Source organism: Scyliorhinus canicula, chromosome 4 (genome assembly GCF_902713615.1).
Source record: "Scyliorhinus canicula chromosome 4, sScyCan1.1, whole genome shotgun sequence".
Classification (NCBI taxonomy): domain Eukaryota; kingdom Metazoa; phylum Chordata; class Chondrichthyes; order Carcharhiniformes; family Scyliorhinidae; genus Scyliorhinus; species Scyliorhinus canicula.
Genome location: NC_052149.1, coordinates 93,897,353 through 94,041,531, shown reverse-complemented (window position 1 = coordinate 94,041,531; position 144,179 = coordinate 93,897,353). Strand labels below are relative to the sequence as shown.

Genomic DNA, 144,179 nt, shown 5'->3' with positions numbered 1-144,179 from the left:
GGAAGTGATGATTGTAGAAAAAGTTAGATTAATTTCCTCACATATATATATATATATACACACCTCCTACTCAGCAAAAGGTCTCCCGTGCTGGTCTACACTTGGGCTGGGGTTTTTATGTCCCAGCAGTCGCTGGTTTAAGGGGGTAGATCCGCACCCTCCCCATCGTACTCGGGTGAGGACACAGGGACTCTGAGGTTGCAGATCCGTGGGCCTCCCACGTGATTATAACATTCCTTGCACCCCACCCCACAAGTCCGATGCGTCTTCCATTTCGACAGCAGGAGGGGGGGGGAATCTTTTGCTCTCTTTGACTGGGATTGTCTTTTCAGCATCCGTTGTTCTGGGTCCGAAGGGGTATAACAGGCTGGGGAGCATCGTTTTTGGGCTGAATGTCTGGGTGGTCCTGCTGTGCTTTGCCACCGGACCTGTTTCTGTGGGTAAAGTCTCCATGTCTGACTGCGGGTCGGACGAGTCGACCTCCCGCATCTCTGAATCGAGGGGCTCAGCCACCTCGCTGGATATCAACAGCAGCTGTTCTGGAGGAAGGGGCACAACCGGCCTTAGGGACCTCGGCCGGTACTCTGGCACCTGTACAGTTCAGCTTTGGAAATGGTCTATGTGTCGGTTAGAGTCTTTTCCTTGTACCTGTACAGATTATGGGACTGGACCGGACCACTCCTTCTGTAAAATTCCGGATGTAAACGGCATCACCTGCTAGAAATTCCCTAAAGGGCCTGCTTTGTTTCGTTCTGACCTATTCCTGTTGGGCGCGACCTTTTCTCCGATGTCCGACGAAACGAGGCTCAACCACGCGTTCAGCCGATGTCCCATCCTTGTCGCCACTGTAAAGTCCCAGGCAAGCAATGACTCGGATGTGACAACTGCAGAAAAAGTTAGATTTACTTCCTTATATATTTACACCTCCTACTCCCCGAAGGTTCTCCTTGGGCTCGGGTTTTTAATCTCCCAGCAGTCTCTGGATTAAAGGGGTAGCTCCACCCCCCTCATCTGGGTAGATCATGCTCAGGTGAGGCCACAGGTACTCTGAGGGTGCCTGTCCCTGGCCCTCCTGTAGTGTCATAACACTTGAGAAGCAACTTTTCACATTGCTAGAATACATCAGATCACAGGAAAGAAAATCAGAGGGAGATCAGGTTATTGCCTGTTTATATTGCTCAGTGATCTAACAAATCATGCTATCCTAATGCAAGGCATAAATGAATGTGCAACCAGCCTTGAGGAACTAGTAACAGCCTTTGACAAGTATTTTACTCTTCAAGCTAAGGAGAAGCATGGAAAACCCCCTGCAAAACAACCAAAAACAGTACCCAAACAAACCATACGAGTGTGCCAGAGAGGCAAGGAACTTTCCAAAAGTCCCATAAGGGCTACCTTTTTGAAGATCCCAACATGTTGTCAAACTGTATCAGCAGCTGGTGGTGAATGGTGGTGAATCGCCCTCTGCTGATATACACACTGCTGATATGTACACTGCAGAATTGCGCTCTGCGGAAACTTGCCCTCGCCCTGTCGAATCACGCCCTGTCGAATTGCACCCTGCCGAATCGCAATCCGCCTGTCGAATCGCACTCTGCCAAATCACATTCTGCCTTCTGAATCGAAATCCGCCGAATCCAACTCTGCCTGTTGAATTGCAATCCGCCGAATCACAATCCGCCTGCCAAATCACATTCTGCTTGCTGAATCGCAATTCACCGCATGCAACCCTGCCTGCTGAATCGCAATTTGCCGAATCCAACTCTAGCTGCTGAATCGTAATCTGCCGAATCCAACTCTGCCTGCTGAATCGCAATCCCTAAATCGCACTCTGCCTGCCGAATCACAATCCGCCGAATCCAACTCTGCCTGCTGAATCGCAATCACTAAATCACATTCTGCCTGCCGAATCACAATCTGCCGAATCCAACTCTGCCTGCTGAATCGCAATCTGCCAAATCCAACTCTGCCTGCTGAATCGCAATCCCTAAATCACACTCTGCCTGCCGAATCACAATCTGCAAAATCCAACTCTGCCTGCTGAATCGCAATCTGCCAAATCCAACTCTGCCTGCTGAATCGCAATCCCTAAATCACACTCTGCCTGCCGAATCACAATCCGTCGAATCCAACTCTGCCTGCTGAATCGCAATCCCTAAATCACACTCTGCCTGCTGAATCACAATCTGCCGAATCCAACTCTGCCTGCTGAATCACAATCTGCCAAATCCAACTCTGCCTGCTGAATCGTAATCTGCCGAATCCCACTCTGCCTGCTGAATCGCAATCCCTAAATCGCACTCTGCCTGCCGAATTACAATCCGCCGAATCCAACTCTGCCTGCTGAATCGCAATCCCCAAATCGCACACTGCCTTCCGAATCACAATCCGCCGAATCATACATTACCTGCCGAATTGCAATCCACCGAATCACAATCAGCCTGCCGAATCGCAATCTGCCGAATCACACTCTGCCTGCCGAATCCCAATCCACCCAATCACACTCTGCCTGCTGAATCGTAATTTGCCGAATCCAACTCTGCCTGCTGAATCGCAATCCCTAAATCACACTCTGCCTGCTGAATCACAATCTGCCGAATCCAACTCTGCCTGCTGAATCACAATCTGCCAAATCCAACTCTGCCTGCTGAATCACAATCCCTAAATCACACTCTGCCTGTTGAATCATAATTTGCTGAATCCAACTCTGCCTGCTGAATCGCAATCCCTAAATCACACTCTGCCTGCCAAATCACAATCCACCCAATCACACTCTGCCTGCTGAATCGTAATTTGCCTAATCCAACTCTGTCTGCTGAATTGCAATCCGCTGAATCCAACTCTGCCTGCTGAATCACAATCCGCCGAATCCAACTCTGCCTGCTGAATCGCAATCCCCAAATCGCACTCTGCTTGCCGAATCACAATCCGCCGAATCACACTCTGCCTGCCGAATCGCAATCCGCCGAATCACAATCAGCCTGCCGAATCGCAATCTGACAAATCACACTCTGCCTGCCAAATCTCAATCCACCGAGTCCAACTCTGCCTGCTGAATTCTGATCTGCTGAATCGCAACCCAGCTGCCGAATCACAATCCGCCAACCGCATCACACTCTGCCTGCCAAATCACAATCCACCCAATCACACTCTGCCTGCTGAATCGTAATTTGCTTAATCCAACTCTGCCTGCTGAATCACAATCCGTTGAATCCAACTCTGCCTGCTGAATCACAATCCGCCGAATCGAACTCTGCCTGCTGAATCGCAATCCCCAAATCGCACTCTGCTTGCCGAATCACAATCCGCCGAATCACACTCTGCCTGCCGAATCGCAATCCGCCGAATCACAATCAGCCTGCCGAATCGCAATCTGCCAAATCACACTCTGCCTGCCGAATCTCAATCTGCCGAGTCCAACTCTGCCTGCTGAATTTTGATCTGCTGAATCGCAACCCAGCTGCCGAATCACAATCCGCCAGCCAAATCACACTCTGCCTGCCAAATCACAATCTGCCCAATCACACTCTGCCTGCTGAATCGTGCCTTCTACTGATTTTATTATGTAGGATTGTGGTGCTGCTTGCCTAATAACTGTAGCTGGAACAGACCATACCCTTTCTGGATTCTTGATCCTGACAAGGTCGTTTTTTGTCAGTGGTACTAATTGAGCTGTATGTTGGTCATAGTACAATCGTTGTTTTGAACGTTGTTCTTCAATCTTCTTCAGAACAGGCAAATGGTCTGGATTCTGCAGTCTGATTGCTGGTAAGGTAGTCCTGAGATCCCTGTTAAATAATATCTCAGTTGGCGAGAGTCCTGAAGATAGAGGAGTCGCTCTGTATGACAATAAAGCAAGATGGATGGCTGAAATCGAGCTTTACTAATCAACTGTTTGATTATGTGAACACCCTTCTCTACCTTGCCGCTGGACTGAGGGTAGTGAGGACTGGATGTCACATGCCTGAAGTTTTATTTCTTCGAGAATTCTGACCATTCGAAACTTGCAAAACATGGGCCATTGTCCAACATTACTGTATCCGCTATTCCATGTCTTGAGAATATTTCTTTACACGCTTTAATTACTGAATTTGATGTCATGTCAGTAAGTGTCATAACTTCTGGGTATTTAGAATAATAATAGTTAGAATAATAATCCATTATTAGAACAGCTGAATTGCAATCTGCTGATTTGCAATCAATCTGCCGAATCGCACTGTCTGCCGAATCGCAATCCGCCTGCCGAATTGCACTCTGCTGAATCAAAAAATGCCGAATCATACTATGCCAAAACGCAATCCGCCTCTGCCAAATTGCAATCCGCCTGCCGAATCGCAGTCTGCCGAATTGCAATCGCACTCTGCCGAATCGCAATCCGCCTGCCGAATCGCACTGTCTGCCAAATTGCAATCCGCCTGCCGAATCGCACTCTGCCGAATCAAAAAATGCAGATTCATACTATGCCAAATCGCAATCCGCCTGTCGCATTACACTCTGCCGATAACACTCTGCTGGACAAATCACATATTGCTGAATCACACTCTGCTTGTTGAATCGCACTCTGCCTGCTGATTCGCAATCTGCTGAATTGCACTTCGCCAAATCACACTCTGCCTACTGAATCACGATCTGCCGAATCGCAGCCTGCTGAATTGCATCTGCCGAATTGCAATCTGCAGAATTGCACTCTGCCGAATCATAATCTTCCGAATCACAGTCTTCCTGATAAATCGCAATCTGCTAAATCACACTCTGCCTGCTGAATCGAAAACCGCCTGTCGAATTGCACTCTACCGAATTGCACTCCGCCTGCCAAATCGAATTCAGTCTGCCGAATTGCACTCCGCTGAATCACACACTACCTACTGAATCGTGATCTCCCAAATCGTAGCCTGCTGAATTGCACTCTGCCGAATCACAATCTGCCGAATCACAGTCTTCCTGATAAATCGCAATCCGCCAAATCACACTCTGCCTGCTGAATCGCAAACCGCTGCATAATCGCACTCTACCGAATCACACTCCACCTGCCAAAACGCACTGAGCCGAATCGCAATCCCCTGCCGAATTACATTCTGCCAAATTGCACTCTGACGAATTGCAGTCTGCCTGCTGAATCACACTCTGCCGAATTGCACTCCGCCTGCCGAAATGCACTGTGCTGAATTGCACTCTGCCGAATCGCAATCAGTCTGCTGAATCGCACTCATCCTGCTGAATCGTACTCATCCTGCCGAATCGAACTCAGCCTGCCGAATCCAACTCAGTCTGCCGAATAGCACTCTGCCACTGAATCGTAATCCCCCTGTCGAATCGCACTCTGTCTGCCGAATTGCAATCCGCCTGCCAAATCGAACTCTGCCGAATCGCAATCCGCCTGCCGAATTGCACTCTGCCCATTGGACTCTGCTAAATCACAGTATACCTGCCGAATCACACTCTGCCGAATCATAATCCGACTGCCCAATCACACTCTACCAAATCGCACTCTGCCTGCTGAATCGCAATCCTTCAAATAACACATTGTCTGCCGAATCACAATCCGCTAAATCACACTCTGCCTAATCACAATCCATGTATCGAATCGCACTCTGCCTGCTGAATCGCAATCTGCTGAGTCACAATTTGCCTGCTGAATCGCAATCTGCTGAATCGCAATCTGCCGAATCGTACTCTGCCGAATCACACCCTGCCTGCCAAATTGCACTCCGTCAAATCACACTCTGCTGAATCGCAATCTGCCAGCCGAATCGCAATCCGCCTAATGAACCGCACTCTGCCTGTCGAATCGCATTCTGCCTGTTGAATCATACTCTGCCCGCTGAAGTGCACTCTGCCTGTCGAATCAAAACCTGCCTGCAGAATTGCATTCTGCCGAATTGCACTCTGCCAAACTGCAATCCGCCTGCTGAATTGCACTCTGCCAAATCGCAATCTGCCTGCCGAATTCCATTCTGCCAAATTGCACTCTGCCAAATCGCAATCTGCCTGTCAAATCACACTCTGCCTGCCGAATCGTACCCTGCCAAATTGCACTCTGCCTGCCGACTTGCACCCTGCCGAATCGCACTCTGCCTGCCGAATCGCAATCTGCTGAATCACATCCTGCCAAATCGCACTCTGCCTGCCGAATCGTACTCTGCCAAATCGCAATCTGCTGAATCACATCCTGCCAAATCGCACTCTGCCTGCCAAATCGCACCCTGCCAAATCACACATTGTCTGTCGAATCGCAAACTGCTGAATCGCACCCTGCCGAATCGCACCCTGCCGAATCGCACCCTGCCGAATCACACATTGTCTGTCGAATCACAAACTGCTGAATCGCACCCTGCTGAATCGCACCCTGCCGAATCGCACCCTGCCGAATCGCACCCTGCCGAATTGCACTCTGCCTGCTGAATCGCAATCTGCTGAATCACATCCTGCCAAATCGCACTCTGCCTGCCGAATCGTACTCTGCCAAATCGCAATCTGCTGAATCACATCCTGCCAAATCGCACTCTGCCTGCCAAATCGCACCCTGCCGAATCACACATTGTCTGTCGAATCACAAACTGCTGAATCGCACCCTGCCGAATCGCACCCTGCCGAATCGCACCCTGCCGAATCGCACCCTGCTGAATTGCACTCTGCCTGCTGAATCGCACCCTGCCAAATCGCACCCTGCCGAATCGCACCCTGCTGAATCGCACCCTGCCGAATTGCACTCTGCCTGCTGAATCGCACCCTGCCGAATCGCACCCTGCCGAATCGCACTCTGCCTGCTGAATCGCACCCTGCCGAATTGCACTCTGCCTGCCGAATCGCACCCTGCCGAATTGCACTCTGCCTGCTGAATCGCACCCTGCCGAATCGCACCCTGCCGAATCGCACTCTGCCTGCTGAATCGCACCCTGCTGAATCGCACCCTGCCGAATTGCACTCTGCCTGCTGAATCGCACCCTGCCGAATCGCACCCTGCCGAATCGCACTCTGCCAAATTGCACTCTGCCTGCCGAATCGCACCCTGCCAAATTGCACTCTGCCTGCTGAATCGCACCCTGCCGAATCGCACCCTGCCGAATCGCACCCTGCCGAATTGCACTCTGCCTGCTGAATCGCACCCTGCCGAATTGCACTCTGCCTGCCGAATCGCACCCTGCCGAATCGCACCCTGCCGAATCGCACTCTGCCAAATTGCACTCTGCCTGCCGAATCGCACCCTGCCGAATCGCACCCTGCCGAATCGCACTCTGCCTGCTTAATCGCACCCTGCCGAATCGCACCCTGCTGAATCGCACTCTGCCAAATTGCACTCTACCTGCTGAATCGTACCCTGCCGAATCGCACCCTGCCGAATCGCACCCTGCCGAATTGCACTCTGCCTGCTGAATCGCACCCTGCCGAATCGCACCCTGCCGAATCGCACCCTGCCGAATTGCACTCTGCCTGCCGAATCGCACCCTGCCGAATCGCACCCTGCCGAATTGCACTCTGCCTGCTTAATCGCACCCTGCCGAATCGCACCCTGCTGAATCGCACTCTGCCAAATTGCACTCTGCCTGCTGAATCGCACCCTGCCGAATCGCACCCTGCCGAATCGCACCCTGCCGAATTGCACTCTGCCTGCTGAATCGCACCCTGCCGAATCGCACCCTGCCGAATCGCACTCTGCCTGCTGAATCGCACCCTGCCGAATCGCACCCTGCCGAATCGCACTCTGCCTGCTGAATCGCACCCTGCCGAATCGCACCCTGCCGAATCGCACTCTGCCTGCTGAATTGCACCCTGCCGAATGCACCCTGCCGAATTGCACTCTGCCTGCTGAATCACACCCTGCCGAATCACACCCTGCCGAATCGCACCCTGCCGAATTGCACTCTGCCTGCTGAATCGCACCCTGCCGAATCGCACCCTGCCGAATCGCACTCTGCCTGCTGAATCGCACCCTGCCGAATCGCACCCTGCCGAATCGCACTCTGCCTGCTGAATCGCACCCTGCCGAATCGCACCCTGCCGAATCGCACTCTGCCTGCTGAATTGCACCCTGCCGAATCGCACCCTGCCGAATTGCACTCTGCCTGCTGAATCACACCCTGCCGAATCACACCCTGCCGAATCGCACCCTGCCGAATTGCACTCTGCCTGCTGAATCGCACCCTGCCGAATCGCACCCTGCCGAATCGCACCCTGCCGAATCGCACCCTGCCAAATAAGACTTTGTCTGTCGAATCACAATCTGCTGAATCGCACCCTGCCAAATTGCACTCTGCCTGCCGAATCGTGTCCTGACTTGAAACATATAAGTGATGGACGTTTTCAAATAAATTCAACAAAGTTAAATATTCAATCAAAACCTGATGAACTTCGACTTCCATGTAGGTGGAGGTCGCATGTTTGGTGGCTCCTGACAGATCTGTCGTTTATGGCTTTTACGTCCAGTTTTTGGTGCTGATTTGTTCGTGAGAAGCTGTGGGATGGTGTCGGGCATTTGTAGAATATCAAAAACCGGCAAGTAGAATCTAGGGAAGAAGGCAGGAATCGAAAGTCCGCCGCCAACCGTAGTGAGGGGTGCAGCAGAAGGAAAGATGGTGGGGGAAGAGACCGGCGTGCGGTGCTGCGCCCATCATGGTGGAGAAGGTGACAGAGGTGATGGCTGAGGAGTTCCAACGATGTTCTCGAAGCATCAGATGGTGATGATGGCCTCACTTAAAGTGAGGGCGGAAGAGACCCTTGCGCCGGTGAGAGAGGAGTTGGTGAGAACTTTGACAACGGTGCGGGAGGATGGGGAGAAAATGAAAGGGATGGAGGAGGCCTTGTCACGGCTCAGTGACCACACCTCGATGGGTGAGGAGCTGCGGAGGGTGGCTGAGAGCCAAGTTGGAAGACCTGGAGAACAGGTCGCAAAGGCATAACCTGAAGATCATGGGTGTGTCCAAAGGTGTGGGGGCCAGAGGCCTGCAGAAAGCTTTGCCGATATGATGGCAAAACTGATGGGGGAGGGAGACGAGCCCTCCCAGTATATGTTGGCCAGGGTCCACTGCTCACTCTGACCAAATCTGAGGATGAATGAGCCACAGAGGGCGCCAATCGTCTGTTTCCATTAGTTCCAGGTGAAGGAGAGAGCGCGGAGGTGGGGAAAGCAGAGGCGCGAGGTGGACTAGGAAGGCAAGGTTATATGCATATACCAGACGATGGAGCTGGAAAGGAGGCGAGTGGCCTTCAGACAGGCTAAGGTGGCGTTGTATAAGCGCAATGTGCAGTGTGGTATGGTCTACCCGGCGAAGCTGAGGGTCACGTACAATGGCAGAGACTATTATTTCGAGACAGCGATGGAGCGGAGACATTTGTGTAGGCAGAAGGCCTGGGATTGGATTGAATTCTGATGGTTTTTGGCCGGGTTTTTTCTTTGTTTTTTCTGAGTTAGGTTCTTTTTCTTGTTTGGGTGTTACGGATAACTTGATTTTTGGTTTTATTTGGATGTAACAGGGTGAGGGGAGCATTGGGATTGGTGTGATTTATTTTTTGATGTGGGGGAGTGGGTCTGTCAGGGGCCATCGCGCTAGCAAATGCAATGTTGGTGAGTGAATGGGAGTGAGGTAGGGGGAGGGGCCGTGGCTGTACGAACCTAGATGGACACATTTTGATGGGCCTGGGAGATGTGAATGGTGGAGGAATGGGGCTGATACTGGGTGAGGTGCTATGAAGAGAAAGTAGCAGCGGGGGTTGCTGGGAGGGGGAGAGGTGGAGTTAGGGGGGCAGTAGTGACTAGGATTAGGACTGGGTCCTGCCTACAAGGCAGGGCCGGGAAGGATGGTCATGGTGGGTAGGAAGGGTAGGGGCGGGGTGAGAGACCCCAAGTCAGAGTGGCGGCATAGAACGTGTGAGGGTTGGGGGGACCGGTGAAAAGACGCATATTTCTCACATCTGAAGGGTCTGAAAGCGGACGTGATGCTGGTCCAGGAGACCATCTGAGGGTGAAGAACCAGATGAGTTGAGGAAGGGCTGGGTGAGCCTGGTGTTCCATTCTGGCTTTGCCAGTAGAGCGCGAGGGGATGGCTATACTGGTGGATAAGGGGTGAGGTTCCAAATAAAGAAGGTGGTGGCAGATCAAGGGGGTAGGTCCGTGATAGTGACGGGTGCGCTGGAGCGGAGATTGGTGGTGTTGGTCTGCGTGTATGCCCCGAACTGGGATGACTCTGGGTTTGTGAGGAGGATGTCAGCAGCCATGCCGGACATAGACACTCACCAGCTGATAATGGGGGGGATTGGAAAGTGGTGTTGGACAAGGATGGATAGGTCTCAGCCACGCTCGCTGGCGCCCTTGCGGGGCGGTGGGGGTGTATCGGACCACACCACATTCCAATCCAACACCAGGTTAAAGTCCAACAGGTTTGTTTCGAATCACTAGCTTTCAGAGCACAGCTCCTTCCTCAGGTGAATGAAGAGGTGGGTTCCAGAAACGTATATACAAACAAAGTCAAAGATGCAAGACGATACTTTGAATGCGAGTCTTTGCAGATAATTAAGTCTACAGGTCCAGACGGAGCAACTGGAGAGAGGGATAATCACAGATTAAAGAGGTGTGAATTGTCTCAAGCCAGGGCAGTTGGTAGGATTTTGCAAGTCCAGGCCAGATGGTGGGGGATGAATGTAATGCAACATGAATCCAAGATCCCGGTTGAGGCCATACACATGCGGAACTTGGCTATGAGTTTCTGCTCGGCTATTCTGCATTGTCGCGCATCCTGAAGGCCATCTTGGAGAACGCTTACCCGAAGATCAGAGGCTGAATGTCCTTGACTGCTGAAGTGCACCCGACTGGAAGGGAACATTCCTGCCTGGCGATTGTCGCGCGATGTCCATTCATCTGTTGTTGCATGGTCTCGCCAATGTACCACGCTTCGGGACATCCTTTCCTGCAGCGTATGAGGTAGACAACATTGGCCAAGTCGCACAAGTATGTACCACGTACCTGGTGGGTGGTGTTCTCACGTGTGATGGTGGTACCCATGTCGATGATCTGGCACATCTTGCAGAGATTGCCATGGCAGGGTTGTGTGGTGTCGTGGTCGCTGTTTTGAAGGTTGGGTAGTTTGCGGCAAACAATGGTTTGTTTGAGGTTGCGTGGTTGTTTGAAGACAAGTAGTGGGGGTGTGGGGATGGCCTTGGCAAGATGTTCGTCTTCATCGATGATGTGTTGAAGGCTGCGAAGAAGGTGTCATAGTTTCTCCGCTCTGGGGAAGTACTGGATGACAAAAGGTACTCTGTCGGTTGTGTCCCGTGTTTGTCTTCTGAGGAGGTCGGTGCGGTTTTTTGCTGTGGCACGTTGGAACTGTCAATCGATGAGTCGACCGCCATATCCCGTTTGTACGAAGGCATCTTTCAGTGTCTGTAGATGTCAGTTACGGTCCTCCTTGTCTGAGCAGATCTTGTGTATATGGAGGGCTTGTCCATAGGGGATGGCTTCTTTAATGTGTTTAAGATGGAAGCTGGAGAAGTGGAGCATCGTGAGGTTATCCGTGGGTTTGCGGTAAAGCGAAGTGCTGAGGTGTCCGTCCTTGATGGAGATGAGTGTGTCCATGAATGCAACCGATTCTGGTGAGTCTGATGGTGGGATGGAACTTATTGATTTCATTGTGTAGTTGTTTCAGTGATTCTTCACCATGTGAAAAAGTCATTGATGTATCTGGTGTATGATGGAACCATCAATTCACCAGACACGTGTTTCCGATGTGAATCTAGGCTTTAATCAACTTACTTCAGAGCCAGCCTGTTACCTGTCGATGAACTCGTAGTGAACTCAGGCTGACTCTGGACACAGGTATTTATACAGCTGCACTAGGGGGAGGAGTCATGGGCGGAGCCAAGGGTGGAGCCCAGTACAGGTTCCTGAGTGCTCCCAGTGCTAGTCTCCCTAGTGGTAGGGTAGCGCGACTGCGCTTACAAAGACAGTGTGAATTAACATATATACATATATATTACATTCACCACATTCACCCCCTTCAAAAAAAATCAAGTCCAGCGGCGGTGGTGGTCTAGTCTATAAAGTCAGTCTGTCCGGCGGTCGAATTGTCCGCTGAGATCTGCAGAGCACCGGGGATGCAGCCTCTTGCGGTGGCTGGATGGGTGTAGTGTGCTGGGGTACGATGGGGGACTCCAGGGAGGGTTGTATCCGAGCTTCATACTCTCCTGGTTCGACCGGGGACTGGGGGCGCTGGGGACTTGCCGGCGTGGGGGCGCGGAACTGGTGGAGCGAGCTCGTGGGTTCGGGAGCGCAAGGTGGCGGCAGCATGGGGTGTAGGGTGAGAGATCCTTCTGTGGGGATAGAGGGGCGCTGGATCCGGCGGGTGCCAGCTCCCGGAGAGATACAGTGTCCTGACGGCCGTCAGGGAACTCGACGAATGTGTACTGGGGGTTGGAGTGGAGCAGGCGCACCTTCTCAACAAGGGGGTCGGTTTTGTGCGCCCTGACGTGTTTCCTCAGAAGTACGGGGCCCGGCGTCCTCAGCCATGCTGGAAGTGAGACCCCCGTGGTAGTGCCCCTGGAAAAAATGAAGAGCCTCTCATGAGGGGTCTGGTTGGTCGCCGTACACAAAAGGGACCTAATAGCGTGGAGCGCATCTGGGAGGACTTCCTGCCACAGGGAGACTTGGAACTTTCTAGACCGGAGGGTCAGTAGGACGGTCTTCCAGACCGTCGCGTTCTCCCTTTCCACCTGCCCGTTCCCCCTGGGGTTGTAGCTGGTAGTCCTGCTTGAGGCAATGCCCTTGTCGAGCAGGTACTGACGCAGCACGTCGCTCATGAAGGACGAACCCCGGTCGCTGTGTATGTAGCTGGGGAAACCAAACAGGGTGAAGATGCTATGCAGGGCTCTAATGACTGTGTGGGAGGTCATATCGGGGCACGGGATAGCGAATGGAAAACGGGAGAACTCGTCTATGATGTTTAAGAAGTAAACGTTCTTGTTAGTTGAGGGGAGTGGCCCTTTGAAATCAATCGCGAGGCGTTCAAAGGGCCTAGAAGCCTTGACCAGGTGGGCCCTGTCTGGTCTATAGAAGTGCGGTTTGCACTCCACACAAATCGGGCAGTCCCTGGTGACCGCTTTTACCTCCTCATTGGAGAAAGGCAGGTTTTGGGCCCTGATGTAGTGGGCGAGCCGGGTGACCCCCGGGTGGCAGAGGTCATTGTGGATGACCTTTAATTGGTCGATCTGCGCGCTGGCGCATGTCCCGCGGGATAGGGCATCCGGAGGCTTGTTGAGCTTCCCGGGTCGATATTTGATAACGTAATTGTAGGTGGAGAGTTCGATCCTCCACCTCAGAATTTTATCGTTTTTTATTTTGCCCCTTTGCGAGTTGTCGAACATGAAGGCAACCGATCTTTTGTCGGTGATGAGGGTGCACCCCCTACCTGCGAGGTAGTGCCTCCAGTGACGGATAGCCTCCACAATGGCTTGTGCTTCTTTCTCGACTGAAGAGTGTCGGAGTTCTGAAGCGGAGAGGGTACGGGAGAAAAATGCAACTGGTCTCCCTGCCTGATTTAACGTGGCTGCAAGAGCTACCTCTGAGGCGTCGCTCTCAACCTGGAATGGAGTGGATTCATCCACCGCCCGCATGGCTGCTTTGGCGATGTCCTCCCTGATGCCGTCGAAGGCCTGGCGTGCCTCGGCTTACAGGGGAAATCGTGTGGTCCGAAAGAGTGGGCGGGCTTTGTCCGCATATTGAGGGACTCACTGGGCGTAGTAGGAAAAAAATCCCAAGCACCGTTTGAGGGCCTTGGGACAATGAGGGGGAGGGAGTTCTAAGAGGGACTGCATACGGTCCGGGTCGGGACCTTGTACTCCGTTTTCCACGACATAGCCGAGGATGGCTAGTCTGGATGTGCGTTGTACGTGAGGTTCAGTTTCTGTGCCGTCTGGAGAAAACGGTGGAGGTTAGCGTCGTGGTCCTGCTGGTCATAGCCGCAGATGGTGACATTGTCCAAGTAGGGAAACGTGGCTCACAGCCCGTACTGGTCCACCATTCGGTCCATTGCTCGTTGGAACACCGAGACCCCATTAGTGACACCGAAAGGGACCCGGAGGAAATGGAAGAGGCGGCCATCGGCCTCGAATGCCGTGTAATGTCGGTCCTCCGGGCAGATTGGGAGCTGGTGGTATGCAGACTTCAGATACACCGTGGAAAAGAGTCGGTACTGGGCGATCTGGTTTACCATGTCTGCAATCCTGGGGAGGGGATACGCGTCGAGGAGCGTAAATCTATTTATAGTCTGACTGTAGTCGACCACCATACGGAATTTTTCCCCGGTCTTAACGACCACCACCTGAGAACTCCAGGGACTATTGCTGGCCTCTGTAACCCCCTCACTGAGAAGCCTTCGGACCTCTGCTCTGACAAATACCCTATCCTGCAGGCTATACCGCCTGCTACGAGTGGCTACGGGTTTACAGTCCTTAGTGAGATTGGCAAAGAGAGGAGGGGGGGGAATTCGCAGCGTAGCGAGGCTGCAGATCGTGAGTGGGGGCAGGGGCCCTCCGAAGCTGAGGATGAGGCTCTTGAGGTTGCATTGGAAGTCTAGTCCTAATAAGAATGGCGCGCAGAGTTCGGGAAAAACGTAGAGTTTGAATTTCGAGTAACTAGCGCCTCGTATTGTGAGTGTCGCGGCGGTGCGCCCCTGGATCTGGACCGAGTGGGAGCCTGAAGCGAGCGAGATAGTTTGCTGCACGGGGAAAACGGGGAGCGAACAGCGTCTTACCAGGTCTGGATGTATGAAGCTCTCTGTGCTCCCAGAGTCGAAGAGGCATGGCGTTTTGTACCCGTTGATATGGACCTCTGCCATCGAGATTCGTAGATTCTTTGGTCGTGATTGGTCCAGGGTGACCGCGCTGAGTTGCGGGTCGGCGGCGGCTCGATCAGCTGTGCTGGAATGGCCCCGTGATGACTGCCCTCTGAGTTCATAGTTTAATTCGAATTCCTCAGCTGAGTTGTCCGAGCGCGGAGATGCCAATCGGGCCCGTAGATCGCACGTGGCGGGCGGCGAGGAAGACGGCGTCCAAGATGGCGGCCCCCATGAGTCGCGACGCGGCGGGCGGCGAGGAAGATGGCGTCCAAGATGGCGGCCCCCATGAGTCGCACGTGGCCGGCCGCGTGGTGGAGGTTTTCCAAGATGGCGGCCCCCATGGATCGCACGTGGCTGAAGGGGGCGGAGTCAGGGCATAGGCCGTAGCGTTTCGGGCCCCGCGGGGCTGTGAGTGAGGGGAGCGATTACTGCGAGTCGCTGGGGAGTTGGAGGCTGGGGCCCTGTTTTCGAGGCACACTCTTGCGTAATGCCCTTTTCGCCCGCAGCTGCTGCAGGTCGTGTTGCGGGCCGGGCAGTGCTGCCGTGGGTGCTGATTCTGGCCGCAGAAATGGCAGGCTGGAGCAGCATAGTGGCTGGATGGAGCAGCATAGTGGCTGGCTGGGGCAGCATGGTGGCTGGGCGGCCGCGGAGCACAGGCCTGGGGGAGTCACTGGTCGGGGGCCCATGATTGGGTCGCGGGGTCCGCGGGGAACGAGTTAAGGCTGCGGAAGGAGACCTCCATCATGGTAGCAGCTTCCACAGTCGTTTCTAAGTCCTGGGCCCCCTTTTCCAGCAGTGGTTGGCGCAAATAGTTAGACCTGAGGCCCGCTACAAAAACATCGCGTACCGCCAATTCCCTGTGTTCAGCCGCGGTAACCGCTTGGTAATTACAGTCATTGGACAAATTATTAAGTTCTCTTAGGAATTCGGCGAGTGATTCCGTAGGCCGCTGACGGCGAGTCGTGAACACATGGCGAGCGTAAACTTAATTAATGGGCCTTACATACATTTTTTCGAGAACTGCTAGCGCCGCAGTATATGAACTGGCCGAGTTTAGTTGCGTAGAGATTCTGTGCATGCAGTAGACTTAGCTTCTGATCCTCTGTCGTTTCGGCTGTGCTCGCTTCGGCCAGGTAGGCCTTGAAGCACCGGATCCAGTGGGAGAAGATTTCTTTAGCCTCTGCATCCTGCGGGTTGAGTTCCAGGCGTCCAGGCTTGAGGGCCGATTCCATAATCGATCTTTACTGTTCTTAAGTCGATTAAATTGATGGAACCATCAATTCACCAGACACGTGTTTCCGATGTGAATCTAGGCTTTAATCGACTTACTTCAGAGCCAGCCTGTTACCTGTCGATGAACTCGTAGTGAACTCAGGCTGACTCTGGACACGGGTATTTATACAGCTGCACTAGGGGGAGGAGTCATGGGCGGAGCCAAGGGTGGAGCCCAGTACAAGTTCCTGAGTGCTCCCAGTGCTAGTCCCCCTAGTGGTAGGGTAGCGCTACTGCGCTTACAAAGACAGTGTGAATTAACATATATACATCTATATTACATTCACCACAGTGTATAACGTAGGTTGAAGGTCCTGTGCAGTGAGGAGGTCTTGTTCAAACTTGTGCATGAAGATGTTGACATATTGAGGTGCAAATTTGGTCCCTATGGCTGTTCCTTGTGTCTAGATGAAGTACTTCCCACTATTCTGGGGAATGAGGCAGGGGTGGCCCATATCTCCCCTCTTGTTCGTGTTGTCGATTGAGCCCTTGGCAATTGCGCTGAGGGGTTTGGTCTTACGGAGGAAGATAGTGAGGGGGGGGGATTGGAGCACAGGGTGTCTCTGTACGCAGATGACTTACTGCTGTCTATCAGGGACCCGAGCTCTTCGATGAGGGACATAATGGGGTTGCGAGGGAAATTTGACGCATTTTCGAGATATAAATTGAATTTAGTGAGAGTGAGTGTTTTGTTGTGTTTCCTGCGGGTGGAGGGGAGGGATTAGAAGAGTTGCCATTTAGGGTGGCGGCAACTCACTTTAGATATTTGGGGGTGCAGGGAGCGTGGGATTGGGCACGACTCCGTAAGTAAAATTTCACGAGCCTGCTAGGGAGCGTGAAGGAGGATCTGGGGAGGTGGGATAACCTCCCTTTGTTGTTAACTGGCAGCGTGCAGGAATTCAAAATGAATAGTTTGCTATGGTTTCTGTTCCTGTTCCAGTGTCTACCAATCTTTTTGGCAACGGCATTTTTTTGAGAGGTGGACAGGCTGGTTTGTCGTTTGTGTGGGAGATGGCGAGGATAAGGAAGGTGGTGCTCCAAAGGGGGTGGCAGTCGTGGGCTTAGGTCTTCCGAATCTGTTGCACTATTACTGGCCGGCAAATGCGGAGAAAGTGCGGGGCTGGCTGGGGGAGGGAGTCGGAAGCTTTGTGGGTGCAGACGGAGGCGGAGTCCTGTGAGGGATCTGGGTTGCGGGCGCTGGCAACGGCACCACTACCGCTCACCCCAGGAAAGTATTTTGGGAATCCACGCTGAGGGTCTGGGGGCAATTTCGACAACTCTTCAAGTTGAGGTCGAGAGTGATGCCGATAAAAGGGAATCATGGGTTTGAGCTGAGGATGGATGAAAATTTCCAGGGATGGGAGGAGAAAGGGATGAAAGAGATGAAGGATCTGTTTCTGGAGGGGAGATTTGCAAGTATAGAGCAGTTGGGGGGTGAAGTATGGGCTGTAGCGTGATGGGGGGGGGGGGGGGGGGGGGGGGGCTTTAGATATATGCAGGTGCAGAATTTGGCGAGAAAGATCTTTTCGAGTTTCCCAGTGGCTCTGCCCTCCTCGTTGTTGGAGGAGGTGCTGCTGTCGGTGGGGTGGGCTGGAGAGTGGGGTTGTCTCAACGATTTATGGTAGGATTATGGAGGAGGAGAAGGAGTCTATGTGAGGGATTAAGACTAAGTGGGAGGAAGAGTTTGGGGTGGGGCTGGAGGAGGGATTACTGTACAAAGGCTGTGAAGGGTCAAATCCTCGACCTTGTTTGTGAGGCTGCAGTTGATTCAGCTAAAAGTGGTGTACAGGGCGCACTTAATGAAGGCGAGGATGAGCTGGCTGTTTGAAGGGGTGGGAGATAATTGTGAGCGGCGTGGGAGGGGCCCAGCCAACCATGCCCATATTTTCTGGGCCTGCCCGAAGTTGGAGAGGTATTGGGGTTATTTTTTGCACAAGGTTCTGCATACGGATTTGGAGTCAGGCCCCACAAAGGCCATATTCAGGGTGTCGGACCTGCTGGAGTTGCAGACGGCAGCTGGGGCAGACGTCTTTGCCTTCCCCTTGTTGATTGCTCGTAGGCGAGATAGTTGGAGTGGAGGTCAGCTTCTCCCCTAGTGCCTCGGCGTGGCGTGGAGAGCAGTTGGAAGTTTCTGGCCTTGGAAACGGTAACATTTTCCCTGAGATGGGCAGATGAGGGGTTCCAGCAGAGGTGGGGGTTGTTTGTCTTGCATTTTGTGGCCGTTGCTGGAAGCCCGCCCCGCCATTCTCCGTCCCGACCGGCTGAAGTCCCGGCGACGTACGGCAGCACGGTAGCATGGTGGTTAGCATAAATGCTTCACAGCTCCAGGGTCCCAGGTTCAATTCCCGGCTGGGTAACTGTCTGTGCGGAGTCTGCACGTCCTCCCCGTATGTGCGTGGGTTTCCTCTGGGTGCTCCGGTTTCCTCCCACAGTCCAAAGATGTGCAGGTTAGGTGGATTGGCCATGCTAAATTGCCCATAGTGTCCTAAAAAGTAAGGTTAAGGGGGGAGGTTGTTGGGTTACGAGTATAGGGTGGATACGTGGGTTTGAGTAGGGTGATCATTGCTCGGCACAACATCGAGGGCCGAAGGGCCTGTTCTGTGCTGTACTGTTCTATGACGTGGACATAATGTGTCCTGCCCGTCGGGATACGAGCGTGGCAGCTGCAGACTCAGTCACCGGCTACCATGGTCGGGGGCGGGCCAATCGGAGGGCAGAGGGGGCCTTCTACGACACTGGACTAATTTTAGGCGGGTGGTCCGTATCAGGCGCATGGCCAATCGGGTGCACTATTTGCAGGGTCCAACTCTGCGGTCTGAATCCATGATGGAGCACGGTGCGACCGCTGGAGGCTGCCGCGCGTGCGCGACCTCCAACGCGGAAGTATGGGGGCCTGTATCTGCAGCAAAAACTTCTAGATTTATGCCAGGTCCCTGCTAGCCCCCTGCAGGGCTAGGAATATGTGGCTCTTTCACACCAGTTTTTCTGCCGTGAAAGGGCACAGGTTTTACATACATATATAGTTACATGGAACATACAGTGCAGAAGGAGGCCATTCGGCCCATCGAGTCTGCACAGACCCACATAAGCCCTCACTTACACCGTATCCCTGTAACCCAATAATCCCTCCTAACCGTTTTGGTCACTAAGGGCAATTTATCATGGCCAATCCACCTAACCTGCACATCTTTGGACTGTGGGAGGAAACTGGAGCACCCGGAGGAAACCCACGCAGACAGGGGGAGAACGTGCAGACTCCGCACAGACAGTGACCCAGCCAGGAATCGAACCTGGGACTCTGGTGCTGTGAAGCAGCAGTGCTAACCACTGTGCTACCGTGCTACGATGGCGTGTGGACATAGTCGCAAAAACGGAGAATCCAACCCCAGTTCTCCCAGAGGAAACTCACACAGACACGGGGAGAAAGTGCAAACTCCACACAGACAGTCACCCGAGGCTGGCGTTGTGAGGCAGCAGTATTAACGACTGTGCCACTATGCCACCCAGTAGTTCAGCAGCCCTTGGATTTGATCCCATATCTTGTACTGCATTAGCTGTGGGTCAGTTAGCCTTGATACTGCTGGGCTTTAGAATGGGAAAGTGAACACACTGAGAAGTATCCTTCTGTGAATACTGGCATGTGCAAAATGGATTCAGGTATTGCTGTGAAACCCCTTCTGCTGAAATGGGTGCCATCATTCAATTGTGGTTTGCTATGTGGGACTGTTGACACCTGGAGAGCCATAACGGCAGGAGCCCGTCATGACCAGGAGGGCAGGACGGGAGAGGAGAGTTTGTTCGCAAACGAATGTGGGCACGTGTTGTATGCAGCTGTTGGGAAATTCCGAACTATGCCGTCTTGGCGACATAGCCATCACAATGACTGCTCTTGTTTAACAACTACAAAAAGGCAGCTTAATAGAGAAGTACTTCTTCAGTGTCGCACAGTATTGCATATATGGTCATGATTTTAGCTCTGTGCCAGCTACAGTGGAATCAATGGGAACGGATGAGTTCATATCGAGCTAAAAACTTCTGAAGCTAAAGCACTGCTGCTGATTTAATCTTACACAAAGGGGTTGTACACTTTAAAGGGTTTCCTATTAAAAGTCCAGAGCATATTTGGTGTTTGGATTGGCCCAGACATGTTCAGTTAGTTCAGCTTTGGACTGAGATCCAATAAAAAGCCTGTTACCATCAACGGGGCAAACTACTTCCTCAGCAGGACCTCATCATAATAATCATTTCTTTAAAACAAACCTTCATGTCGTTTATACCTAAGCTTAGCTTTGTGCTCACTTTTTTTCTTTAGCTTTCATATTCAATGTAGTTCTGTGGTACAGTGAATTTATGACTAAAACAAATAATGTTTTAACGTCTTTTAGCATTGTAAAAACAGAGGGAGTAAAGGCTGATGGCAGAAAGTGGATCAAAATGGGATTTATTGCATCAAATTTTCTCCCACTTTGTACCTTACGCTCACCCTTCCCTACGTCAATGGATGGATAGGGCCGCTTTTTTTTTTAAAATTCCTGGCTTGGAATTTAATTTTTAAAACCCTTTAGTCCTTTCCACTGGCAGGACTCTTGATACTAGGGATGTGTGTTTTGAGAAAAACCAGTTAACTAAACTTGGGTACAGTTAGAGATATTTCACACGATTTCTGTGAAAATGGCCGACTGCTTGACAAAGTGTGTTAAAGTGCTGCACTGAATGGGAGCCAGACTGATGTGCTGAAAGTTTCTAACTGGTTGTGAGAGTGCAATGTGAAATGTCCTGTAGTCTCAAGTCAGTTCTCATAGTCAGGAGTCCTCAAGATATTTATTTAATATAGGAACAAAACAGGAACAGGCCACCTTAGCCCCATGAGCCATGGTGCCACTGTTCATTGATGGCTGAACTACTCAAACTCACCTTTGTCCCCTATCCTTCAACATCTTTGGATAACAATAATCTCAGATTTAAGATTTCCAACTGTGTTCTTGTACAATTTTACCCAAGCTTTGCATGAAAAAGCGTTTTCTCATTTCAGTTGAAAGGTCGGGTTCTAATTTTGGACTATGGCCCTTGCTGTAGAGACCCCAACCAGCAATAATAATAGCAATAGCAGCAACCTTAAATGTTGAATACTTCAAATCACACCTGAACCTTCTCAATTCCATGAATTTGTATGATGTTTCTTTCGTAATTTATCTCCTGGAGTACAGGCATCATTCTAATAAAATTGAAGCTGCACTCCCTCCAAGGCTAGTATATTCTTCCTCAGGTGTAGAACTGCTCACATTACTATAGGCCGAGAACTGCTCACATTACTATAGGTGTGTCTAACCAGGGCTTTGTATAACTCGAACTAGACCTATTCCCCTCATTCTCGTCATCCAGATATAAAGCCTAACATTTCACTATCCTCTTGATTATTTTCTGTACCTGCTAATGATATTTCGATGATCTCTGTACCTGGACTCCCAAGTATCTTTGGATTCAACAGTTGCTCTCATTTTATAATTTAGAAAGTATCTTGTTCTATTTTTTTGAAGTCAAAAGTGAATGTCCTCACCTTTGTCTACACTGGAATCTATTTGCCACAGTTTTGCCTACAGCTGATGCTGCTTCCAATGCTGTTGACCAATTTTGTGTTAGGATAGGTGGCTTTTCGTTCCATTATGTGTGCCATTAATAAATTTGATAAATAGTTGAGACCCCAACACATCCTTGCAGGACACAATGAGTCATTCCTGCCAATTTGAGTACCTGCCCATTATCTTTACCCTCTTCATCCTGTCACTCAGTCAACTTCCTACCAAGCCAATAATTTGCCTTTAATTATGATGTGGGTTTCAGTTTTAGCTACCAGTCTTTGATGAGGAACATTTTCTTCCATTTAGCTAGTTTGTGTTGGACACAAACACTCACAGGCAAGGAGTATGCAATGTAAGCTGCTTCTCTCTCTTGTCCCAGCAATGCACCCCAGCTACAACCATGATGGATCATCCCACTATCAAACCAGAGTTGTCGTTTTACCAAATTCCAAACCACTGTTCTTTTTAACCTGCATTTTACTGGGCGTACAGACATAATCTAAGTGTTTGTCTCCACTCCACAAGAGGGCGGTCTGTCACTTGTGATCTCTGAGATAACTATTTCCTTCCTTTGCATCAGTTGTCCACATCAGCCCAACTTGCATGGAAGCAGTATTCCTGATTTTAATGTTATTGAGTGGAGATCATGTGTACCCTATAGAACATAGAACATAGAACAGTACAGCACAGAACAGGCCCTTCGGCCCTCGATGTTGTGCCGAACAATGATCACCCCACTTAAACCCACATACCCGTAACCCAACAATCCCCCCATTAACCTTACACTACGGGCAATTTAGCATGGCCAATCCACCTAACCTGCACATCTTTGGACTGTGGGAGGAAACCGGAGCACCCGGAGGAAACCCACGCACACACGGGGAGGACGTGCAGACTCCACACAGACAGTGACCCAGCCGGGAATCGAACCTGGGACCCTGGAGCTGTGAAGCATTGATGCTAACCACCATGCTACCGTGAGGCCCTATAATGCTGAATTTCACAACTTGCTGATAATCAGGCTGGCAAAAGACTCTGGCTAAAAGGCACCAACTGGACCATAAAGGTCCATGGTCTTTGAGCAATGACTAGTGGTACCAACCCTCCAGGATTGGCCTGGAGTCCCCAGGAATTGAAGATCAATCTCCAGGACACTGTTGTGTGCAACCCTGGAGTAAAATCATAGTTAAACTTTAAAAATGGAATTTAAAAAGCATTTTTGGGGGGAACATTTCTCTTTATAAGATATAACATTTTTGAAAATTGGGACGGGGAAGGCTGATTGGCTAACAACCAAGCATCATTTAATTGGGGAATAAGTCTTTTTGCATTGCAGTTGGTGTTGGAAGGCAGTATGTCAGAAGGATGGATGTACTTGTCTGCTGAATAGCCGAAGCATCAGGGGCAAGTCATAGGATGAGACCTCCAAGAATACATTTAACCACATTTGGCAACCCAAGTGATGATGCTAGCAGTCATGTTCTTTCAAACATTGGCAGATATAACACTTCAATTGAAATACACGTAGAAATATTGGCAAATCTGAAGGTCTGAAAGTGTTACAGCTATATTTGGAATAACTCTTTGTTACTTCAGTTGTTATATTTGTGCACAGAAGCAACAGAAAAAAACACCCTATCCAAAACTCCCCATCAAGTTAGCTTGAAGCTGGTTTCCTGGCTTGAATGGGTTTGTGCAGCTGGCTGGCTGGCAGGGTTTTGAAGTCAAGGTTGCAGAACCCGACAGTAAGTTGTGATGCTCCTCGTGAGCTGTGCAACTTTGGCCACTAGGCCGCACTGTGCTGTTTCGGAATGTCCCAGCTGCTTGAATGGGGAACAACCGTTTCCGAATGTCCACAAACAGAATCGAGAACATCAGTAATGGAAAGAGAAGCAAGGAGAGAGCATTGAAAACCATGTTTGTATAATATTTTAATTGTGGCATGGGGATACCTCAGAATCTTTTCAATGACACCCAGTTAGAAATATACTTTTATAATGATTTGCTTCTTCAGAGACTGATAATCATTTTACACGTCGATTAGCCTCCGATTCAATAGAAACATGCCCCCAGAATGATGGAACAGGAGACAAAGTGAAATAGCAGCAGCATTTTATTGCAAAACACAAGTTCAGAAATTGGTTCATAAACTTCAGCAATACGCTACTAAATCAGGATGAAGGGGTTGATTTTCTTCTAACTCCTCTCAGATAACTGTATTTCATTCTCAATTAGTCATGAATCAAGATCTGGGCAGAAGAACTGAGCCAGTCACAACTTGGCTTGGTGATGCAAGACTGGAATAAATGTTTGTTTAAAAAGATCAGTTCTTGGCACTCAGTAGAATTGATGATTCTTTAAATAGTGCTTCATGTATATGGAACAGTGGTGACCTAATTGCCTATGGATAAAAGTCACTGAGTTCGTTCTCATGAGTGGACATCTATCATATTGGATTGCATGTAGTTATGCAGATACACTATCATGCTACATTTTACTTGGAAAACTTTGCCACTATTGGATACAACAAAGTATCTTTTCTGTGCAATATTCTATTCAAGAGCAGCAGTGTAAATCCTGTAACCCATCAATCAATGTGACACAGCAACTGGGCCAAAGATTGAACGCTACTGCAGTGTCAGCAATGGCATTCTTGCCAGTGAGAGACTTCAATGCTGAAACAACTCTGGCTGTATTGATAGCTGAACCTCACAAGGGTTTCCAATTGGAAGAAAATGGGACTCAAAAGTGCAAAAATATGCTGAATGTTCAGATTAGAGGTTTCAAGTGTCCACTGGGGGGAGGGGGGGGGGGAGGGGGGAGAATATCACAGGAAGCTGGGGAAATCAGTAGATTAGCTATGGGGAGGCCTGGACTGTCCCTACCCAGCAATCTTCTATTGCCTTACTGTAGGAAAGTAAAAGCATTGAAAGTTTAATCGTGCTGGGAAGTTTGAAGTTGTAACCATAGGGACAGTCTAGAGAGGCTGGAACACAGGAAGCCTAGAGCATCAATTATAGGGAAATCTGAGAGTTTGTCTAGGCTTTTGCAACTGTCATTATTGAGGGATGGTTACAATTACTCTGAAAAGTTCGGCGCAGCTATCACGGCAGGGAGATACATTTGTGCCTTGAAGAAATCTAGAGCTTCAGTTTCAAGTAAAACCTGACATCCCTTTGTGGGAATTCGATCAAATGCATTAGAAAGGCTCTGAGCTGCGAATGATTAGAGCAGCATGGAGCCAGAATCTCTCATCCGGGGATGTGTGAACTGTGTTTTAAGGTCAGCGTCGAAGATGTACACTTTGGTACTTAATGGTGCAGCTTTTTATTTGTACGTCTTGGGGCAGAGATTCCATTTTCAGGCACAAGTCTGGAGCAGTGTGAGCAATGTAGGGCTAAGCAAAGGTGTCCATAGCCTGAGGGCAGATGGGAGTTGGGCCGAGAGCCTCATCTAAATATTTCGGGCCAGCTTCCCACATCTATCTCACATCCCCCAGGCAGGTAAGCCTTCTTCAGTATTGATTTTTGGACCATTGCCTGATGGCAGGGGGGCCTCAAGTAAGTTCCGGGAGAGGTTCTAGTGCCAAGATTTGTGTGGGGGCTGGTGGAATTCTTGCTCCTCCTGGCCCCACAATAAGATGGTGTTCTTGGAATAATATTTTTGAAAATGAGAAATCAACCTACTTGTAGTTGGTGGCTGGAGGGGGAAGAATCCAGAACGAAGGCATGAAACTCATGCTGTAAAAGGACCTTTAGATGGCTGCTTAAATCACCTCCTGGCTTCACAGAACTAATTTAGAACTTACTGTTGCTGAACAGTGGAATGGCAGTAAGGGTCCTGTGTGTGCCATATTAAAACAGGGCTGGTAGTGTTATGGTGTTTGGGACTGTAAGGATTAATGTGGGGCTAATGAAACAGTGCCGCCCACATTATGGTATAGAGAGTCCTATGGGCATAGGAGGGTAGAGTAGCGTGTTTGGTATAAGTTGACATGAAGATAGCACCTAGTCAGGACTGTATCCTATGCATTAACCTATGCATGTTATTAATAAAACACTTATTGTTCAACCATACAAACCTTTAGTTCTCTTCATTAGAGAACATACAAAATGCTGCCTGAAATAGGTCAATCTTTTGGCTGCCCAGTGGTAGGTATATGAAAGCCCAATCATCAGGGTAATTGGAGCTGTGAGGTTGCTGAACTCAAATCTGAGGCCTTTACTGCTCCATTGTCATTTATTTTAACAGGTGTAAGATCAACCTCAATGTAACTTAAGCTGTTGGTTGCAGAAGATTTATATTGTTGATACATTACACAAATTCACACAGTGGCATAAACAGTTCAACAGTTGTGGCCAACTGCTTTTAAGATCCAACAGCAAAGTTTTTTGTCTGTGTGTGTATGTATGTAATGTAATGTATATATATTTTTAAATATATGCATGCATATATTGCATTTCTTTAGCACAGTACACATGCATCTTATTCAAATCTATTTTATTTCATTACACTAGTTTTGTAAGCAGATTGTTCTTCATCACAATCAACATGAAAAATATGTTAAAAGGTAGGAACAGTGAAAAATTTCATATGCTGAAAGTGGAATGTTTGTTTTACCCAATTGCGGCAAAGGTAAAATTATCAAAAACCAAACAACTCAAAAATAGTGAAAGCAGTGGTGTGTTTTAAGGTCGGATTTTTACTTGATAGGCCACTATAAACATCCTCAGTGACATTGCCCACCCAGTCAAACACTGGACATTTTAAAGAGGCCTTATTCTGTTGTGAAACAATTGCAAGTGAAACGCATCATAATATTTAAAAGTGAATTAATTTGAAGTTATTGCATTATTCATTAAAATAATTTGTTGGATCTGTGACCAGGTTATGAGTTATGTTGTCGGGAGGTTAGTACTGTTGTTTCACAGCACCAGGGATTCGATTTCCGGCTTGAGCCGCCGACTGTGCGGAATCTGCACATTCTCCCTGTGTCTGCGTGGGTTTCCTCGTGGTGCTCCGGTTTCCTCCCACAGTCCAGACATGCAGGTTAAGTGGATTGGCCATGCTAAATTGCCCTTAGTGTCCAAAAGGATTAAGTGGGGTTACTGGGTTATGGGGGTGTGGGTTATGTAGGGTGCTCTTTCCAATGGCCGATGAAGATTAGATGGGCCGATGGGCCTTCTGCCCATAGAATCATAGAATTTACAGTGCAGAAGGAGGTCATTCAGTCCATCGAGTCTGCACCGGCTCTTGGAAAGAGCACCCTACCCAAGGTCAACAACTCTACCCTATCCCCATAACCCAGTAACCCCACCCAACACTAAGGGCAATTTTGGACACTAAGGGCAATTTATCATGGCCAATCCACCTAACCTGCACATCTTTGGACTGTGGGAGGAAACCGGAGCACCCGGAGGAAACCCACACACAGGGAGGATGTGCAGACTCCGCACAGTGACCCAAGCCGGAATCGAACCTGGGACCCTGGAGCTGTGAAGCGATTGTGCTATCCACAATGCTACCGTGCTGCCCCTATGATTCTATGAATGGACAACCCAGTTCCTACAATTTACAGCTAATGAGTTAACAATTTGGTTTCAACACCAAACCATTGCCTCTTTCCTCCCTTGGAAGTATTGTTTTGAGCTCATCCCTTTGTGCCAAAATTGCCAGAGAGATCATATGTGAAGATATTTTTTGTTGCAGTGTAATCACGTCCCCAGAACGTACATTAGCTCCATACTTGTGATTTACCAGTAAAAGCCCTTCAGAGCCATGAATATTTAACAGCAATGCTATGACAGAATTATTTTCCACAGGCATTCTGTGAAGGATGCCGTTGCCTTGGCACGGTCACTGCGTGGTTCCTCGAGCTTATCTCACTGAATTTGCCTTTTTTTTAAATGAAGAATGGTGAAAGAAACGAGACTGCCATGTAAGGCTTTGAGTGCTGACCCTGCTTAACAATGTGTAACTTATGTGGGCACACAAAGGGGCTCTGTATCTTTAAATCTGTTTTGCTCAATATGCTCTTTGTCTAACGAATCGTTTGCCATTCTGCAGGTGTCGAGCACTTCCTCTGACCGTTAATTCTTCGCCCTCTCGGAAGCACACCCCAGCAGCATTTATCCGGCTGCTGCATCTCGCCACGGACTGGTTACACAAGTGACCAGATTATAGTTGGTAAACATTTTGCCTTGGCTATTGCGGAACGGGTGGAGGAGGGGCGTTTCTGCAGGGCCGTGCAATCTTGTGCAAAAGGCAAAGGGGGGGGGGGAGGGGGACGCTGACAGATAAAGCAAAATGAAAAGAAGCAGGCACCTCCCCAGATGTGCTTCTGCTGGAGCTGTTTTTATGACTGGAGCGGACACATGCCTTCGGGCAGAACCAGGCACAGATCGGTTCCATCCATTGCACGGCTGGCATTTTTCGTTCATTAAAGTCCAACTGTCTGCATTAAGCAAAAAAAAAATCACCCAAGCGGTGACATTCTTAAAGGGCAGAGCAACGAATTTGTGTTGTGAATGAGCTCATTTTCCAGCAGCACTATCAACCGAGAGCTGCACTTGCCGTAGATTACTGTCAGCCTGCGACTGTATTGTTTTTTTACTACTATCCTGACATCTCTGTCGCCTATCTGCGGGAAAATTCCTCAATGGCAGAAGCGTGCCAAGTTCAAAGAAGAAGCAGCACAGCCATGAAACGTGACTCTGCCTTCTTGTCTGCTGTTTTTCAGTGGGAGTCCGGGTCACATTCCAGCAATGAGTTGTAAAGTAATTCCAGGACATTAAGAATCAGCGCGGTTAAATGCCTTCTGCGGGCAAAAATAAAAGCCCTTTGCAGGAGATTACAGGGGATAGCCTGTTTTCACTGAAACGCTGCTTTTTGGACCATTGTTAAAATCTACACAAAATAAAGTCTGAAGCCGAATAGCTCAAAGGAATAGAAGTTATCTAAACCAGCCTCAGCCATTTTGAACCTTGACTCTGAATCATTCTGCTGCCTGAACATGTTTAACAATGAGCTGCTGAGGTGAATTATTTCAAGCTGGAAGCTCAACTATTTGACTCCCAGATGTGAGGCTGCCAGTTCAAATCTTTAGGCGGCCTTGCACTTGAACTTGAGCCTGTTTTGTCTGGACTCAGACCAGGGCCTCCAGATCAAATAACACACAGAAGTCAGAGCTCCATTTAATGGGGGGAGGGGAGAGAGGCTGATTGCAGTCTGTCTGACTTGAATTATAGTTCCTGCCAGCCAGCCCTTAATGACCAGGAGAAGCCTGCAGTAACAGTTACTTGCAGTAACAGAACAGCTCTCCTTCCTGTCTGAATTTAGGAGGACTGATTGCAACTCGGCAGGAAGATGAGAAACTCAGGCAACCAAAATGTAAAAACAGATGAAAGATGTTCATCTTGATCACATTTTGATTTTAATCCCAATTGGAATTGCTGTATTATTTAATTCTTGCTTTCCTTTGAGCCTTAGCACTTCTCACCGTTTGTTAAAGAGGTTTCAGATTGTATTGTTTGTTAAAGAGGTTCAGATTGTTTCTTAAGAGGTTCAAATTCACCTTCCAAATGGAATCCAGTTTGCTAATATACTGTTTACCTGGAGTCCTTGTGAAGGGACACCGACTTGTGGCTTCAAGGAGGAGGTCAGCACTTAATGCCTCTTGGTGGAGTAGAGGGAGATTTGCCCGAGCAAGCATTTGTCAGAAATTAGGGCAAACTCGTCTCCCTGCCTGATTTCCTGACCAGTTGAAAACCGGGTGCCGCATTTGACTGTGGTTTCCAATCCCCCATCACCTGGGCAGGCAGGAGAAACAATCCCTTATTCAAGGACAACAGTACGTTGCCCTTGTAAATCATCTCTAACCACAGGGCACCTTGCAGAGATATCAGGAGAATTCAAATCCCTGAATTTGAAAATAATCTTGAATGATCTGGAGGGGGATCACTCCTATTTACATAACATCTTTCATGTACATAGGACATATTCAAAAGTGCTTAAAGCCAATGAATTGCACTTGTCATGTGAGAGTACCTTTAAGAAATGGGTGTTTATGGGCAGCACGGTGGCTCAGTGGGTTAGCACTGCAGTCTCACGGCACTGAGGTCCCAGGTTCGATCGCGGCTCTGGGTCACTGTCAGTGTGGAGTTTGCACATTCTCCCCGTGTTTGCGTGGGTTACACCCCCACAACCCAAAGATGTGCAAGGTAGGTGGATTGAACACGCTAAATTGCCCCTTAATGGGAAAAAAATTATTGGGTACTCTAAATTTTAAAAAAAACTTTAAAAAAAGAAATGGGTGTTTAGAAATGGGGGTGTATATAAATATCTGTTGTGAGAGTACCTTTAAGAAATGGGTGTTTACTACTGCAGTGATGTCAGACAGTGGGTGGAGCTGGGCTGCTGTCAGCTTTTTACTTTTGGTTATAAGCAGGCTGCAGGGTGTGTTTTAGTTTTGTTTTCAGAGCTGGATAGCTGCAGTCACAGTCAGAAGGTGTATGAATCTCTCTCTGTAATCTAAAGACTAATCGATCCTGGTGATTTAAAACTAATAACAGCAGTGACTTTAACCTGATGTGCTTCTGTTGAAAGGTGTTTTAAGTCTTATGAATGTTAAAAGGAAAGCTTAAAGGATTACTTAGTGTTGTATTCTTTGGGAGTTGCATTTGAATTAATGGTTGCTAATATGTTCACTGTATGTTTTAAAAAGGTTAACTTGAGTTCATAGAATAAACATTGATTTATGCTTTAAAAAATACTTTTCCATTTCTGTTGTATCACACCTGTAGAGTGGGCCGTTTGCTCCCCATACCACAATCTATTAAAAGTTGTGGGTCAGGTGAACTCCATGAAACACTTTGGGGTTCTCTAAACCCTGGCCCATAACAAACTGGGGGCTCGTCTGAGATAAAAGTCTATCTATTGGATTGGCTTAGTGAACTTAAAGACAGTGAGAGGTGAGCATATTGTGGTTGCTTTTCAGGTGTGGTATTCCAGTTTAAGTAGGGGGTGTGTTGTAGACAATGGCTCTTTCAGAGGCTCAGAAGTTTTTGGGGGTGGAGACAGTCACACGCAGTACCTTACGGATAGAGACTAAAAGCAGACTGTTATATTTGGCAAAAACATTGCAGTTAACATTATCTGACAAAATGCAAAAAGGTGAGGTAATTATGGCAGTGGCTAAGCATTTAAAGTTGCCTGAGATACAGTTTGACTCGTTGGAAATGGCAAAAATTCAGTTGCAAATTAAATAAATGGAACATGTGAAAGAATTAAAGCAGCTTGAATACGAAAAAGATAGAAAGGAAAAAGAGAGAGAGAGAAAGAGATAGAGAGGAAAAAGAAAATGAGAGAGAAGAAAGGAGAAAAGAAAGAATAGCCCTATTAGAACAAAAAGAAAGAGAAAGAGAGATACAGATCAGGAACAAAGATAAAGAGAGAGTATGAACTTCAGAAAATGGCCATGAAACATGACAGTCAGTTAAAATTGGCAGACGTAAAGGGAAACATACAGTTGGATGATAGTGATGAAGATAGTGAAAAAGAGCGTCAAAGTCGAAAGCTTGGTGGGAATCTATTTAAATATTTCCAAGCATTGTCAAGGTTTGATGAGAAGGAGGTAGAAGCCTTTTTCACTTCATTTGAGAAGGTGGCTAAACAAATGAAATGGTCACAGGACATGTGGTTATTACTGATTCAAACAAAGCTGATAGGTAGGGCTAGTGAAGTATTTGCATCACTACGGGAGGAGGTATCTGGGACGTATGAGGAGGTAAAGAAATCAATCTTAGCTGCATATGAACTAGTGCCTGAAGCCTACAGACAAAGGTTTAGAAATTTAAGGAAATAATTTGGTCAAACACACATGGAGTTTGAAAGGCTCAAACAGAGTAATTTTGATAGGTAGATAAGGGCTTTGAAAATAGACCAAACCTATGAAGCTTTGAGAGGAATGATACTTTTGGAGGAGTTTGAAAATTCAATTCCTGGTGTAGTGAGAACTCATGTGGAAGAGCAGAGGGATAAAACTGTGAGGTTAGCAGCAGAAATGGCAGATGATTATGAATTAGTTCATAAACCAAAGCTTGGTTTCTGACATCACTTTCAGCCAGTGAGGTATAGAAACTGGGGACATGAGAAATACTCAAGTGGTAATGGTAAAGGTGATCTGATGGGAGATAAGGAGAGTGGACCTCAGGAAAAAAACAAATCCAGGAGGGTGGAAAAGAAATGAAAAATTTCAAATGTTTTCACTGTAATAAACTAGGCCATGTAAAGTCACAGTGTTGGTGGTTGAAGAAAAGCACTGGAGAGGCTGATGTGGTAAAACAGGATAAGACAGTGTGGTTTGTTAAAGTGGTGAAGGAAAGCCCAAGTGAAGCGAAGGAGGTGCAAAAAATTGTTCAGCCTGATCAAGAGGTGATTGATAAGAAGGTGCCAGATCTCTTTAAAGAATTTACTTGTGTGGGTAAAGTTTATTCATGTGTATCCAGGAGGAGCAGGTAAAGAAGTCACAATTTTAAGAGATACAGGAGCTAGTCAATCTTTTTTTTTAACAAACAATTTTATTGAGGTATTATTTGGCATTGTAACCAGTTACAGATTACAGAACTATGCAAACAACAACGGAAAACCAACACTTCAACCAAACCATAGTCCACATAAGCGCTCCTCTCCCATAGACACTACCTGCCTATTTATCCCTCCTACTCTACTCTAACCCCCCCCCCCCCCCCCCCCCCCCCCCCCCCCCTCCCCCCGTTGACGTTCAATCACCCGCAAAGAAGTCAGTGAATGGTTGCCACCTTCGGGCGAACCCCAATACAGATCCCCTCAAGGCGAACTTGATTTTTTCCATACCCAGAAAACTCGACATGTCCGAAAGCCATAGTTCGGTCTTCGGGGGTTTTGAGTCACTCCATGCCACCAGTATTCATCGCCGGGCTATCAGGGAAGCAAAGGCCAGAACATCAGCCTCTTTCTCCTCTTGGACTCCCAGGTCTTCCGAAACCCCAAAAATTGCCACCTCTGGACTCATCACCACCCTTGTTTTCAGTACCAGGGACATGACACCTGCAAATCCCTCCCAGTACACCCTAAGATTAGGGCATGCCCAAAACATGTGTACGTGGTTTGCTGGTCCTCCCGCGCATCTCGCGCACTTGTCCACTACCCCAAAGAATTTGCTCATCCGAGCCACCGTCATGTGGGCTAAGGGTAGACGACATTAAACTGATTCAGGCCGAGCTTGCACATGTTGCGGTTGATTTTACCCTACTCAGGGCTTCCGCCCATACCCCATCCTCCATCTCCCCGCCGAGTTCCTCCTCCCATTTGAGTTTCAGTTCCTCCGTCTGGGACTCTTCCCCCTTCATAAGCACCTTGTAGATATCCGAGACTCGACCCTCTCCTCCTTCTCCTCTAGAGACTATTCTGTCCTGGATCCCTATTGGCAGGAGGCGTGGGAAGGATGGGACCTGTCTGCGTATAAAGTCCCACACCTGAAAGTAGCTGAAATCATTTCCCCTTACTAGCCCAAATTTCTCCTCCAATGCCCTAAAGCTCGCAAAGCTCCCCTCTAGGAACATATCGCCCACCCTCCTCACCCCCGCCCGCCGACATGTTCGAAACCCACCATCCATGTTCCCGGGGGCGAATCAATGGTTATCACATATTGGAGCCCAGACCGACGCACCCACCTCCCCTATATGTTCCCTCCACTGGCCCCATATCCGCAGGGCTGCCCCCACCACCAGGCTGGTGAAGTACCTGGCCGGCGAAAGCGGTAGGGGAGCCGTGAACAGGGCTGCCAAGCTGGTGCCCCTGCACGAAACCACCTCCACCCGCTCCCAAATAGACCCCGTACCCACCATCCATTTCTTTATCATGGCTATGTTAGCCGCCCAGTAATATTTGATCAGATTCAGCAACGGCAGTCCCCCCTCGCTGCGGTTCCTTTCCAGCATCGCCTTCCTCACCCGCGGGGATTTTCCCACCCAGACAAAGCTCATAATGATTTTGCCGGTCCTGCGGGATAAAGATCGGGAGGCACTGAAATATGAACAGGAATCTTGGGAGGATTGTCATCTTTACCGTCTGCACCCTCCCCGCAAGTGATAGCGGGAGTCCCATCTCCGAAACCCCCTCTTCATTTGTCCCACCACTCTAGTCAAATTTAACTTATGTAACCTGCCCCAGTCTCGTGCCACCTGTATCCCCAAGTACCAGAAACTTTCCCCAACCAGCCTAAATGGCAGCTCCTTCAGCCTATTCTCCTGGCCCCTTGCCTGCACTACAAACATCTCACTCTTGGTCATATTTAATTTGTACCCTGAAAACCGGTGAGCACAGAGTGACTGCTGGGTAAGTAGTAAAGATTTAAGTTGTTCACGCAGGCCCATAACAGCTGATTGCTGTTCTCGTGTGGGGCACAGTGGTTGCTGAGTGAGTGCTTGCTGAGAAGGGGAGGCTCCCTCTGTGGGGTTGGGTGGATTAATGGTCGCTAAGATGTTCACTGTATGTTTTAAAAAGGTTAACTTGAGTTCATAGAATAAACATTGTTTTGTGCTTTAAAAATACTTTTCCATTTCTGCTGTACCACACCTGTAGAGTGGGCCATGTGTTCCCCATACCACAATCTATTAAAAGTTGTGCGTCAGGTGAACTCCATGAAACACTTTGGGGTTCTCTAAACCCTGGCCGATAACACCTTTCAAGTGTAATTGTTCTCGTCTAGGGAAACAGAATGAACAATTTGCACACTGCAAACTCGCACAAATGGCAGTGTGATGATGATCGGATCATCGTTTTTAGAAATGCTGCTAATGGACAAATATTAGTCAGGGAACTGGAAAGAACTCTTTTGAAATAGTACCATGAGATATTTTATGTTCACAGAAGAAGGCAGACAGGGCCACTGTTTAACTGTTTGTAAAACAAAATGGCATAACCAACAACGCAGCATTGTTTCAGCACCTCATTGAAGCATCAGCTTAGATTTTGTGCTCCATCTCAGGAGGTGGTGCTGGTCCCAATGATCTCTCCTCTCTGGTCCTTCTTGACTGTGCAGGCCCCAAGACTAGAAATGCTGTCAAAGTAAACTTGGTGAGGTTATGCAGCTACAGTGCACTAGTGATAGAAGAGTAAATATTAAGTCCAGCAGTAAGGATGTTAATCCTAGCCTGTAAACATCTGTTCCAAAAGTAAGTTATCATGGAACCCCACTGCTTATGCCACCTGACTCTTGTATTGCACAAAACGCCTTGTGTAACACCAAAGAGGATCAAAATATAATTTGCACTAAATTTAAATCATGCTGTTTGCCGTTCCACATTGTTGTGTCCATTGAAATATCAAGTCATTTGGCAGTACAGAACTTGAGCATTACTGAAAAAAGACATGGGGCAGGATTTTCTGACCCCCCGCCGGGTTGGAGAATCACCGGGGGCCGGCGTCAATCCTGTCCCCGCCATGTCCCAAAGTTTCCGGCAACTGAGATTCGGCAGGGGCGGGAATCGCGCCGCGCCGGTCGGCGGGCCCCCCCCCGGCAATTCTCCGGCCCGCGATGGGCCGAAGTCCCGCAGCTGTCATGTCTCTCCTGCTGGCGTGGATCAAACCACTTACCTTACCGGTGGGACCAGGCGGCGCGGGGGGGCTCCGGGGGAGGGCGCGGGGCGATCTGGCCCCGGGGGGGTGCCCCCATGGTGGCCTCGCCCGCGATCGAGGCCCACCGATCAGCGGGCGGGCCTGTGCCGTGGGGGCATTCTTTTCTGCCCGCCTTCTCCATAGTCTTCACCATGGCGGAGGTGGAAGTGACCCCCTCCCCTGCGCATGCGCGGGGATGATGTCAGCAGCCGCTGACGCTCCGGCGCATTCGCGGACTTCCGCCGGCCAGCGAAGTCCCTTCGGCCCCGGCTGGCGTGGCACCAAAGGCCGTTCCCACCAGCCGGCGGGGCACCAACCACTCCGGCGCGGGCCTAGCCCCTCAATGTTAGGGCTTGGCCCCTAAAGGTGCAGAGACGTCCGCGCCTTTGGGGCAGCCCGACGCCGGAGTGGTTCATGCCACTCCAACACGCCGGGACCCCCAGCCCCGCTGGGTAGGGGAGCATCCCGGCCATGTTGGCATCTTGCATTAATCATGACAATTTACAAATGTGAACACCATTTGCACTTCATGAGACGAGAGTGCTGATTTGTTGGCAAGTGGATTTTGATCAGGAGAGGGACTGCATTGTTGGAAAGTGGACTCTGATTGGTAGAGGCATTGCCATGGAGAATGCACCAGTTAACTGTCAATCTTTGATTAAATTCAAATCAGTTTAAATTCAAATTTGTTTAAATTCAAATCTGGTCAAGTGGTTGCCCTGGGAAATGAACCAGATAATGGCTGTAATCTATTTTGTTTAGGCAGTTTATGCACTTGTTCTTTCTGTTTACAAAGAACAGGATTCTGAGTACTAATATATGTAGCTTCTAGTGCACACAAATGCACCACACTGCGAGCCCAAATGATAATCTTGAATTGGTTGTCAGGGTAACTGCTAGCACAATCAGTATTGCTTAGCAAATGCTGTCCAATATCTTCAATATTACCAAGCTTAGTACAAAGCAATGTTTGTTTTAATATTATAATGTTCTTGTGTTTGTAAATTACAGCAGTGTCATATGCATTTGTTACATTCTGGTTCATTGAGACCATTTGCTTTATGTGGCCAATAACCTATTTTCTAACTAAGACCCTTTGTGTATGTGTGTGTGTAATCACCTCTCCACTGAGTATGCTCCAGGCTCTTAATCTTTGTAGTGATGTGAGTAAAAAAATAATTTATGCATTTTGACTAGCAATATGTAAAATAAATAGTTAAATAAATTATCACCATAAAGGATTTGTTTTAAACACGGCTAATTTAGATCTTATTTTGTTCTGGTAATAGCTAATTTCTGAACAAGTCACGATTGCACTAAGCTAGTTGTGTTGCCCTGTATGATTTACGCCATTTCTCAAGTGTGAAGTTTGCAGAATGGAACTGCTTGTTATCCAGGATGTGAGCTTGATCGATTCTCTAATCAGATTTCTTTACCCGGCAGAAACCAAACAGATTTTCCGGCCATCCCCACTGGCGGGATCTTCCAGTCTGCAGACAGCGATATCTCCATTGCGGGCTCCCTGGCCGTGACGGGTGCGAACAATGGGAAACCCCATCGACAATGGCAGGACCAGAATATTCCACTGCAGGCCAATGGTGAGCTGTCTCCGCTGCCACAAAACACGCCACGGTCGCCAGCAGAAGCACTTAAACAACTCGAGGAAAGGTTGTAGGGTTTTGATGCACATTCCCTACCTTTGTTTTGCCTAAATAGTGGTTTTAAGTCTAATGGTTTAAAAGAAAGGACCGATAACCAAGATGAGTCTGTTTTTTGCCACCTATCACTGCTGTGGAGGAGAACGTGGTTAGATGATGGGTGAGAAGCAAAGGTTCTGACAGCAATTAGCCCTGCCATTTACAACTGGAGCAAATGGCACACATTCTTATCAATATATATATAAATGTTATAGCTTTTTAATCTAACATGTCCCATGTCAATGCTCATTGAAGAATGTCACATCATGCGGCCGGTAATGTACCATTCTGTGGCTAACCTTGGAGCTCCACTGAAGCTAAGTAGTCTCAGGGCCACCGAGTTTGTTTCTTCGTTAATTCTGAAGCCAATTCACAGTTAAATTGTTGGTGAGGAAATTTGAGGGTTTGGGCAAGGATTGTAGGTATCCTGCTGTGCATCAGAAAACAATCCAGCATAAAATGATGAACTGAAAATTTCTTAGGATATTTTTCTGTCGCAACAAAAGACATTTTATTGATCTACTACCAGTGTTCCGAATTGTAACTTGTTGAATATTTATGTTGGTTTCAATGGAAACATGACAATTCAAGTTATATTTTTCAATCCACATATTCAAAAAAATAGAAAATAAAAGAGATTGATAATTACTGGTGAAAATGAAAGTTTTATAACTCCAAAATCAATTCAGTGAATAAATCATTTTCATTTTTAAGAAATAAACGCTAAAAATCTTTTTGATCAATCAAAAGTTTGCACAGGATAAACTAAAGCCAGCAAATGTGGTTTATGCTGTGCCTTTGATTTACAGTCGCATCCATCTTGTATCCTTGATCAAAGTAAAGTCTTTGTGGAATAGCCTGAGGCCCCAAGTATTGGATCACAGCCAGGGCAACGGTAGGAACACTGGGAGGATTTTTCCAAAATCCGTCAGGGTAAGCTTGAAAACCGGCCTGTATCTCTCCAGGTGCACAGCCATGTTTTCACTCCAGATTTTTTGGCGCACAGTGCAGGATTATGGGGGTGTGGTTTGTGGCACCACTCTGGAAGGGTGGGGCCTGATAGAGCTGGCAAGGAAAGCTCCACAGAGATCAAGGCGCCCCAAATCGTGGTAGAAATAAATCCCCCCCCCCCCACCTGACCCTGAAGGACACCTCCCTCACTCCCTGCCACGCATCAACAGTGCACTTTTCTCCTCCACTCCACCCCCAGGTATCGGACACCCCCACCCCACAGAGGGAGCCCCCCCCCCCCCTTCCAAAGGGCGTCTACAGAGAGCTCATCCCTGGCAGTGCCAAGATGAGGGGGAACTGCCCAAGCATATCCCTCACCACCCAGGGGCTATACTTATCTGTTTGTCCCTAGTGTTATTAAGTGCTGTCACTTCCTCTCTTTTCTGCAGAAAAAGCAACTGCTTTTGATGTTGTCCAAGAGCTGTCAATCATAGCTAGTTGTTTATAAACAGTGTGGTTCAACAGACAGCAGTGTACTTGAGATGTATTCAAGTGAAGGGAAATTAAATTAAACAATCCAGACAACTGGCTGTGTGCAAGTGTCAATCACAGCCTAGTGCATGTAATTTCCTATTGATGTGAATGAAAGCCTTGCAGATCAAAGGTCTGAGGGGGGTTAACCCCAGCTCATATGTTTTAGCTTTCTTGGAATTTACAGGTGGTGCTTTCTCTGCATGAGCCTGCAGGTGCAGTGACACAGTTGAGTTTTAAAGCAGTGATTTTGTTTTGACCGCCTCTGCCTGGACTGCTGTCTAGCTTCCAGGCAGGCGTATCTGTAATGGGAAGTCTTTGTAATGTGAGGTTTTCTGGTGAGGGTCTTTGTTATGGGGCGTCTCTATAGTGGGGGGTTTCTGGTGGGGGTCTCTAAAGTGGGGTCTCTGCTTGGTATCTCTTATGGAGAGTTTCTGGTGGGGATCTCTTTTTTTGGGGGGGGGGGGTCTCTGGTGTGGATATCTAATGAGGGGGTTTCTGATAGAGTTCTGTAATGATGATCTCTGGTGAAGGTGTCTCTTTTGGGGGGTCTCTGGTGGGGGTCTCTCTTATTGGAGGGTCTCTGTAATGGGGAGTTTCTGGTGAGGGTCTCTCATGGAGGGCAGGGTCACCAGTGACACAAAAAATCCTGTGGTGGGGTGGGGTGGGGGGCAAATTATGTTATGAGGGGGCAGTCGGCAGACCTCACTGTCATCCGCTCTAAATTGGGGATTTGTGAGGGAATCGCTGCCATGCATAAGTTTGCATGGCAAGGGATAATGAATCATAGAATTTACAGTGCAGGGGGAGGCCTTTCAGCCCATTGAATCTTCACCAGCTCTTGGAAAGAGCACCCTATTTAAGCCCACGCCTCCACCCTATCCCCGTAACCCAGTAACCCCACCTAAGCTTTTTGGACACTTAAGGACAATTTAGCATGGCTAATCCACCTAACCACATCTTTGGACTGTAGGAGGAAACCGGAGCACCCGGAGGAAAGCCACGCACACACGGGGAGAACGTGCAGACTCCACACAGACAGTGACCCAAGCCGAGAATTGAACCTTGGACCCTGGAGCTGTGAAGCAACTGTGCTAACCACTGTGCTACCGTGCTGCCCATACGAGCACTGGCGATTAATCTCCGGTGGGAGAACATAATCTGCCAAAAGCAGAATCCTGCTTCGAGGTGGTAGAAGTTGGCCTTGGCAGGTTCTAACAATGGAGATTTGGTAAGTTGCTACAGTGCATCTTGTTGATGGTACATACTGTAGCTGCTGTGTGCCGGTGGTTATAATGTAAATGTCTGGATGTGAATTAGAACAGGCCTGTGACAGACCCGCCACAACTGGATAGGCTGTTAGGTTTTCCAATTACATCACTCGCAGAACTCAGTCATTTTAAATGTGTTACTCTTGCTGTCAAACATTAAAGATCTAAGCCTTAAAGTGAATATATTATTAATGGTCACTTGTGTGACATACTAAAAGGGTGAGCACAGTCTGTGTACCCCAGCTGGCTGAGGCAACACCTTCAGAGCACAAAGAATGGGAGAAAGAGGAAGAAGAAAACAAACATTACATTTGGAATAATATTGTACCTAGTTGTTGGGTGTGACTCCTGGTGTGAAACATCCAATTAAAGTTGAATCTCTTCAAGTGTTACTAAATTTCCATGAGTTCCATAAATTGTTCCAATTTTGTAGGTATTCTAACTGAAGATTCATTTTGTTTACAACATACGAACATGCATTAAAATGAAAGTCTCTCAAAATTATTTTTTTTTAAATTTTTTTCCAATTAAGGGTCAATTTAGTGAGGCCAATCCACCTACTCTGCACATCTTTTTGGGTTGTGGGAGTGAGACCCATGCAGACACGGGAAGAATGTGCAAACTCCACACACCCGGGTCTTCTGCACATGAGGCAGCAATGCTAACCACTGCGCCGCCCAGATCTCCTTGTAATTAATGCACGATTTATCATTCTATCTCACTGCCTGCTTTACGGGAAGAATGATTATAAAAGAAGTTCACAGAAAATATATGATTTGGCAACCTCCAGTGTGAATGAGATAAGGGAAAGGGATTATATCTTTACGACGTCTGTATCTCGATTTTGCACAGAACTAAAATTTCTTGCAATAAATGTGATATTTTTCGTCCACGGTTTTATAAATGGCACAGAGTGTTACTCAATTAATTATGGTCAGTTTTTTTCTGCCTGATATGAAATTATGATCACTTGAAAAAAATGAATGAAAATCACTTATTGCCACAAGTAGGCTTCAAATGAGGTTACTGTGAAAAGCCCCTAGTCACCACATTCCGGCGCCTGTTTGGGGAGGCTGGTACGGGAATTGAACTGTGCTGCTGGCCTGCCTTAGTCTGCTTTCAAAGCGATTTAGCCCTGTGCTAAACCAGCCCCAGTGATTGATGTCTATGAGAGACTCCAGGTCTCAGAAGACTGTGGGAAGCTGAGGTGCCATACAAAACCAAAGAAATGAGAGACGTCCAATTTATAAAGTTCCTGTCATGACTTGAGGGCATCCTAAAGTGCAATCGAAGAGGAGAGAAAAATACGGGAGGCAATGTTTTATGGAACTTAATTCAATTAGTCATCAAGCATTAAAGAAAAGCAAAAGAATATGACTCCTGATTTAGAAAGATTGCCTCAGTTCCAACAGTCTGGAGCAAGCTCAGCCGAATGTGCTATCATACAGTGTGACACTTTTAAATATTTGTTTTGGCAACAAGCTCCGAAAACTATTTGAAATACCAGCAAAGCACATTTTCTTTATCAGTATGCCTATTTAAAAAGGTTACAGTATGCCTATTTAAAAAGGTTACAGTAAACGTTTCTTGATCATCATCTGACATGTATGACAGTGCCATCTGGCACATGTATAGAATATGAGAGGAGAATTGTTTTTGGAGACAAACCCAAAGTTTATTTTCCGTAACATTTTCATTACATAAAAATATATAACTCAGTGAGTGAAAGAAAACATTCAATAAATGATGTGCGTCCTGTGAAGTCAGCTGGAGACATGGGTGATGGTCATTTGATAATACATGCAGTATTACTAGAGAGCTGTGGCAAATAGAAGAGGTTGCTCTCTTTGTGAATTGGGAGCGCCAACCCTGAGAGCCAGAGGCTAAGTCCAGCATGAACCTGGCAAAAAGCTAATGTTAAGATCGAAAAGGATTATGATCTAGTCCAATTGGGATCAACTGTTTTAAGATAATTCATTTGTTCAAATCTTTGAATAAATCCTGGTTTGCTTTATGTTGGTTCACTTATTTTTACATGATCACTTCGCAAACAGCCATCCCAATTTGTGTCAGCTGCTTCAGAATGCATGGACATTTTCTCAATGGTGAAGTATTTGGAAAGGCTGTTGAGTCGGCCATTTTCACAATTATATATATATACACATGCCTGGTTGGGTCTTTACCGCTCTTTTGTAATCACCACTTCCTAACTGAAGTGAGTATCTCAGTTGCACAGACCAAGTCTTTCAAGAAGTTTGAAAACATTGAAACCTGATGTTTTTTTCAAAATGTAATAGCTACAACACACATTCTATTGATTTCAGAAAGAGATTTGAATCCTCACAGTCATTTATGAATAAATCACAGGTTGAATTTGATGTCTTATCCACACCACAGAATGCGAAGTCCAGATAAGGCTAATTTCTTTGTACAAACATATCCTTGGATCACTGGCAGTTCTGCTAGTCCAATGTCAATTCCGTTGGTGCCATTGCTAAAATCTGGGCCACAGTTGCATTCATTGATCAGCGAGCTTTACCATATAGTTAAACCCACCGACAGCAATGAATGTTGATTGTGACCTTTGCTGGGACTTGTTTCTCACATTCCCTGAAGTTATTTATAACGATCGTGTTAGCGCCTGTCATAACAAATGGGTGTCAAACCAAGATGCTTGGGCTGAACCAGCCCAAAGGCAGGTGGAGGAGGTTAGCTACAAGGTACAATCAACGGTCGATGGTTTCTCCAATAGCATCAAACTCACCGACAGCGTTGAATGTTCCCTGAAACCACCAGCAAATGCATTAGAATTTTAAATGGGGAAAATTCCCAGATCTGTGCAACTCTTAAGTCCGAACTCCACCTCAGTCTGCAGAGTGCAGTTCTTTTGCCGTTTAATTCTTGCTGTAAAGATGCCTCATCAAGTTCATGTCTGCAAAAAGAGTGAAAATTCAGAACAAGGAGAATATGTGGAACCTCTCCGATTCTTTCTTTTTATTTTCTGCAGTTGAACGACTTGAAAACGGTTTTGTTGAAAAATAAATCTCTGGCTATTATTATCTTTTGTGCTCACAATGTACCCGTAACGATGAGGAGGCAATGATTGATTGTGCTCGCTGAAAGACATTTTTCGCCCCCCCAAAAGTTTCAACCATTGAGAATGGAAAGTTTGGGAGAAAAGGCAATTAAATATATAATGGTGACAGCAAGAAAAGCACCTTACAAAGAAATTCCTTTTCAAATGGCATGCTTTTTGAATAATACACTACATTGCCTGTGGATAAGTCTGGAATCTGCACAAAGGAAAGAGATGATTAATCATACAAATGTTGAAAGGATGTATTTAAAATGTACACACAAAGGCAGAATCCATATAGAATATTTAACACACAGCAGTTTTCATCAGCTTGAATCTCTGTGGTTAAATGGTATATAGGGTGACCACAGCACTGTTTTGCATGATTACAGTCTGTTTATGTTAAAAGTAGGTTAGCGTGACCGATTCTGTTTCTGGGTTTTACATTACGAAAAGGCATCTGTTTAAATAATTGCAAATTCCCAGTGCACGTAGCATGTAAACAAAAAGGACATTGTCTTTTCAATGAAATACAGAAAGAAAAACCTCTGACTGGTTTTAAGTGCACAAATAAGTGGGAGAAAATCGCTTTTCCTATCTTGAATGTTGTTTGTAGAGAATAGAATGGCTTGTTAGGTGGATGTGACATCTATGTCAGCTAGTTAGCCGGTATGATGGCTTTGTGTAAAGTATTGGGAGTGTTTAGTGGAATACCCTATGACTACGCCTCTCTTTGATTGTACAGTGTATGTGTGTGAGTGAATGTGTGAGCATTTGTGCATGTGTGGTACATGTGTAGACCATTATATAAGACTCGTAAGAGGCAGAATATGAAAATCACAAATCATTGACTCAGCGGGTTGTTTTCATCCATCTTGGCTATGAGGTATGATCTGAATTTTCCACTCATCCTGTTTGTGCTTAGTATATAATTATAAAGGAATTGCTGGGTTGTTGCTTGCATGGCATGGTCTTAAAGGTTATTGTGACCCAGACACAAGTTATATTATAACGATTAATTCCAGGCTCAAATAGTCATTGTAATGAAACAAAACGCATTAAAAGCATCTTCTGTGTTCTGCATTGCCGCAAAGTCGTAAATATCTGTTTGCTTTATTTCACCCTATTTTATTTAGAATGGCTGGAGCTAGAAAGATGTTTTGACTCAATTAAAAAGGGGGAAAAGAAACAAAAAATAAGCTTTTTTTTCTTGTGATATAATCTACAGCATTCCATGGACAATATCAAGTGGAACTCTTTGAAAACCACTTCATGCACATGAAACGTGCTTTATGTTCACTCAGGCGATTATGCTGTGGAATAGAGAAGGCAGTGTAAAGGAAAGCGTTTGGTGCCATTCCCAGAATCCTGTATGCATTGCAACACATCTGTACATAGGCCGGGATTTTCTGGTCACTCTTGCATTGGACAATTTTGCCGACGGGAGCGGAAAATGTGAGAAATTGCAACGTCACGTTTTATTTAGGGGTAAACGTGCATGACACAATTTTCCCATCCCCCTGTTAGTGATGTTCAACGTCGGGAACATCATTATAATAAATCACTATGTAATTATCAGGCCCCAATGCCAGAAACACCCCCCAAACCAGCCCGCTCAGAAAATCCATCCACGGCAGTGAGATGGTAGAACGACGTGAATCACGGCTGGTTTCTGTAGACGTGCACTTGGCGAGCAGATCTTGTGGGGAAGCTCAGGTGAGTGCAATCTTCATGGGAAGAGGGTCATGCAGATTACGACCCAGGCAATGCCTCCGGGCAGTGCCAGGAGGAATTCCAACAGGATTCCTGAACAGTGGCATAGGGTGCCCGAGCTGTGCTAGAGCAGTAGTCAGGTGGGGGGTTTCCAGGGTGAAGTGGCTTGCACACTATCCATTGGGGCAGCCTCTAAAAATGGTGCCTGATTCTCTGTGCTTGAGTTGCTTAATCAGAGGCCACTCTGCCAGCGATACATTGCGAAACCCGTGACTTCAAGTTTTCCTCCAAGTGCTACACTAATAGGGCGGAGAAAACCGCCGTTGCTGTCAGCAACTTCAACGCTGCTTTTGCCGCCTGACATTGGCCTTTTGTCATGTATCCAGGAAAACCCTGGCCTTAGTGGTTACAATTAACCAGAAATAAACAGTGTGTCACCTGCCAACACAAGGTGGCTACATAGCGGGCCACCGATACACCGCTGCTGCGCATGTGCAGGAAACCAGTGATGGATACTGTGCTCCAGTGTGGTCCTGGATTGAAACTGTTTTTTGCTCGGAGTAATTCATCATTAAAATTTTGATATGGGAAAGAAATAGTGTCGGGATTCATCTTATCCTCAAGATACTGAACTAACGTTAGGATATGACATCCAAATGAGTGATTATGTTCACTGTGGCATCAGGACGGAATGGTGGCTCAGTGGTTAGCACTGCTGCCTCACAGCACTGGGAACCTGGCTTTGAACCCAGCTCCGGTTCATTGTCAGTGTGGAGTTTCCACATTCTGCCGTATCTGCGTGGGTCTCACCCCCACAACCCAAAGATGTGCCTGGAAGGTGGATTTGACATGTTAAATTGCCCCTTAATTGGAAAAAAAATAATAGGCTACTCTAAATTTATTTTTAAAAAGTGAACTGTGGCATCAGAGTGACATCACGGAGTAAAACAGTCCAACTGCTTATGCACAGGAGGCACAGCTGTAAATGAAATGTTGACATACAGGAGGATCCATGGGCTATGAACTGTCATTTTATTAGAAATGTTGATCACAAATTTTGTTTTTGGTGCGTTTACTTATGGTATATCGATTTTCGCATCAGTTGCTCAAATATATGCCAACCTAGAATTGAAGATCTATGCTCTATCTGAATACTCGGCACCAATGCTTTTAAAAATGAACTGTGCATTAAGACAAATATAGATAGAAAGACTTCCAATTAAGGATACCCTATCTTTATGAATTATTTCTGATACTAAAATATTGACGCTCTGTGGGCAATAGGCAGAACAAAGAACATTATAACACAGCAACAGACCCTTCGGCCCACCAAGTCTACACTGATCCAGATTCCTTATTTAGACCTGCTACTTATTGCCCAAATGATCTGTATCCCTCCAGTCCCTGCCGCTTCATGTGTCTACCAAGATACATCTTAAACATTGCTATCTTACCTGCCTCCACCACCTCCACTGGCAATGTGTTCCAGGCACCCACCACTCTCTGTGTGAGAAACTTTCCCCGCACATCTCCCCTAAACTTTCCCCCTCTCACCTTGAACCTGCGCCCCTTTGTAATTGAGTCTTCCACTCTGGGGAAAAGCTCCTGACTATTCACCCTGTCTATCCCTCTCGTAAATCTGAAGACCTCAAATCAGGTCTCCCCTCAGCTTCAGTCTTTCCAACAGAAACAATCCGAGTTTATTCAACCTCTCCTCATAGCTAACACCCTCCAGACCAGGCAACATCCTGGTAAACCTTCCAAATGGCAAATCTTTCCAAAGCATCCACCTTCTTCTGGTAGTGTGGTGACCAGAACTGCACACAATATTCCAAATGTGGCCCAACTAAAGTTTTATACAACTGTAACATGACCTATCGACTCTTGTACTCAATGCCCGGCCGATGAAGACAAGCATGCTGAATGCCTTCTTGACCACCTTATCCAACTGCACTGCCACTTTCATGGAACTATGGACCTGAACGCCCAGATCAGGCAACTATGAGGCAGCATTTCCCTCATACAGTTGATAAAAATGACCAGTTATTTTGTTTGAAGTAGTGATAGGGAGGAATATTGGCTTAGCTACACTGCCATTCAATAATCTATCTCGCACCCACAACCCAGCATCCCCCACCACAACACCCGCATTTGGCCAGGTGACTGCACTGCAATCGAACATCTATCTCTATTTTCTACACAAGTAGGGCATCTTTTGTGATCAGTTGATAATATCAGCATGTTGACATAATTAATATATTCCTAATTGCTTGCTAAAAGTAAGCAAAACTGATTCAAATATCATAGTTGTGTGTGGAATACTTTCTTTACAGGTTGAAAATTAATTTTAAAAAAACAAGGCTGACCACCTTTTAATGGTGCTTGGTTGACCCATCAATACCAAGCACCTTTTTTTTGGATTACAGGAACTGCCCATTGTATTCTTTCCAATAGTAACTTGTTGTTGATACCATTACAAAGGTAATGTTCATTGTCAGAGAATAATAGAAGATGCCAGTGGTTATGTCACCACAGACAGTTTTGATTTGGCTGCTGCCTCAGCTGACCCAAGGGCTTCAAATCCATCAAGCACAGGGAATAATTTTTTCATAACTATCAAGTTCAAACAGAACTTTTAAGCAGCTTAAACATGAGAGAGAGAGTTGCTCATACCCAAGGTTTGACGTCTGGTGAGAGTTCAGCTGCCACGATCGTGATTTAAAGATAAAATTTCCCTACTTTGTTTTTCTTGGAGGACCCGGTTACAATGCATCATCAGGTGCTGTCATTCAAATCAATGAAAGCATGTTCAAGATCCCTTGGTATAGTGATTTGTGGTGATTGTCCCTTTCAGGGCAACACAGAAGATTAAGGGTCACCTGGCTTGAGGGCTGGGGGGAGAAATTGGGACTGTGTGGGTAATTATCCCAGGGGTTGGAGTCTTCACTTAGGCAGAAGACATGTTGGGACCTAGCAGCAGCCATACAGCTGCTGTAGTCTGCTTTACAATTCTCCTTATTAATAAATCCTTTTGTGCTTTGAACGTGATCTGTGAAAGTGCAGTAAGAGGTAAGGAAGAGGTAATAGAGGTAATAGAAAGGGAAGAACTTAGAACAATCATTATCAATAGGGAAAAAGTACGAAATAAACTTGTGCAGCATGGTAGCATAGTTTTTAGCAGAGTTGCTTCACAGCTCCAGGGTCCCAGGTTCGATTCCCGGCTGGGTCACTGTCTGTGCGGAGTCTGCACGTTCTCCCCGTGTATGCGTGGGTTTCCTCCAGGTGCTTTGGTTTCCTCCCACAGTCCAAAGGTGGATGGCCATGCTAAATTGCCCTTAGTGTCCAAAAAATGTTAAGTGGGGGTTACTGGGTTACGGGGATAGGGTAGATATGTGGGCTTCAGTCGGGTGCTCTTTGTAAGGGCCGGTGCAGACTTGATGGGCCGAATGGCCTCCTTCTGCACTGTAAATTCTATGATTCTATGAACTATTGGGATTAAAGATAGACAATTCCCCAGGGCTCGATGGCTTACATCCTAAGGTCTTAAAGGAAGTGGCAGTGGAGATGGTGACTGCAGTGGTTATAAAATTCCAAACTTTCCTGGATGCGGGAAAGGTTCCAGCGGATTAGAAAAATGCTAATGAAATGCCCATATTCAAAAAGGGAGGGGGGCAGAAAGTAGAAAATTCTTGGCCAGTTAGTTTAACATCTGCCTTGGGAAATTGCTAGAATCCATTATTAAGGAAGCAATAACAGAACATTTGGAAAGTCAAAACGTAATCCATCAGAGTCAGAATGGTAATTATGAAGGGTAATTAGTGTTTGCCTAATTTGCTGGAGCTCTTTGAAGATGTAAAATGCCAAGTGGATATTGGGGATCCCGTAGATGTAGTATATCTGGACTTCCAGAAGGTCTTTGATGCACAAAAGGTAAGAGCACTTGGGGTTAGGGGTAATGTATGCCTCCAAGGGTCACCCTCCCCTGCCACAATGCACTACATGTCCACCCCCTTCACCAGATTCCCCCAGAGGCCCCCTAAAATAGGAGACACCCCCCAAGAAACCCACTCAATAGAGAGACGTCTGCAGGGACCCCATGAATAGGGAGACACCCCTCTGGGACTCCCTAACTGAAGGAATCCCCGCTCACAGACCCCCTATCTAATGGAACCACTCCACAGAAAACCCCTAATGAAAGGGCCCCTTTCGTAACCCGACAGGGCCCCTGACTAAAGGGGCCTGATACCCCTGTCTGGATGCTAGAGAGCAGTCCAGACAAGGGCAATGAAAACTATTACGGCTGTAACACTTACCTGGAAGCTCCACATGTCCATTCCTGGAAGGAGGAAGCTGTGATCTGTATTTCAACCCCTCAGATCCATTAGCTGCAAGTCATTCATCCCTTTCTAGCAATGGGCCATGATTGATAGCTTCCACAAAATAGCTGCAGCCTTGATTCATTCACCTCCCTTCATGGATGAGCGACTCTTGAGTGCTAAAACCCTAATGTTCACAAACATCAACCACATCAAAGAGCGGTAAGTACATTGCAATCACATGCTTGGGTGATTGAAATGCAGTGACTGGGCTCTGTAGGGGCTCTCTTTAGTTACGAGGTCTCTACAGGAGGGTTCCTTTAGTTAGGGGGTCCCTGCGGGAGATTTCTTTAGTTAGGGGGGGTCTCCGTATTCATGGGATCCTGGGGGGTGGTCTCCCTATTCAGGGGGTTCCTGGGGAGCATCTGCCTATTAAGGAGGTCCCTTGGAGGGGGGAAATCTCCCTACTTAGGAAATCCTGAGGGAGGGGAATATCGGGTCACCCCTTGTCCTTGGAGGGGAGGAAAGGTGGGCAACCAGGCAATCCGGTGGTGGAGGGCTGCTTTGCGGTGCGGGGGAGCTGGGCGTCTGATTTGCATGCTGGGGGGGGTTGGATTGCCGGCCACGGACTTCGCTATCGGGTCACCCTTATTGAGAGAGCGGCCCAATTGCGGCCCTCGTATTCCACACCATGCATAAATCTGCACAGCAAGGGATACGGAATTGATTCCCGGATTTGCGCTCCCAGGAGAACGGTAATCAGTTACAATTCTCCTGTGACAGAAGAGCATAGGGCTGGATTCTCCATGCCCGACACCGATATCATAATTGGCGATGGGGTGGAGAATCCCTGTTTCGACCGAATTGGGAGCGACGCCTGTTTTCGGATGCTTCTCCCTCTCCAAAACGACATCATCAAAGGAGTACGGCGCACGCTGTTGGGATGGCCTCAGGACGTTACCGGAAGGCCCTCCCCTGATGCTCCGCCCCCGATGAGCCGCGCTCCCGAAGGCACGGGACACGTGTGCTCTCAGTTTTCGTGAACCCGGAGTGGCGGCTGCGGGCTGTGTCCAGCGCCGCTACAATCGGTGGGGTGGAGCCATACAGCTGGCCGGGGGGTCCTCGCTCGGTCGGCGCCACGTTGTATGGCGGAACCGCGGCAGGTCGTTGCCATGAGCATGCGTGGCCACAAACCCAGAAATTCTCCAGGCGTTTATATCGGGAAGGCCGTGTGTTTTGCATGGAGTGGCTGCTAGCCCCTCACCGGTCAAAGCACCAGTGCTGGGGCCTCGGGGAATCTTTTGTTACAAAAGCCAGCCACTTCCTCCAGACGTAGCCTCAAAATCGGAGAATCCAGCCCATAATCTCCCAAATGAAAATCTCGCTCAAGGGGTAGGTCTAGTGAAGAGGAGAACATAAGAACTAGGAGCAGGGGTAGGCCATCTGGCCCCTCGAGCCTGCTCCGCCGTTCAATGAGATCATGGCTGATCTTTTGTGGACTCAGCTCCACTTTCCGGCCCGAACACCATAACCCTTAATCCCTTTATTCTTCGAAAAACTATCTATCTTTATCTTAAAAACATTTAACGAAGGAGCCTCAACTGCTTCATTGGGCAAGGAATTCCACAGATTTACAACCCTTTGGGTGAAGAAGTTCCTCCTAAACTCAGTCCTAAATCTACTTCCCCTTATTTTGAGGCTATGTCCCCTAGTTCTGCTTTCACCCGCCAGTGGAAACAACCTGCCCGCATCTATCCTATCTATTCCCTTCATAATTTAATATGTTTCTATAAGATCCCCCCTCATCCTTCTAAATTCAAACGAGAACAGTCCCAGTCTACTCAACCTCTCCTCATAATCCAACCCCTTCAGCTCTGGGATTAACCTAGTGAATCTCCTCTGCACACCCTCCAGTGCGAGTACGTCCTTTCTCAGGTAAGGAGACCAAAACTGAACACAATACTCCAGGTGTGGCCTCACTAACACCTTATACAATTGCAGCATAACCTCCCTAGTCTTAAACTCCATCCCTCAAGCAATGAAGGACAAAATTCCATTCGCCTGCTTAATCACCTGTAGCACCTGTAAACCAACTTTCTGTGACTCATGCACTAGCACATCCAGGTCTCTCTGCACAGCAGCATGTTTTAATATTTTATCATTTAAATAATAATTGCTTTTGCTGTTATTCCTACAAAAATGAATAACCTCACATTTGTCAATATTGTATTCCATCTGCCAGACTCTAGTCGATTCACGTAACCTATCCAAATCCCTCTGCAGACTAAAAGTAACCTCTGCACCTTTTGCTTTACCACTCATCTTAGTGTCGTCTGCAAACTTGGACACATTGCCCTTGGTCCTCAACTCCAAATCATCTATGTAAGTTGTGAACAATTGTGGGCTCACCACTGATCGCTGAGGGACACCACTAGCTACTGATTGCCAACCAGAGAAACATCCATTAATCCCCACTCTTTGCTTTCTATTAATTAACCAATCCTCTGTCCATGCTACTACTTTACCCTTCATGCCATGCATCTTTATCTTATACAGCAACCTTTTGTGTGACACCTTGTCAAAGGCTTTCTGGAAATCCAGATATACCACATCCATTGGCTCCCCGTTATCTACCGCACTGGTAATGTCATCAAAAAGTTCCACTAAATTAGTTAGGCATGACCTGCCCTTTATGAACCCATGCTCTGTCTGCCCAATGGGACAATTTCCATCCAGATGCCTCACTATTTCTTCCTTGATGATAGATTCCAGCATCTTCTCTACTACTGAAGTTAAGCTCACTGGCCTATAATTACCCGCTTTCTGCCTACCTCCTTTTTTAAACAGTGGTGTCACGTTTTCTAATTTCCAATCCGCCGGGACCACCCCAGAGTCTAGGGAATTTTGGTATATTATCATTAGTGCATTTGCAATTTCCCTAGCCATCTCTTTTAGCACTCTGAGATGCATTCCATCAGGCCAGGAGACTTGTCTACCTTTAGCCTCATTAGCTTGCCCACCACTACCTCCTTAGTAATAACAATCATCTCAAGGTCCTCACCTGTCATAGCCTCATTTCTATCAGTCGCTGGCATGTTATTTGTGTCTTCCACTGTGAACACCGACCCAAAAAACCTGTTCAGTACCTCAGCCATTTCCTCATCTCCCATTATTAAATCTCCCTTCTCATCCTCTAAAGGACCAATATTTACATTAACCACTCTTTTTTGTTTTATATATTTGTCGAAACTTTTACTATCTGTTTTTATATTCTGAGCAAGTTTACTCTCATAATCTATTTTACTCTTTTTTATAGCCTTTTTCGTAGCTTTCTGTTGCCCCCTAAAGATTTCCCAGTCCTCTAGTCTCCCATTAATCTTTGCCACTTTGTATGCTTTTTCCTCCAATTTGATATCCTCCCTTATTTCCTTAGATATCCAATGTCCATTTTCCCTCTTTCGACCGTCCTTCCTTTTTGTTGGTATAAATCTTTGCTGAGCACTGTGAAAAATCACTTGGAAGGTTCTCCACTGTTCCTCAATTGTTTCACCATAAAGTCTTTGCTCCCAGTCTACCTTAGCTAGCCCTTCTCTCATTGTAATCTCCTTTGTTTAAGCACAAAACACTAGTATTTGATTTTACTTTCTCACCCTCCATCTGTATTTTAAGTTCCACCATATTGTGATCGCTCCTTCCGAGAGGATCCCTAACTATGTGATCATTAATCAATCCTGTCTCATTACACAGGACCAGATCTAGGACCACTTGTTTCCATTACATACTGTTCTCGGAAATTATCGCGGATACATTCTATAAACTCCTCCTCAAGGCTGCCTTGACCGACCTGGTTAAACCAATCGACAGGTAGATTAAAATCCTCCATGATAACTGCTGTACCATTTCTACATGCATCAGTTATTTCTTTGTTTATTGCCTGCGCCCCACCATAATGTTACTATTTGGTGGCCTATAGACTACTCCCATCGTGACTTTTTCGCCTTACGATTCCCGATTTCCACCTAAATGGATTCAACCTTATCCTCCATAGCACCGATGTCATCCCTTACTATTGCCCGGATGTCATACTTAAATAACAGAGCAACACCACCTCCCTTACCATCCACTCTGTCCTTCCGAATAGTTTGATACCCTCGGATATTTAACTCCCAGTCTTGGCCATCCTTTAACCATGTTTCAGTAATGGCCACTAAATCATAGTCATTCACGATGATTTGTGCCACCAACTCATTTACTTTATTCCGAATACTACGAGCATTCAGGTAAAGTACACTTATGTTGGCTTTTATACCTCTGTTTTGAATCTTAACACCTCGACCAGTAACCTCTCCTATGTTACATTTCCTCTTAACTTTTCTCCTAATTTTCCTTGTCATTGAACACATATCTGCATGTAACAACCTGCCTCGTCACTTACCATTTTTGTTTTTACTTCTCGTTTTATTCCTTTTAGTATTACTGGGCCTATTCACTGAGCTCCCCTCAGTCTTTGTAACTTCTACTGTCGCCCTTTTTGATTTTTGACTATGGCTTCTCTGCCTTACACTTTCCCCCTGACTGCCTTTTGGTTCTGTCCCTGTTTTACTACCTTCAGACTTCCTGCATTGGTTCCCACCCCCCTGCAACATTAGTTTAAACCCTCCCCAACAGCTCCAGCAAACACCCCCCCAGGACATTGGTTCCAGTCCTGCCCAGATGAAGACCGTCCGGTTTGTACTGGTCCCACCCCCCCCACCCCCCCAGAACCGGTCCCAATGCCCCAGGAATTTGAATCCCTCCCTCTTGCACCATCTTTCGAGCCATGCATTCATTCTATCTATCCTGGCATTCCTACTCTGACTAGCTCGTGGCACTGGTAGCAATCCCGAGATTACTACCTTTGAGGTCCTACTTTTTAGTTTAACTCCTAATTCCCTGAATTCAGCTTGTAGGACCTTGTCCTGTTTTTTAACCATATCGTTGGTGCCTATGTGCATCACGACAGATGGCTGTTCACCCCCCCCCCCCCCCCCCCCCCGCCGAATGTCCTGCTGCCGTTCCGAGATATCCTTGACCCTTGCACCAGGGAGGCAACGTACCATCCCGGAGTCTCGATTGCGTCTGCAGAACCGCCTGTCTCTTCCCCAAGGTGGAAGGGAACAATGTTGAAGCTGTGGAATTTTCTTTATGAAGTATTGGGAACTCCTAATTTGGATTGCAGTCGATTGGCAGTCTTGCATGTCAAAATTGTAAACTCTTCTTAAAATTTTCCGCATGTTATAGGGGGAAGCCAGAATTTCAAAACGATTCACAGAACTGAAAGGGGGGGGTGGAATCCAGAAAATTCGGAAATACTCAGCAGGCCGGACAGCATATATGGAGAGTGAAATATCATTGCTATTTCAGGTCAATTACTTTTTATCAGAACTGTTGAAAGATTGTGAAGAAATATGATGGACTGAAACGTTAGTTCTGTTTCTCCCTTCACAGATGCTGAGTGACCTACTGAGTATTTCTCGCATTTTCTGTTTTTGTTTCAGATTTCCAATATTTTCTTTTGACGTTATAGGGGAGTGAATCTGGAGAGGAATCTGAATGTTATGTGCTACTGACATGATGTCTTATAGCTTCAAACTCTAGAACAGACAAAGTCCTCCAAAGATGTACCAAATGCATAGAACTACTTACTTTTAAGTGGGGAATGCCTATTTCCAAGCCATAGTGGCAGAAATGCACCTCCTGCTGGCCTGCCATGGGTCAACATCAATCATAGCCACAAAGAAGTCCATGCTCAACAGCTGTCAATGCTAGAGCTGCAGGAATCTGATAAGATAAAAAAAATTAAATCTGAGTGGGTAAACCTTAGAAGTAAAAGGCAGATTTTGAAAACAAAAAAAAGTAAAAGCTAAGAGAATGCTTGAAACCCACACCAGCCCAGTCAGCATCTATCGAGACCATCATCTATTTTGATGAAAGATTTGCACCAGCAACATAGTTATCTCTTCCTCTCCATGGGCCTCAGCTTGCTGGTGTTTTCTGTTGGTGTTTCAGAATTGTGATGAAACCTCCTGTATTCTATCAAAAACTTGGAAAATCGAATGCTCGATTCGATAATGGTCATCTGGTTTGTTGCAATATTTGGCTAATTGGGGATGGTGGCCACAATAAAGGCCATTTTATTGGATGAACACAATTTGCATTCCAGGCAAATGAAAGATTGAATCATGTTAAACAAGATACTTTTCCAAACTACTTTCTCCATCACAAAGTAACCTCTGACAGGACATTGCAATAAACGCTTGTTGACTGAGGTACAGAAAGCTAACTTGTTTTAGTTTTCGTTATCATTTGTGGTCTCGTGGAGTGGATTTCTGATCAAGCCGAGAGGAAGTCAAATGTACGTCTGAACAGTCAATGATTTGGTTTTTTTTAATCAGTGGAAGTAATTGCAGCAAAGCTGATGATTCATTCGCACAGCTCAGTGCCATGTCTCCCACTGAACTCTTATCACTTGCGAGTGCTGACAACTGTGGCTTCTGTGGCAGGTCAAGTTTCAGTCACCATTTGAATCAGCTCAACTGACCTTCAGACAATTTCATGGAGGCCAGGTAATTGGAAAACCCGCAAAGCATCAAATCTCCCATCAGATGTGCTGTGTCATTCTAATTACTAATATTTCTGCATTTTGTGAGGCGGTATGAAATGAATCTTGACAACAATGGATGGAAGGTATTGTTTTGAGTGACTGTACACGGAGGTTACATTTTGATCTCTTATGCAGATTTGTAGTGAGGATTGAATACACAAAGAGCGAGTTGAAAGTTCAAAACACAAAATAAATGATACCCAGTCTCCCTATAATCAGCAATGTGAATAACTACAGTCATCAAGTGATTAACTGGAATACCATGTTAAGATTGGAAATGCAAACTGGTCTTTAAGTGTTTGGTGTGATTCAGGCTTTTAAAAAAAAAAGAAAACAGTAAGTGGCTTCATTTTTTGGGATCAAAGATGATGCAAAAATGCACACCAGATTTATACTCCAACCACACTAAATTAGTATTTAATGTGTGAGGAATTGGGACCTCCTTCTAGAAAGGGAATGACCTAAATATTAAATGTTCCATTTTGTATTCTAGTTTTAAAATTAGTTAGCTACAAAATGATTATAGTGGAGACCCAAAGCAACGTTGAAAACGATTTTCGTGAAGGAAAAAGAATAATAGTAATCTCTCAAAATGCAAATGATTCTTGGTGCATTTGGAATCCAACCTAACAATGACTTGAAAGAATAATCAGGACTTTTTTTCTTCCAACTAATTGTGTATTTTCCCGATCAAATTTGGTAAGTGTACAACTTGCAAATTTAAATTGCAGCTACCCAGAAAAGGTTGGGCACTGCACCCCTCCCACCCCACTGCACTTGCTTAAAATCTGACATTAAAGTAGAAGTGACAGATGTGAATTTGGGATCAAGTTGTGTTTGATCACTGATCTCCACAGGGGCTTTGAATTGCTAACGGCATCTGTTGTGGAAATCGTCAGTGACCTGTGCCAAATTGAAGCAACTGTCTTAACCAGCCCGTCTGGAGGACGCGGTGTGTGAATTAGGGCATCTTCTCATAGTTCATGCAGCCTGGCACAGCTCAGATTATCTGACCCATGTGTTCTGCTTTGACTGAAGAGATGAGATTTATTGTAAGAAGGGGTGGAGGGAGGGGGTGGGGGGTAGGAATCATCTTTATTTCTATATCCAATTGCATCCGTATACCTGCTTGGATCAACATGATCTTGTTCAGTCTTTAATTATTAAGAGCTTGGGCCATCCCTTTAGTCAATCCTTAGGGCAGCTGTGGTTGTGACCCAGGGTACAACAGGATCAATGTCATTTTGCCCCCTTCCAGATCAACTGGTTAAATGCTGAAAAAAATAACATCTCCCTCTTTTTTCCCTCCCGCTGTGAGGGCAAGATAAATTTCATGACTGGCCACTTCAGAACTGCCAGCAGGAATGTTCTGGAAACAAGTTGAGGAGCAATGTGTTGCTGTGAGAAACAGGTGGTCCTGACAGTTGTGCTTCTTGCCGTTGCTCAGTGTGGTTCGACTCAAACCGAGTAGGAAAACCCACCCAGTGAAGTGAAAAGAATTCAAATATCATTGAGTCAGTGACTCCAACAGTCGGAACTTTCTGGTACTGAGTCAAGTCTCTCCTACAGAGATGTTGGCCTAGCCTAACATTAAATGCTTTTAATTTTGGAAGTGCCAACATTTAATTCTTTTTATAAAAAAAAGTTCATTCATTACCACATTCCTTTGGGGACATCGTGACTGATGTATTTCCATGAGAACACCCCACATAAAAGAAGCTTGAAGCTGCATTAACAAGACACATTCCACCCACAATCAAGAAAGCCAGGTTTGTGCTTCTTAATGTGGTTGTGCTATTTTAAGATTATGCAGTCCAGCAGCCAGGAGGGTCGTTCGAGTTAATATGTTCCATATTGCAATGTGATTATTTTTAAACACTCTGCTCAGATTCAAGCAACTTTGCTTCACTCTAGCATTGCAAATGCTCTGATTGAGGTGGGAACATTTTGCTACTACAAGGGAAAATATCCAATGTTCCCAGGCTGTTGCATTACTAACAGTAACAGTTTGCAGCCAAACGGACATGTGCGAAACATTTGCCAACAAAACAGATGTGAACTCAGTTAGCCCCATAGATGGTTGTCTTTGGTTACTTTTTAATCCTTTCATTTCTGATAATTGAATTAAAATCTGTTTTCTGGTCAATATAGACTTGAATCAATACACAAGGAGTTCTGATTGGATCCTCTCCCCAAGACAAATAAAATCTTTACTAAGCTAACATTGATTTGTCACAAAGTCTCGTTTAGTCTGGCTCCATTTCGGGAATAGGATTTTTTTTCCTCGTCCCTTTCAGAATGAAAATTGACTGTCCTCATTTCTGTGATTGTTACGAAAGCTGACAATCCTGTCATCTCAATCCCTTAAGTGAAACATGTTAATTTGTCATTTGCTGTGCGCCTTCATGAACAAGTCATGCATTTAATTCCCCTCGGTTTACTCCCCAACCTCCCCAGAGGGCAGGCTTTGGCCCCAGCCGCTGTATTGGTACCATGAATTCCTTTCTTTCTGGGTCAGTTTATTTAGTGAGTACCGAGCTGAGATCGCAGTCGGCATTGCAGCTCAGCCTGATTCTATCTCCACCAGAACGCCACCATTCATAGGAGTCCTACTGTGATCCTAGTCACTGTCCCAGTTCAGCTCAAAATCATGGGTTCAATTCCTAGATTAATTTTCTTTCCCTCTGCGTTTTGTAACGCATTGTGATCTGCCGATGAATAATTGGGAAAAGGATGGTTTAGACCCCTTATTGGTTAAATATAAAATGAACATGTTATGTCGGTAATACAACTACTTCAAAGAGAAATGAGATTGTTACGGCATTGTTCCAATCTATCAAGGTTTTAATCCCTGTTTTGCAATGCTGTGACTCTACACTGATCCCAATGAAGCAACTTTCCATGAATTTTAAAGTGAAAATATACATTTTTTTTTGTTTTCCTTCTCATCCTTCACATTCCTGAATTAGTTGTTTTCTGCTTCAACCAGTTAGGTGAATGTTCCCCTACTTTGGCGCCTCATTCGACCGCAGTCACCATGTAAACAGCTACACACCCATTTCCAGAACATATCGCATTACTTCAGTCACTTCAACAATCTTATCAAGTTTAGGCTAGTTCATAACTGAAAACTCTTTGAACGTTGGAAAAACTTTCTTAGAAACTTAATTGCAAGCTAGTTTAACCTATTTAAATGGCCAATGAGTTAACAGTTCCACAGAAGTCACTCCTATCTCACAGAGTTCACTTTTTGTTAGCTGCTAAACTAAATTTAATTACTCATTTTTTTAATCAACCAAATGATGCACAGGATCCATTAATAGGCACATCTTAAGGAAATATGAACAAACCTCTGTTACATGCTTGTCCGTGTCGATAATCCTGCTGTGATGGCATTGATCCCTTTAGGATAATAACAGGAGTCTTTCCTGAGACACTGTGCTGCAAAGTAATCACACAAGGGACTTTAAATGGGCTTCAGATCTGCCTGAATAATGGTCTGGGGAAGTAGAAAGCTTTTAAATACTGGCTGTGTAGGTGAATCATAAAGGGCTGGATTAAGATGAGCTAGTTTCCATGCAGGAAGTTAGTGGGCTCCGTCCCAATGCAGCCAACAAAAATAAAACTTTTGATATTTGTAACAGGAACAATATTGCTCCACCCTCAATTTAAAATTATATTTTTTATGTTCTTAATATTTTAGGAACTTGCCTTAAAAGTTAAAACACAACCTGACATTATGGTAGAAACAAATGCAATAGTAACTTTCAAAAGGGGATTGAAATATTTGAAAAGGAAAATATGTGCAGGGCTATGGGGAAAGAGCGGGGGAGTGGGACTAATTGGATAGTTCCTTCAAAGAGTCATGACCTGAATGGCCTCCTTTCTGTACTGTAATTCTGTCATTTTGTAATTGTCCTAGTTTCTGAGAAGGTACTGGTGTATTGAGTACTACATTTGAAAGATAGCGGTGACGAGGTTATGCTGTTGAATGCTGGCATCTTTTGATATTTTTGTAGCTGCTTTGCATATCGAAGAAGCAAAGTAATTCTGAAAACTCAAACCAGTGGAGAACAGAAACTACTCAAAATCTGGAGGGTTTATTTTGGTTCTGAATTATGAACTAACATTAGCTGGCATTAAGACTTGTGGGTCAGCAAAGTTTCATGCTTTTAGCATGGAAATGATAACCACATGTTAATGTATTTATTATGTACAACTTTGTTCTAGTCTACAATGATGCACACATTCAATGAGGCTCCCTACGCTTGAACATAATCTCATTGGTGAAGATGTGTGGAGAAGTGAAGGGGGTCTCTACTGTCAGAGGGGTTGAATTAAGCACAAGACTAGCACAGCTTTGTGGCTGTACGATGGATAAATATGGTTTAATACTCGATTCTTAATATTTCCTTCACAACAATGTGTGGTTTCTCTGCTCCACTAAATTAATCAAATGAATGGATCAAAAGGATATAGGACAGTTCTGCCATCTTCCATTCATCATCCCTGGTACCCCGCTTTCCTTTCCTCTAAGAACATTTTGATAATGATACCTCTGATACTGGAGTCAAAGCAATCACACATAAAGACCTTAAAAATTGCTGGACTAAAATTGACCTTTCTACTGAAATAATAACATAGATCTAAAGGCTATAACTTAACCAACATTAAAACGACTTTAAGCAGATGTAGAAAAAATGGCCATCAATATTCTTTAAGTGGTAAAAATTGCCCACTTGACTCAGATACTCAGGGAATGGCACGGAAACACTTTAATGGAATAAAATGAGGTCTGCTGACCAATTTTGCAAAGAAACATGACTTCAAAGCAGAAAGAATTAGTTTCTGACTGAAAAGTAATTTCTGAAGTGGATTTACTGCCCATTATTAATTGCACCCTGGGCTTTCTCGCTCTCCAGCAGTCTGCGTCCTTTGATCTGAGAGATTAGACTAATTGCTACTGTAAGATGTTGCAAAGCACGCTCAACGGCTGAGCATGGAAATCTGTATTGAAAATTAAACCTGTCAAGTTGCATGATGAAACTGGAATAAACTCAAACTGAAGAGTGAGGCAGCCATCGGGTCTTTTAATTCAGCATCATTGAAATGTCAAATGATCCAAGTATCTGACTTTGTGTGAATCAGTGTTTTCTTTGGAATATAATGCTTACAATCCCAGGGATCAAAGAGCACTATTAAGGAGAGCAAATCTAAATCATGATACTGGTACTTCATCCTGTTGATGATTCCTTACTGTTTATTTGTTCAAGTGCTTGCCGTGTTATTCATCCAGTTTATTTCAACTGACAAAGCAGTCACACCTCATGGATAATTTCTCACAATATTCCAAGAATACAAGGGAAGTTACATTCTTTGAAACAAAATTAGAAACCCCTTGGTTGTTTTTGGCTGCTTAGTAAAAAATTAAACCTTCCCTGTTGTTTTAATGAGATTCTTTTCTTTTCTCCTAACCTTTATTTACAGTGAATAATACTAAATTCACGGCATCTTATTTGGCTACATGATTTGATTTTGTCCCTACTGGCAGCATGAGGCTCAGAGGTTCAGTCTCTGCATTTGGAGTTAGCCGTAAGTTAACAATGGACTCTGGGGTCTCAAAACCCAACAGGATTTTTCATCCACCTCTTCTCCTTCAAAATATATGAAACTTCCCCTCTGGAAAGTAGTGACAAAAACTGTTGATCAGCGCAGCCAGATGCGACTGAATAAGGCTTACCAGTCTGTTGAAAAACAAAAGGTTTGTCCTAGAACTTGCCATGCATAGACTTCAAATACCTTCGATCATTTGAGGCTTTGAAACTCTCACTTGCTAGTATTTCTCTGCATATAACACACATGGGCTATGCATCCTGATTTGCACTGGCAAAATTAACAAAGCCATACCTCAAGAAATCATCTTTATACTGCTTTGTTCCTGATTTCAGCTAACACTAGCACTGCTTTGTCCTGACGTGGACATTCCTGAGCAGCTTTCTCCAGCAGATTCCGTTGTGAGATTCTGACCTGTTTGTGTCTCTGGCCATCTCTCCCTTATACCATGACAATCCTACTTCAGTTCTTCTCGGTCCTGTTATCTTAGTTGCTCGCAGCGAGAAAATGGGAGGAATTTTTCCCACGTGATTTTGTCCTAAAAGTACGGACATACAGGCAGCACGGTGGCTCAGTGGGTTATCACTGCAGCCTCACGGCGCCGAGGTCCCAAGTTCGATCCTGGCTCTGGGTCACTGTCCGTGTGGAGTTTGCACATTCTCCCCGTGTTTGCGTGGGTTTCGCCCCCACAACCCAAAAAATGTGCAAGCTAGGTGGATTGAACATGCTAAATTGCCCCATAATTGGAAAAATTAATTGGGTATTCTAATTTTTTTTTAAAAGTACGGACATACAAGACATCAGTGTACATGCCAGGCACGAGACCTGCTCTCTGCCACCCTTCTGGCCGGAAGACTGCATTGCTCCATTTAAAAGCCGGTCGTGGCCGGCTTTCTCAAGTTTAAAAAGGTCGCAGCAGTTGACCACTTCTCGCGCAATCGCGACTACTGCGATCAATCGCTCCACGACCCTCCCGACATCCACCTGTGACCAATCCGCGGGTCGTGACCCTCAGTTTGAAAAACCCTGCCTGATGGTGTCATCTAGATCAGGCTTGATGACTGTCTACTTCATTCCAAAACAAGAGCATTGCCACCACCACCTCCTGCACTGGGTGTGATCTCGTCATCCTTTGTGTGACACCAGGAGAAAAAAACAAGGTTGCTCTGATAACGACATTTAGTTCCCCTGCAGCCCAAAATAGTAATGGAAAAATTGGTAATTGAATTTGTGGCTACTGATTTTTGTATGAACGTTGGAACGTCATTCTGATTCAAGAGCACAGGGCTTGAAATAAAAGCTACAAATATTTGTGTAGGTATGAGTATTTCAGGGGGCGGCACAGTGGTTAGCACTGCTGCTTCACAGCACTAAGGACCCAGGTTCGATCCCGGCACCGGATCACCGCCCGTGTGGCTTGCACATTCTCCCCGTGTTTGGGTGGGTCTCACCCCCACAACCCAAAAGACGTGCAAGGTAGATTAATTGGCCACACCAAGTTGCCCCTTAATTAGAAAAAAAAAGAATTGGGTACTTTAAATAAAAAATATATATTAAAAAAAATTACATGTGTATGTATTTAAAATGTTAGCCTGCAGTAAAGTGGCGAAATGAGATACAAGGACTTGGGCCCATGTGGAGGTCTGGTTTAACGCTGCCCAAATCCTGTTTCAAACCAAGAGCCTTTAAATAGCCATTGGAAAGAGAACACCATCAATTTTGCTGTCAGTCTGGATTATCTGCCAGCAAATTAACAGCAATGGTCAACCCCACATCACCCTGTTTGAAATATTATTGTATAAAGTATGCCCAGAGCAATAACAATACATTACCTCCATATTAGCATAAGACCAACTCTATGAAGTAAAAGTAGCAATGGATTAGATTTCACTTAACTAGAAAATTGAAACTGAAGTACGTATCTGCTGTATTAAGGGCAATGCTGTTATCATGGATTGTTCACTATTCTGACAATATTTTCTATAATGGTTTGTACACCCATCAGACGGCTTTTTAAAGCTCATATGCACCAAAAGGTTGAGTCCAGAGTTTAGGGGCACAATTTTTTCATCTCCCAGCACATGTTTCTCGGCGGCGTGCCATTCGCTGGCGGCGGGATTCTCTCTTCCCGCTGCTTGTCAATGGAATTTCCCATTGAAGCCACCCCATGCCATCAGGAAAGACAAGGGTGTTCTGCCTATGGAAAAGGGGATCCAAATAGACAGAAATTCCAGCCTCGATCTTCAGTCACTCAGAGAAAAGTGAACCAAAAAGTGGAACTGATTTGGATCAAAACAACCTAATTTGGCTAGCATGTTCTTCGATGCATTAGCTGTAATCTTCCTTTCTATAGCTCACACATTAAAATATACGATGCTCTGACCTTTTATAATGATACACATAATTCTGGAGAATGAATGGAAACAGAACCTCAATTAAACCAAATATATAATGGAGGGCAGAGCAGGCCACTTTTAATGTAGAAAGAAAGCATTCCAAAGCACCTTGGAGAGGCTGAGGTAAGGATTCTCCGTTGTGAGTCAGCCCCGCTCAGCTGTGAGGGAGGATGGAACTTTTGCCACTCTCCCATTCACTGCAGAGGAACTGGAGAATCCCCGCTGCTGTGAATGGATTGGTAATCCCGCCCAATCCAAGAAAGGAAGAGGAGGATATGCTAGTAGGGTGAGATGAAGTAGGAGGAAGCTTGAAGTTCTGTGTAACATTCAACATACTGTTGGGAGTTTCAAATGGGAAATTTAATTTGTTAAAGATGCTGTGTTCCCTCTGATGAAATGAAACTTTTAAAACATTTTTTAAAACCCTTTTTTGAAATAGTCCGTTTCCTTGCTACAATATAAAAAGGCTACTTTGAAGAAATAAGGAGTAGAACTCCAGTCATCATACATTATCAAAGACTGCATTCTTTTTCCCCCTTCCTTCCTCAGCCTACAGAAAAAAGAAAACTGGTGTAAGCAATACTCGCTGATTGCTATCTGCGGTCCTATAATCTAAGTGGAGCCATCTGGACTGATTCAAACTTCCATCGGGCCCCAGATTGTCAGTCTCAGATACTCCCGATGTTCCTCTGGTCAGGAGAGTGGGACGGACAACAGTCAGGTGGATGCAATTGGAGCTGCTCCTTGGTCTATGTGTTTTTTTTTTAAATCACCTGCCTGCACAAATCTATTTTTTGCCAATGGGGTCTATTCATCCCACTTTGCTGCTGCTTGAAGTTTTCTTGACTCTGCAGCCCGCTTACAGAATACCTGGTATGGCATCAGTGTAACATTTATTTATATCTATCCCCGTCTGAGTTTCCAAATAGTTTGTACATCCGCTATTTCCTTGCTCCTCCACCTTCAGGTGGAAAAGCCTCTTTAGGCTCCGTGCACCAAATAAGGCTGTGTTTAGCCCAATGATCTGTTAAAAGCTCTGGTATGAATGTACAGCAAAACAGATTAAAGTGACCTATTTAATACATATTGGGTGGCAGGAAGGGTGTTGACTTGGTACCTCATTTTGTGATGTTAACTAGATGTGTGCAAGCTCCAATTCAAATGAAACAAAAACAGAAAATATTGGACAATCTCAGCAGGTCTGACAGCATCAGTGGAGAGAGAAGGGAGCTAATAATAATCGCTTATTGTCACAAGTAGTCTTCAATGAAGCTACTGTGAAAAGCCCCTAGTCGCCACATTCCGGCGCCTGTTCTGGGAGACCGGTACGAGAATTAAACCCATGCTGCTGGCATTGTTCTGCGTTACAAGTCAGCTGTCTTAGCCCACTGTACTAAACCAGCCCCATATGTTTCAAGTCTGGATGACTCTGTCAATTCTAACTGTTGTGCACTGTATCTGTAAATACAACTTCAAATCACATCCCCAGACCTAAAGTGTTGGGATAAGTATCTTCAAAGCTTATGGTTGTGTGTCCTTGTTCTTTGGATCACCTCTGCTGCAGCTTTGCGAGTTTATGCACAGCACAGCAGTCTAGAATGACACTTTATCATCCTCCGAATACAAAAGTAATGAATGATTTGTGATGGAGTTGATGCTTTCACTTTGCATCCATCCACCTTTGTTCTAATGGTCAGCTCTGCTGTCAGGCCGATGCATCATAGCTTTTCAAATTGCACGGTTGCTTAGAATTACAGTCCGGAAGCAGACAGTCGACCCAAATGGTCTGCGATTATTATACTCAATATGAGCCTCCTCTTACCCTACTTTATCTTCCCCTATCAGCACGTTTTTTTCCTTTCTCTCTCACGTACCTACCTAGCTTCCCCTTAAATAGACCTATGCTATGTGACAGCATATTCCACAATGTTATCACTCCAGAGAGGTTTATCCAGAATTCCTTCTTGGAAGTCTTTAGTTACGGCACCTAATTTTGGGCTCCCCTGTTTACCTTCTATTCTTGGTACTGGGCAATATTTACGGCATGTATCTCACCATGACTTCCCTGCTCTTCAGTGCCATTTGATCTTTAAGATCCACCTGACCGGGAAGACAAGACCATCGTTTAAAATTTCATCTCAAAGGTAGTGGTTGAGTCTTAGGAGTGAGCTGTGATTTGAAGCATATTGAACTTTGTAAGTTGCCATGAAGATGTACTTTATGCCAAAGAATGATTTTTATTCCACAGCCTGGAAACCTGAGGTGAACTTTTAAAAACAGACTTTTTGAAAACGTAGAGAATAAAGTGACTTGAACTCACCACCCAGGATGGCTGACCCCAATTTGCATTACTATACATTGAGACAGTCTGTCTGCAAACCCATCACAAACTATGATTTCTGGGAATGTGAAGGACTTGCATCTCCTGTCTCAATATCAAGGCATATTTGGCAATCACCTGAGGCATTCAACTGTTGAAGCTGGGTCATTAAGACTGGCTTGGACAATGGGACAGTTTCTGAGTTGGCTTCCAGGCATGCCTGATCAAGCCTTCTTTGGAATACATGGACAACGTATTTTTATGAATTTCCTAGCAGTTGGAGAGGAAGGTCACATGACAAGCCAACCTTTTGTATGTTTTAAGCACATGTTTTCTCAGCAGAACTGTGGACAAGTAGCTTAGGGGGAAGACCCAAATGGAGCCCTTCCTGCTTCCTTTGTTTTTTTCCAACCCATCTAGTAAACTTCGAGCTATATGTGCTAACAGCAATCATCCAGGGATGCCCTGCTGTAAGCGGAGATATCTAAAAACGATCCAACTTAACATGACCATCTCCCGAGAAACAACTAACTCAGTCGTCTAGTTTTTAATTTGAAGCATTGAGACCATTGAATTCAACTAAAAGCCAGCCAAGCCACCAAACTACAGGCTGTAGCTAAGGTTTTTCGGCTGGTGGGAGGGGGGGGGGGGGGGGGGGGAAAGAGGAGAAGGGAGTTCCCCTTCTTGCCATCTGGAGAAGTTTGCAGCAAACACATTACCATTGCTACGCAGCTATTTTACACCCAAGGGCACATTCATTGACTGGCAGCAGGGCTTTTACTCTTTCTCTGGAGGAAGTCCAGCCTCAGAGTTACTAGCCAATCTGATTGGCTGATAGCTCTCATCCCAGCAGCACCAGAAGCTGCAGTGGGCATGACTGGGACTACAAGTAGTCCCCAGAGTCCAAGTCCTGGGAATCCAGGATCAGGTAGGTTTTGGGGGTCTCAGGGGTGTTGGCAGAGAGGCCAGTGGTACAAGAAGCACCCGCAGGTGCCACACCTTTTGGGAGCCACCGATGTCGAAAGGAGGCTGTTGATTGAGGTGTGCCTCCCCCCCACCTTCCTGCCAGAGGCCTGAGCAGTGTTACATTTGGCATCCTCCCCGAATTATTCCTGCCCGCTGGAAAATTGAGGCCGAGTGGAAAATGGCCCGTGGGTGGTCATTAATTGCCCACTTGAGGGCCTCAATTTGGGGAAGGCAAGGGACCAGTCTAAGCCTTACCCATTGAGTGTGTGTGTGTCTGTGTATATTTTGTTATTTTACTTAGTTTGATTGTACTTAAACTGATCTAACTTATTTCTTTGTTCAACTCAAGAAACCCACCCTATTGTTTTTTTTATGATTACAATGTGTAAATAATTAAGTACTCATGAAATTGGCAAAAATATATCTTTCTCAAGAAAAAAAGCCACTGTGGTCAAATGAGGAGGACAAGACAAGGAGGGGAGCCATTTGACTCCTCCTCACCTGGTTGTAACATAATAGTTTAATGTTGGATGTAACGCCGATTGTGCATGGGTGTTTCACCTTTATTTTTCAAGCTAACTTTAGCTAACTATGTGATTAAGATTGATTTTTGGAATGGGCAAATGAGGTTTTGTCTATGAGCAACTCACCACTGACTCACATTTTCTCTTGTAGGACGCTTACTTTCGGCCCAAGTACAATGGATGAACATTTCCACTGTCTGTAGGAGGATCATTATGAATTCTGTTGTGTAACTCTGCCTGCCTCGGCCTTTCTTTAAAAATACATTCAATTTTGCTCTATTTGAGACAAAGTGCTGTGCCTATACACTTAAACAATACACACAGTGCAGCTGAGAAATGCTTTGGCTGAAGTATTTTGTACAGTTATTTCCATTCAAAAAAAGCATTCATAAAATGACTTTCATCCATTCCAACTGCAATGCTAATCTTTCTTGGCATTTTACTGTGAGTGGGTTTTAGAGACTTTAAAATCCATGGGGTAAAGATTCTGATGAGCTTCTCGATGCATGCTAGGAGCCCATATTACATATCTAGTTTGTGCATTCCTGCCAATCATTTTAGCTGAGGTTTGCCAGTCTGTACCAAGGAACGCATCATCATTTTCATCCCTCAACTTCAAACTTCAGCATGAGGTTTTTAAAACACACAAGTGTGTAAGGAGCACAGATTTTTGTTTTTTTCTCTGTCACAGCTGCGTTTAAAGGGGTGGTGTTGCAGTATTTGGGATTTGGAGTAAATCAAGTACTTCAAGAAAATGATATTGGTGATCTGCGTTTTGTTGTTTCCTCAAAGTTAACAGACAAAAAGGGTAAATCTGCATTGATAGAGATCCTCAATGTACCCCAAATGCTTCACAAACAATTAATATTTTCAAAGTGCGTTGGTGGTTGTAGGCAAATGTGGAAAGATATTTTGTGCCTGATTATCTTTTAAAAACTACATTGGGAATAATGATTGCTTGATATGAATATTTATGTAGTGTTAGTTGAGTGAACCGTGGTCTTCAAATCATGTCTTGTGATCTTTAATATCCACCTCAACAAAAGGAACTGTAGTCAGGGCTGAATCATAGGTAAGTGCTATATAGAGGCCAATTTTGCGAGATTTGATTTAATCATTTTAAAAATGCTAGTTCAAGTTGTAACAATGTCATCTCAGGTCCAAGCGAAGCACTTAAACTGTCTTTACTGGGGCAGCACGGTGGTGCAGTGGGTTAGCTGAGCAGCCTCACGGCGCCGAGGTCCCAGGTTCAATCCCGGCTCTAGGCCACTGTCGGTGTGGAGTTTACACATTCTCCCCGTGTTTGCGTGGGTTTTGCCCCCACAACCCAAAGATGTGCAGGCTAGGTGGATTGGCCACGCTAAATTGCCCTTTAATTGGAAAAAATGAATTGGGTACTCTAAATTTATTTTTAAAAACTATCTTTACTGGATGGTGCTCTTTGCAGGTAATCATTTTTGACTGTGACTAAATAGTCTTTAAGTGAGCTTAGATACATTGGAGATGTGATGGATCCATCATTGATAGTGTAACAACATTAGAAAGGTGACATTGTGGTTTTGTTTGTTTTATTGTATGAAGCATTTTTATATCAGATAGGAATTTATGTAAAACTTTTCATGGAACAAGATCTTTACCAGATTCAGCATGGGTCTTGTTACTTAGTCTATCCTATTTCCATACTTAGTTAGGTGATGATTTAATCCCTTTTCTTAAGCTGGCCACTTGCATTGATCAATTCATGTCATCGTGGTGCAAGTAATTATCCTATAGATTTATTTTTTTTTGCAATGAACACGTACAAGACTAGTTCCTGAAAGGATCGACAATTGAAAAATAATGGAAAATATTAAATGTATTGCAAACAAAGCAAGTTCTTTATGAAACTAATTGTACAGAATGATGTCTAGAATATACTTGGCTCTCAACACACCGTAGTTAACAATATCCCCTGAAGAACTGTCTAACACAACAGACCCAACTCTATACTTTCAATTTACTGCAGTAAGAAACAATGTCCTATTGTTTCCAGTGATGAATGCCTGTTTTGTCTAATTTTCAAGTGTTTGCTCTTTAAATTCAGAAGCTTAACTTTTTTGATTTCTTAAGACAATAGATTTCATCTTCAAATCACACATTAATTTAAATGGTAGTTATGTTAGACATTGCATTAAAACATTCATTCAATGCTGTGAGTATGCTGCTGAAGAATATTTCAGTGTAACTGAAATTCACTTCTGTTATTACATGCTGTTCCTATTAACATACATCACTGCTTAAAAATCCCATTTTCCATGTCATGTCTGGGGAAGAGAACACAAAGGAGAAATTGGAGGGGGAAATCACATATAAGCCAATACCAATTTAAGCATTTTGACAATTTCTCATTCGCCTTTGAGGATGTACGGTGTGGAATTTTCTGAGGATGTAAGGTGTGGAATTTTACTGCTGACTGGTTTGGTGATACCTGATGGAAGCACCCATTCTGCTTGTGGCAACTGACACACTTAAGTGGCAAATTCAACTGAAGGAAATGACCTCTGAAACCAATCCTGTCCTTGCCCAATATCCACAATCATGGACTAGCCAATAGGGTTCATTGGAAAGCGATCCAGAGTGGACAGCTCTACCTAACTGCCCCTCCCCAGCCCCAAAAGACTATAAGCTAACGATTACTAACTCGTGCTATTCTGGGCTCAAACTCCATTGATGGGGATTATTCCTCTATTTCCACCTCCCCATTGTGCTCCAAAACTATTAATGGGAGGGGATTCAAATGGCCATACAACATTGGTTCCTTATGCCACGCCACTAAACCTATTCCCACTTCCAATTACTAAGTGTGAGTCTTATCACTTAGCCTTGCAAAGCTTAATGTTTCCTTTAACCTGAATGAATAGTCAGAATTTATGCCCCAAGTTCAAAATCGAGCTTTGTCTGTAAGTAGTAATCTTGTATTTTAGATGCAAGAAAAATGTTTTGTCAGGCCTATTTCTGTTTTATATGTAATAATTAAACTTGAAAACAGGTGCTTAAAAACTGACGATAAATCTCACCAATGGATCTTTTTTGCAGAAACAGATTTAATAAGAGGATGAAACATTCTATTTTCATGTGTGGTTATGTTTTTTTTATGCCCAATTCAGGAAAAAAATGGAAAGATATAATATAAAAAAATGTACCCTGTAATGATGCTTCAAAGGTTTTTTTCAAAAAGCATTCCTCTTTAGTAACATACTGTACTGGAAACCAAAATACCAGATGTTGCATTTGCACCAGATGTTCCTGCTTTGAAAATTCAAGAAGTCTTGGCAGAATGGTAATTGATGGCATGACTCCAGCACAAAGGCGTAGTCTTTAAATTAGTACACGGTGTGTTGATTCAGACAATTTGTAAACTGATGGCATACTAATTTCTGCAAGTGATCGTTTCTCTCTTACTTTCCTCATCTATTGTTCTTCCAAGACTGCAAGAAACTACAGAGAGTCGTGAACACAGCCCAGTCCATCACGCAAAACCCCTCCCATCCATTGACTCTGTCTACACCTCCCGCTGCCTTGGGAAAGCGGGCAGCATAATCAAAGTTTCCTCTCACACGGGTTAGAACATAGAACATACAGTGCAGAAGGAGGCCATCTGGCCCATCGAGTCTGCACCAACCCACTTAAGCCCTCAATTCCACCCTATCTCCATAACCCAATAACCCCTCCTCACCTTTTTGGTCACTAAGGGAAATTTATCATGGCCAATCCACCTTTCCTGCACGTCTTTGGACTGTGGGAGGAAACCGGAGCACCCGGAGGAAACCCACGCAGTCACGGGGAGAACGTGCAGACTCCGCACGGACAGTGACCCAGCGAGGAATCGAACCTGGGACCTTGGCGCTGTGAAGCCACAGTGCTAGCCATTTGTGCTACCGTGCTGCCCGTGTGGGTTATTTTCTCTTCCAACCTGTTACCCAACTCCTGAATGACACTCTTATGGACTGAACTGATCGCTCCACACATCTTCCCCATTGAGTAGTACTACACTCCGTATGCTTCACCGAATTTCCATGTCTACATATTTACATTGGTGTTCACAAAATGTCCTATGTTTTTTTCATGTATGGAACAATCTGTCTGGACTGTAAGCAGTATAATATTTTCACTGTACCTCGGTACACAGGACAATAAATCAAATCAAATCAAGCATGATGCCAGTGTGGGTAATTCTGTGCTTTGCCATTATCAGGTGCAGCAGGGTCATTTGAGACTTCTGGATATGGTTGTCACTGCCCTTTTGCGGGTCACCTCATTCTCAACGTTATGAGCACCATCCAACAGTCGAACCAGCAATAATATAAACAGAAGTGCTAGAAAAACGCAACCGGCCGGGCAGCATGTGTGGAGAGAGATACAGAGTTTACATTTGCATCCACTATGATTATTCGGAGGAGTCATATTGGACTCGAGTTAACATTTCGTTTTTTCTCTCCACAGATGCTGTCAGACCTGCTGTGTTTGTCCAGCACTTGTTTTTTTATTTCCAATCTCCACAGTATCTGGATTAAAAAAATATATATTGTGGAACAAGTAAATTTTCAGTGATAATGGCAGAAGAACAGGGATCTCTCTTTTTTTAATAAATATAGTGTACCAATCTTTTTTTCCAATTAAGGCACAATTTAGTGTAGCCAATCCACCCAGACTGCACATCTTTGGGTTGTGGGGTTGAGATCCATGCAAACATGGGGAGAATGTGCAAACTCCACTCGGACAGTGATCCCGGGGCCGGATAAAACCCGGGTCCTCAGTGCCGTGAGGCAGCAGGGCTAACCACTGAGCCACCGTGCCACCCCAGAAGATCTGGAATCTCAAGGGACAACAGCTGTTTACAGGCAGAGGATCATTCTGGAAAAGGTCTTGGGATGGATTCTCCATCGGCAGGATCCTCCGCTTCACCGGCACCGCACACACGCCCGCAGATTTCCCGACGGCGTGGGGGTGCCCACAGTAGGCAACCCCACTGCCGGCCGGTGGCGCGCCGCACCAGAAAACCGGTGCAGTGGGACGGAGAATTCCACCTCCTGGGTTTCCTTCAAGTCTACATGAGGAAGGCAACAGGAAACCACTTCATGATTCTTTTCCCTACTGCTCATTGAGATTTAAAATAGGAGGTTCTTCCGAGCAACTGAAGAGGAAGTGCAACTCTTGGAGTAATAAGCAGAGGATCTGCACTCGGCAGATCACTACTATATAATTAGCAGGGTATTTCATTTCATTTTAAATGCATCTCTTTTCCTCCACCAAACTCTTTCTTTCTTCTCTCATTCTTCCTTGCCTCTCCCCTCCCTTTCACTTTCATTCTCTGCCTATCCCACCTTCCAATGTCTTCTCCAAATACTTTGTATCATTTTGTTACATGTGGGGCATTATAGAAGAGCAATCTGTCCCACAAAAGATCCCGTTGAGAATGATGAAGACAACTCAGAGCGGAATGAAGAATGCGATGATCCAGCTGTACATCACAAAGATATGAGTTTTGTACATGTTTCTGGACATAATTAATTTTCCTGCCAGCACTGTAGCACATTGGTGAGGATTGAAATAAAAAACACTGACTTACAAAGATTTACAATGAAAATCAAAACAGTCCTATCAGATCTTTATTCAATTTACCCTGAAGGCAACTAATACGGAAGTGTAAAAACTTACATTGAAAAAAAATACCCTTTTCCATTATTTTCACAGTTGTTTATAGGTTCATTTCACTCGGTTCTATTATCTGGTTTCAATCCACATGCAGCCTATCTTTTCCTTTGATCTCTGAAAGGAGAAATATAAAGAAATTTAGAGGAGGAATTGATGTTCCAGTGATTAGCACCTTTCAGCATGTTGCACGAAAAGCATATCTGCAAATAATTTGTTATAAAATGGTTGCACAACAGTATACCATTTTGATTTGATTTATTGTCACATATTAGTATACAGTGAAAAGTATTGTTTCTTGCATGCTGTACAAACAATGCATACCGTACATAGGGAAGGAAGGACTGCAGAATATAATGCTACAGTTACAGCAAGGTGTAGAGAAAAGATCAACTTAATACGACGTAGGTCCATGCTGTTCTTGAGTCGGTTGGTACGTGAACTCAAACTTCCAAGCAGTCTCTGAATGCTGTCAAATACTGGGGGGGGAAAAACACCCTGGGCGGCGTTTTCTGGTACAGAGGTGGTTCATTATCAGCAGGATTGGAAGATCCCGCTTACAGCCAATGGTTACGACATTTTGCGTGGCTCACCGGTCCCGCTGCCAGGAAACTCTCTGTGTGCACCTTCAGCAGGACAGGATCCCCTCAGCAGGAAGGGCCAGAAATCCTGTCCTCTGCATTACTTCAAAAAACAGGAGTGTCACATTTTTTTCGCACATTGGTCTCTTGTGTTTAGGCTTTCCTGTCACTTGCTGCCCTGGAATTCGATGATATAGCAAATAGAAATGAAGACTATTGTCCTAAAGTACACTCAATCCAACATAAACAAATTGGATTACGTATCTTCATAAGGTACAGTAAGAAGTCTTACAACACCACGTTAAAGTCCAGCAGGTTTATTTGGAAGCACTAGCTTTCGGAGTGCAGCTCCTTCATCAGGTGAGTGAAGAGGTAGGTTACTCAAACACAGCATATAAAGACAAGGCCAATGATGCAAGAGGAGTGAGGAGTAGCATCTATGTGGTTAGTTATTATGATAGTCAAGGAGGTTCCAACTATTTTGGTCAACACTAATAACCAAATAAACTTGATTAGTATGGACGGCAAGGTAGCATAGTGGTTAGCACCGTTGCTTCACAGTGCCAGGGTCCCAGGTTTGATTCCCGGCTTGGGTCACTGTCTGTGCGGAGTCTGCACGTTCTCCACGTGCCGGCGTGGGTTTCCTCCGGGTGCTCCAGTTTCCTCCTACAAGCCCAGAAAGACCTGCTGTTAGGTGAATTGGACATTCTGAATTCTCCCTCCGTGTACCCGAACAGGTGCCAGAATGAGGCGACTAGGGGATTTTTACAGTAACTTCATTGTAGTGTTAAAGTAAGCCTACTTGTGACAATAAAGATTATTATTAACTAAATCAAATAAACGGATGGACAATTAAAGGGACAGTCCTCAAAGGGAAACTGCCTGAACAAAAGGTGAATCACAAATGAAACTTAAAATATCAAATTAAAAGGTGATTAAAGGGGTCAATAAGGCACTCCAATCAGGCACAGTAGGCCATGAGGGTGCTAGTGAACACTGTATTCTTGCTCTCCAGCGACACCCGGTCGCAAATGTAGCCATGGTAGACGGGGCACACAGTCGAGTCGGATGACCCCGTCGGTTGCCCACTGTCTGGTCCTGTAGATGGCAAGTTTGGCCAGGCCCAGGTACAGGCTCACAAGGAGGTTCTCCTCCTTCCCAACCTCTCTCTGTACCTGCTGTGCAGCAGCAGCCCATACAGGAAACCCCTTTATGCTGTGCAACAGGGCACAGAGGGATTTTCCGTGAGGCGGCTCAGGCTGTGGGGTTCTGGCTCCAAAGGGGAGCTTCGGGGAGGGAGGTGTTCGTAACCAATGTGAAATTCTGTTTCAGCAGGGGTGCACTCAGACGGAGGTTCACCGCAAACGTGCGCCACCTCGATAGCCATCTGGTCCAAGGATGACCGTTTTGAAGTGAGGGATGGTGTTAGTCGCAAAGTGGACAATCACCACTGCCTATTGCCCCAATTCATGGGGTGTTTTAAGGCAGGGAAGTAAATTAAGTCCACAACTTTCCTATTGTTGTCCAGTGGAAAATAACTTCACATAACAGGGCATCTTCCATGTTCAGATTACCTTCCCCTGAGCGGAAAGACCACAGTTGCTTTCCAGCTCGGGCTCCAGTTAGAATTGCACAGGGAGTCCAATTGATGCAAAACACCCCCAATTTGGATCAGTCCCTGAAGCTCCAGCCTGCTTTCGGCAGGCGCCTCTACCTGCAAAATGATACAGCAGGCCATCAGTCAGGATTTGAGCAGTAAGTAAATGCTTATTCGTAATTGCCCACCAGCCAAGTGGGTAGGAGTACATTTCAACCACCCTCCTTTGCGTTTCCATACTGTGGATATGGATCAAAGGTCCCCAAAACTCAACCTATTTTGATTGAAGTTGCAGAGCTGCACAAGGTGCAAACAAGATCTGTCTGTAATGATAAATTACAGAACCTAAGCCAGTGGTGACTCATTTTAGGAAAGGTTCAAATAGCAGAAGGCACAGCAGATGTATTCTCTGCAGACTCTTGTGCATGTGCCTGTTCCCAGAGACCTCCTTGCTCCTTTGGAACTGCGACAGCGCTCAGGTGCTGGGACTGACAGCCAAGTCAAACTGCATGGCCTCAGGGATGTACTGGCTCCACACGGGCAGCACTCCAGAGGCACTTCAAGCAAACCCGAGACATTGTGTCTGCGGCAAAATAAAAAACAGCAACAAGGGGCTCAGCTGCAGCCGATACCATCAAACACTGACTGTCTACAGCCCGGAGTCATTTACTAGGTGTGGGATTGCAGCAGACTGAAAATGGAGACTCACGGAAGTTTCAAGTGTCTGTGGGTTGCTGCTTTGGATAATTTTAGACCCCCTTAGTTGATCCATTCTTAGCTAATGACATTAAACTTTTGATGGTTTCAGTTTCCAACTGTGTCTTGTCCCACTTCCTGTACTACATTAAGACAGTTACTGGTTTCAGATAACCTAAACTCAGCTAAAATGATGAGAACAGATTAAAGTCATAGATTTATGAGTGGAATTAAGACAAATAGATGCACAAAATTTTCAGCTTTACAATGGAATTTCTACTTGGTACTAAAGTGAAAACAGGGCAGAAAGGCTGGATGTATAATATCTTTCTAATGGTACAGACATCACTGCACTCTTTCCAGTATTCCTTAGTTTTGATTTACGAGCCTCACAATGCAGCGTGACTTACTTTTGAAAACAATAAGAGACACCAAAACAAAAAATTGTTGAGAAGAAATGATCAGTTTGTGACACCAATAGGATCGTCCCCTGTTTGTCTGACTACCCAATTTGTCAACTAAATTAAGCAACCAATCTCCTTTAGAAGGAGCACATGTCTGGGTTAAAGCAGCTCTTGGCACATTAGAAGTAACAATTTGAAAGTTAACAAAAAGCAAAAAAGTGAATTAAAATCATAAATGTCTGAATATTCTGGAGAGGAGATAGGCAATAGAGATGTTCGAGCTGCAGTTCAGGCAACCCTACTGAGAACAGTCTCCATGTGGGATCAATTTTATTACTGATTGCTGATTTAGTGTCCAGTCTTACTGCACGTTCGTTTCTTCTTCCTTCAACCAATGATGCAAAATGAAAATCCAAATTAATTTATCCACTTTTCCGTGTGTTAAGTATGCAATTCAGTTAAGAGAGGTTTTTGTATGACCACTCAGTTAAGTCTCTTTCAAGATCCTGTACTTGTAAATACTGATGTGCATGGTTTCACAGTGAATGTAGTTGGCAACAGCATAATTCATTGACTATTATCAACATATGAAGCAAGAGGAAATGCCAGCAAAGTGAAAAATTGGGCAGTCATTGAACCAAAATCTGCTTTTTGGAGTGTTCTGCTGCATTAGCTAACAGCCAGAGATCATGCAGACTGTTTTAGGAACTAAACTATAACCCAGAAACCCGACTTTCTCATTGTCACATATGAGAGGAATGGACTTGTCTCTCTCATTAAATGATAGAGATGATGAAATGCAAAGGGAACATAAGAGATCAATTCTGCTGCTACAGTTGGTGTCGCATGCACTGCAACTGAGAAGATTAAGGGCTGAGGTAATCAAAATGCTCAAGACAGTACCAGTGGAAAGTTTCTTCTGGGAGTTGGTGATTCAGCATGGAGCAGTTTTAAAATTAGGATTAGTATTGAAAGCAAAAACAGGAAGGTTAAATCCACCCCCCATGCAATGATTATTAGCATATTAAATACATTACATGGAGTTATTGATACTGAGACAATCACAACATTTAGGAAGAAATTAGATAAGTACTTGAAGAGAAATCTTTTGAATTTCTGGGGGAAAAGACTGAAAAAGTTTTGGGTACTTAGCCCCATTATAGAACACAATGGGCGAAGTGATATCCTCTGTACTCTAATTTCTGATCCATTTCTGGAAATATTGGCGTTGAAATCGCATAAGCGGATATACACATTTATGAATTTCTATCAGATTCCTTTGTTCAACTGTTCAACTATAGTGTCTGTTAAACTAGGAGATGCAGGAATCTCTGGGTTCATTTTTTTTGAGGGGGGGGGGGGAAGACAGTTAAATTTTGGTTCTGCAAGGGTAGCTTTCCTGGTAGAATGAATCTTGCGTTACTGTGAAGTTTACCATTCAGAAGGAACTTGGCGGGGGGGGGGGGGGGGGGAGGGGGGGGAGGCGGAAGAAGAGACTGGTTTCAGGGAACTGGGGTGGGCCAGTCACTGGTCTTTTGCAGGACCTGTATTAAAATTAATATGGATCTAAAAGCCTCCTCTCTAAACCTGCTCCAAGTGTCCTGTGAGACGCAAGTTTGGTTAGTTCATCTCGAGCACTCTCAGTGTGCATGAGCCCACAACACAAAGGTGCCACTAATTCAGAAGTAACAAAGTGCATTGTATTTGAATTAGACTTGAGGATGGTTGGAAACTGGGCATAAAATTAGATATTTGTGCAGCAGAGCTGTCGGTAGTTGGTGCTGAGGGACCCCTCACTGGTGCAGAGTAGAGCTTTATTAGATGGATTATAACTAATCTGGGAGTGGAATTGGCTTGACATTGGTAATGGGTGCCTGGACCAGAATCCCCAGCCACAGCAGTGAGTTGTTTTTATTCGTACAATCGTTTATTGTCAGAAAGGCTGCACAGTCTTGTATCTTATTCAGTAGCTTGGATCAGGTCCCGTTGGTACATGATGAAAATGTTCAAAGCAACGAGTTGATAATTTATCAGACAAATAAATTGTTGAACAGGCAAAGATTGGAATTTAAAAGCTCTAAGTCAGTTACCATAGTTCAGGACCATAATTGTCCTTGGTAGTGGTAATTTATGCTGATGGTTGGTAGTTACATGATGATAATGCGGGCTGTTAAAGGAACATTATGTAAAATAGTTTTTTTAAGTATCGCATACATCATGGCAAGCTGTGGAACACAACATGTATTCCATTGTGAGGCTAACCACAACTCACCTGCAAATATAAATTTTATTTCATGGTGAACAAGTAGACTTCTGACGACTGAAATTAAGGCATGTATTTGACAACTTTCTGGAACTTGTATTCTCTTACATCCCCCTTTTTGATCCTCTGTACTGTTTTGGACAAAGAGACACGAGAGTGAGTTGATCCCTTCTGAGCCCTGACTAATGGGAATATAATATCAATAACTAATGGGAACCATGCAGTGGGCCAAAGTTTCAAATTGAAGCTTTTGTTGTTGTCTGTTCAAAGGTTGGGCTGTGGCCCCAGCATAGCAGCCTAGCCTGAAAACTGGCAAAACTCCCCACACATGCGTATGCTTGGATTCCTGCCACAAGCAGAAATCGGGCACCACACACATGAATCAAAAGCCTAACTACTGTGCTACTGGCTCTTTGTGCAGGGATTGCCTCACTTCACTTGGAGAGTTGTTGGGTAGTTTTAATCCAAAACATCTAGAAATGGCCCATTCTCAAATTACCTCCTATGCCCTGGTGGAATGTTGCTGCCACAATGGATATTTTCTGACGATGAAACCATTTTCATATGAATTCTCCCACACATTAAGCCAAAGTGACGACAGCATCTTACATCTGCATAGCATCACAGAATTTACATCATGTGTTCTATTCTATTTCATAGTTGTGGGGGGGAGGGGGGGGGGGGCTTTGGCGTGCTTGATGAATCACTTGTTTTAATAATAACTATAACATTTTAACATAGTATTTTGCAGTATCTACAGTAAAAATCAGGCCATTCAGCCCTCAGAACTACATGGTTAGATCATGCTCCACTTGGCACCTCTCCTACTTTATCTCACCCCATTTTAAGAAAAATATTTATTCTCAAACAATCACTATCTACAGTAAAAATCAGGACATTCAGCCCATCGGAATAATCAGGCCATTCAGCCCATCGGAACTACACAGTTAGATAATGCTCCACTCGGCATCTATCCTATTTTATCTCACACCCCTCCTACTTTATCTCACCCCAGTTTATGAAAAATATTTATTTTCAAACATTCACTTTCCAAATGAAGAACAGTTTCCTGTGTGCAGACATGGTGCACATCATTCCAATCATTCTACAAGTGCTTGCTGCTGTACAATAAACAAATGCAAGCTAAGTCTCCACCAGTCAAAGCACTTGGTGCAATTTGATGAGGATTTGTCTCCTTCTCTGCAATCTTGATTTGGATTAGTTTTATCTCTCTCAGGAGTTTTGTGTTTAATCTGCTAGGCACAGTAAACTTCCTCGAACATCTAAGTCGGGCAGACTGTATGACTGATGATCCTATGCATCTAATTTCAGCCTTATTTGAATTTTCTTAATGTATTTAATGAAGCGCAGGAACTCCTGGGCTGAGTTCCGGCATGAAAATCCTGTACCTTTGAAGTGATATTTGTTCAAAAACAAGGAATGGAAGGAGTAGTCAGCCCATAACTTGCATATCAGTGTTCAGTAATTCAATACCAAAACTGCTGGGGATGTTCTAAAGGCTGGAAGAATATGAAGATTATTGGCCAAATTGATCCAGTCTCATTATTAACAATGGCGAGAAACAAAAATCCCAGGCACCAAGTTATAGTCAGAATAAAGAGGTAATTCAGGCAAAATTACTTGTCAAGTTCCAAAGAAAGTCGTTGAAATAAGTGAAATATATGGGCCGGGATTCTCCCCGGTGGGGGGACGCGGGAATTGTGCCCCGACACCGGCTTCCCCATTCTCCGGTGCCGATTCTCGGGCGCCCGCGTGATTCCCGCCGTGCCGGTTGGGGGCCGTTGACAGTGCCCCCCCCCGCCGCCGATTCTCCGGGCCACGATGGGCCGAGTCCCGCCGGCGTGGGTTACTCAGATCACACATGGCGGGACCTGGAATGTGAGTGTGTGGGGGCCGTCCTGGAGCGGGGGGGGGAAAGCCGAGTGATCTGACCCCGGGGGGGTCCCCGACGATGGTCTGGCCCGCGATCGTGGCCTACCGATCGGCGGGAGGGCTGGTTCTGTGGGGGCCTATTTTACTCCGTGCCGGGCCACTGTAGGGCTCCGCCATATTGCCCGGTGAAGAGAAGGGAACCCCCACGCATGCACAGAAATACGCCGGACATAGCGGCATGCGCGGAATCACGCTGGCCATTCCGCGCGTGCGTGAACTCGCGCAGGCCGTTCCGCGCCGGCTGGAGCTACGGGGACCACTCCGGCACCAACCTAGCCCCCTAGGAAGGGGAGCATTCCCCATTATCAGGGACTGTTGATGCCGGCGTGGGGACATAACCCCATTATTGAAGAATCCCGCCCATGGTTTCAAGATTAGATTTACATTTTTTTTAAAAAAAGAGTACCCAATTCATTTTTTCCAATTAAGGGGCAATTTAGAGTGGCCAATCCACATACTCTGCACATCTTTGGGTTGTGGGGGCGGAACCCACGCTAACACGGGGAAATTGAGCAAACTGCACACGGATAGTGACCCAGAGCCGGGATCGAACCTGCGACCTCGATGCCCTGAGGCAGCAGGGCTAACCCACTGCGCCACAGTGCTGCCCTGATTTACATATACTGTAAATTCTTTCATGTGGTTGTCAATGGTGGGGTGTATTTGTTGCCCATCTCTAATTTCCTATGAACTGAGTGGCTTGCTAGGTCATTGCAGAGGGCATTTAAGAGTCAACCACAATGCAGTGGGTTTGGAGTCACATATAGAGTAGACCAGGTAAGGAGGGAATTAGTGAACCAGATGTTTTTTTTTCCGAAAATGTCAATGGTTTCATGGTCATCATTAGACTTTTAAAGGCGGCACTGGGTGCAGTAGTTAGCACTGCTGCTTCACGCTGCTGAAGGCCCGGGTTCAATCCCAGACCCGGTCACTGTCCGTGTGGAGTTGGAAATTTTCCCCGTCTTTGCGTGGGTCTCAACTCCACAACCCAAAGATGCGCAGGCTAAGTGGATTGACCATGCTAAATTGCCCCTTAATTGTAAAAAGAAAATAATTGGGTACTCTAAAGTTTTTTTTTTTTAATCATTAGACTTTTAATTCCAGATTTTTATTGGATTCAAATTTCACCATCTGTCATGGTGGGATTTGAACCCTGGTCCTCAGGACATAATCCAGAGACCCAGGGGGCGGAATTCTCCGCTCCCGCGAAAAATCGGGAAGGCCGTCGTGAACTCGGCCGAGTTTCACGACAGCCTCGGAGGCCGCTCCTCTCACCTTATTCACCCCCACCCGGGGGGCTAGGAGCGGCCCTCCGTAACTCTCGGCCGCCGGGCCTTGACGCTTGCGTCAAGGCGGCGCACCGAGAATGACGTGGCCGGCGCGCTTAAGTGATGTCTGCCGCGCATGCGCAGGTTGGCCAGCTCCAACCCACGCATGCGCGGCTGACGTCACGACGGCTGACGACTCAAACCCGCGCATGCGCGGTTGCCGTCTTCCCCTCCGCTGCCCGCAAGACGTGGCGGCTTGATCTTGCGGGGCGGCGTAGCAGAATGAGTGCTTCCCTTTGAGACGGCGGCCGGACGATTGGTGGGCACCGATCGCGGGCCAGTCCCCTCCCGAGCACGGCCGTGGTGCTCACTCCCCTTTCCGCCCCCCACAAGCTTCAAACCAGCTTTTGGCGCCATGTTCACGCCAGCAGCGACCAGGTGTGGTTTCCGCCGTCGTGAACCGGTCACGAACAGCAGGCCGCCCGGCCCATCCGGGTCGGAGAATCGCCGGTTGCCGTGAGTCGCCCGGCCCTCCAGTGATTCTCCCACCCGGCGTGGGGAGCAGAGAATCGTGCCTAGGTTAACTAGTCCAGCGACAATACTACGATGTCACCACTTTCCTACCTGGCTAAGGAAGGAATGGAGTGTTTGATGCCATGGCAGGTACATTTAGGATTGCAATTTCTTGGAAAAGAAACAGGCTTGATTGGCTATAAAAGACCTTTTTCTGCTCCTGAAAGTTTCTGGGAATTTATTTCTGGGCAGATGCTCTGTCTGGTCCATTGAACCTTTTACAGGAGAGTGATGTGGACCAGCTGTGCCACTTCTCTGGGAATTCCATTGTGCAACTGACAAAGTTCTTGTGGAGAAGTGGGAGAGCTCTCATGGTAATTTACTCCCTTTATGTTACTACTAAATTATGAATGCTACATTCCGGTTTTTGGTGTAAGGTCATTACGTTCAGTTTAAATACTGTCTTTACTAAGAAACAGACTTTCTAAAAAGCAACTCCCTTACTCACCCTTGCCACTATATGTACTGGGGAATGCAAGGAGGACAGTCTTCCCCTGAAGATAGATTGCTGGCCTCCGTTCAAATGCAACATCGATGTGGTCATGTTTTCTTGCTAGAAATTTACTGATCCACATGTTGTGTGTCACACACTGGAATAATACAGATGGAAGATGGAAGTCAATGTGCATCTGGTTTTTTTTTTGGAGAACAGGAGATTGGGTTGCACAAGAGAGAAGACCAATGCAACACAAGACTATGAAGGAATAGAAAATCAAATGAAGCAGAATATACACTGAGAACAATCTTCATTCAGGCTACGCAAACCTCAGATGAAGCTTTCTCGACATCAAACAGAGAACGGTCACCGTTGGCAGCTTTTGTCAAAGATATTGAGCATCAAGGTGAAGTGTGATTGACAAAAGGTGTCCATTAAAATGTAATGTTCTGCGCTCTTTTAATCCACTGCCATTTTGACACGATTTGAGAAATAATAGAAAATATTAATGAAAAACAATATGTAATGGTAAAACCTTTTTTATGCTAAAATCACCTTTTTAATAGTCTTTCACGTGGCTTTTAAAGCATTTTTAAAATCTCCCGGTGTTTGTTTTTAAGAGGCCAGGAAGGTGATTTGTTCCAGGATTAATGCTGCCCCAATTTGGCCAGTAGGAAACATGCAAAATCAGTTCAGGGATGACTCTTATCTGACTATCCCATTCGCACATGCAAGATATCCAGTCTCTGCTTGGCAACAGCTCAGAAATGATCAACGGTTCAGTTGTGTATTCATGTCTGTTTCTAGTTGGAACAAGGTCACTTTAACAGTTTCTTCAGGTGACACATTGATGACGTCATCCGCAGTTTGGGTGAGCTAACAGTTAGTCTAGCCTTACAGCCCGAGAGTAGACACCTTTTCAATAAAGCTATTGTTCATTTGTACCATCGTGGTCTGCAAGCCTATCTTTTAAAAATCCCACAGGATTGGATTGGATTTGTTTATTGTCACGTGCACCAAGGAACAGTGAAAAGTATTTTTCTGTGAGCAGCTCAACAGACCATTTAGTACATGGGAAGAAAAGGGAATAAAATACATAATAGGGCAACACAAGGTATAACATGTAACTACATAAGCACCGGCATCGGATGGAGCATACAGGTTGTTGTGTTAATGAGGTCAGTCCATAAGAGGGCCATTTAGAAGTCTGGTAACAGCGGGGAAGAAGCTGTTTGTGAGTCTGTTCGTGCATGTTCTCAGACTTTTGTATCTCCTGCCCGATGGAAGAAGTTGGAAGAGTGAGTAACCCGGATGGGAGGGGGTCTTTGATTGTGCTGCCCGCTTTCCCCAGGCAGTGGGAGGTGTAGATGGAGTCAATGGATGGGAGGCAGATTTGTGTGATGTGTTCACGACTCTCTGAAGTTTCTTGCGGTCCTGGGCCGAGCAGTTGCTATGCTACGCTGTGGTGCAGCCAGATAGGATGCTTTCTATGGTGCATCTGTGAAAGTTGGCATGGGTTAATATGGACATGCCAAATTTCCATAGTTTTCTGAGGAAATATAGGCGCTGCTGTGCTTTCTTGGTGGTAGCGTCGATGTGGGTGAACCAGGACAGATTTTTGGAGATGTGCATCCCCTTCTCCACCTCAGCCCCATTGATTCGGACAGGGATGTGTACAGTACTTTGCTTCCTGAAGTCAATGACCAGCTCTTTAGTTTTGCTGGCATTCAGGGAGAGATTGTTGTCGCTGCACCACTCCACTAGGTTCCGATCTCCCTCCTGTATTCTGACTCATCGTTATTCGAGATCCGGCCCACTGTGGTCGTATCGTCAGCAAACTTGTAGATGAAGTTGGAACCAAATTTTGCCACGCAGTCGTGTGTGTACAGAGAGTAGAGTATGGGGCTAAGTACGCAGCCTTGCGGGGCCCCGGTATTGAGGACTATTGTGGAGGTGTTGTTGTTCAGATTCGTCAGGTTCTTACAGGTTCATCAATGTGGTAATCAGGCTTATATGCTATCGCTATATAGACACTGCAATGTGATGAATCGCTGCTCCAGGTATTCCCTTTTGGGTTCTTAATGCTAACTCCTGGTGATAAAAAAAGGATTAGTAGTGGTTGGGATGGTCTGTGTAACCTCTTCCAGCCCTGCAACCCTCCAAGAACTTGGCCTCATGTGTACTCCCGATTTGCTCTGCCCCACCTTTGGCAGCTATGCTTTCAGATGTCTAGACTTCAAGTCCTGGGATCCCTCCCTAAACTATGAACCTCCCCACCTCTGCCTTTAAATCCTACCTCTTCAATTAGGATTTGGTCATTTGTCCTAATGCATTGTGCTTTGGCTCAGTCCATAAGATATAGGAGCAGAATTAGGCCATTTAGCCCGTCGCGTCTGCCCTACTATTCGATCATGACTGATTTGTTTCTCATCCCCATTCTCCTGCCTTCTCCCCCAAAATCCCTGATCCTCATATTATTCAAGAACCTATCTATCTCGGTCTTAAAGACACTCAGTGACTTGGCTTCCACAGCCTTCTGCGGCAATGAGTTCCACAAGTTCATCAACCTCTGGCTGAAGAAATTCCTCCTCATCGCACTTTTAAAGGATCATCCCTTCTGTCGAGGCTGTATCCTCGGGGGTCTAGTCTCTCCTACTAGTGAAAACATCTTCTGCATGTCCACTCTGTCTAGGCCTCGCCGTATTCTGCAAGTTTCAATAAGATCCCTCCCCTCATCCTTCTAAATTCCATCGAGTCCTCAACCGCTCCTCATATGACAAGCCCTTCATTCCAGGGGTCATTCTTGTGACACTCCTCTGGACACTCTCAAAGGCCAGCATGTCCTTCCCAGATACTGGGCCTAAAACTGCTCACAATATTCTAAATTGAGTCTGACCAGAGCCGTATACAGCCTCAGTAGTACATCCCTGTTTTTGTATTCCAGTCCTCTTGAAATGAATGCCAACATTGCCAACTAAACCTGCATGTTAACCTTAAGAGAATCCTGAATTAGGACTCCCAATTCCTTTTGGACTTCGCATTTCAAAAGCCTTGCCCAATTTAGAAAATAGTCTATGCTCCTGTTCTTCCTACCAAAGTGCATAACATAGAACATAGAACGATACAGCGCAGTACAGGCCCTTCGGCCCTCGATGTTGCACCGACATGGAAAAAAACTAAAGGCCATCTAACCTACCCTATGCCCTTATCATCCATATGCTTATCCAATAAACTTTTAAATGCCCTCAATGTTGGCGAGTTCACTACTGTTGCAGGTAGGGCATTCCACGGCCTCACCACTCTTTGCGTAAAAAACCCACCTCTGACCTCTGTCCTATATCTATTACCCCTCAATTTAAGGCTATGTCCCCTCGTGCTAGCCACCTCCATCCGCGGGAGAAGGCTCTCGCTGTCCACCCTATCTAACCCTCTGATCATTTTGTATGCCTCTATTAAGTCACCTCTTAACCTTCTTCTCTCTAACGAAAACAACCTCAAGTCCATCAGCCTTTCCTCATAAGATTTTCCCTCCATACCTGGCAACATCCTGGTAAATCTCCTCTGCACCCGTTCCAAAGCTTCCACGTCCTTCCTATAATGAGGCGACCAGAACTGTACGCAATACTCCAAATGCGGCCGTACTAGAGTTTTGTACAACTGCAACATGACCTCATGGCTCCGGAACTCAATCCCTCTACCAATAAAGGCCAACACACCATAGGCCTTCTTCACAACCCTATCAACCTGGGTGGCAACTTTCAGGGATCTATGTACATGGACACCGAGATCCCTCTGCTCATCCACACTACCAATAATTTTACCATTAGCCAAATATTCCGCATTCCTGTTATTCTTTCCAAAGTGAATCACCTCACACTTCTCCACATTAAACTCCATTTTCCACCTCTCAGCCCAGCTCTGCAGCTTATCTATGTCCCTCTGTAACCTGCAACATCCTTCCGCACTGTCTACAACTCCACCGACTTTAGTGTCGTCTGCAAATTTACTCACCCATCCTTCTGCGCCCTCCTCTAGGTCATTTATAACCTTACACATTTCCACATTGTATTCCATCTGCCACTTATTTGCCCATTCTCCGAGTCTGTCCAAGGCCTTGTGCAGCTCCAGCTGCCGCTCTTGGTGTCAGATGGGCACCGATGCACATGTGCAGTGGGACCGGCGCGGTTGCGCACATGCGCGGTGGCTCCCTTCTCCGCGCCGGCCCTGATGCAACATGGCGTAGGGCTACAGGGGCCGGCACAGAATAGAAAAGGCCCCGATCCCGGCCCAGGCCATCATGGAGGCCCTTGGGGGGGGGGGGGGGGGGGTGGGTCCATGATGGCCTGGGATCGGGGCCTACCAATCGGCCCGCCACGCCGAGGTCCCGCCGGGTAAGATCAGGTTAGAATGGTGCCAGCGGGCTTCAGGTTTTTTCTCTGCTCCCCGGAGAATCGCGTCCCGGCAGAACGGCGTGGCGGGACTCGCGTGGCCCCCCAGGGATTCTCCGACCCGGCACGAGTTCAGAAAATCCCGTCGTGTATCTGTCAATTTCAACGTGCACAAGCTCATTTACCTAATTTCTTGTACTGCACGCATTGGGCACAACACCCGTAGTCCTTACCCCCTTCTCATAGTTGTCCCCGTATTTGCTGTGCCTGTTTATCTGCTGTGCCTGAAGTTAAGATTCCTGCCACTTTCTTTACTCACTCTGTTCCTTACTTTCTGTTCTATTACTTGTTCTGGAAACTTTACTAATATTGCCTAAGCAAACCGCCCCCCCCCCCCCCCCCCCGAAAACCAGTTTAAAGTCCTCATCATTAACCTACATTCCTACTTTCTCCTTTAACTTTGATTTTCTAATTTTCCACACAACTGAACCCTCTTCCTCCTACCCCCCTCCCTCCACTATTTAGTATAAAGCCCTATCTACAGCCCTAGTTATGCAATTCCCCAAGGTGTTGCTACAGTCCATGTTATGCGATTCCCCAAGGCCCTGGTTCCAGCATGATTCAGGTGAAGACCATTTCATTGGAACAGCTCCCTACTTTCCCAGTACTCATGCCAATATCCCAAGAATTTGAACCCATTCCTCCCACACCAATCTTTGAGCCACGAATTTACTTCTTTAAACTTATTGACCATGTGCCAATTAGTTCCTGGCTCATGTAGTAATCCGGAGATTATTACCTTTCGGTTCTGCATTTTAATTTAACCCTGCGCTGCTGATATTCTGTCAGAGCTTGTTATACCTCTGTCATGGATATCTACATGGTACACCACAACTGGATCTTTATTCTCCCACTCCTTCCTCTACAACCTAGGTGAGGGGCGCGATTCTCCGCCCCCCACGACGGTCGGAGAATAGCGGGAGGGCCTTCCCAACATTTTTCCCGCCCTCCCGCTATTCTCCCCCCCCCGCCCAACTCCCGACACGAATCGCTGCCGCCGTTTTTTTACGGCCAGCAGCGATTCACAGCTGATAGATGGGCCGAAGTCCCAGCCCTTTACGCTGTTTTTACGAACGGCAAACACACCTGGTCTGGCCGTTCGTAAAAACGGCGGGAACAACTCGCTTTTTATAACCATGGCACCGATTGGCACGGCAGTACCACGGCCGTGCCAAGGGTGCCATGGGGCAGCGGGCCCGATGCCCGCGCACTATTTCTCCTTCCGCCGCCCCGCAGTATCCATTCACGGGGCGGCTGAGGGGCATCCCGGCCCGCGCATGCGCGGGTTTCGCGCAAATACGCGATGACGTCATCCGCGCATGCGCGGGTTGGAGTCTTCCAATCCGCGCATGCGCGGCTGACGTCATATGACGCGTCAGCCGGCGCTAACTCCTGCAAGCGGGCTTAACGAAATTCGTTAAGCCCGTGATGCCGGAGCTTACGGCGTCGGGCTGCTAGCCCCGACCGGGGACCAGAATCGGTTCCCGGTCGGGAAGGGGCGCGCTGGCGTCAAACACACCCGGGTTTGACGCCAGCCTTACGATTTCTCCCGTTGTGGGAGAATCGCGCCCGAGGTATCCTGAACCCGAGCACCATGCAGGCAACACAACCTTCAGGACTCTAGATCCTGGTCACTGAGACAGTGTCTATGCCCCCAACTATACTATCACCAATTAATGACTATTTGTATTTTCTCTGCCCCCCTCCCCTCACTTAATGGCTCCCTATACCATGGTGCTGTGAAATCAGTTTACCTCCGAGTGTTTTGATCTTTCTTTAGTCTTCTAACTAAAACTTCTTACTCTGGGATTTCTGTCACTCTCCCATCAAAGTTAGAGCAGGAGATGCAGAAGAGCAGGAGATCAAAGAAGGATGCAAAGATCCTTGCACCATCCAATTGGTCTGCTAAATAAGAGGGTGGGCAGAGACTTCACATTGAACTCCTGCACAGCAACTGTTGGTGCCACTCCATCACTAGTCAGCGTACAATGCTGGAAAATTGGAACTGGCGGCTTATCCCCTTTCTTGAAGGCCTCACCACAACTGCGCCTCATACTACTGCAAACAGGCAGAAATAGCTCAATCGTTGCTTCGTGCTCTGCAGCAAGACTTGCAGCCAGGCAATTAGGTAGCCCCATGTGTCTATACTCTATTTCAAATATGGCAAATTGTATTAATTATTCCAAGAGTAAGTGCAAGTGAGGTGGAATTAGACATTGATGGGTACGTCGAACGGATGAATCTTTTTCATTGCACAATTTACAACATACTCAGTATTCAGACACACACACGCACGGCGACTAGTGGCTTTGCACAGTAACTTCATTAGAAGCCTACTTGTGACAATAAGCGATTTTCATTTCATTTCATTCCACAGCCCCTCCCACTCTGGTGCGATTGCCCACCAAAGTAAACACCAACTTAAATGGCCCGCTGCATCTGCAGGGTGGTATGGAATGGATGAGGGGAAAAAAAAAAGAGAAAGGCAGCACATTGTGGTGGGCCGCTAAAATCTAGGCCTTGGCCTGCCCTTTCATTTTCAATGTATGTCTGTTTAGATATGAAAGGATTCAAAAGTGTTGCATCACCCATCAGCAAGAGTCAATATGTTGGAACATACAGTGCAGAAGGAGGCCATTCGGCCCATTGAGTCTGTACCAACCCACTTAAGCCCTCACTTTCACCCTATCCCCATCAAACCTTTTTTGGACACTAAAGGCAATTTAGCATGGCCAATCCACCTAACCTGTGCGTCGTTGGACTGTGGGAACTATTAGGAAAACCAATAATGAATCGTTGAAATTGGAAGCTTTCGGTTACGGTGTTTTCCACTTTATTTGATTTCCGATGGTACTTCTACTCTCCCAGCTGATACTACTCTCCCAGCTGATACACAAATTGTCTTCCATTCCCAAGACCCTTTTTGTTTGAAATTCTGAAATAGGTGTGCCATAGGACATTTCTTCTTGGATTCAGGAGCAAACTTCATTATGCAGGTGTAAGGCTGAAGTGATTTAGTTATCTCTATATTTGGGGCGGCACAGTAGCACGGTGGAACAAAAAGGGGAACTGTTTTGGCAGCTCCTGCAGCATTGTCAAATCACACATCAATACCAGTATTAACATACATACTGTGTATACAGTACATCCAGAAAAACCTGTCTCCCAGAACTAATACGGTTATTTTCACAGAACCCTGGCCACGTTACACATGAATGAAACGGGGCAGACACGTTTAGATGTTCATCGTTCTGGAATGAAATGATTCAGACGCAGTCATTGTATTTAGTCAGAATGCAGCCTTTTCTTACAATGAAGTCTGACAGCAGGGAAGGCACTGAATTCTGTAGGTAGTTGGTTGATAGTGGTGTTTGATAACTGGCTCCAAGTTGTGTGGGAGAATTTTTAAAGTATTTTGATTTCTATCCATAGTCCAGTGAAAACAAGGTTTTGGGATCTTTTTATTATCATCCATGCAATATACAGATAACAAGATGCCAATTGCTAATATCAGTCACAAAAGCAATGCACATCTCAAACATAAAGCCCTGTCATTTTGTTACAGTTTATTTTCAGTTGCACAGCCTTGACCTGGAGCCGTCTGCATAACACGCTACCAACAAATACAGTTCTCCTACCTTTACCTCATACAAAGATGATTTATAAATATAATAGCAAGTAAGCAACCAATAAATTCCATCAGATTTTTTTTGCCAAAAACAAAACTCAAGCTTTGACAGATGTTATGCACTCGAATTGAAATGGGATTCCATGGCAAGTGTCTTCTAGGACAAAACTTTCACCTTGTAACCAAAGTAAATCTTCAACTTGTTCCTGGTAAAAAAGTGTTGGTACACATTATGTCTGGTGTGCATTATTAAATTGTGCAGGGCACATAAAATGGAAAGCATAAAGCAGCATTTTCTTTGTGATGCCGTTGATTTATATTGTAAAAAGCCTTGTGTTCTTAAACAGTGACCTTGGTGTTTTAATGTCACAAGGAAGCAGAAAAGGTAATTATATTACAAGGTGATCAGATGGCGCTGAAACCTTATTGTTCTCCAGTAACTCCGCTTATTGACCATCAATCATTGGGTTTACAAATCTTATATTTGAAAATAAAATCCAGTGAACGCTCTACAGCTTCTGCTAATTGATTAAATTAGGAAGGCCAGAAATGATGTGACTCAACAGAGCAAAATGAAGTACCTATAAAATGTACCTCAGGAGGAGAATGGGAAAATGGATTCTGTGCACTGGGCACTCCTGGCAATGCAATTTCAGGTTGTATGGTGATAGTTGTCCCAGAATGGTGTCCTCTGAACACCACACTGGGAATAGTGAGTCTAAGTCATGGCAACAGGACCAGAGACTAACCCAAGTTGCAATGTAATCATTAAAACTCAAAACAGTACACTGTGAAATGTATGACAAGATTCATATGTCATGATGGTTAGTGGGGCCATCAGATGTGCACCTCATTGGAGGCCAGGAGGTGCTTTCCATCTGATGCAGCTGGAAAACTCTGTTCCTGGGGCAAGGGGAGCTACTTTTATGGACCTGTGTGGTTCCATATTTGCTTAATAGAAACGTACCAATTGCACATGACTGTTTAGTTAACGTAGATACAATTTATTTGAAAATGTAGCCACAGGACTGCTGAGCAAACTGATTACCTAAAACGATTCAACGGCTATTGTTAATAAGAAAGTACAGCTGCAATTCCTTCACACCACATGCTGCGACCTAAACTGAAAGCTTCTCTGAACAACTGTCTGATGCTCACATGGTTTACATCATAGCTAGTTGCTCATTAGTGTATCCTCTCAAAATGAGATCACAACATGGAGAAATGGAGCTCTTGTCATTTGACCTTTCAATATGTTCCTAAAAAAAAAGAATCTCTTTTTCAGGACAGACCCTTTGCTTTGACCCTTGGGGAGTGCTCTTGAAGGTTGCCACTCCTTTGCTCTCAAATGTTCTCCAATGCTGTGGCAGTTTGCTTATGAACCAGGGAAATGGAAGCTCTTATCTATGGATTGACCGCCTCAGCTTTACCTGCTTTGGGATCAGTGATCTTCAAAAGGGACAGGCAGTGGGTCCACCCTGAACGAGAAAATCCCAGAGTTGGCTAGAAACCAGAGTAACCAGATCCCTGTCTTTATAGATCTACTGGACTCCAAGACAATGCACATCTATTGGTAATCTAAAGGAAATATGGGCTAATATGCATAATTTAATTTACAGTTTGACATCATCCCCATCTTTTTTTTTTAAATGCAAGAAGCAAACACACTAATGAGAGAAATCCACCCACTTGCGCATGTATGTCTTACACTTGTCGGCATTAGAAACTAATCTACCACACAAATTCCTGGAGATTAATCATGGCCCGTTGGATTTTATATCATTATTCAGGTTATGGAGGAAAGGATAGAAACAAAACAAACCATTACCACCCTGAATTTGGGGCCTCACGGTAGCATGGTGGTTAGCATCAATGCTTCACAGCTCCAGGGTCCCAGGTTCGATTCCCGGCTGGGTCACTGTCTGTGTGGAGTCTGCACGTCCTCCCCGTGTGTGCGTGGGTTTCCTCCGGGTGCTCCGGTTTCCTCCCACAGTCCAAAGATGTGCGGGTTAGGTGGATTGGCCATGCTAAATTGCCCGTAGTGTAAGGTTAATGGGGGGATTGTTGGGTTACGGGTATGTGGGTTTAAGTGGGGTGATCATTGCTCGGCACAACATCGAGGGCCGAAGGGCCTGTTCTGTTCTATGTTCTATGAATTTGTGGAGAAGCAAGCTAATCTTTTCCAAAAGTAATAGTGTAACGCGGAGGAAATTATCTTCTTAAATTTAAATATTTCCCAAATTGTTGATTTGGTCCTCAATTAAATGGAGACCCTGATGAGTTCACCAGGAAAATTCTGGTAAGCACCAGTAGTTTTGATTTCTCAAGTGCCTCCACTCCTGGAAAGAACTGTGGCTTTGAAGGAAATCAGAATGCTGAGCAGGGACTTGGAGGAAAATCCATTTATTAAAATTTTGTGCACAACAAAGCTGATGTGACCAGCAACTCTCCACAGAAAGACAATGCCAGAACTTATGGAGGAGAATTAAAGATGGATGAAGATCACTGCTCTGACAGCGGAAATGAAATATGGCCATTGTTAATGGTTTAAAGATTTTACACAGAGGCTGCAGAACTGCAAGTTGCCACTCCAGAAAAGGAAATTGTGCCATCTCCGAACTCTGCTAGAAAGCCTAACAATTCCCAAATTATACAGTATTTTGAATTTTTCAGTGACTGTAGCGTCTTTAAAAAGTCTTCTCTGTTCACTGTCATAACATGCAACTGTTTCCCCTATTTTCCATTTATTCCCATTCAGGTTACATAACATAGAATTTACAGTGCAGGAGGCCATTCGGCACATCGAGTCTGCACCGGCTCTTGGAAAGAGCACCCTACCCAAGTTCAACACCTCCACCCTATCCCAATAACCCAGTAACCCCGCCCAACACTAAGGGCAATTTATCATGGCCAATCCACCTAACCTGCACATCTTTGGACTGTGGGAAGAACCGGAGCACCCGGAGGAAACCCATGCACACACGGGGAGGATGTGCAGACTCCGCACAGACAGTGACCCAAGCCGGAATCGAACCTGGGACCCTGGAGCTGTAAAGCCATTGTGCTATCCACAATGCTACCGTGCTGCCCCAACAATGGAATTCCACCCAAAAAGAAAATCCCTTCACTATTTACAGATTTTTTAAATTCAGTTATGTGAGGGCAAAACCAAAATTCCTCAAGAAACAGCCACCACTAGATTCAATCCTTTCCTTCTCCAGAACTCTACACCCTTCCACAAGCATAACATATCCTACTGGGCCTCTTAACTCTAGGAATTCCTTTCTCCTGGTAAGTAGCTGTGCTAAGTATGCCTTGCATTTGTTCATCAGTATCCAAAGACTAAAACGTTGAGGAGCCATCATAACTTTAACTAGAGAACTGTGGAGTCACCATGCAACCATCCGGCACCCCTCCTTAAGCTTACACAGAGAACTCTGCTGCAATTTGTTTGCATTCCAGCTGCAATGCCCAGTGTTCTGAGAGCACCTTTCCAATAAGACTTAACTATGGGTCATTCAATCTTCAGCAACTTTTCCCTTACAACCTGCAGTCAACCTTGTACAGGACGGGGAGTAGTGGGTTGGGGAAAGGTTTGCGGAAAGCAATAGGAGAAAGAACAGCAAGATGGTAAGAGAATGTGAAATTTAAAATAGATAAGTGAAACGTGGAGCACGGGGGGGGGGGGGGGGGGGGGGGGGGGGGGGGCGCTCATTTCTCATACAAATTTCACGATGCTTTTTATTTCAACACCACTGTAACAGAAAATGGATAGGGTCTGGGTCTGATCCTGAGGCAAAGTGACAGATCAGGCACCCAGTATTAAAGCAGAGAGCAAATGTTTTATTCCTTGAACCTTTTCAAAGGAAATGCAAAATAACTCGCCTGCAATTGAAATAAGACATGTGCAGTGCTGTCATATTGGCTCAAAGAAATAAAAGTTTCTAATCCACTGAGGTATCTTGGAAATTTTATTCGTTGAAGGCAGCTGAGGAGCGTGAAAAGATGATGAGAGGGTTGTTGCTGCACAGACAGACTGTAATGAGAGACTGGAGAATATGCTGAGGTTTTATTGTGACTGCAAAACATCTGCAAGTCTGCAATTTAAATACCATTATTAGGACAACAAAGTAGAAGGACACAAGACTCTAGCAGTATGACAGAGCTTGCAGTCTTCACTTAGATATCTGATCAAATTGTGCCTGTGATTTTACAGCAAATTAAATAGATACTGTTGTCAGTGTCTGCTGTTCTGTCACTGAATAATTATGTCTGACAGATAATGAAGAGTTATTTTAAGTGAAACTCATCACATGCACCCAGATTCTTTGCTTCTCTTCACACTGTAAATTATTTCTCGTGACATCTCCTTGATTAGTTTAGATCATACTGACCAAAACTAAGATTATAAAGTGGGTGCAAATCATTTATTTCCAATTGTAGATCAGCAATGCACTGCTTTACAAACCCTGGGGGCGGAATTCTCCGCAAGGCCCGACGCCGTCGTGAAACCTGGAGAGGTTCACGACGGCGTCGGAGGGCACTCCTTGCCCCCTATTCCCCCACCCCCGGGGGGCTAGCAAGGCCGTGCCATAAATCTCGGCCGCCGGGCCTTGTCGCTGGCGTCAAGGCACGGCGCGCCAAGAATGATGCAGCCGGCGCGCCTAATGACGTCAACCGCGCATGCGCGGGTTGGCCGGCTCCAACCCGCGCATGTGTGGTTGCCGTCTTCCCCTCCGCTGCCCTGCAAGACGTGGCGGCTTGATCTTGCGGGGCGGCGGAGGGGCAAGAGTGCATCCCTTTGAGACGCCGGCCCGGCAATCGGTGAGCACCGATCGCGGGCCAGTCCCCTCCAGAGCACGGTCGTGGTGCTCACGCCCCTCTCCGCCCCCCACAGGCCCCATACTCACCTTTTGCGCCATGTTCACGCCGGCAGCGACCAGGTGTGGTTGCCGCCGGCGTGAACCGGTCGGGAACGGCAGGCCACACGGCCCATCCGGAGTCGGAGAATTGCTAGTCGCCGTGAAAAACGGCGACACGCCATTTTGGGGGGGGGGGGGGGGGGGGGGGGGTGCCAGAGCGGCCCTCCCGCAGAGAATCACGCCCAGGGTCTTTTTAGCTAACCAGATCCACCGATGAAAATGCAATCATCCAATTCACCAGGGTTTTTCCTGTTAAAATGAACACCACCTTATATATTTTATTGGATTAGTTAATTTATTCTTGCCCTCCTAGCACTTTAGGCTATTTGTTTATTCGACATCATGCAATATTAGCTACTCCTGCAGCATTAGGACGATAGCGACAAGTGCGGACCATTCAGACCCCTTACATCTGCTCCACCATTCAAATAGATTATGGCTGATCTGCAAATCTAACTACCCATATCTCTTGATCCCTTTTCTATGAAAATTCAAATCGATCCCAATCTTGAAAGCTTCAATTGTCCTAACATCTACAGCTTTTTGAGGAGACTTCCAGATTTCTACCCATCAGTTCTACTCATTATGGTAGAAGAAAAAGGAGGATTTCCTATTTGTAGACAGACCAGGACATCAAACACTCCACAGTCACTATTATTATGCAGGCAAGCATGGGCAGTCAGACTGCACATTGTAAGGCTCCATAAACAAACATGTACATGACTGGCTGACTGTTTTTAGTGATAAGTTATGTTAGTTAAGGAAAGAGTCTCTCGGGATACTTGGGGGATGTCTCTGCTCGCCTTTCAAAAACTGCAATAGAATCTGTTACTTCTCGCTGGAAGCCAGGGCCACGATTTAACAGCTTATCTGCAACTCAAACAATACAGCATTCCGAGTGTCAACCTTGATTGTGGGCTCAGATCTGTATAGGGTTCAAGTCCAGCACTTCAGACTCAGGAGGCAAGTGTGCAACCAGCTACTTTAGTCCAGTCATCCTTAGTGAGGTTTTAGACCCGGTGACTGTGTAGAAAGTGTTGCTGATTTAAAAAGTAATCAATTTATCTTGCCCCATCTCCCGGCATTCTGTCCGATTTAAGACGATGATGTAGCTTATTGTATGCAAACCTCATGCATGCTAATTAAATGACAATGATGAATAAGCAACATCTGAAAGCTCTTTCTCTGAGAACTGTCTCTAAGTAAGCATTTTATAGCTTTGAGTATAGTAGAATCATCAGTTTTGTTTTCTGCTCTTGTATCAGGGGAGCATGAAGTTCCCCAGACATATTAGGCCATAACCACTTTTAAAGTCGATTCATTGTCTGTTCCAATGTTCATCGGTTGCTTGCTCATCTAAAATCTTCTCAGAAGAGAATAATGAAATGGGTTAGTTTGAGCAATATATGATTTGTTTAATTTGAATTTTTCTTGGAAATTTTGATTCACCAGTAATTGTTGCACCTCAATTATAAATTGCATGCCGAGATACCTAGAAGCAAAGGCCAACCTATTAGTAAATATTTCCTTTATAAATTTAATGTACTCAATTAATTTTTTTCCAATTAAGGGGCAATTTAGCGTGGCCAATCCACCTAGCCCTCACATCTTTGGGTTGTGGGGGGGGGGCGAAACGCACGCAAACACTGGGAGAATGTGCAAACTCCACACGGACAGTGACCCAGAGCCGGGATCGAACCTGGGACCTCAGCGCCATGAAGCTGCAGAGCTAACCCACCTTGCTGGCCCTAGTACACATTTCCGATCCATTGATTATGATTAATATGGGTTAAAGTTTGCTGAGCTTCAATTTTTGAAAATCCAGGCAGTATTGGGATGTTGTTGAGACAGGAGAAAGGTCACATTCAACAGGAAAGCTTGGAGTCCAGGCTGTCCTGGGAAGAATATTTGATACCTTGTTTTGAAAAAAAGTCTGTGTTACATCTTTTAAAAGTGGCCATGGAATTGGAGCATTCAAAACCTTCGCCAAGTCCTGATGTTATCATATCACATTTATTGGAGGTAAATGTTGGTAATTACTGTGCACTGCACAAATAAGAGCTTTCTGGCAGCCTAACAAGACTTTGCATGCAATTTAATCTTGCATTTGCGAGCCAGTGATGGATGCCAATAGGCTGCCCTGTGCCCACTAAGTACTTGTTGAAAATATATTTTAAAGTCATTTAATTGCCATTATACCCATTCCCTGTTGGCTTTCTAATTTTTCTGGGGTACATTACAGCAATAGTTTTGCTCAATTTCAAACAGTTGATGCAAGCAGCCAATTATTGAGAGTGCTATATTTGTTTAGTTTTTTGATCATTGTTCCTTTGTAATGAAGTTAATGATGGGGTAGGATTGTGAATGATATCATAACTCATTGGTGCGAATGTTCTGAGTGAATTACATAGGGATAAAAGTGGGTCTCGTGTTTAACGTAGGATCGGCATTAAATTACCAATTTTTTCAAAACCAGCTCCTTTTTTGAGAGATTCATATTATGACTGAGCTGCGAGATTTCAATGCTAAGAAAACCATCTGCCATTATTAGAATATTTGAAGGATTAGGTGCTCCAGATCAGAAGATGCACAGACCCATCATTATCTTTGCCATTGTTGATGAATATTGCCCTGGCCTCAGTTTAACATTTATGTACAAGTGAATGATATATTTGTGATACATGTGTCCAGTGTTTAATGGACAGTAGTCATAGGTGGAGCGGGATCTGGCAAATTAGAGTTGAATCATCCCGTGGGAGAACTCCTTGCTTTTAAAATCTTCCCATCATACGAATCTCACAGAAAAATAAGCCGGCTTTGAACAAATTGCCAATTAACGCCTGTAAATCAAATGCTCATGTTTGACATGAGAATATTACAAATAAACTACTATACCATTCAGAATCAATTAGAATATTGCCACCCTATTATTAACTGTTGTAACAAATTAGAAAGTGGTTCACATGAAGTATAACTGGTTATAACAAATAAATGGCTTCCAATAATGTTATATGACCCTTTACTTCCAGCTGAATAGGAAAAGCCATGGTGGAGACTCTTATTTGAAAAAGGCAAATCCTGATAATGCATCGAAGAGTTAACACACTACATATACATAGATTGTTCCACAAGTGGCAAAACGTAGCTATTGTCATGTTCCAATATATTATGAAGGTTCAGCAACCGCCCCTCCCAACTCCAGAAGGCAGCATGGGCATGGCCACGCAAAACACCACAAGACATCAGCAGGACTGGAAGATCCTGCCAGCAGCCAATGGTGAACTGCCGCAAGATGCCGGAAAACACAAAAGCGGGCGAGCTGGGAAATTTTCACCCCACAGTTATACCATGTTGTTGTTCAATCTGTAACAGCAATTCTCATTGTTTAGGAATGCAAAACTTACAAGGCATTGTGCACTTGGTCAATCCTTTCGATTTCGGAACACTAGGGTGGGTGGACAAGATGCTGAGCCCACTGGGCAAAGTTATCAACAAGTAACCTTGAAATCAGATGGAGGCATTTCATCATGTCAGACACAGCACAAATAGTTGGGAACATTTGTTTGTTTTTCATTTTAAACGAGTGCACATGATGGAACTTGTCCCTCATAGTTTCTCTTTTATCCCCAACACGGGTTTGAAGTCATTAGTTTAATATTCCAGTTGCAAATTGTCACTGTCACTATTGCAGTCACTTGTTTAAAAAAATACTACACTAGTCCCATTGTCTGCAGTGTGAAAGATCCATATCTCGTGAACACCACAGGGGTGAATGAGTTCAAAAATGCTCTTTCAGGAATGAAAGAAGAATGTGTGTGCAGTGCCATTGAGTTCAGTACAGTAACTACTTATTCTCTCAACACTGATTGGCCAGGCTTTATTAAATAAAAAGGCCCAAGTGACTTACATGACGTGACCAATTAAATGATGAATCCCATTGGTATTTCCTTTAGTACACATAACCACATCAGCTGACTAGTTACTAATAAGTCTCCAGCAAAAAAAAAACACAGTTCCTCTAAATTTTCTTTAATGGCCCAAGGATACTGCCTACAGTGCCGAGGATCTGGGTTCAATCCCAGTCCCGGGTCACTGTCTGTGTCTGTGTAGCGTTTGCACATTCACCCTGTGTCTGGTGGGTTTCACCCCCACAATTCACAAATGTGCAGGTTAGGTGGATTGGCCATGCAATTTAGCCCCTTAATTGTAAAAGAAAAAATTGGGTACTCGATAATTTATTTTTTTAAATGGCCCAAGGATATTATGATCTCTCTAGAGCCTACCCGAACCTGAAGGCCAGCAGTCATAAATTTATATGGGTTTACTGCTTGTAACACTAAAAGAGCTTTTATCATGTTTACTTAATAAGGGGACAAGTTTTGCTCATGGGACTCTGTTGGCAAAACTTTGTAAAAAGTCAACTCCTTTCTACTGTAATGAATGCAGAAATGGTTCAGCGGACTCCATGTACTTTCATGACTCCGAAGGTTTAGCTCTGCATTATTTTGTCTTCCTATGTTGGTAGGAATAAATATTGCCTTGCACAATCTCATTACGTCCCAAAGCACTTTTAAAGTGTTTCATTGGCCACCAGAAAAAAATGTGGCAACCATTGAACACAACAAGACTCCACAAACAAGCATTGAAATCAATGCCTAGACAATGTATTTTAACAGATGTTGGTTGAGGGATAAACATTAAAATTTTGGTCAAGTACAGTAATTGGAGGTTATACCTGATACATTCGACATGCTCTATAATTTTTGGGACATATGACTTATGTTTATCCTCCTCAGGCTTCCTTTCCTTACTTTAAGAATCAGCAGCTGTGAGGTCTACTGAAAGAGGGTGAGATCCATGTCTTTCACAAGACTTTCTCAGACTATAATCACAGTTGCATCAGATGTCATGCATTAGTGAGCCCTTTATACAAGGAGGAGGAAAAAGTTGCAAAACAAAAAAAGTATCCCTCCCAAAAATGGCTTATAAATGAGTGTGCCAGTTGATTGGCGTAACAACAATGAGAAATGTTGCATGGGTGAACATCACCGACAATGGACCTCTTGGATTCATGTTCATGTTGGGTGCAAATAGGTTTTACAACCAATTTTTACAGCTATTGCCAGAAGATAGACTAATAGAAAGCCAAAATAAAACATAAGGCAATTTGAAGACTGTATGGTTGAATGACCGTTATTGATGCCATTGAACAGGAAAAAAAGTGGAGATTTGAACAAAAGAAATGCGGTCAAGTTGGGAATTATTCCATCTCGTGTCCAATAAGGTTACAGATATATCAGTCGAGTCACACTGAAAACTGTTCTACACTGCTGCCAAGGTATGCAAGAGTAGAGTTGCCAATAATAATTGTTTTTAAAAATAAATTTAGAGTACCCAATTATTTTTTTTCCAATCAAGGGCAATTTAGCATGGCCAATCCACCTACCTTGGGTTGTGGGGGTGAAACCCACGCAGACACGGGGAGAACGTGCAAACTCCACATGGACAATGATTGAACCCGGGTCCTCGGCACCGTGAGGCAGTAGTGCTAACCACTGCGCCACCGTGCTGCTTCGCCAATGATGAATTCTAACTGATTACAACAGTGAAGTGAACATCCTAAAATACACCAGAATAAAACGAACAAAATAGCAATAGAAATGTCATCCACAGTGTAACTATATATGAGCCTGAACTCTTTTTTTAAATAAGAATGAGAATCTGGAAAGGTCAGGTAACTTCCTCTTTTCATCGTAGGTCTAGGTGCCGTCCCTGTTTTGAACGGTTATTGTCTTAACACAAAAAAATTAATTCATCAGATTCTTAAGCTTTGCAAATGGTGCAATTTTACTTGATTCATCAGTACGTATGCAGATGCCTACACACACACACACACACACACACACACACACACACACACACACTGCGGGCTGGACTTCACTGTTCGAAAATGCTATTAAAAAAAAAATGTGGTTTTGTTGAACATCTTGGGCAAAGAAGAGTTAGACCATTCACTTCTGGTCGCCAGCCACTAACCTGAGCTGTCAACCAGAAGTGCAAATGAGTGCTAGTGATTCTCTGCTCCCTTCTGATTGGGGATATTTCAAACGTTGGGGGGGGGGGGGGGGGGGGGGGAAAGAGAACACCAACAGGCTTCTTAATTACCCATTACCACACTCATGCAAATATAAACACCTCCTTCTGGCTGACTCATATGTGAATAGAGTTGACGTTGGAGCTTGGTTACACTTACCTGTACTCCCAGCTGGAAGGTCTGTCAGTGAAGATTAGAAATGAATGAAATGACAAAATGTGGTGAAGCTAAGCAGGCAGCTAAAACAGAAGAAAAAAAAACTATTGCACCATAAAAAGGGAGACCATTCAGTCATGTCTGGGCCACTTCTTGGAGCAATCCAACACTTACCACTTTCTGTCTTCTGCATCATCTTCAAATATTTATCTGCTCCTGCCTCAACTACAGTTTGAAAAAAAATATGTATTTGCACCCTTATAATCTTGTGTGCTTCCAACTAATGTTGATAACTGTAGGTAAAAATGTGTTATCTTAGTGCACCGGTTCACATTTTAATTTCCCCAAATCCAGATCTACTAGTCTTGGATTATATTTTCTTTTTAATCTACTCTGAATAAACCCAATCTCTTTTCATTTACATCAAGGAGTAAACTATTAAATAAGTCATTATCTAAAGCTAAATGCCAACTCTAAATCAATGATGTTTCTAGCATTTAAAATGTCTAGCATTAATGAGATGAATAAATCAAACCTTCTCCAGGGTGGGTCCAAGTAAAAAGCTTATTTTTATCCCAATTTAATCAAGTGGACCAGATTTGGATTAGTTATCACTTGATCTACTTTGGGCCCAGATTTGGACTCATCCTTAATATTGAGGATCAGGAAGAACATTTGTCAATGAATTAACATTCTAGCGACTCCTTCTTTTATTTAAACATCAGGCAGAGACAATTGTGGCATTTAAAGCTACATCTGTTAAACAGCATTTGTTTGTATTATTCCCAGATACACAAGAAGCAAAATTTATTTTCAGCCAATCACATTAAGTTCAGCCAGAGCCACTGCAAAGTCAATTTGAACAGCGTTCTTATAAACAACTGATGAATACCCCCTACCACCTCACAAAAAGAAAAGGAAACCTTACTGAAATATCTGCTTCCATCCAGCCAGGAGTTGCCTTTTGAAAGCAACAATTGGCCCACATTCTGATGAATTAAGGGCACATTACCTTAGTTTGCATTCTGTGAACCACGGAGAAGATTGGGTTCAGGAAAGGTTGAAAAGCCAACTTGCTATGAAAAAACGTGAATTAGGGAGGAGAGGCCTCTCCTGACTAAATGAAAAGTAGCTAGAGCTCAGGTTGAGATCGGATAATTGATCTGAGCAGTGTGTTCCTACCGAATCTGCCCTAATGAGGAAAGTTGTTTGAACATGCTTAGGAACCTGGAATTGCAAAGTGGATGCCTACACATCCTCTTTCTTTCATGTTTTAAGACATCCTCTTTTGTTTGCTAAGGATTGGAAACTCCCAGCACGGAACAGTGGTCAAAGGCTGAGAATTACTGTTAAATCAGGAGGACAAAAAAAAAAACAAGCTTGGGGTGGGGAGAAGAGAGAGGCAGCGAATGGAATCTCCTTGTGAATGAGGAGAGACAGGATGTAAAGCAGCTGGAGGGTGTGAAGCTTGTAAAAAAAAAGGGACCCTGAACACTTCTTGCATCTTAAATCGGACACAGGATTTGCCGGCTGTGACTTTAGCAATTCTCTGCTCCAGAATCAGGTGAAGCTGCTTCAGGATACTTCAAACGCACATTCTCTGTACCTAAAACCTTCCAAGTTCCGTCAGACCACTTTAATAATCTGATTTGTTTCTGGCTGCTAAAATATTCCTGTTCAGTGTTGGAAGGATGGATATAAAAGCACGCCTGAAAACATGCTGGGCAACAACTTAGTGAACTGGCTGAATACGTAAAGGCTAATGTTCGCTTGTCTTTCAGGCTGCACTCTTTCAACATATAGCTTGGAGTCCCATCTAACATGGCTGTGAAATAAATCAGTTAATAACACCGCATAAATTGTGCTCCAGAAAAAAGCAAGGAGATCAAAAAGTTTCAACCAGACAGGTGTTCTAATGAAAGGTTTGTTTTTACGTGATTATAAATAGAAAAGAATGTTGCATGGGGCAGAAGTCCTGCAGGTGGATTTTTTTCTCCCCCCTCATCTCCTGGAATGTCAGACACCTCCCCAATGCTTTTTTTGGAGGCGCCCATGATTCTTATCACCTGTTTTATGGCAGACATTTTGTCTGACAAGACAGTAAATAGCAATTACAGCAGATCCAAAGTAAATAAGAGGGTAACAAAATTCTACCTTCCAATTGCACGAGGTTTTAAACTTTGGGTCAGAAAAATGGCTGAGCTCAATCTGTTCTTACTTTTCCAACACAACATACTAATCGGTGTCTGTGCCTACAGGGCAAGTATGCTGGATAATAATGTCCCACTTACCTTGATGTGGAACTGACAGTGATGTCCTCACTCACGTTGCTCTTCTGCTCGACTTAACTGCTGACCCAAAATCACAGAGACTCGAGTGGCCTGGAGGACAAACAAATGGAATCACGTGTCAGAACATATTTCTGTAATTTCATCATTTTAAAGAGGATGAAAATAGTGTCCTATAAATATCACATTTGTACTCCAGGTCTTGAAGCAAAGCATAAAAATCACACTATTGAGCTAGTAATTGCTATAATGCACAAACATAAACACATGATATTCCAAGCACAGTGTGCGGTAGTTAATTTTGTAGTAGAGTCAAGCTTTGCTCAAAAAAATTCTTGTCCAAGTGTTCAATCTGAACAAAATGGCTTTTAAGTGATTTCAGTTTTAGTTCTCAGCAGCCATTGTGTTCAACGGAAAATTGTCCTGCTTTCCTCCTTCCTATGGGATTTTGTTGGCAACAGTGCGCTCATATTCATGGAAAAATTCAGTCTATTTGCTTTTGTCTCACTATCAGCTCTCAGGCATGTCTTGACGAGAGCTCAGTGTTGCTCAAGATGGTGGAGGAGGGGGCAGGCAGTCATTTGTCAAGCTCTCTCAACCCTGAAATTTCTGTCAACTCAGCACTATTTGAGGGGCGAGCAAAGGGGAATTGATGATGTCACCCCCGAATCATAATTTCCAGAAACTCTTCTGTTTAGATAGGAGGGAGTAATAATGAGATTACTGATCCAGAAATGTTATCTTCTGTGTAATTTAATTAAGACATGCGGCGCTAAAAACATCTGGAAACCTCCGAGAAAACTTGTAGAGGAGTCCATCAATCAGTCCTCTCCAGAAAAGTGACAAGAATGAGCTAACAAGCAGGAGTAAGTCCCACCAACCCAGCTGGATTGCGACTGCAACTTGCTGAAATTTAAATCCTCCAACCTGCTGGGCCTCACCTTGATCCCGTATCTCAGTCTCCACAAAGCTTTTACTTCAGATTTCTTTGCCTCCACCCCTCCCTCACATGCTAACATCTCATATGGCAAACACAAGCCCCTGGAGCTTTCGGCCACACTGAAGCCACATCCTTCTAGGCCATTTCAGTCTGGAGATGCAGTGAGCATTCAATCAATTTGACAGACGAGGAAAGTGAAAAGATTCATAGTACAGCAAGTGGGAAATGATTTACTCCAAATAATTAGTAACTGGGAGTGACATCAGAAATTGTTTCCTCCCCCTCCCTTTAAATTAAACAAACAAACAAACAGTCCATGTCCACCACACTGTGTTCAATTGCTCCCCGACTTAACACCAGCAATGCAACCTCAAACTATGGTCTCCAAAGCAGTGTAGAAAATGGAAATGTGCTGTGGCTTTGAAATGCAACTTTAAACTTTAAAGAGAGAGCCTGGTGCAAGTTTACTTGAAGGCAAGATAATGATAAATACATTTAAAATAATCTCTGGTTATTCAGCTACTCTACTCTGACCTGCATAACATAACCTTCCACAGTTAACAAACCTTCCACAGTTAACATTGGGTTCTTCAGAACTGTCCAGGTGGCCGACATATCTTTACAATTCTATGAATGAAATTTCCTAATCTACACTCATCCTGAAAAGATTGCACATAGTGCTCTTTAATCTGGCACTGGAAGTCACCATAAAATAAGCGAGAAGTGATTCAATCAGGAAATATGGAATTCCAAGAGATCCAAATTGTTGTTTTGGTAGCAGAATCGTGGCACCCAAGAAACGTCTTGCGGTGTCATCGTTTAGGAAGTATTCTTTACAATAGCCAGAAAACCGCTTTTACATGTTTGTTATCTGTTGGCCACTGCAAAAGGAAATTCGGGATCAGTTTGAAAAAAACCCCAAGAGATCAAATCCCAATGGGTAGGCCCTCATTCTCAGACCTATATTTTCAGTTATAACTCAAAATTTTCATTTCCAAAATTACAGTATTGAGTATTTTGTTGTCAATGAAATTCCTCAAATTCAATGGTTTACCAATGAAACTCCTTGTTGCTTCAGCACAATGTCTTTGTTTTGGTGATCGTCTCAAGGGCCTCAGGATATTTTTCATAGGCACCATGATTATACTACTGCAGCTAATTATGATGGAAATATGCCTGTGGTTAGCAGAGATTTTGTTGGTTGGTTTATCATCTTTCTATTAGGATCTCATTTGATGACACGATAGTTTTAATAAAAACCGGCTCAAAAAATAAAAAAATAATAAAAATAAAATAATAAATAAATAATAATAATAATAATCCCTGTCCAGCCGCCAGCCATGGCTAACCAAAAAGCGGAGTACTTTATATCATTATTGCAGAGTTTCTGAGTGCTTGGGTTCATTTGTGTTACAGGCCATGCTTATGCCCCGATGGTGTAGCTAGCCACTTGGATAGAGGATCACGAGCAGTGCATTGGAGTCATTGGGTGGAACAGACAATCAGATGGCACCAGTTCAATTATATTCTGTGCAAATACGGATTACAAAGAAATTACAGCAGAAAGCAGCCATTCAATTCAACTGATTTATGCTCCACACAAGCCACCTTACTAAATCTAATGCTTGCAGCATATCCTCCTATTCCTTTTTCACCCCGCATGACCTTATCTGGCTTCCCATTAGACGAGTTAGCAATGCATTAATATTGAAAGTGACATACCATCTTAAACCAACTGTAATGTCAAACAGAATTAAATCCGTGCAAATCTGCATGGTACTCATGGGCCGGACTCGTGCCACCTCATTATAGTGAGATAATCGTCCATAGGCTGCCTAGCATTCTAAGTAATTGTCACAATATTTTAACCAATTTGCCACACTAAGCTTGTTTATTTAAGTGTGGCCATATCATTCTTTACAACATCAAAATCATTTTTAAAATCCATTATAAAACGGGTAGGGCAAGGAGGCATCCCAGCCTTCGAACCATGTGCTGTTGGCTCCAATCAGATGCTCTCTGCTCTCCTTCCCCAGGAGGTCCCAAGTTGCAGAGACTCCTTCCCCTGGAGGTCCAAGTTGTAGAGATCCCACGCACTTTTACATGCATGTTGTCACCTGGAATTATAGATAGTGATGGAAAAGGATTTCCATCAATGGAAATGGAAATTTGCTTTCTATCATATGCCAACGGTTTATGCAGGAAGGAATTTTCAGGTTGGTACTCAACCTGTTTGGCTACATTAATGAAGTCCGGGAATAGGACTTGGACCTGTAGCTTCTGGCTGAGAAGCAGGGAAACTACCCATTGCACCACAAGACATGCTCACTACTACACGACCATAAGAGAGAAAGTCAAAATCCTATTTATGGAACTGGCAGTACACAAATGACAGAATCAACATTGAAGGATGGAAAACAAGCAAGGATGATTTCTGATCAGCACCAACCACCATCAGAATAATAATAATAATAATAATAATAATAATAATAATAATAATAATAATAATAATAATACAACAACCACAACATTTATTAGTTTCACAAGTAGGCTCATGCAATAAAGTTAATGTGGAAATTCCCTGGTCGCCACACAAGGCGCCTGTTCGGGTACACCAAGGGAGAATTCAGAAATTTCCAATTCACCTAACAAACACGTCTCTTGTGACTTGTGGACACACAGCCACCACCATGAATAACCAACAAATATCACCGTGGAAAACTTTCAATAAAATTAACTTGTTTTTGAGCCATCTTGAGATATTTTTTCCAATTTAAGTTTAACAAAAATATTAGCAATTAGGCATCGCATCCACCAACATGCCAATCCAGAACGTTAAATGCTCAGTAACAACTTAATTTAGACCATGAATAACACACAATGCTGTTTGGGACCTATGATGGCACAATTCTCAGTTGTGCTGAATTCTGGAAACAGAGGGACATTGCGTTAGGGAGCAGTGGAGACTCAGAAGGATGAAAACAAATGCATTTGTTTTAAGGGCAGATTTTATGCATCTATATTTACAAATGTTTGGTGAAAAAAAAATACATGAATGAAATCCTAGTATGTAATTGCAGTCGTAAGTTAATTTCAAGCCCTCCCCCACCCATTTGAAAATAACCAAGAGCCTCCTGTTCAGGGTCACAGTTGTGCAGGTCCCAGGCTGGAATGTCTTGACCTATTCAGCACTGTTCTGATCAGTAACAAACAATTGACATTTAGGTATTTTTTTGGCCTAACTAACCACAGGTTCAATGTTTAAGGAAAAAGCCTGAAGGTCAAGTCCATCAATCTTCAAGTCCAATCAATTTTCTAGACAGTAAGCTCCTAGTCCATGCAATCTATTTTAATCACATCCAAAAGATACTCCTTTCCACATATTTTGTACTTGCTTACCAGATAGGTTTACAGTATATATCTTTAAAATGTCATTAGTCGTACTATCGGAGTACAGCGTGATTAACTACTGTGATCAAAGGTAATCAGCACTCAATTAGTCAGTCAGACTAAACAAAAACCATCGTATTTTTAAATATAGAAAGTAGGCACGACTTAGCGAAGCAAACCCTATGGATCTGCAAATGGAAAACAAGACCCCGGCTTAAATCTGGTTACAGAGCTGCAAGATACTTTGCTCTATTGTGGTCCTTTTGTCAGGATTCACTATGTAAATCTTTACTGAAAGCAGAAGCAGTTCAAATCCATATTCGCATTGGGAGCACTGGAAAATCTTGGAAGAATTTAACTAAACAACAACAAATAAATAAACAAACAAACCTTTTGACTCGAAGTTTATGGAATCCATAAATTGATAGATTCCTACAGTGCAGAAGGAGACCATTTTGTCCATCAGGTCTGTGCTAACCCTCCGAAAAAGCACTCTACCCAAGCTCACTCCCCCACCTTATCCCCGCAACTCTTGGATTGGTTATGGCCAATACACCCTAATCCACTTTGGACTATGGGAGCATCCAGAGGAAACCAATCCACACAGACAGTCACCCAAGACCAGAATTGGGCACGGGTCCATGCTGCTGTGAGGTAGAGTGCTGACCACTGTACCACCATGACTAAGTGCATGTGCTAATAATCAAAGTTAGATCTCTTGTGCTCCAAGTATCTCAACAATATTTTAGTGCACATCCACAGACTGCTCATTTAGGACCTCACTCAAATTCCACGTTGGCCAGTCATGGAATGAGCATTCTTTCCTGAATCAGATGCATAGATTAATACTCAATGCTCCAGATTGCTTCTTTTGATCATGTTTCTTCCAAGGTAGATGTGACACTTGAATGGAGCAATAACACCAGCACCAACAGTTGGACCAAAGGCCTAGTTATGTATTGTAAAAATACATATACTCCAAATTTTCTACCATCTATTCATTTTCGATTTATACATTTTTGTTCAGTTTCAATTTTCTTCACATGTCATATTGACCTTTAGTAGAGAATCTGGCACATGATACTAGTGTTACATAATTGTAGTTAATTCATTCCACACTAAATTAGTGTTATATAATACGAGTTAGTGCTTGGTAATGTCGTGCATACTAGCAACCTGTTCCATCACCCACACCTATAGTTTTGCCGATCAAATGATAGTCCATGCTCAGGGAGAATGTTGTGCCATGCTGGTTTTCCTAATCTTGTTTAAGCTTCTATTCTAAATACATTATTGATTTATCCTGAGCTTGTAATACTGGCTAACATGGTCACTGGACCTATCCTTTAGTAATCAAGGACCAAACAATGGACTAAGTATGACAATAGTGAAAAAACAGCATGCAGTGACACTCCGAATCTATTTCAAGAGTTAATGTGCTGTACCCAGCAGGAATGTTTCTTTCATTTCTAGACTAATTTAGCCAAAATTAGTTGGGATCCATGTCTAATTGATGATATGCAACAACAAAAAAGCATTTTAGCAGGGTAAATGTCACTGGGGTTTAGTCAGTCCTCGGATTATTAGATGTATTTATTTTATTAGGTTGTGCCCTTGTAGTACACAGGACTGCTATATGTACATATTGGCTGAACACAAAGTTTGAAATGAAATGTTGCATTATAGCCCAAATACGTTTCTCACATTTTCAGTTAGCCAAAGGTCAAGCATTGAAAAGTTTTTATCCAAATCCATGGCGTTCCGCTTCATGGGAATGCTGGCTGAGAAAGAAAGGAGTTATTATATGGTGACCCAAAATATATTTTTATTAACCTCTCGAGAACTACAGGGGGAATTTTTTTTTTAATGTTTAGTTTCATTGTAGAATACCATGTTTAAAGTTTTCCTTTAGGTTTCAGCTTTGCAATGCTCTACATTGTAATAAGCGTACAGTCAAGTTTTGCAGATGTTCTATGAAGGGAAATATGTGGCTATCCTGAAATCCATGAAGGACATTCTGTACTTCGAGCTCTGGGTGTACATGTGTTTTCAAATAACTGCAAATGGCATGTGGAGGGAGGAAGCAAACTACTGAAGGAAAAAAATCAGATTTTCTCCTCACTGTTGTTTTCACTGCAAAAGTTATCCTATCCTTTCGACTGCAAGCTGTTATACAGAGAAAGCTTGCGTTGTTACATGCATTATTGACATCCTCCTTTGATTTTTCATCTCAGCAACTGCCCGAAACCAATGAAAGGTAGCTTTGTGTGGTTTTAGTTTAAGCTCGTAGGCTGAAGATTTTTTTTTCAAAAACTGTATTAACCAATGTAGTCAGTCATTTAACCTCCGTGTAATAGTGCTCTCTCAACAACATCATGGTACCTTTAAATGTGACCAAAAACCGGAGTAAAAAATACTGGCTGAACAATAATTTGCATCATCAAAAACAAAGAGTCTGTAAAATTATGAGACACACGAATAAGGATGGATTGCAATTCTGATTGCAGGAAGAAAATATCACAATTCAAAGATGAATCTAACAAATTTGCTAGATTATTTTATCTTAAAAAACCTGGACATGGCCTTGCACCTGGCGTTGTAGTTAAAACCCTGCCTTTTTCTTGCACATTAATATGAAACAAGCCTTGATGGACATAAATCAATACTAATGCAATGGGATGACTATCAAGTTCCCTCTACCCTTCCCCCCACCATATCGTGCTGGTAAATCCCCTAAACGGTTTCTTCATTTTAAAAAAAACAAATTTGTAGTTGGATGATAGGGGATGTTGACAACTATTGCTGACAACTATTGCACAGTGCAAGGGGAAGAAAGAGAAGAAAGCGTAGGACTTGTAATTCACAACATTAAGGAGCAATTCACAGCATTAAGAAGCCATTCTGACCAAGTTCATTAACATTTAATGAGAAAGAGCAGAAGGAGGATGCGCCTTTATCTCTTAACTGATTTGTAAAGGATCGATTCTGCAATGGTTCCTATAACCAATCGACCAGTGCTCCTCCATTGCGGTGGGAGATGGCAGTGCATTTCTGTAATACCCTGCGCTTATGGCAATCAATAAGCAAAAGAGAACAGTCTGTTGAAACATTGCAGACACTTAACAATTGGATGTATTAAACACAATCTGCAAAGGAAAATTTGAAAGCACTGTAAATTTGAAAAATAACTTTGTGTCGAGTCCGATGATGGAAAGGCTTTGTTGTAAGGAGATAACTCAGTTAAAAGTTTAGAATGTTTGGCAGATTGCAGGAAGATCAAGAGCCAAAGCTATGACCCAGATTATTGCTCAGTTGATATTCAATACTTGAATTCCTATGATGATGTCTTGACCAAAAGAGATGGAAATCCAATACATCAGTTCAGAAAATGTTCTTTTGACTATTTCCATAGCATTGATTTCTAAGCAAATTGTGGTCAGCAAAATCTGCTCCTTTTAGATTTATTTTAAATAATAAATCATTTATTTTAAGTTGCCTTCCTGTGGAAGGATCTTACAGCCATGGTTTTAGTGGCCATTTTCGTGAAGACTGATGAAAGTCAGGGTGTGGTAATTCAATATGGTTGAATATTTCAGCAGAAATTTAAGCAAGTACGAATGGATTGGCTTGTTCACAGAACGGTGACTGCTTCAGTGGGTTCCACCGCTTGGTGTTGAACAAAAACATACTGCATGTCTTTAGAAAGGATGTACAATGAAAACTAATACTGCACTGTTCTAAATTGATTTCTTAATCATAAAAGATGCTTAGATGATACTTCCGGTCATCCATTTGATAAAACTGCCCTACAAAAAGAGGTCAGTTTGGCTATTACGGTTTCTGTCATACTTAAGATGTACCTCTGCACTTTAAAAACGGATGTCAAATAGCACGAGCTACAACATAAATAAGTCCATCTCTGGACTTTTTCCCTTAACTGGTTGCTTATTTCTGCATCAAGATGTTTATCATAATAATATTATGTGACAAATCACTACAGTTAATCTACCTACTATTTTTTTTTGCCAGAGGATGCAACAAAATGCCATGGTATTTCAGATAATACTGTTCAACTGGGTGAAGCGAACTAAAAAAGTAAAAGTGAAAAAGTGGGAAAGACCAATTACCTTGGAAATGAAACTGGAAGTTTATTCAAACCTCCAGCATTCAGGTTTTTTAAAAAAATAAATAAAAGAACATGAATTGAGAATCATCCAAGAGATCTTCCGGCTGTTCATGCCGATGGGATTTTCCGGTCCCAACAATGGCATGCCTCAGCCATGGGTTTCCCGGCAGCCTGAGGTGGATTCAGTGGGAAATTCCATTGACAGCAGCAGGGCCAAAAGATCTCACAGGCAATGGCAGACCACCTCCCGAGAAACACTCCCATGGAGGAGGCCAGAGAATTTCACCCCATTTCTCCATTTGAGAGAGCAAACAAAAAAAAAGTGTAAACAGCAAGATCAAAATCAACTCCCTTCCTAACAGCACTATATTCCAACAACATGGCGACTGCAGTGGTTCAAGAGGTGGCTTACCACTACCTTCTCAAGTGCAATGAGAAGCGAGTAATAAATGCTGGTCTAGCCACTGATGCCACAACCCATGAATGAATATAAGAAAATGCATAGTCCTTGATCTCAGTGGAGTAGTTGTGTAATCAACATTTAGCAACCAATACCCTTTTAGTGGGGAGGAAATGCAATGTTGGCATCCCTGTTCATAATTACGATCCTGTATTGACCCTGGCACTGTGATCTGGTGTACAAATAGCGACAGGTCAACTGTAATGCTCCCTTGGTCAAATAGTGCACTAAAACTCCATCCGCACACTAGTTTATGGGGGATGATCACTTGAGAAATAGATTTTTTCCCAAGATTGTATTAAGCATGATTTGATATGTTTGGAAGACAGGGAGTATAACTTAACAGATTATATCTGGAAATTCAGTACAAAACGTTTTGATGTCTGACTAACTTGTTCCCCAGTAGTCTAAGCACACTCATCAGTTCTTCAGAACACCCACAATTCCACTGCCTTCCCTTTCCTGCTTTAAAACAAAACACTTCTGACTTTGCCTACACCTGCAGGCAGTTCTGGAACTCAAAATGGCAACAGAAAAAAAAAAGATTGCTTCTGGCCAAAAAAGCTTCAGGGTGCCGAGAAAAAAAAGTTGATTCTTGTAATGTACAACCTCATAAAATATAAATTATGATCCACAAATAGGAAACTGAATACCCTGGTGGAAAGGCTACGTGACCATGAGTGGAACTAATGCACAGCAAATGAAAATGGGTCGAGCTTTACATGATGCCCCTCAGTCACAAGCCAAGTTATTCATTACCTTGCATTTCCATGACATAAACCAGCAATAGGGAAAACTTCAAATTGAGGGATATCAGAGCACTCTTGTATTTCTCAAAATTAGCTTGGGTTTTGTACATCATCAGGAATAGTGCATTTGGATTTACTTTGGGAATTGTTTTTAGCCTAAACCCATTGATGCATTCTTAAACTGGGACAACTGAACAATTTTTTTTAAAAAATATACACAAAAAAAAGAGGAACTGTGTGCCCCGGTGCATCATACTCGCTCCATATGTTCTGCCCTGAAGAGAAATTCTATCCCACTAGTTAAGCATTTTTTTGTATCCTTTTCTGAATCGGCACCAGTGCAATAATACCCAGCTTTGTTGCAATGTGATGGTACACTAGATGGAGGAATTCTCTAACATTAGGTTAAATTGGATGACAGAGCTTTGCTGAAAAGCTTTCTAGACAGGTCCGCACGTCTGCTGCAATCCAACCAGACAGTCAGGCTCACAGCATGTCTGAACTTTTGATTTTAAATGCATCTCTTCACAGAATTCAATTGCTAGCTGCTCAATTATTGATTGTCATGAGGTTTGGCTTCCAGACAGAGTGTGGCAAAATGGATTACAAGGAACACATTTCTTAGAAAGAAATGCGTCAAAATTTATTGATAATCAAATCTGTGAAAAATGTAGTAACTAGAAAACGTGCACATAAATGGCCCAAATCAAATTACTATTGTGAATGGTTAGAAATGGGGGGAGTGGTGGTTAGAAATAGGAAGCAATTCAGTAAATGACCAAATAGCACAGTTAACCAATCTGATTTCCATTTTCTTGCTCAAATTCCACAGGTCTACTTTTGTGCCATTGGCCCACAGTTGAGATTGAAGAAGTCTACTTGATTGAAAACTTGCTCCATAATGTAATATAGCGTGGAAATTCATCCATTATTGCACTCTTAACAAAAACTGTGGTCGAGACAATATGGGCAGCATGGTAGCATAGCGGTTAGCACAATTGCTTCACAGCTCCAGGGTCCCAGGTTCGATTCCCAGCTAGGTCACTGTGTGCAGAGTCTGCACATTCACCCAGTGTGTGTGTGGGTTTCCTCTGGGTGCTCCGGTTTCCTCCCACAGTCCAAAATGTGCAGGTTAGGTGGATTGGCTATGCCAAATTGCCCTTAGTGTTGGTGAGTGGAGTTACTGGGCTATGGGGATAGGGTGGTGTGGGCTTGGGTAGGATGCACTTTCCAAGAGCTGGCGCAGACTCCATGGGCCGAATGGCCTCCTTCTGCACTGTAAATTCTATAATAGTCAGTTGGGATGGTTAAAAAAATAAAATTTAATTCCTGCACAATTCCCATAACAAGGTGCAATGGGCATCTTCCATTTGAATCTGGCCAACATCAGCTAATGAGTGATGATGACTCCCTCTTCCACCGCCATATTTGATTTAACTGAACGGAACATTTACCATGGTAACAGTCTTCATGCTATTCTGAGCTCATTGGGGGGTACTTTGAGAACGGTAGCTTGTGTTTCAGCAGAGCTGAAATCAAGTTAGCAAAATTATTTTATATTTTTGATTAAATATAAAAGTAGTATTATTTTCATGAACAGAATGAAGTAATCAGAACAGCGGATGAATTTTTCTTAGGCGGAAAGAAAATATAAGGTGGTTAAAATTCCAGTTTGAGGTGCTGTTTAAAATTCCTGAGGTTTTGGAAAAAAAAGGTTGATGCCAATTGTTTAAAAAAAAGTTTGATGCATCAGCTGATAACAGGTCGGCATGACCCTTGGCGGTGTAGATTTAACTATGGCAACATTGTGCGTTGCGTCTGACTTAACGTTGTTCGCCTCGAGGTTTGTCCAGCTATAAATCGCTGTAACAGAGGCCCGCGCACTATCATCCAGTGGCTCAAACTCAAGAGCGTCCGTCAGCTTATGCAAAGGCAGCAAAAGCAAGTGGCTGCACCTGGAGCAGGGAGGAGCGTGTAAGGGCAAAGGCTGACCCTGGCTAGGGCACTGACTACACAGACTTTGCACTGTATGAAAAGGTCCAGACAACCCCTGCGGATTCATCATGCGACACTCGCCTTTCTTCTTTTCCAGACATGGTAATCCAAAAGAATATACTTAAGATCACCAGCAGCGTAATTATCCACCAGCTTCTCACCACCCCTCCCCAGTCCACCCCACATCTCCCCATTGCGTTCAGCATTGCAAGAATTCAGAACATTAATAGGGTAGTGCTTTTAAAAAAAAGATTAGATTTCACAGGAACCCCTTGTTATGACTACCTCCTAATTCCATCAAACCCATCTAAATCCGCATTATTAGAAGCTGGAGTCTGGAGAGGTTGCAGATGCTCTTTGGTGCTTTGATAGCGGAACTAACAGTGAAAAAAAAAGGCACAGCTCCTCTTCGGGCATTGCGATGATTTGTTTCAGCTGTCAGATACATTTTTTTTAAATCATGAAAAAGTGACTGGTTGCAGGGATATAAGTGAGCACGTCGTTTTCTTTTAATTTCCACCTTGCGAGACGTAAAATGTGCAGCGTCTTCTAAAGTCTTCAGACGCACCTGGCTGCTCGAAGGCTATGTAAATGACAGCTCTCCTGGTGACATTTCCCTTGTTACGTTCCATAATAGATTAAGTGCCTTTGCCCCCACCACTTTTAAACAGTCTATTGTCAGCAAATTACTTGCCTGTCTGACTTGCATTCAAATCCAGGTAGAGGAGGAAGGTGTAATAAAAGGAAGGGTCCGGGTAATAAGACGCTTGTATTGTAAGGTTTCTTTTTTCTAAAAAAAACTACAAGTTGTGGAAGCGCCCTGTCCTTTGAAGACCAAATTGTCTGTGTGCACTTAAGCACAACTGTAGCACGATTCAGTTGATCACCATAGAAGAAGTTAAATTCATTCCTGGGTGCGAGTCATTTGCTTTCAAAAGACCCAGTCAGACTAGCCGGTGAAGTAGGTATTTTGTCTGGAGCTGGTGGTTATGGATGCCTGCAAGTTAGCAAGGTAACAGCAATTCTAAAGGTCCATTATTGATAGTGTCAACCGTGGGCTACTCCAGACGCCTTTTTAAAAAAGATGCAAATAGTGGGAGATACATCATCCCATGTGTGGGGTGGGTATCAGTTTACTTGGGGGTTGCATGGGTAGCACTAGGATCGCACGCTTCACTCAATATGACTATTTGTATTTGGCGGTTTGTGAAGTCTTTCTTCACGCGGATACATATACCCTCCCTTTCAATCGCTGCACCTACCCCACCCCTTCCCAAACATAATCAAATGGGTGACAAAGTTTTGATGCGGAAAGCTACACGTCCAGAGCAAATAGCTCATTAGGACAGAGGGATATATTTTATTGCCGCAATACTGAAACAAGTGAATGGGAATGCCTGGAACAGATCAGTTAATTCAATTAGCCTGCTCCCCTGCCGCAGCCCCCAGCACTTCAATATAAATGAGTTGTCAGCAACGAAACAGCCCTGAAATGAAGCACGTCAGGTCTGCAAAAATATTTAAATTTTTGTACAGTTTTTTTCTCTTCCCCCCACAGCGGTTATTGCAAACGAGACAAAGGCCGGCTTGATCCCGTTAGTCTTACAATGGTCCCACTGATTGCCACACGAGCCCTTTCCTCTGCATATGGTCAATTAGTATTGAAAATACTCAGCTGATTCCTTCTGTTGGAAATTTTAAGCAGGCCTTATGAGCAGGAAGAATGATGTTATTGAAAGGAAGAGTCTCATCTAAATAATAAAAGGGCACATGGCCATCTGGTCTGGTCAAACTCTGTACAAAGTTTATGGCGGTAGTTGTAACAGGAGGGCTTGCCGGCGCTGTTTATGGATGTGGGCGCCTCAAAAAAAAATTACATCAATTTTTGTGCATTTAAAAAAATAAATCCTCAACAAAGAAAAAGGAAGCGCTCGCTCCCGTTTGCTGCTGCAGTTTAGCGATCTGCGACATATGGAAACCCCACAGTTGCCGCTCCCTCGGTGCAGTAGAACAATTGCGTGCAGGGCTCCTTGACTGTAGAAATAAAAGCTGGCTGCCTGCCAGACAGGCGAGAGCTCTGTTGATCATTATGTCTAGCCTTCAGGTGTCTCGGCTCACAGTGGGTGGTGGTGGTGATGTTGAATTTGGGGTGGAGGGAGAGAGGAGGAGGAGCTGTGGATGACATGACGGCAGACAAAGAAAACGAGAAAGAAAAAAAAACTCCAGCTCAGGGAAGAAAAAAAAAACACGAACATGTTCCCATGTTAAATGAATTTATGTATTTGATTTCAGCTGAGATCTCCCAAGAATGGGAGGCAGATTTAAGATCGTCTTGTGTTTAAAAAAAAGTCCCGATCGCTTCAGGATTGGGCTGTGTGTAAAATAAAATGTAGGCAAGATTAATTAATGTAAACAAAAAAAAAAATCCCTTCTGCTTGCCCTTTGTTTGAATTTCAAAGCTCGTCAGCTGTGCCCCTTGAAAGCTCTGGTCTGTTCAGTCACTTGCTGGACAGGGCCGTACCCCCTCGTCATGGGGTCAGTCGAGTTTGTTCTACTTAGTGCTTGCAGTGGAACTGATTGGACACGGTGAATGTGTTATCACAAGCAGCAATACTTCACCTCATCCTGCCGCCTGAATAATGCAAAGGGCTGCCTCTGCTTAAAAGGAGTCTGTGCGGCAGTCAGACAGACAGATCCCTCAGGCTATCGACTTTCTCTCCCCCGCACCACCAAACTCCACACGCCCCCTCCCCCCAAAAAAGCGTAATTTAAGCTTACTATGTGGTCTGGGAGCTGTTTTCATCAAACTTCAAAATGTTTCACTGATATATTTATTTGTCACTTAACAGAAATCACATAAAACGTCAAATCTTTTGGAGCTGTGCAGTGAAGCGAAGCGATCTCAGAAGGCAAGTGTATCAAAAGAAATACTTACAGTTCAGATGCAGGAATAGACTCTATTTTATGAATTTTCTTCAAGCTGTACAGTGCCTCGTTTAGTTTTACTACAAGTTGGGAAGGGAGCAGGAAGTTCCATTAATTATACAAAGAAACATGCTTCAGTTTAAAGTCACTTTGGTCAAGCACTTGTTTCCAGACATCCCACTGCTCTGGTATTGCTTCTATCTGCTGCACTAAATTGAACTATATAATACCCATGTGAAAGACAGGGGGAAATGTAGTCACGTGAAACACACAGATGCACACCATTGGCTCAGCTGATAATCTTTAAGCGAGACTTTTTTTCTTCCATTGGCCACATTAGAAGATTGAAGGCATGCGGATCCTCCCAGTACGAGCCTCTTTTTTTCGCAGAAGAATGACTGTGTGGGAGTTAGACTGACAGGGGAATTAGCTGGGAAAGGATCTCAAGCCATCATTAGACAGAGGTCAGAGGAGGAGGAATGAGCAGCGTAACTGGTTTAACAGTGACTATCTTTTCACATTGTTGTGGTTTGTGAATGGCTAACCTGTGCTCAGGACAGAACGAGGGGGATTGATCAAATCAATCCTAAACTCACTTAACTTCCAAATGGCAGAACACTCGATTGCAACCTCGATTAATTCTAATGTGATCCTGCATATAATCACTGCATTACAAAATATCATCTCCAAGCCATGAGTCTTAAATTTAAATTATTTTAAGATCATTGTTTTATGTGTTGAATTTGATTAATAATAACAATAATCACTTATTGTCACAAGTAGGCTTCAATGAAGTAACTGTGAAAAGCCCCTCATCATCACATTCCAGTGCCTGTTCAGGGAAGATGGAACAGGAATTGAACCCGCGCTGCTGGTTGTTCTGCATTACAAGCCAGCTGTCTTCGCCCACGGTGCTAAACCAGCCCAGATTGCAATAATATTTAAGAATGATGTATCTGTAAGGAAGCTGAAATTGAAAATGTCTTTACAAATTAGTATTTTTACCTTTAAGGGTCTCAGCTGAGCTCCTACCCTGGATCCCTGAGATTGGGGCCAAGCTTATCACCATTTAACTGGATCTAATAACATGTGTGCCAGAAATGGGCGCACTCCTGACACAGGTTAAAATTGGTCCTCAGCGGTAGCATCCACATCCAGATTTGGGAAAGGGGCTGCATTTCAGTTCAAGGAGGTTGGAAATTCCTGTCCTTGGATGGAACTTCCAAGCAGAGGTCCAAGGCACCAGTCAGAGACCAGAACCCTGGTTGTGAGTTTGGCTTTGTCTGAGGCTAATTGTAGTAATTTGCAATGTCTTCAGGGCTCAGATTAATAATAATCTTTATTATTGTCACAAGTAGGCTTACATTAACATAGCAATGAAGTTACCATGAAAATCCCCTAGTCGCTACACTCTGGCACCTGTTCTGGTACACAGAGGTAGAATTCAATGTCCAGTTCACCTAACAAGCATGTCTTTCGGGACTTGTGGGAGGAAAGTGGAGCACCCGGAGGAAACTCACGCAGACATAGGGAGAACGTGCAGACTCTGCTAAGACCATGACCCAAGCAGGAATCGAACCTGGGATCCGAGGGTTGTGAAGCAACAGTGCTTACCACTGTGCTACTGTGCCACCCTGCGATTAGCTAACTCCACTCAAATTAGCTATCACATCTTGGAAAGAAAAGATTTGCATCTCTGAAATGCTTTTTTACAACCTCTTGACATTCAAATGCACACTGCAGCTAATTGAGTGTTTTGAAACGTAGCCACTCTTTTGATGTAGGGAAAACAGCAGTCAATTTTGCACACAGCAAGATCCCACAACAACAATGAGATAAATAGCCAGAAAATCAATATTGGCAGTGTTGGTTAAAATATAAATATTGGACAAACACTAGAGAAACTTACTGCTTTTTGAAATAGTGCCATGGGGTTTTTCTTTTACATCCGGTTGAGAAGACAGGCAGGACCTTGGTTTAATTAACATCTCTTTTGAAACATACTCCTTGATATGGTGGCCATGTTACTGCACAGGGAAGCTCAGCGTAGATGTTGTGCTCAAGTCGTTGGAGTGGAACAACCTTAGAGGGAAGGATGATACTCAAGGCTTCCACCAATGGTCATCATTGTAGCACATTGTCACTTTAGTGACTGTGCCAATTGGGGGGATCCTTTACATGCTATTTTAAATAACAGTTGGCTTCCCCTTGCAAATATTACAGTGATTGCATCAATTTGGTGTGGATCCAGACTGAGTCGTTCGCTTTGTCATGAAAATTTCTGCATGTTTTGGATGGGGGCAAAAAATAAACTTGAACCATCTCCTCAGTGGTTGGACGTGGCTAAAGTTATTGTTCTAACTTGGAATGTTAAAGTTATCAAATTTTCCCATCTGCCATTTGTGCTGCACTTTTGAAATCTCTGGTGGTGAAGCAATAAAGCCACAGGATGAGGTTTTGTGCCATTACATAATTATTCTATTGTTATCATTATAGTTGATGATACTCTGACATACCTTCACCTCAGCTCATTGGCAATATTGCACCTGTGGTGCTTGCAGAACTGAAAGGAAACTTCTCGGTCAATGATTTTGTGGGGGGTTTTTTCAATCCCTGAATTGCACCCGATCAATTGGGTGCAAGGCTCTGTATGTTAAAGCCACACATGACCAGATTACCTAATTGGTGTGAGGCAGTCAAACTTTGTGCTTAGTAAGGTCAAAAATGGAACAATACATTTCCACTTTGGGCACTGATTAATATTAAGTAACTCCACATCGTGTTTAGTTCAGTGTAGAATGACAAAGCTTCCTCTTCTTTGCCTTAATTATATCCTTCAATCTTTTCTGCGCCAGTGTAATATTTTCCATTTCCCACACCAGCCTGAGTGAGAAAGGCTGGTACGTTAAGTCAGAGGCAGTTTCGTGCTTTACGTTTGCCCAGAAATGGGTTGAAATTGGAGAAGATTGAACTTTTAAAAAATTCATTTATGGGATGTGGGCATCATTGGCTAGGCCGGGATTTTTTGCCCATCCCTAGTTCCCCTTGAGCAGCTGATGGTGAGCTGTCCTCTTGAACTCCTGCAGTCCCTGAAGTGAAAGTGCATCCATAGTGCTGTTAGCAAGGGAATTCCAGGATTTTAGCCAAGTAACGGTGAAGGAACAATGATATATTTTGAAGTCCTGATAGTGTGTGAATTGGAGAGAACCTCCATATGGTGGTATTCCCAGGTAAATGCCCATGTCCTTCTAAATCATGGATTTGGAAGGTGCTGTCGAAGGAACATTGGTGAGTTTCTGCAGCGCATCTTCTGGACCCTATTGCTACTGTGCGTCGGTAGTGGAGGAATTGAATGTGTGTGAAGCTGGCTGCTTTGTCCTGGATGGTGATGAGTTTCCAGAGTGGTGTTGGAGCTGCACTCATCCAGGCAAGTGGAGATAGTCCATCATACTCCTGATTTGCATCTTGTGGATGGTGGGCAGGTTTTGGGGAGTTACTTGCCACAACATTCCTAACCTTTGAGATGCTCTTGTCAGAATACAGGAGGGAGATAGCGAACCTAGTGGAGTGGTGCAGCGACAACAATCTTTCCCTCAATGCCAGCAAAACTAAAGAGCTGGTCATTGACTGCAGGAACCAAAGTACTGTACACACCCCTGTCAGCATCAATGGGGCCGAGGTGGAGATGGTTAGCAGTCCTAGGGATGCATATCTCCACAAATCTGTCCTGGTCCACCCACGTCGACGCTACCACCAAGAAAGCGCCTATACTTCCTCAGGAAACTAAGGAAATTCGGCCTGTCCATATTAACCCTTACCAACTTTTACAGATGCAGCATAGAAAGCATCCTATCAGGCTGCATCGCAGCCTGGTATGGCAACTGCTCGGCCCAGGACCGCAAGAAACTTCAGAGAGTCGTGAACACAGCCCAGTCCATCACACGAACCTGCCTCCCATCCATTGACTCCATCTACACCTCCCGCTGCCTGGGGAAAGCAGGCAGCATAATCAAAAACAGCTTCTTCCCCACTGCTCCCAGACTCCTAAATGACCCTATTATGGACTGACCTCATTAACACTGCACCCTGTATGCTTCATGCGATGCCGGTGCTTATGTAGTTACATTGTATACCTTGTGTTATTATGTATTTTCTTTTATTCCCTTTTCTTCCCAAGTACTTAATGATCTGTTGAACTGCTCACAGATAAATACTTTTCACTGTACCTTGGTACACATGGCAATAAACAAATCCAAATCCAATATATTCAATGACCCATCTAGAGGGAATTTTAAAAATGTTAGTCAAGCAAATGAAGTTATCAACATAACAGAGAAGGTCTGTTATAAGCTCATAAGAATTAATAGAATAATTGGGGGAAAAGGTGTTGTCACCTTAGAAACATCAAGAACTTACAAAACATTTTGAGTCAAGTATAAAGCAAAATGTTCCTGTGCAGAGAATATGAAGAGGATAGAGAAGTGCCCCGACTAGAAAGAAATGTTTAAAGTTAAAGCATATTAAAAAGTTAATAGGACTAAAAAATAGAAAAATGTGAAGTAGACATCATAGAATGCTTGTGATAGTTGGAAAGATTAATTTATTTTACATTTCAAAAAGTGTGGGCTTATCTACTTATTGTGAACCTCGGAATTGCATTGAAAAGATAGGAGGCACTTCCGATGGCGGCCATCTTTTCAGAGTGATCGCACATAAGGTGGCTCCTGCCTGAGGACTATTTTTCTTTTGGCCCTTCCTGCCTGTTTGTTTGAGGTGAAGGTGGAAAAGTGATACAGTGGAAGAACTAGGATTCCTGCTCCAGTGTGGGATGTAGAAAAGTTATCAAACGGGGAGTGTGTCATAACGGGCACCGTTCGAATTCAGAGGACGCATGTAGCGTAGGAGGGTAAAACATGGCTGATGGACTTGTGGTATTGTTGCCCGCTCAGTGGACAATTGAGAAGTTGGTGGAGATCCTGTCGACGAAATTTAAGAAGCAAAGGCAGACGGTCACGGAAGACATGGTAAAAGTGACTGAACCAGTTCGGGCAGCACTGGAAAGGGTGGAACAGTGGTTGGAGGCACAGAGTCCATCGATCCAGGAGGTGGAGAAGATGGTCTCAGACCATGAGGATGAGATTGCCTCTTTGGAGGCAGAGGTGATGATGATGTTGGAGGGGCAAAAAATGATGAAGGCCAAGATTGGCAACCTGGAGAACTGCGACAGAAGATAGAACTTGAGGATCGTTGGGCTGCCTGAGGGTATAGAAGGAGCAAGGCCACAGAGTACGTGGCAAAGATGTTCGAGCAGTTGGTGGCAGAGGAGATCTTTTCACACCCTCTAGAAGTGGATGAGGCCCATCGGTCACAGAGGAAGAAGCCCAAAGCTGGGGAGCCGCCACGGGTAATCATTGACCGGCTATTTAAGTACTTGGACAAAGAAAAGATCCTGAGGTAGGCAAAGGAAACACGAGCGTGCAGTTGGGAAGACCACACCCATTAGAATGTACCAGGGGCTGGACTGGTGAAAATGAGGCTGGGTTTAATAAGGCCAAGCCTGTTCTTTTCAGGAGCAAGGTGAGGTTTTGAATTATGTACCTGGCTCGCCTGTGTGTCATGCACTGGGGTGGAGAACATTATTTCGACACACACGAAGAGGCGATCAACTTTATCAAGGAACATGGGCTAGGGGGCATTGGAATGTTTTGTGGGGGGGGGTTCACCTGCATGGCTAAGTTTTGGTAGTGGAGGGGCGGCATGTGGCGCAGTGGTTAGCACTGGGGCTGCAGCACTGAGGACCCGGGTTTGAATCCTGGCCTGGGTCAATGTCTGTGTAGACTTAGCACATTCTCCCCATGTCTGCATGGGTTTCACCCCTACAAATTGCCCCTTCATTGGAAAAAAAAAAATTGGGGACTCTAAATTTTAAAAAAAGTTTTGGTAGTGTTTTAGTGTTATTATCAGTGGATTTTCCTGTTATATTTTTGTATCATTCTGTAATATTGGTTACCCTGCATTTGGGGTTTATGGTTTTGGATGTTTCTTTTAAACATTTTGTCGAAGGCATTTTTCGTACATACAAAATCACAAAAAAAGCAAAAGCCAACCACGGCAACAAGTAACCAACAACCCGCCCTCCCTGCATCACCTCCACCCTGCAACCGCACTCGCCCTCCTGCCACCCCAGAGTCTGCATCCTTTTTTCAGCTTATTCCCCCCAAACAAAACAGAACAAATAAACTTCCATCCCCCCCACCTGCTGATGATTTGATACTTCTCAAAGAAGCCAATAAACAGCTTTCTTCAAGATGAATCCCTCGTCCACCCACAAACTTAACTTTTTCCAGATGCAGAAATTCTGCCAGATCACTCACCCACACCCCAGCTTTGGTGGCTCTGAGTCCCACCAACCCAACAGGACCCATCTCCGGATTATCAGGGAGGTAAAGGCCAAGACCTCTCTCCCCAGAACTCCCAGATCTTCAAACACTCAAAATATTGCCACCTCCGGTCTCGGAAACCACCTCCCGACTCAGAATCGGAACACCTGAAAATCCCTTCCAGGACTCCCTCAATCTCGGACACGCGCATAACATGTGCACATGATTCACCAGCCCTCCTGCACACTGCCCACACCAATCCTCCACCTCTGAGAAGAAACAACTCATCCTGGATACTGTCGTGTGGGCTCTATGCACGGAAGCGCAGTGGTTAGCACTGCTGCCTCACAGCGCTGTGGATCCGGGCCCTGGGTCACTGTCCGTGTGGAGTTTGCACTTTCTTCCTGTGTCTCCGTGGGTCTCACTCCCACAACTCAAGGATGTGCACGCTAAATTGGCCCTTAATTGGGAAAAAAATGTGTCCTCTATGCGCCACCTTAAATTGGATGAGGCTTAACCTTTCGCACAACGAGGATGCATTCACTGACACAAGGTTTCCCTCCACATTGCAGCCCCTAACTCCTCCTACTTGAGCTGAACCTCCTCCACGGTAGCCCTTTCCCTCTTCATCAGCTCTCCATACATATCAGCCACTCTACCCTCCCCAGTATCATCCTCGGACAATAACCTATCTTGCAGCATCGGGGACGGCAACGCCGGAAAGGGCGACACTTCCTTCCTAACCAAATCCCTAAACTGCAGATACCCAAATTTATTCCCCTTTGGTAGCTGATACGTTCCCTCGAGTTCTTTCAGGCCCACAAACTTTTCTCCCACAAACACATCCCTGAAGTAGTCTATCCCCACTTGCCGCCATCCCTGGAACCTTGCATCCAACCTCACCAGCGCAAACCTATAATTGTCGCAAATCGGTGCTCACAGTGACATACCATCTAATCCAAAGTGCTGTCTATACTGGTTCCGAATTCTCAATGCCAATACCACCACGGAGGACCAAACCAGGGAGAATGGAAGGTGCACCAACAACAACGCCCTCAAGGTGGTCCCCCTACAGAAAGCCACCTCCATCTGTTCCCAAACTGACCGCTCCTCCTCCGCCGATTTCCTAACCATTGCAATATTTGCTGCGCAGTAGCAATTCAACAGGCTCGGCAAAGCCAGCCCTTCCCCTCGTCAATCCCTCTGCAGAAACGCCCTTCTCACCGGTGGAAAGTCCCCCACCCACACAAACCTCAAAATCAGCCCATTTGCCTTTCTAAAGAAGGACTTAGGAACAAAAACGGGGGGGGGGGTTCTGAAATACAAACAGAAACTTTGGTAGCATAGTCATTTTCACCGTCTTGAGGGACAACATGGTGGCCAGCACAGTGGTCAGCTCTGCTGCCTCACGACGCTGAGGACCCGGGTTCGATCCTGGCCCCGTGTGATTGCCCGTGTGGAGTTTGCACATTCTCCCCATGTCTGCGTGGGTCTTACCTCCACAACCCAAAGATGTGCAGGGTAGGTGGATTGGCCACTTTAAATTGCTGCTTAATTGGGAGAAATTTATTTTTTTTAAATTTCACAGTCTGCATGAGTCCCGCCAAAGACAATGGCAGCACATCCCATCTCCTGAAATCCGCCTTAATTCCCTCCACCAGCCACGTCAAGTTCAATTATGCAGCTGGGCCCAACTCCGCCCATCTGCATCTCAAGATTGCAAATGTTTGCCCCCACCACCCGAAGCGGCAAATCCCCCAGCCTCCTCTCCTGTCCCCAGCTCTAATTGGGAACACCTCTCCTTTCCCCATATTCAATTTATACCCTGAAAAGCAGCCAAGCTCACCCAGAATCCCCATCATTCTAACTCCCAACTAGGTCCGAGCAGGTGGCACGGTAGCACAGTGGTTTCACACCATTGCTTCACAGTGCCAGGGTCCCAGGTTCGAATCCCAGCTTGGGTCACTGTCTGCGCGGAGTCTGCACATTCTCCCTGTGTCTGCTTGGGTTTCCTCCGGGTGCTCCGTTTTCCTCCCCCAAGTCCCGAAAGATGCGCTGTTCGGTGATTTGGACAACCTGAATTCTTCCTCAGTGTACCCGAACAGGTGCTGGAATGTGGCTACGAGGGCCTTTTCACAGTAACTTCATTGCAGTGTTAATGTAAGCCTACTTCTGTAACTAATAAAGATTATTATTATGTACAACAGGTGGTCATCTGCATACAGAAACACCCTGTGCTCGATCTTTCCCTGCTCAATTCCCCTTCACCCTGTTGACGCCCGAAGTGCCATTGCCAAAGGTTCTTTCACAGGGCAAAAAGCAATGGGTAGAGCGGGCACTCTTGCCTCATCCCCCGGTGCAACTGAAAAACCTCTGAACTAATCTTGTTTGTCCAAACACTGGCCTTTGGTGTCTTGTACATATCCGCAGGGGTTTGTGAATTGGGTTTGGTTCCTGTACAAGGAGAAAGCGATAAGGATACTTGCGCATCAGTTGAGGAAGCAGGCAGCGACGAGAGAGATTGGAAGATTTTGGGATGAGAGGGCATGGTGATATAAGAGCCAGAGGGGGTGAATGGGTTTTTTGAGGCTTTCTAACAAAGGTTATATGATTCGAAGCCTCCGGTGGGGATGAAGGAATGTGGCGGTTCTCGGATGGGTTGGAGTTCCTGAGAGTTGAGGAGGCAAAGGTACAGGAATTGGGGGGCCCGATTGGCTTGAGGGAGGGTTCAATGTGTGGGTTTGATGCATGCAGGGAAGGCCCCAAGTCCGGAAGGATTCCAGTCGGGTTTTATAGGAGGTTTGGGTTGGAGCTGGGGCCCCTGCTCGTTGGGATGTACAATGAGTCAATGGTAAGTGGGGGGGGGGGGGGGGGGGAGATCTCCCCCCCACTCTGTCAAAGGCTACTATATCGCTCATTTTAACGAAGGATAAAGACCCAGGCAATGTGGATTGTAACACCGCCCAATTTCATTGACAAATGTGGATATAAAGTTGTTGCCGAAGGTGTTGGCGTCGCGGGAGCTTTCTCCTCAAACTCAACCACCCCTCTGGCTCTCCGCAACTGCCCAACCACCTTTCCAGTTCATACCAGCCCAACCTCCATCTGGAGCTTCTGCCTTTCCTTTAGTAATGCCTCCTCTGGCACCACCGAATATCTCTGGTTCACCCTCAGGATGTCCTCAACCAACCTCAGCCTCTCCGTCCATTCCACTCTCTCCCTGTGGACCCAAATCAATATGATTACCCCTTACCTCCGCTTTCAGTGCCTTCCATAATGTGAAGGCCGTGACCTCCCTGTATTATTCAGCTCCACATAGTTTTGAATGGGCACCCTCACCGTCTCACGTACCCCCACCAGTAATCCCACATCTAACCATGACCATTGAGCCTCCACCTGCACAACCCGCAGATCCACCCAGTGCGGTCAGAGACGACAATTGCCGAATAGTCCGATCCAACCACCACTGCCAGCAGCACGTCAACGCGTTGTCTAACACAACATGTCTAACATGGGCTGCACAGTGGCACAGTGTTTAGCACTGTTGCTTCACACCGCCACGGATCCGGGTTCAATTCCCGGCTTGGGAATTACCTGTGCAGAGTGTGTGGGTTTCCTCCGGGTGCTCTGGTTTCCTCCCACAAGTCCCGAAAGACGTTCGTGTTAGGTGAATGGGATTTTCTGAATTCTCCCTCAAGTGTACCCAAATAAATGCCATAGTGTGGCGACGAGGAGATTTTCACAGTAACTTCATTGCAGCGGTAATGTAGGCCTACTTGTGACACTAATAAAGATTAATATTATTACAAAGAAATCAATCCGGGAGTAAACCCAGCGCACTTACGAAAAATCCGAAAACTCCTTCACGCTCGCCCTCACAAACTGGCCTGGGTGTGCCACTCCCCCCCATAAGCTTCAATACCACTGTAGCCACCTGGGGTGACCACTGCCCAAACACAAAATGAAAGATTGCAAGGACTTCAGGGAAAATTCGACAGGTTGTAAAAAGCAAGCAGCTTGCAGAGCGCTTGTATATTTGGACTGCTGCAGAAACCAGTTTGGCTGTTGCTGAAACCAGATAATGCTATGAAAAGAAACAGTTAGCATATTAATGAGGCGATACCGGGCGATCCCCAGGCACAAAAGACACAAGTTAACACTAATCGATACATTGAATGGAAGGCCAGACTTTTCGGTGCCAAAGAAGCCCAAAACAATAAGTCCCAAGAACCGCCCCAGTGATCGAGCAACTGCCCCGCTATTGGGGAATTCAAATCAATCGATTGGGAAGAGACCCAATCGATTACGAGAGTATAGAGGGTCCGCCCAAGTGGGCGCAAGACTCTGAGAGGAGTATAAGACAGAGACCCCGACCCCAGCTCGCTCTCTCTGCCAGCCTCTCCTCGACCAGCTCTCTGCCAGCCTCTCCTTGACCAGCTAACCCTCCCAGCAGAACACCGTTGCAGCAGAAGAACCTTGTGGAGGAGAGGTCTGGAAAAGCAGCCGCCAACAAGTAAGTGTCACAACGCACGCTACGGGAATAGACACTCCTGACCCCTTTCGACCATAACCACTGGAAACATGCAGACCCTGGACAAAGCTGGAAGCCGTTGTTCCCAAATCCAGCAGTCCCCTTATCCAGATAAGTATTTGGCCTAGTAGTGGTAGGATTAGCCTAGTCTTATAGTTTATAGGCATGATTAGTAGATTACTGTAAAATAATAAACGTGTCTTGTTTGAACTTACTAATTGGTGTATGGTTTTATTGCTTTGAACTTGAACTTGAAACTTGTGGCGGTATCTTAACGATACCTGGCGACTCCAAAGCTAAGTAACGAAACAGAGCCAAATTGAGTGTTAAGCACACTCACCCAGAACGAGCAACAACCACTATTAACTTATTCGCCGTAGCCAAATCCCTCAGGGACCTAGGACATGGCCGTTCCAACCTGAGGTCCAGAATTGCGTTGCAATCTCCCACCATAACCAGCCGATGCATGACCAGGTCTGGAATCTTCCCTAAGACCTGCCTCAGAAAATCCACGTCATCCCAATTTGGGGCATAAACATTCACTAGCTCCACAGACGTCCCCTCTAATTTTCCACTGACCACCACAAACCTACCCCCAGGATTGGATACACTGCTACCAACCTCAAAGGCCACCCTCTTGTTAACCAGCACCGCCACCACCCTCGCATTCATATCCAGCCCTGAGTGGAATACCTGCCCCACGCAACCCTTTTTCAACCTCGTCTGGCCCCCCAGCTTCATGTGCATCTCCTGATAAAACATGGTGTCTGCCTTCAAACTCCTTAAATGTGCGAAAAAGTGCAACCGTTTGACCAAGCCATTTGAACTTGTACGTTCCATGGAATCAACCGGGTTGTGGGGGCTCCCTAACCCATTCCCTTGCCAGTCAGCCATACCCCTTCCTTAGCCAGCTACCCCAGTTCACGCCTCGCTCCCCAAGATGTGCACCAGGACCCCTTTTAACCAACTGTGCTACATCAACAGCACACACATCAGAATCCCTCCCATCCCCGCACTCCCCCATAAACAAAAACAAACCCAACCAGCCCCCCACTCCACCTCCAGCTGACCCCCCCCTCCCCCACTTCACTCCCGTTAACTAGCCAACCAGCTAGCATAGTGGCCTCCGCTCGAGGCCTCCGGCGACCCCCTTCCCCACAACCAAAACAAACAGAAACGAAAGCACACTCACTCATCCACTCCACACTCATATTCATTGAATACACCAATCTGCCCGTCGTGCGAACCCACATTCCCCACTCTAGCATCTCCAAAGTTCGGTGTCCTCACACACCTCCAGTTTAGGTCTCTCATAAATTGACTCGCCTCCTCCAGCATATCAAAATAAAACTTCAGATTCTCGGTACCAAAATAAAACACCCGATTCTGGTGTGTGGCCCACAGACAAGCAGTATACAACAACGCAAACTTCACCCCTTCCTTGTAGAGGGCAGCCTTGATCCGATTATTATCAGCCTGCATCTAGAACAACTCTGCGCCCAGGTCCTGGTTTATCCTCAGCACATTTCATTCCCAGGTGCACTTTTTTGTCTGCCTCGGCAATTTCAGTATCTTCTTGTTGATAGAATGATGAAGTCCCACGGCCTTGATGGCTTCCCCGCCTTCAGCCTCCTCCTCAGTGCCCTGTGCGCTCAATCAACCTCAGGCGGGATGGTCAAAGACCCCGCTCCCCCAGCAAGCTCTCCAGCATACTCGCCACATACTTTGCGGCCTGTGTTCCTTCAATCCCCTCAGGCAGCCTCACGATCCGGAGATTCTGTCTCCTGGTCCTTCACCTTCTCCCTCAACCTCATTTGGCTGTCGGCCACAAGCACCATCTCTGCCTCCAATGAGGCCAGCTGGTCCTAATGCTCCCCCATCAACGACTCCACCTTCTGGAGTGCCAGACCCTGCGCCTTCAGCCTCTGCTCCACTTTCTCAGTAGATGCCCTAAGCAGCTCCATCACCTTTTGCCAGGTCCTCTGAGGCTTCCTTCCTCTGCTGCTTGAACTTAGAGTTCAAAAGATTCACAAGCTGTTCAGTAGATCACTGGGTGGGCAACAATGCTACAGCACTCTCTGCCATCTATTCCTGTTTCACCTCGAATATGCTCTTGGCCAAGCTGCTGCCCCTTACTTGTTAGGCGGATGTGGGGAAGCTACAAGATTGAGAGTAGGCTGGGCAGGGAGGACTGTGGGACCTTTCTGAGACTATAACTTGCATTTTTCCCCAGGTGGGGGTCACTCCGGTAGCAGAGATGATGGTTAACGGAAGGGGACTGGGGGAGAATGCCACAGCTGGTTATTTGGGAAAGGGGAAAGGAGGCTTGTTTTCTGTGTGAGTTGGGATAACGAGCCAATGGCGTTTGGGTTTTCTTCATTGAGTTGGGGGAGGGGAGGGGGAGGGCCTGGTGGACGTGGAAGGATGGTCTTTTGTTTTATTCATTCATGGAATGTGGGTGTCGCAGGCTGTGCCAGCATTTATTGCCCATCCCTAATTGCTCTTGAGGGGGCAGTTAATAGTCAACCACATTTGCTCTGGAGTCACATGTAGGCCAGACCAGGTAAGGATGGCAGATTTCCTTCCCTAAAGGGCATTAGTGAACCAGATGGGGTTTTACGATAATCAACATTGGTTTAATTGACTTTTAATTCAGATTGTTATAAATTTCACCATCTGCAGTTGCGGGATTCGAACCCGGGTCCCCAGAGCATTAGCCTGGGTTTCTGGCTTACTAGTCCAGTGACAATATCGCTATGCCAGTGCCTCTGTGAGGGGGTGGAAGAATGGGGATGGGGGGAAAGGGGTGGGGTTGGGGGGAGGGGAGGGAAGGGGGGTGGGCTGCAGATGGTGAAGATATCTTTGTTGAGCTGCAGGATGAAGGGAGGTGGCCATCTTAGGTGGGCCTGGAATCTGGGCGAGACAGGGCCATGTGGGATTCCCTTAAGACTAGGATATAGCTGATCGGGGAGACCGTAAAGACCCCAACCAGACTGGTTACATGGAATGTGAGGGCATTGAACGGCCAATCTCAGATGTTCACCCATTTAAAGAGATTGAAGGCAGATGTGATTTCCTTTCGGGAGACTCACCTAAGGAGTAGAGATCAAACGAGGTTGAGGAAGGGTGGGTAGGGCAGATGTTACTTTCTGAATCTGACGTGAAGATGAGGGGAACCACAGTGCTTATTAATAAGAGGGTGACCTTTTCAGTGGGTAATATAGTGGGAGGTCCAAGGGAAGATACGTGATGGTGAGTGGAAGGATGGAGGGGGCCCCTGTGGTTTTAGTCAATGTGTACGCACCAAATTAGGAGGATACAGAGTTTATTAAGAGGGTCCTGGCAGTGGTCCCAGATTTGGATTCTCGTTGGCTGATTGTGGGGGGGATTTTAATTGATGATAGTTGGGGTGGCGAAGGAGTTGCTTGAGTTCATGGAACAGATGGGGTGGTGTGGATCTGTGGAGGTTTATGCAACCGAGAGGAAAAGAGTTGTCCTTTTTCTCAGGTGCACCGATTTATTCCCGCATTTGAGTTTTTTATAGTGGGTAAGGCATTGCTACCTGAAGTGGTAGGGTCAGAATAATCAGCAATTGTCATATCTGGCCATGCTCAGCACCATATGGATTTGTGTCTGGAGAGGGTTTGTGCTCAGTGACCTCCATGGTGGTTGGATGAGGCTTTGTTGGTGGATAAGTGTAATGGGCCAGGGTTTAGAGAACTCCAAAGTGTATCATGGAGTTCACCTGACCCACAACTTTTAACAGATTGTGGTTATGGGGAGCACACAGGCTTACCTTACAGGTGTGATGCACCAGAGATCCACAGTACTTTTAAATTAAAACAATGTTTATTTATGAAATGAAAATCGCTTATTGTCACAAGTAGGCTTCAAATGAACTTACTTAGAAAAGCCCCTCGTCATCACATTCCAGTACCTGTTCAGGGAGGCTGGTACGGGAATTGAACCGTGCTGCTGCCCTGCCTTGGTCTGCTTTCAAAGCTAGCGATTTAGCCCTGTGCTAAACCAGTGCAACCAGTTAACACTTTATAAACCCACAGTAAACATCTTAACAACTATCAACACCATCCTCCCCACAGATACAATATTCTAGAAGTAAACCTTAATCTTTCCTTATTAACTTCCATAAGACAAAAGACCCTTTTTAACAATGAGATCTGGTTTAAATTCTCTACTGAGAGTAGTTATCACTTTGAAATCACCCAAATGAACACTCTTTAGCTTGTAGAGAGATCTATGCACATCTGCTGGCTTTCACTGCAGCTCTTCTCTCTGAAAACAAAACTAAACACACCCTGCAGCAAACAGTCTGAAACAAAAGTAAAGCAGACCAGCAGCCCAGCTCCACCCACACTCTGACATCACTGATAAACACTCATTTCTTAAAGGTACATCCACTAAAGATATTTTTATAAACACCCATTTCTTAAACACTCATTTCTTAAAGGTACTCTCACATCACAATAAGGGTGTGTGTGAGAGGATCTTAACGCCCATAGAAATGTACGTGGAGTTTAATAAGAGTGAGGAAGTCTCACATTTCACCTTCTGGGAGGGGTAAAAGCGATGATATGGGGGGAGCTGATCTTGATTAAGGCACATAGAGGGAAGCTAGGAAGGATGAAGAGACCCGGTTTGGTGGAGGCTATTCTGGCGGTGATCTGACAGTTCTCAGCTCCTCCAAAGGAGGAGAGGTTGAAGGAGAGGAAGAAGCTTCAGTTGGAGTTCTAATTGATATCAATGAGAAAAGAGGTAGACCAGTTGCATCATGTACGAGGGGCGCTCTATGAACATGGGCAGAAGGCTAGTAGGTTACTGGCACACGGCAAGTAGCCTCTAGGGAGACAGTGCAAATAAAGCACCTGGGGCGGGGGGAGGGGGGTGGGGGAGGTCGCCGAGTGGTTTCACATCCAGAAAAGATAAACGAGACCTTTTACTGGTGGTTGTACAAGTTGGAGCCCCGGAGGGGGACTGGGACATGAAACAGCTCTTGGATGGTGTAGATTTCCCATAGGTTGAAGGGGGAGAAAGAAAGTACAGGGGCTGGAGGCTCCGCATGGGCTGGAGGAAATTGTGAGGTGCGTCAGCTCTGTGCAGTCTGGGAAGGCCCCAAGCCCTGATGGATTCCCAGTGTAATTTTATAAGAAGTTTGTGCCGGAGCTGAACCCTCAAGTAAAGGAGATGTTCAATGATTTGTTATCTCTGGGCGAGTTGCCGACCATGTTGTCACAGGCCTCTTTTTCTCTAATCCTGAAAAAGGATAAGAATCCAGAGAAGTGTGGGTCTTATCGGCCCGTATCTCTATTTAATGACAACGTGAAATTGTTGGCCAAGCTGCTGGTAACTCACTTGGAGGAATGTTTGCCAGAGGTAGTAGCTGAGGATTAGATAAGGTTTGTGAAGGGCTGACAATTGCCGGTCAATATAAGGAGACTATGGAATGTAGTGATGTCACCCCCAGCGGGTTCGGAACCGAAGTAATATAGTCCATGGATGCAGAGAAAGCATTTGTCAGGGTAGAATGTGAGTATCTCTGAGATACTGGTACAGTTCGGGTTTGGGCCCAGGTTGATTGCTGTATTAGGTCCCCACTTTGAGCATTTATACTAATGCATTAAGTTTGGGGTACTTTCCACTATACAGGGGTTGTTCAATTTCCCTATTTTTGCATTTTGAACCGCTGGCTATTGCACTGAGGTCAACGACGGTGTGGAGGGGTATAGAGAGGGGAGGTATGGCGCACCGAGTGTCCTTGCACATGGACAACTTGCTGTTTAACGTAACAGACCCCCTCTCCAGTGTGGGAAGGATTCTGGCGGTGTTAAGTAAGTTTGGCTCCTTTTTGGGCGACAGACTTAATGTGGGGAAAAGTGATGTTTTCCCGCTAAGCCCTCGGCGACAGGGAGTAGGTCTGGAGAAATAGACGTTTCAGCTGGCTCAGTTGAGCTTTAGTCATTTGCAGGTGGCTCACGACTGGGCATTGTTACATAAGTTGAATTTGGCCAGTCTGGTAGAAGGGGCGAAGGGAGATTTGAAGAGGTGGAATCCTCAGCCGCTATCATTGGCAGGGTGGTTCAAAAGGTGAAAATAATGGTCCTGCCAATATTCTTATTTATTTTCCGGAGTCTCCTGATCTTTTTATCGAAATCCATCTTTGGGAAGGTTAATAAGTTGATTTTGGCCTTTGTTTGGGCAGGCAAGACACTTCGGAGAGCCTTTTTGAAGTGCGATAGGTGGTTTGGAGAGTTGGTGTTGCCGAAATTGATGAACTACTACTGGGCGGCGAATATTGAGAAGGCTCGGAAATGGGTCGTGTAGGGAGCGCCGGTGTGGGAGGGGATGGAGGCAGCTTCTTGTACATGGTCATGTTTGAAGGCATCAGTGACATCTCCTCTTCCAACCACTATGTGCCCTTGGTGGTGGTAGCCTCATTAAGAATCTGGGACCAGTTTAGGCAACATTTTAAGTTCGAGGCGATGCCATTGTGGGCGTCAATATGTGTGAACCAGACTTATCCAGACAGGGTTGAACTTGACGTAGAGGGTCTGGGAAAGGGACGGGAGTAAAGAAGTTTAGGGATTTGTTTGTGGAGGGTAGATTTGTGGGGTTGGAGGAATTGGTGGAAGAATTTCAGCTCCCAGGGGGAAATGGGTTTAGATACTTACAGGTTACGACTTTTGTGTGGAAGGAGCCAACTACGTTTCCTCGGTTGCCACCCCGCTCATTGATGGACAATGTATGAGTTCGGGGAGAGGAGGGCGGGATTTTGGATATCGATAGGCAATTGATGGAGAGGGAAAAGGCCACCCTTGAGGGGATGAGAGGAAGTGGCAGATAGAGTTGGCCGATGCATTTAAAGGAGGGGCATGGAGAGAGGCCTTACACAGGATAAACTCAACCTCCTCATATGCGAGACTGAGCCTGATTCAGTTTAAAGTAGTGCACAGACTGCATATGACCAAGTCACACATGAGTGGGTTCTTTCCGGACGTGGAGGACAGATGCGAGCGGTGTTCAAGGGGGTCAGTGAACCACACACACCCTGATCTGGTTCTGTCGGAGATTGTAGAAGTTGTGAGAGTCATTTTTCAAAATAATATCCAAGATTTTCGGGGCAACTGTGGCGCCGGATCCTAGGATGGCGATACTTGAGATATCGGATGAGTCCGGAGTGCAGGATGGGAGAAAGGCTGATATGTTGGCCTTGCTTCCCTGAAAGCCCAGAGGGTTTTGCTAGGGTGGCGGTCTCCGGAGCCGCCAAGGGTGACTGCATGGGCGCGAGATCTGTCAGAGTCTGCATCTAGAGAAAATTATGCCATTCGGGGGTCGGAGGAGGGGTTTTAGTAGAGGGTGGAGGCTGTTTATCATCTTCTTCAAGAATTGGTAGTCATCAGCAAATGGGGGGTTGGGGAGATGGGGGATGTTGCACAACAGGGCACACAGAGAGGAATGGAGTGCTGTGTGTTTATTTTGAGAATTGTATAAAGTTGAATGAGTGTGATCTATATTGTCAAATGGAAAATATCCTGAATAAAAATATTTTTAAAAAAGCCAGAGAGGGCAGCACGGTGGCCTAGTGGTTAGCACAACCGCCTCACGGCGCTGAGGTCCCAGGTTCGATCCCGGCTCTGGGTCACTGTCCGTGTGGAGTTTGCACATTCTCCCCGTGTCTGCGTGGGTTTCGCCCCCACAACCCAAAAATGTGCAGAGTAGGTGGATTGGCCACGTTAAATTGCCCCTTCATTGGAAAAAATAATTGGCTAATCTAAATTTAAAAAAAAAAAAAAAAAAAAAAGCCAGAAGGCAGAATTTTTTGTTCTTCCTGGTGGCGAGTTTAAAGGCGGGAAAGGCATGTCATTAGGCAGAATAATATTTTACAAGAGCCTGGCACTGGTTTCCAGCCTTGACCAGAAGTAAGTTTTTGAAAATGGACATACGAGCCATAGTGGCTGGGGATGTAGAGTGAAATTAAATGAAAATGAAAATCGCTTTGTTGCTCGTTCTGGGTGAGTGTGCTTTACACTCAATTTGGCTCTGTTTCGTTCCTTAGCTTTGGAGTCGCCAGGTATCATTAAGATACCGCCACAAGTTTCAATTTCAAGTTCAAAGCAATAAATCCATACACCAATTAGTAAGTTCAAACAAGACACGTTTATTATATTACAGTAATCTACTAATCATGCATATAAAACAATAAGACTAGGCTAATCCTACCACTAATAGGCCAAATACTTATCTGGATAAGGGGACTGCCAGATCAGGGAACAACGGCTTCTAGCTTTGTCCTGGGTCCGCAGGCTTCCAGTAGTTATGGACTACAGGAGGTCAGGAGTGTCTACACTCGTAGCGTGCGTTGTGACTTACTTGTTGGCGGCTGCTGTCCAGACTTCTCCTCCTCAAGGTTCTTCTGCTGCAACGGTGTTCTACTGGGAGGGCTGGCTGGTCAAGGAGAGGCTGGCAGAGAGAGCGAGCTGGGGTCGGGATCTCTGTCTTATACTCCTCTCAGGGTCTTGCGCCCACCTGGGTGGACCCTCTATACTCTCGCAATCGATTAAGTCTCTTCCCAATCGATTGATTTGAATTCCCCAATAACGGGGCAGTACCTCGATCACTGGGGCGGTTCTTGGGACTTATTGTTTTGGGCTTCTTTGGCGCCGAAAAGTCTGGCCTTCCATTCAATGTATCGATCTGTGTTTAACTTGTTTCCATTGTATCTGTGGATCACCCGGTATCGCCTCATTAGTATGCTAACTGTTTCTTTTCATAGTGCTGTCTGGTTTCTGCAGCAGTCAAAACTGGTTTCTGCAGTAGTCAGAATACACAAGCGCTTTGCAAGCTGCTTGCTTTTACAACATGTCCAATTTCCCTGCATTCCTTGCAATCTTCCATTTTGTGTTGGGCAGTGGTCACCCCAGGTGGCTACAGCTTATTGTCACAAGTCGGCTTCAAATGAAATTACTGTGAAAAGCCCCTAGTCGCCACATTCCAGCACCTGTTCGGGGAGGCTGGTACGGGAATTAAACTGTGCTGCTGGCCTGCCTTGGTCTGCTTTCAAAGCCAGTGATTTAGCCCTGTGCTAAACAGCCCTCAGGCAGGCAGGTTCAGTTGTTGGTGGGTGATACTCTGAAAGACAATGGAACTGCACTCTGTTTCCAGACAAAGATACTTCTAAAGCATACAGAAACTAATTGCCATCTCTGATGGAGACAATGGGAGTTGAGTATCATCTCATCAAGCCACATCCTGTTCATAATGTCCAGATGTATTTGTGGATCTCGCACACCAAGGATATACAAAGACTGAGATAAAAACCCAACTGAAAAGATGACCCAAGTGTGTGTGTATGTGTGAACCAGTGCTGGGGTGTCAGAATGTGTGAGACACCAAAGAAGCCAGCCAGCAGCAGCACTGCTGCAAAAGCTTTGTTCAGGTACATCTTCATCTCTCTCTCTATGATTGTGGAAGTAAGCCAAGTCAGCAAAGACCACAGCTGCAAATGGAACAGGGCAACCTCTCTGCCATACTGCAGAACACTTAAATCTTGAAGCCGACTGTTCACTTGCTGATGTCAGTGCTACTGGAATCAAACCACAATGGCCGCAATGCTCAATCATCTACTCCTCAGGGACTGTTTTGTACATTGAAAAAATATATATTTTGGACTTAATTCTAATTTCTAATCTGTACATGCATGTGTTTTGCTATTTTCTTGACTTTAGTCGTTAATAAACTCACTCTGTCTTTAACTCAAGGAAGCCTGGTTAAATTGACTCTTTTTAAAACATAAATATTGGGACTGGGAACAGGGATCTGTGAAGGGAGGGTTCCTTTTCAGATTAATCTTGGTGTGACCAACAGAGGGGGTTGAATAAAGAAGTTCATCCACGAGTTCATCCTTCCTCCCCCGCGCGCGGCATAGCAATTCGGAATGTCCAAATGACCTTACAGCACATCTTTCGGGGCTTGTGGGAGGAAACCGGAGCACCCGGAGGAAACCCATGCAGACACAGGGAGAACGTGCAGACTCCACACAGACAGTGACCCAAGCCGGGAACGAACCTGGGACCCTGGCTCTGTGAAACACCAGTGCTAACCACTGTGTCATTACGCAAAATATATGATGTGGAGAACAATAAAGATTCACTGGAATATTATAGGAATGAGAGATTATACTTCTGGAAAAGGTTACAAAATTGTTTCCCCCCACCCCCCATGCACCCTTCAATGGAAAACATTAAGTAGGATCTGATGCGACCATCAATTCACTCAAGACACGAGAGGAAGTAAGTTGTGGCTTTAATCGACTTACAACTGAGCCTGCCTGCGACCAGAAGAGCTGAGGGCAGACTCACAAGACCGCAGCACTTTATACTTCTGGTAGTGGGAGGGGCCATGGGCGGAGCCTTGGGCCTAGCCAAGGGTAGAGCCCTGTACAAGCTTCTCATCTCTCCCTGTGGGCAGAGCCGCGTAACGGCTCACAGAGGGAGCCCACAGGAACACAGTGATACACAGTGTGAATTATGCATTATACATTCACCACATTCACCCCCTGTAAAAGAATCAAGTCCGGCGGGGGTGACAGGTCCACAGATTGAGTCAGTCCGGTGGCCGAGCCGTCCGTTGGGATCAGCGGAGCACCGGGGTTGCAGCCGTTTCGGATGGCTGTGTGTTGATGGGCGGTGTGGATCTGAGGGTGGACTCCGAGGGTGGTTCGTTCAGAGCTTCGTTCCTGACCGGTGCGACGGGCGAAGGGGGGCGCAGGGAACCTGTAGGCGGGGGGGCGCAGGGCGTGGGGGGTCAGGTGGGGTGTAGTGTGAGGGCTGCCTCGGCGGTGGTGGTGGATCCTGCAGGCGCCAGGTCCCAGAGGGAAACGGTGTCCTGACGGCCGTCGGGGTGGTCTATAAAGGCGTAGTGTGGGTTTGAGTGTAGCAGTAGTACCCTCTCTACCAGTGGGTCCGTTTTATGTGGCCGGACGTGCTTCCAGAGGAGAATCGGGCCCGGTGTCCTCAACCAAGATGGAAGCGACGCCCCTGTGGTAGTGCCCCGAGGGAAAACAAATAATCGCTGTGAGGGGTCTGATTAGTGGCCGTACACAGGAGGGACCTAATTGCATGGAGTGCGTCGGGGAGGACTTCCTGCCAATGGGAGGTCGGGATTTCCTGGACCGTAGGGTCAGTAGGACGGTCTTCCAGACCGTGGCGTTTTCCCTCTCCACCTGCCCGTTCCCCCTGGGGTTGTAGCTGGTAGTCCTGCTCGAGGCGATGCCCTTGTCGAGCAGGTACTGATGCAGCTCGTCGCTCATGAAGACGAACTCCTGTCACTGTGAACGTAGCTGAGGAAACCGAACAGGGTGAAGACACTGTGCAGGGCTCTGATGACTGTGTGGGAGGTCATATCGGGGCACGGGATAGCAAACGGAAAACGGGAGAATTCGTCTATGTTGTTGAGAAAATACACATTATGATTGTTCGAGGGGAGGGGCCCTTTGAAATCGATGCTCAGTCGTTCAAAGGTCGGGGAAGCCTTTACCAGGTGGGCCTTGTCTGGTCTATAGAAGTGCGGTTTACACTCCGCGCAGATCGGGCAATTTCTGGTAATAGCTTTTACCTCCTTGGTGGAGAAAGGCAGATATCGGGCTTTGATGTAGTGGGCGAGCCGGGTGACCCCCGGGTGGCAGAGGTCATTGTGGATAGCCTGTAATCGGTCGTCTTGCACGCTGGCGCATGTGCCGCGGGACAGCGCATCCGGGGGCTCATTGAGCTTTCCCGGCCGATATATACTGTCATAATTATAGGTGGAGAGTTCGATCCTCCACCTCAAGATTTCATTGTTTTTATTTTGCCCCGTTGTGAGTTGTCGAACATGAAGGCAGCTGATCTCGGGTCGGTGATGAGTGTAAACCTCCTACCTGCGAGGTAGTGCCTCCAGTGCCGTACGGCTTCCACAATGGCTTGAGCTTCTTTTTCGACTGAGGAGTGTCGAAGTTCCGAAGCGGAGAGGGTTCGGGAGAAGAAAGCGACTGGTCTCCCTGCCTGGTTCAGAGTGGCGGCGAGAGCGACTTCTGAGGCGTCGCTCTCCACCTGAAAGGGGACGGATTCATCCACCACCCGCATGGCGGCTTTGGCGATGTCCTCCTTGATGCAGTTGAAGGCCTGGCGGGCCTCGGCTGACAGTGGGAAGAGTGTGGTCTTAAATAGTGGGCGGGCTTTGTCCGCATACTGGGGGACCCACTGGGCATAATAGGAGAAAAATCCAAGCACCTCTTGAGGGCCCTGGAACAGTATGGAAGAGCGAGTTGTAAGAGGGGGTGCATACGGTCTGGGTCAGGCCCCCAGGACCCCGTTTTCCATGACATAGCCGAGCATTGCTAGACTGGTTGTGCGGAAAATGCATTTCTCCTTATTGTATGGGTTGAGTTTCTGGGTGGTTTGGAGAAATCAGTGCAGGTTGACGTCGTGGTCCTGCTGGTCATGGCCGCAGATGGTGACGTTATCCAAATACGGAAATGTGGCCCGCAGCCCGTACTGGTCCACCATGCAGTCCATTGCTCGTTGGAACACCGAGACTCCATTCATGATGCCAAAGGAGACCCGGAGGAAATGGAAGAGGCCGCCATCTGGTCGAACGCCGTGTAGTGGCGGTCCTCCGGGCGGATTGGGAGCTGGTGGTATGCAGACTTCAGATCCAAAGTGGAGAAGATGTGGTACTGGGCGATCTGGTTGACCATGTCTGCAATTCGGGGGAGGGGGTATGCATCGAGGTGCGTGAACCGGTTAATGGTCTGGCTGTAATCAACCACCATCCAGAACTTTTCCCCGGTCTTGACGACCACCACCTGAGCTCTCCAGGGGCTATTACTGGCCTCTATGACTCCCTCACGTAGGAGCCGCTGGACTTCAGCTCTAATAAATACCCTGTCCTGCATGCTATACCGCCTGCTGCGAGTGGCTACAGGTTTGCAGGTAGCAGTGAGATTAGCGAAGAGTGGAGGGGGGGTCGATTTTTAGAGTCGCTAAGCTGCATATAGTGAGAGGGGGTAGGGGTCCGCCGAAGCTGAGTGCTAGGCTTCTAAGATTGCATTGAAAATCGAGCCCGGGTAGGAGGGGGCGCAGAGGTCTAGGAGTACATACAACTGGAAGTTGGAGTAGTTGGCGCCCTGTATCGTTAATGTCGCAACGGTGCGCCCTTGTATTTGGACCGAGTGCGATCCCGAGGCGAGGGAGATAGTTTGCCGTGCTGGGAAGATAGGGAGCGAACAGCGTCTTACCAGGTCTGGATGCACGAAGCTCTCGGTGCTCCCGGAGTCGAAGAGGCACGGTGTCTTGTATCCGTTGCCCTGAACGGACATCATTGAGCTTCTGAGGTGCTTTGGCCGCGACTGGTCCAAAGTGACTGCGTTGAGTTGCAGGTAGTCGGTGGCTTGATCAGCAGTGCTGGAGTGGCCCCGTGATGACTGTCCGTGGAGGTCGTAGTCATCGATATGAACATCGGATGATGGCCAAGATGGTGGCCCCCGTTGATCGCACGTGGCGGTGATGAAGAAGATGGCGTCCAAGATGGCCACCCCCATGGATTGCACGTGGCGGGCAGTGAGGAAGATGGCGCCCAAGATGGTGGCCCCCACGACTCGCACATGGCCGGCCGCGTGGGGGAGGTTTGCCAAGGTGGCGGCCCCCATGAGTCGCACATGTCGTGCAGAGGCGGAGTCGGCAGACACGCTGCAACATTGCGGGGTCTGCGGGCCTGCGAGTTGGGGGAGCGATTTCTCTGGATAGCAGGAGAGTTGGAGGGTTTAGATTTGGACAGGCATACCTTAGCAAAATGTCCTTTTCAACCGCAGCTGCTGCAGGTCGCGTTGCGGGCCGGACAGTGCTGCTGTGGGTGTTGGGGCTGACCGCAGAAATGGCACGATGGCGCTCCATAGTGGGTGGGTGGCCACGCGGCGCAGGCTTGAGGCAGTCTCTGGTCGGGGGTCCACGATGGGGTCGCATGGTCGGCGGGGAACGAGTTCAAACTTTGAAACACAACGTCCAGCGAGGTTGCTAGCATTACAGTGTCCCCCAGGTTCTGGGCCCCTTTTTCGAGGAGACACTGGCGCATGTAGTTGGACCGGACCCCTGCACATACATATCACGGACAGCGAGTTCCACATGCTGGGAGGCAGTTACAGCCTGAAAGTTACATTCCCGTGCTAGAGCTTTTAGGTCGCGCAGGTAGTCCTCTAGCGACTCTGCAGGGCGCTGGCGGCGGGTAGTGAAAATATGCCGTACGTAAACTTCATTTACAGGCCGCACGTATAGGCGGTCGTGTATAGCGAG

General features: G+C 45.4%; 2 long non-coding RNA genes across 3 annotated transcripts; one reads left to right on the top strand and one right to left on the bottom strand.

Annotated features, from left to right (window-relative positions):
* The first annotated feature begins 27,507 nt into the window (after positions 1–27,507).
* LOC119964814 lies at positions 27,508–38,329 on the top strand. Its single transcript, XR_005460372.1, has 3 exons — positions 27,508–27,611; positions 27,740–27,859; positions 36,773–38,329. It is a non-coding gene; the product is annotated as an uncharacterized LOC119964814 (long non-coding RNA).
* Positions 38,330–41,429: 3,100 nt separating this feature from the next.
* LOC119964813 lies at positions 41,430–119,148 on the bottom strand. 2 transcript variants are annotated; one of them, XR_005460370.1, is made up of 6 exons: positions 118,940–119,148; positions 104,348–104,437; positions 73,044–73,154; positions 58,878–58,968; positions 54,570–54,704; positions 41,430–42,711 (listed from the first exon to the last, which is right to left on the bottom strand). It is a non-coding gene; the product is annotated as an uncharacterized LOC119964813 (long non-coding RNA). The 2 variants fall into 2 exon arrangements; XR_005460371.1 differs by lacking the exon at positions 58,878–58,968.
* Between the last annotated feature and the right edge of the window lie 25,031 nt (positions 119,149–144,179).